The sequence below is a fragment of the Haliotis cracherodii genome, unplaced genomic scaffold (genome assembly GCF_022045235.1).
Source record: "Haliotis cracherodii isolate W230 unplaced genomic scaffold, xgHalCrac1.p SCAF_16, whole genome shotgun sequence".
In the NCBI taxonomy this organism is placed as follows: Eukaryota; Metazoa; Mollusca; class Gastropoda; order Lepetellida; family Haliotidae; genus Haliotis; species Haliotis cracherodii.
This window is the reverse complement of record NW_027266271.1, coordinates 11,153,552-11,297,730: the sequence shown is the minus strand read 5'-3', so window position 1 is coordinate 11,297,730 and position 144,179 is coordinate 11,153,552. Positions and strand designations below refer to the sequence as shown.

Genomic DNA, 144,179 nt, shown 5'->3' with positions numbered 1-144,179 from the left:
ACGTTTGTACATGTTTGGTCAAATCCAATTGTCATGTGTAATACTTTCTATTGCCCAGTAGTATAGATTCTCGTGTACACCTAAGTATGAGTGGCACCAACTCACTAGTACACAGAAATAGCCTGTTGTGATTGAAGCACCACCATCACAAGATCGTACTTGTTGTTACCCTGCCTGGCGCTAGGCATTAAGGGGCTAAACCAATGACTGGTCGGCTCACCACACACACACCACAGTTATATCACGGCGTGTGACCTTAGTGAGGGAGAATAGTCCGAAGTGATGCAAGATTACAACGATAGAATTCTACACAGCGAATTGCAGCACTTTCGACACCATTGACTGCCTGTGTTTCCCAATAAAATATGAAACAGTCTAAATATTATAAAAGCTGTATTTTATTGATCTCTGATAAGATGGGATTGAGTCTACATGAATTTTGAAATATTTATATTATTAAGAATATATACGTGATACGTGATGATCCAAAAACCGATCCTACATATGAGTGGGTGAGTTTACACACACACACACACACACACACACATAAACACACACACACACACACACACACACACATGAACGTCGGGTTACGTTTGAGAATAGTCATGAAGGGTGGTCGGTCTCGCTGACTTGGTTGATTCATGTTATCGATCCCAATTGCGTGGATCGATGCCCATGATGTCAATCACTAGATTGTCTGGTCCAGACTCGATTATTTATAGACCGCAGTCATATAGCTGGAATATTGCTGAGTGTGGCGTTAAACAACAAACAAAAGGAAACTGCAATACATATACAAATAACAGACCCCGGTATGTTCTGTCATCGTTGCCGTCCTGAACTCTGCTATAAAGTGTGTTTATGCGTTACAAACCTTTCTGTTTTCCGGTTATTTAGAGTTTGTTGGAATGCATGCAGAGCAAGATTACCCCTGTGCCTTTCATTATGAGCTTATTAATCAACTCTAATGGCGGAAGTGATGTTTCCCACGAGATACCTTATCAAATAACTACTCCTTAGTGAATCGACAAACACAACCCTTCCATTTTGTTAATACCAACCGGCTTGAATCTCTACTAACAACCAAATGCCCGTGTCGAGTTCAACTACCTGGAGAGTTTACGAGCGCTAAATCGGTAATAATTTATCATATGCACGTCTGTAAGTAATACAATCAGTTTGGCAGACAAATGACCTTCAACGAAAGAGTCCAGGACCTTCTGAACATCATGCTGACCGTCCTTGACCTTTTGGAAGGACATAATAGCTATATTTGTCAAATGACTTGCGTTTGTTTCGTGTTACATAACCCATGGACGCAATTGTAACGATTGTATTACAATGATTATGTCAAGAACAATGGGACATCACATGGGGGTTTCAAAGTTGACGCATCAGCGACAAGAATAATGTCCGAAGCAATTATTAAGACATCTACCATACGTTCCCATTTGTTTTTTCAGACTTGCCAGGGGGCATGATACGGTCACCTTTTCTTGGTGTCATCATTATGTGTGAGTGATTCATAAACACATGCTTATGATATGGTCGGAATCGTTTTTGTTGGTTTATTTGTTGTTTAACGCCGCACTCAGCAATATGCTAGCTATGTGACGGCGGTCTGTATATAATCCAATCTGGACCAGACAATCCAGTGATTGACGTCCTGACCATCGATCTAAGCAGTTGGGATACGATGACATGCATTAACCAAGTCAGTGAGCCTGACCACCCGATCCCGTTAGTCGTCTCTTACGACAAGCATTATCGCCTTTTACGTCAAGCATGGGATGCTGAAGACATATTCTACCCCGGATCTTCACGGGTCTCAAGACCGCCTCCGTGGTCTAGTGGTAGAGCGTCCGCCCGGAGAGCGGAAGGTCCGGGGTTTGATCCCCGGTCGCGTCATACCAAAAGACGTTAAAGATGGTACTTGTTGTTACCCTGTCTGGCGCTCTGCATTAAGGGGCTAAAACAAGGACTGGTCGGTTTGGAGTCAGTATACTGTGTCTGAGTGGGGTATTCATGTTAAACTGCGGCATGGTATCTCAGTGAGCTAGCACTATAAATCGGCATCAGTCCGGACTAGTACAAGCAGCCACACAAACACACACACGTACTCGACGTCGCTATATAAATGCAATAATCTTTGACGCGACGTTAAACCCCATTTCATCTCACCTCACCACGGGTCTCAATAACAATAATGGACAGATGCATTTATATGAAGGGATTTGCCGCTTTTGTTCATAGTTGTTAGCACAAAGGCGTATTTACAGGGATTATTTCATATATGCATATGCCTTTGTCTTATGAAGGTATTTGTGGTATCGGGGACAATTGGCTAGCAATTCGACGTGTGGACTTGCTTCCCTTAGTTGTGCCAGGATCCGCTGATCATGGGTTACATCTTGCTGTAATATACCCGGGCTCTTTGCTTTAACGAAGGAGTTAATCATCTGTGAACGACGTCATTTCCAGCTTCCATTTCAAATAACTTTGACACGCAGTGAGATGAGTAAAGAACAGTTGCCTAAATTCAAACGCATATCGTGGTATTCGAATGCATTAAGCTTATTGTATAACAGCTGATGGTTCTAAGACGCCCGATTATGTAGTTTCAATAATACAATGGGTAAAGACGTTGGTCACTGTCGGTATAATGTGTTCCATAGTAATGTTGTTCTTTGTTTAAGGTTAATCAGTTTTGAAAACTGAGAGGTAAAGTAAGATCAAACAGGCTTAATGAACAGGTCAGGGGTACGATCCCCGACTGAGTCACACCAAAAGACGTTCGAAGATGGTACCTGCCGGGTGTTCGGTATTATGGGGACAAAACAAGGGCTCGGACTTAGTATGATGTGTCTGAGTGGAGTGCATCACGGTTTCTCAGCTGGCGGGCACAATATAGTTACACCCAAACGCCCTCCCCCCCCCCCCCCCCCTCCCCCCCAGCACACACACCGGTATAATCGCAGCTGCAACCAGTGTGCATGCGACCATTACGAGAATCTTGAAAATTAGCCTCAAACCTCAGATGTAGCGATATGTATATTTTGGTGTATGGTAAACTACGGTTATAACGAACTCAAACTGACCACTAGTTTAAGTTCGTTATAACCGTAGTTATACAATAAGCATGCATACAACATGTATACGTCAAATGACGGGGATACAAAATTAAGTTCGTAACATCGGCCAGATCGTTAGAATCGTGTTCTTTATCAACGTATTTTACCGTATGTCTGTGGGAATGCCATCAAAGTGAACTTTGAAAAGGTTTACGACTGACTTAATTACTATTACCCAGATGAATGTACATTTGTGTGTTTAATAAGATTGGTTCGAGATTGCAGACGAACGGAAAAGCACCCAACTGTCCCCTTACATTCTCACTATACTAATTACGTGACAGCTGAAATGAAATGGAAATTGAAATTGACAGACAAACAAAATAATTTAGTTGGGAGAAGTCATGACAGTCATGACATGTTTGTAAACACAGCGGCCAGGCGATGGCGAGTTCAACTCAATGCATAGTCGTAGAGGGCCTAGCCAGCACACTGTAGGGTTGTGACTGGAGGCAGCGGTAGTATGTAGAGAGCTCTGCGAGCGGTCAATCGTTGTGTTGGTTTGGTTGGTTTGTTGTTTAACACCGCACTCAGCAATATTCCAGCTATATGACGGCGGTCTGTAAATAATCGAGTCTGCACCAGACAATCCAGTGATTGATATCATGAGCATCGATCCACGCAATTGGGATCGATGACATGCATCAACCAAGTCGGCGAGCCTGACCACCCGATCCCGTTAGTCGCCTTTTACGACAAGCATAGTCACCTTTTACGGCAAGCATGGGTTGCTGAAGACCTATTCTATCCCGGAGTCTTCACGGGCCTCAATCGTTGTGAGAAGCGTGAGTCGATGGAAGTACGGAGCTTTCTATAGGTTACACACAACCAAAGACATATATACGTCTTTGACACAACCAAACAGACTTCTACATAAAGTGAACTACGGTTATGACGAACTCAAATGATCACTTTTTTAAGTTCGTTATACCGTTCGGTACAAGCATACCAAAAATACCAAAAATTAAGTTCGTAATATTCGACAGTGCGTTATAAGCGTGTTCGTTATAAACGTACTGTACTGTATATAGTAAAGTTATGTTTTTTGTTAAATAACTAAGAATTCAACAGCTATTACATGTACATGCGTGCAGTCTGGCCTTAAAGCACCAATAAAAACACAAAAATGGACCAGCTTATCCAGCTTCTTTTCCGAGTACAGGAAGCAAAACACACCACCCCAGTCCCGCACCAAATGTCGATGGCTTGAAAATATCTGTGGTCACATTCAGCATAAGTGATCATGTTGAAAACAAAAACAGCACTAAATATAGAAAAAAACATGGTTCGTTTTAATTACTGGATGGAATCCATTTCAAAAACATTTTTTTTCATCCAATCACGGCTGCCAGATGATTCAATCTCCACTGATGGCCTCGCGAAACCTGCTTGTTAAAAAGGGTGATTCTGATTTGGTGTTGTAGAACCTGTTCAGCAGATTACTGTCGTGTCAGTCCGTATGTTATTGCATTATGAGTTGGAGGGGTGGGGTGGGGGTGGGGTGTGGGGTGGGGGTGGTCGTGGGGGGCTTTGAACAGTTTCAGAATCAATAAGAGCATTGAGGAAATAAATACTACCATTGGGTAATGACATCGTGTTGATCATTGAAGATCAATTTGTTATAACATTTTCATGTGTTTAAGGGCTCTATTACATAATCATGTTTAATAATCATATTTTCTAGCCAAATTTGTTAACACATTAACATTCTCAATTCTGTTATTATTGATGTTGCCAATCTGACCTTGATAATCAGTATGCAAAATAGAAAAAAAGTCAACGCCACAGAACAATCAGTCCCCATTAGCTACCCAAACAGATTCCATGGGCGTAAAAGGCAAAATAGTGATGTAAATTATGTGAATGGATCACACGTCACAGATTTTACAGATGTAATTATTGAACTGACATTTAACTTGAAAACGCTTCTTGTTTATTCTGTGCAATTTACTCTTATGCAAATTGCAGAAAGTTTGTGAAACTCAAGTATTCTAATACCTCAGCAAGTGCCTGTCACAATCTATTAGATAGTGGGTCAATTTAGGCCAGATTGGAGATTTTTCAAGGGAATACAATATGTTGGTTATGCTATGCAAACATAGTTCCTCTTGTACCGGTAGGGCACCGGTTCATAGTTATATGATACTGCCGTGTGTCATGCTCGGCAAAGTGTGAGGAATTCTGGACTCTCTGCTGACCGTACGTTACTGATCTGCTGGCAGTTGTATTACCGACCGCCTCCGTGGTCTAGTGGTAGAGCGTCCGCCCGGAGAGCGGAAGGTCCGGGGTTCGATCCCCGGCCGCGGCATACCAAAAGACGTTAAAAGATGGTACTTGTTGTTACCCCGTCTGGCGCTCTGCATTAAGGGGCTAAAACTAGGACTGGTCGGCTCGGAGTCAGGATACTGTGTCTGAGTGGGATATTCATGTTAAACTGCGGCATGGTATCTCAGTGAGCTAGCACTATAAATCGGCATCAGTCCGACTAGTACAAGCAGCCACACAAACACACACACGTACATGCACGTCGCTATATAAGTGCAATAATCTTGGACGCGACGTTAAACCCCATTTCACCTCACCTCACAGTTTTATTACCAAACAAGACCCTTCTTGATAGGGACATTTTCTGCGAATTGCACTGGAGTATATTGTGATACTTCTTCTGGCTTCATCCTTCCTGGTCATCGCAGAACACCTATACTGATCTTAGTCAAGTCAAAACTGCGAGTAATACCAGTCCTAAACATACTTTGGTTCTAAACTCGTTTCGTTAAAAATGTTGACATTTAAAACACAATTCTTACCATATTCAGGCCTTAAAAAGCGCTAAAATTACGAGGGAACGTTTTTAGGTTTGTTTATGATCAAAACACATTATTTATATAGCATAGCTTCATAATCTAATTTCAATATTGTTATTTTTTGTTTGTTAATATTGGAATAATGTTCTCCTGGCTATAAGACACATATACAATTTTTATTCAATGCATCATACAACTTCGCCAACGTTTCTGTTTCTTTTCCAGTGGTATTGAATATCGGATTCTGTGTCAGAGGCATCCATGATGGTTTGAATATTAATATTCGCTACACGTGTTCTGTATCATGTCGGTTGTCAATCTCAGAGCACCTGTCAAAGTCATGTATTGATCTGGGAGAAGATCGCTAGGCAACACAACAACCTTCTCACATGATCAGATTAGATACAGCAGTCGTCCTGCTACCATTCTGCAAATGCTGAAACCATTACTGAATAATTCCAAGAGCAGTCTTTGACTGACCGTTCTGATTGGCATAGGCAGAATTCCATTGTCCAGCTTCCGTCAAACAAGGGACTGTATGTAAGCGCTAACACGTGACATGAAGTCATTTGTCAACGGGCGATATAGGCTTTGTCAATACAATCAGATGAAAGAGAGCCAACGTGGATTTGAGGGGCATATATCTGAAGGTCGTGATAAAGGTTATTTACAATATTCCCAGTATCCGAACATGTTTATTTCATTACACGAATAATCCTGCTTTTCCAGGAAATATGAGTCATGTCTCATTTCAGTTAGTCAGATTGATGCAATAAACTATTCAACATCACTTCCAGGGCGTATTTTAGAACTCCCTGCAGACAAACAATATTGATGATGGAAAAATATCGCGAAAAAATTGGGATTGTGACTTTGTAATTTCCAATTGTATTCCGCTTCCCCGACAAGCCTAGTTTCCCTTGTGCTCGCGACACGCTTGTACTTTACGAGGTGATGAAGTCTTACAACATGGAACATGCTTTGACCTTGTCAGACATTCCAAATAATGAGTGTGGTTTTAGTAAACACACAGACGCTTTGTCAGATTTGTATAAGAGCGTAGAATAAATGCGACATGATTAGCACAGATCCTTGAGCGCCAATGATTGCCATTATCTTGGCTAATCAGAAGAAAGTGGACCCTATCATCTTACAAGACAACATACATCTCCAAGCCCGTCAGGGACAGACGCTGTAATAGCAGGGAACAGTCGTTTTGGGGGTTCATTTCGCGTCGTTTTAACTTGATTTATGTCGGGTTCATGACAGATTCTTCGGTCCATCATGGCCGCCCAGCTGTTCCGCAGTGAATGACGTTGAGACGCCATTTTGAACGGATTACGTTACCCTCGTGGGATAATTAGCCCCACTATGGTGGGAAACTCATGCAAGTGACTTAGATATACCGACACAGACCCAACTCAAAAATGTTCATATGTTGAAATGCGTTTGTCATGAGATGCTAAAAAAACCAGGTACGACAAAGGTCCACAAGCGAAGAACATATTGATCGTGACCTCATTTTTTATTTGTCGGTAACACAATCCGGCAGCAAAAAAACTTAATTTACTAATCCCGCCGATGTTCGAGAAACCGATGTTCTTTATTGAGTGGGTGAACGTTGTTTAACTCCAGCTATATACCGGGGGCCTGTGAATGCGCATGTCTGGCGCAGGCAAACCAGGGAAACGATCTACGCCATAGGGGTAGGATGACCCGCAGTCAGCCTGACCAAGCGCTCTCCATAGTCGGCTTTTAGACAAGCGCGAGATACTGGGAACCTATTCTGATCCGGAATTCACACAGAGGTGACTTACATTATCAGTGAGGCGGTGGGTGTAGCCTCGTGGTTAAAGTGTTCGCTTGTCGCGCCGAAGTCCCGGGTTCGATTCCCCGCATTGGTACAATGAGTGGAGCCCGTTTCTGGTGTCCCCGCCGTGATATTGCTGGAATATTGCTAAAAGCGGCGTCAGTATAGCCACATGATAAAGGTATCCGTGGTGGTGTGAAAACATGGTGATTAGAATGATGATGATGATGATGATGATGATTATTATTATTATCATTATTATTATTTGGAAGATAACTAATTTGCTGTGAATATATTTTCAGTTCAGGACTTTAATTTGGCAGTGTATGCAAACATACAGACTGCACAACCGCCATACAGCGGCGGTTAAAAACAGGAAAAAATAAATCAGGGTACATGATATCTTTCATACCCTTCGCATGAACGAAGGGGTGAGTGAGTGAGTGAATGAGTGAGTGGATACACCATATTTGTTGCGCAGTCATACAGCTGTGGTTAGACTTGCACACATCTCTAAGGCAATAATTATTAATTTAAATAATAATTTCTAGATTATAAAAAATATGAACAAGTTGTCCCTTTAAAGGCGCCTGTACTTTCGGCTTATCTAGACTTGCCTATTATAAGTACATAAAGATATAACTACTTTACACGTATATCTGCATGGAGTTGTCATTCAGTACAGCCTTGGAGCAAGACTAGGCTGTGGATTACAACAGGAATCAGCTTAACAATTGCACTCCGTGGGTAAACCGAGCTAAATCGAAATCTGCGTGTCTTCCAACCCTTTATCACCCTTGCGAACCCAACGCTTGTGAAACATATCTCGATCATACATCCATTCTTTATGTAATGGTACATATGGATATAACAAATGCCTCGGCAGAATGGCAAAGTTACAAGAAAGGGCATCAGTCTGGCATCCGCTATTCCAGTTCCAACTTTTGTCCTTCACCACTGTGTCTGTTGGTACCTTGCATTCACAACTTAAAAACTTTCACCAAGTTCCAGACATCAAAGTTAAATTGTTACACCACCACTGTCATTAAAGCCATCAATAGAAGCCCGAGCCTTGTCGAGCACGAAACCCCAGCGGCCATTACAACAGTCGAACATTTGCAACCTTAATTCAAGCAGCAGAAATTACAAGGCGCATCGCCAGGTAATACTATAGCCTAATGGCAGTAAACAGGATGATGAACACACCAAAAGGTTTCCAAGAACCTATAAAAGCCGTCTTAAGGTGGCGGGAGTTATCACGTGACCATTAGACGTTCTTTGATCTCATGCCGACTGATATCCACGGCAGGTGGAAAACCGGAAATGGAGGCACGGTAATGGCGGATGGGAGATTGTTGTTGTTTGCTTAATACAGCATAATCTAGATGGTGTCCTGGCTAATCACTGGAATGAAGGGAAGATGTTGGCGTTATATCCTCTTGCTTTGAAGGCATTCTTTAAATGACATCTTTCCATCAAGCTCAACATGGCGCCAGTGACCGACCGGTTTTTCCCATCTGTTTTCTTGTTATCTGACTTGTTTGAACTTAACTTTGTTCAGAATAGTTAGTTTAACATGCATAAAATCGACCTGTTGGACTGGAACTTCAACAATCTTCATTATCTTTCAATCTTGATCACTTTAAGCTCTATAAACATACAATAACTTCATTTTGTGAAAGGATTTAATGTACATCTAAAGCTGATATGTTTTTATTTTGGTTATTATAAATGTGTCCCGGCATGGGTTAAATCATCTTGTCTTTCTCTCGTGTGAAGTTTTAGATAACATAATTCAATCAACTATACTTTTTTTTATATGTTAGCGTATCTCACTATATCTACAACTTAATATAGTTAATAATAATAGTTATTTAATATTTGAAAAAATGAAAATGAAGGTTGTTTTAGGTCATAGTCAGTAATATGCCAGCTGTTTGTATGAATGAGTTAGGGTCATGCGGGCCGGTGGTTGATAGCATGAACATCAGTCGGATGTGAAATGACAGGCCGGTTAGATACACGCATTCCTCATTTTAGTCGGGTTTCTATTCCACCCGTAATCAACTACTTTTAAGGCCCCTATTCCAAAATAACCCCATTATTATTGAGTAATCGCTTATATGCCTTTCTAAACCTTCGACATATTTTTTATATAATTTATTAACTGACTATAAAAGTGGAAACTGGACTTTTAACTCTCTTGCCTCTGGAAGATACGAGACGTCGACCGTCTCCGTGGTCTATTTGCCAGGGTGTCAACCCGAAGAGTTGATGTCGATGGTTCGATCCCTGGTCGCGTCTTACCAAATGACGTTAAAAATTGTATTGATGCCCTGTCTGGACTGCCGGTTCGGAGATAAAACTAGGATTGGTCGGCTCGGAGTCAGGGTAAAGTCCGTATTTGTGCTATCCCACCCCCACCACACCCCACACCCACACCCATGCAATTAAATCGCTGTATAGGTGAGATAATCTATAAAAGCGACGGTAAACCCCATTTAACACCACCAACCTCATATATATTGACACATGGTAAATACGTATACAGTTTTGGATTGTCTGTATAAAGGCGCCACTACATTAGCTCGGGTGGACGTCAAAGTTTCAAACAACAATAATAATAATGGTGTTTGCTCAAAGCGAGAATCCAGTATTACCCGGTCACGATCAAGATGCCCTCGATGTTCATTCTAGCTCCCTGGGGATTATACAACAGAAGCTGTCTGTGTCATCCTACTAGGTACCCCTCCGCTACTGGGTCACATGCATAATGTAACGTACATCAGTCTCAGGCTGTCCATCACGTTCACCCATCCACCTACTCTCCGCAACCAACGTTGCTTACCTTAACCTGATTTATAACCTGTACGCTGTACACAGGATCACGCGCCTCCAAATACACTCAATGTCATATACACAAATGTGACAACATATCAGATAGACGTCAAAGTTTCATATAACACTGTGTTTAGTACAGTTAATGTCATATCATCTTGCATGGCCCCATAACAATACCTCAGGTATTTCATATTTCACAACGCCAAACACCTAGGACTGTGTTAATAACAATCTCCTCTCGCGTTCCGGCATCCCAAATGACATGCATGCCTCGAAGTTGCCGATGGCCAAGGAGTGAATACTACATCAGCATATTGTAAATCAAATAACCACTCAATAATTCAATTTCCTATTATAAAGAAGAGATGGTCGCTACAAACTACTGATGAATTGCAATGGGACCGAAGGATACATAAAACGATGTGTTTGAGTAAATTGCATTGTATGGTGTTCCCTCAATGGAGAAACATGGACATAACAAGATGGTGCTGGGAATCCTCGCTAAGAACATAACAAAGAGTTACCGGCCTTAGATGACTCTCTGACGAGAAAGGAGGTAATGAAATCATCTTGTTCACTTCATCAAATTGCCACGTCCTCCCTTGGGGCAACGGTTGGGAAGCGTCCCCCTTAATGAGATTCAGACCTCATGGGTCTGTAAGAAGAAATCTGATACTCATGACAGAGCTGACCCGAAACTGACCGCAGTGACCAGAAGGGTATTCGAACCCTCAAGTGGTTACCTCCCTTTGAATTTCAATAATCACCATGTCTCTCGTTTCACAATTCGCCGGATTCAATTACAGAGCCAATGTGGTCAGGAAACGCATCATTACGATACATTTAAATGTAGATCTAATTTACACAGCATCCTTTGATCTTCATGAGCATGTTCGTTTTTCCAGCCCTTCCCCAAGATGTAAACAGAAACAACAGAGAGTAACGTAATACAATTTTCTCCTTGGCTTAAAGCCATTTTACTACCGTAAATTTCGTCATTAGGGAATTTAAAATTATCTGTTTGAAGGCGCTCGTAACCAAACTACATTATTTATTTACAGGTATGACAATTTATTTTCAAAAATGGTAAATTAAATGACTACCGTTTAGCAATCGATTATCTGTCTCGCAACATCTTTTTCTGAACAGGTAAATATAATAGTCAACGATAGACAATAATAAGTTATCGATTTCACTGGGCGTAAAAGACAACTTAATGGTGAACATTTTATGAATAGATCAAGGAAAATGAGTGATGACACCTGGAGTCCCGTGACTACCATTTAGCACTGGTATGTTGAAACACATATACAGTATATACTGAAAGCAGATCTGAGCATGTTGACTAATACAAATTCATCGGCGACGACACTGTATCGCCCTGATATATGGCAAGACCCAGCTGATCCCAAATAATGATAGTTGCGATTTTTTTATTCATAAAAAATCATTTACCTTATCACACTACATTTCATGATTCTAATTTAGATGTCTTAGAGTTGTGATGAAGTAAGCCGTTGAGAGACGCTGGAGATTATGACTGGCCTTAGACCGACACCGTGTCACCCTTCACGTGGCGAGATAGTCTTTAGTACCCAAAGGCTGCTTCTCATCACAAATCTCCTCATTTAGCATGCTCCTCGACAGTCAGCGTTCCTCATTTACCCTGTCCCCCCGGGGGAGATGTTGACACCAGCGTCCTTTCCGTCATGCACGTGCGGTTGGCATTAACGCCTATTCCTAACAGCTGTGCTGGTTTATTTACTTACGGCCATTTTCGTGTGAAACTGCACCATAAGTGATGACGTAATACGCATGATGTAATGACATGGAACACTTAATCTCTCGTGACTGACATTTGACGAAATCATGATAGTTTGCGATTTTCTCGTTTGAAGGTGAGCGCACATAAGGACGAGTAATAATAGTTATCGCTAGGTGTTGACGCAGTGTACGTTATTGAATGGCTTCTGTTACACGATTCGAAATGAAGCATGTCAGCGTTAATGAACCCTACAGATGTCACCGATGACCTTTGTTCAGAGGCAACCCGACTGTTGCCTACACTGACGGTTTGTGGGGCGAGTAGCCAAGTGGAACGACAGAGACTCTGGTTCGAATACATTCATTGTCAGTGTCTTCCCACCGTCATTTTGATGAATATTACCAAACGTGCGTAAAACTGTACTCACTCACACACTGATCGTTAGACTAACATTAAGTCCGACAAATAAAGTTATTTATTTAAAAATATATGTCTACAAAATGAAAATAATAATATCCAAATTACGCCCAGAGCCATGTTTAATTACAGGCTAGAGGTGAGGCTTTCTAGACTTGCCAAATCATTTTAGTCTTGAGGTGGATGCCTTTTAGGCCAATATATTAACTGAGGAAGATATCTGCCCAAACCATGTATCAGTTTTATCATTCGTCTTTTGTACAGGATTCCAAAGTTACATAGAATTCCTTACAAAGAGAGATATATTGCTGGTTCCAGCAAAAGAAGGTCAAAATCCCTGTCTAACCACAATTCTTAATTCCACCATGGAAAGACTTTCTATACTTTCAGCGAAAATATTTAAGACAAGTGGAGTTCATACCATATGGATTCTCAAAAACCCTAAGAATCTGTTTCACGTTGACGTTTTGCAATCTCAGAAAAACAACTTCGTACACCAATATCCAACATGCAGAACCTAAGGAAGACCTTGATTCCTTGATACATGGGTCTTTCATAAACACCTTAACTCCTTGATGCACGAGGCTATTTGATGGTTTTTCATAAACACATGCTCATGATATAGTCGGAATCACTTTTATGAGATTTCTTTTGAATATAAAGGGTTCTGTTGCTTTTATCTAATATATTCTTTAGGGACTGGGAGACAGACTGGCTGTACACTCTAAACCGATGTAGTATTATTTGCCTGTGTGGATAGTGTGTGACATGCAGCTGTGAATCTAGTATTTCATGCAGAGGTGGACACCACAGCACCACTCCACAGGTCAGGATTAGTGGTCTTTTAGTATAACTAGAGCAAGCATATTGTCCTTCTTTCAGAATAACATATAGTTCCCAAAATATATTAATGTAAAAAGTTAAACACATAATTTTACATTAAAATCCTCGAATATTAAGGAAGCCTCAAGTCTGTCCAGGGCTGAAAAGACGATGTGCATGGCTTTTCGATTAAAATTTAGTCCGAGAAATATTTAAAATTATATATGCTTATAAAATGAAATAAAATCCAGATGGAGCCCAGGACAATGCTTAATTTCAGACTGATGCAGTTTAGACCTGCCAACTCATGAACGCAACATTTTTTTTATTCACCAGTTTCTTTTTTAATCAAACGTTTAAGATGCCAATTCCTTTCTTATGTTTATTCTATAGTCCTCGAGACTGCTCCAAGGCCAAGGCTGCTTGATCTGAGACAGGGATGAGAGTGAAATGTGGGTTAATGGTTTTATTAACTATATGCTCTGGGATCTGTAAGAGACAATGCTTCTGGATAGTTGCCAGTCTCGAGACCAGTGGACGACAGTGACATTGCTGGACTAACATATCGTCTCAAAGAGTAACATACAGAGAAAACAGTTATTAAATAAAAGTTATATATTAGATGATACAAAAGAGCCAATATACTTTCTTCATTTTTAGATACTGCAGTATTCTAGACTTGCCATATATTATAGACTTGCATGGGCTGTATTGGATTATATTTGTTTCAAGGTCTGTATGACCACGGACTTGTATAATATCCTTATAGGTTATATAGGTCTGTGGTATGACAGATGACCTTGCCTTAGCCCGATATGTTGGATGTTTCAGACAGCCTTTAGTCTCTTCTAGGTTGTGAAAGATTTCAAAATAATGGCTTTATAAATGAAGCAGATAGTGAGCCATCTTACCTCTGTATCAGATATGTAAACTGTTGCCCACAAAATGATTCCACAAAATAATGGCGACAATTATCGTGTATACTGCAGATTAAACTGACACAGACATGATTCATCAGACGTTTTGATGATTAATTCTGTCAAGATATAGAATTTCCACATTTTTGCTCTAATTACACGGCGATGGAGAAGTCATTTCAATACGGAACCATCAAGACGGCATTACTCTGAAGCCTCGAGTCAAGGCGAGATTTGTTTAACTAAGCCACCAGCTATAGAAACGAAGTACCGAGTCCCACTTTGACAGATCTCGTGCGTGACGAGACTTTGATGTTATAGAGTGGGAATTTGCGAGATCTCGTTCATTACGAGAAATTGATTGGGGACAAAATGTGACAGAGAAGGGTAATGGGGTCGGAGTTTTGTCAAAACAACGCTGTAAAAGACACTCCAGATGCAATTTATTCTATTCGTGCATCTCTTTGTATTTCTTCCATAGCAAGATCTTAGTGTGCACTTAGTAACGCCAGTAGATCAGTATCAAAATTGGTTTGAACCGAATGATTGACAGCGAAATCCAAAACCGGAATCTACGACCCTTTGTGTATAAAGACCCATGGTTAAAGTTAATCAAAGTGTCGTATTTAACTTTTCTTTTTAAAGCACCCAAATGACATTTTGCGTCATGATTGAAGGGGCATTTTTCTCTATGTGGTTTCACGTTACTTGTTAGAGATAAAAGAGTTATGGTGAGCTGATGGAATATGTCATTATCTTTTTGTCAACACACTCAAACAACCCGCTCTGACACAATATGTATTTTAGTGTATTTTTATGAGTGATCAAGGCTACAAACTGTCGGTCAGCATCCCTTATGTGTTTCAGTGCAGATTACATACCGCGTTTCTAAGTAGATATGCAATGCTGTGGAGACACTCAAAATAATGGGGCAGCAATCCAGTAAAGTCTAGTGAATTTATTGTCTGCGTCTGACCCACTCGTGTTAGGGGCTTAACAATGCACAGAACTAACTGTTCTCCGTTGATGTGCGAAGTAATGAAACCCTTCAATAATGCACGGTTCTAAGCGTTCCCCGTTGAAGTGGCGAAGTAATGAAATCCTTAAATAATACACAGTTCTACGCGTTCCCTGTTGAAGTGGCGAAGTAATGAAACCCTTAAATAATACCCAGTTCTAAGCGTTCCTCGTTGATGTGGCGAAGTAATGAAAGCCTTATTAAATACACAGTTCTAAGCGTTCCTCGTTGATGTGGCGAAGTAATGAAACCCTTCAATAATACACAGTTCTAAGCGTTCCCCGTTGATGTGGCGAAGTAGTGAAACCCTTCAATAATGCACGGGTCTAAGCGTTCCCCATTGATGTGGCGAAGTAATGAAACCTTTAAATAATGCACGGTTCAAAGCGTTCTTCGTTGATGTGGCGAAGTAATGAAACCCTTCAATAATGCACGGTTCAAAGCGTTCCTCGTTGATGTGGCGAAGTAATGAAACCCTTCAATAATGCACGGATCTAAGCGTTCCCCATTGATGTGGCGAAGTAATGAAACCCTTCAATAATGCACGGTTCAAAGCGTTCCTCGTTGATGTGGCGAAGTAATGAAACCCTTCAATAATGCACGGTTCTAAGCGTTCCTCGTTGATGTGGCGAAGTAGTGAAACCCTTCAATAATGCACGGATCTAAGCGTTCCCCATTGATGTGGCGAAGTAATGAAACCCTTCAATAATGCACGGTTCAAAGCGTTCCTTGTTGATGTGGCGAAGTAATGAAACCCTTCAATAATGCACGGTTCAAAGCGTTCTTCGTTGATGTGGCGAAGTAATGAAACCCTGAAATAATACACGAAGTAATGAAACCCCTGGATAATGCATGACACTAGGATGCATCCTAGGTTGAACTAGTTGCTCAAATAACATATAATTTTTTCGTATGATGTACAAAGTACACAATTACACTGTGTGATAATATAACTTGTTTAAACAGGAAAATGATCCGCAAAGTCGTATGACAAACAAAGAATGCAGCAAACGATGAACGATGTGTGTTGGTTCTTCCATCTGACTTTCTCTGCTGGTTTTGTTTGTTTGTTGTTTAACGCCGCACTCAGCAATATGCCAGCTATATGACGGCGGTCTGTAAATAATCGAGTCTGGACCAGACATTCCAATGATTGACATCATGAGCATTGATCTATGCAATTGGGATACGATTACATACATCAACCAAGTCAGCGAGCCTGACCACCCGATTACATGACTCGCCTCTTACCACAAGCATCTGATCCACAAACAGTCCCGAAATAAAATTACTGAATGTGCCAAAACTGGCGCCATTCTTCACACAGTACGTGATGATATTTTATTTTGGAGATAAAAACAAACAGTGATGCTCCGGTAGACTAACATATAGTCTCTGAAATGAACATATCATACAGAAAAAAACAGTTGTTCAGTTATCTTAATAAAAATCTAATAAAAAGGGAGCCCAGTGATTCTCTTCATTTTCCAGTAATCTAGACTTGCCAAACATTATAGACTTGCATGGGCTGTAGTTGATATAAATGTATCAGGGTCTGTAAGACAGACTAATGCTCCGGGTGCCGTTGTAGAAAACTGTACGACTGTCGTAAGTGTATGTTTAGGTATTGGAGTTACGATCACCTCAGCACTGAGATCGTTTTGTTCAAAGGCACCCAGCTCGCGAAGACCTGAACTTGATGTGACCTTACCGTGGCCTGATACCGCATCATTTAGCCAGTGGATTACACGGATTAACCGTGTTTCTGTAGCAGATGAAGAGGGCAACACGTGGAATTGTACATGACATTAGGCACGTGCTCTATTCTCCGTGCACAAACAGGGAATATCCCATGTACCACCTTAACCGGAAGTGACGTATTTTCCCGCTTTATAGAACACAGAAAGCAGTCCTTCGCCAACTGACATACGATACATCATTGCATCATGCTTGCGTCTACAAAATCGATTAAGGTCAATTTTATTTATTATTATTATTTATTTAAAACGTTTAGTGTGTATTCAGGTACAGTGCCAACAGACCAGGACCCACTTGCACAAAGCGATCTTAGCGCTAAGATGATCGTAACTCCCATACTTTAACATAGGCTTACAATAGTCTTAGCGCTAAGATCGCTTTGTGCAAGTGGGCCCTGGACTCAAAATCTGGTCGTATCTGTGTACGGTACAAAACTTACATGTTGTTGTTTGTTGTTTAACGCCGCACTCAGCAACAGCCTAGCTTTGTGACGGCGGTCTCTAAACGATCGAATTTGGACCAAACAATCTAGTGTTATTGACATCGGGAGCATCGATCCACCCATTTGTGATATGATGAACCAAGTCAACGAGCCTGGTCATCCGATCCAGTTATAGTCGCCTTTTACGACAAGCATCCATTCTGACCCGGATCTTCACGGGTTGACCTTTATAAGCAAACTTTAGTCACACTAGTTCTATTGTCAGCAGAAGTTAAAAGCGGCGTTAAACCCAACTCACTCACTCACTGTCAGCAGAAGCCTCCTTCGTTGACCTGCACGGCCTGGACACCGTGCTGCGCGGAATGAATGCGTCTTCATCAACTCCAGGATCCTACTCGTTATTGTTACTGAAGCAGAAACATCATAACTCAGGAATACCCATTGTCTGATACAGAACAGCAAACGTATTGCTAAAATATGAAACACACATTTACTCCGATCAGGGGACAATCCTACGTCTGATTGACGTGCAATTCCATGTGATTTTTAAACCAGACACACCAGAGACGTAGCATCGGTGTCGAAGACAGGTGTGTAGGTTTTTTTTGGTTTCGGTAATAGATAAAATGAGTGAGTGAATTTTAACAAGGCTTTGAACAATATTTCAATTATTTCAATCCATGCGTGCTTCATGTGGGAGGAATCTCGGAAGAGTTGCTGGAATATTTATATTCTGCTGATCAGGAGTGAGTGAGTATGGTTTTACGCCGCTTTTAGCAATATTGCAGCAATATCACGACCGGGACACCCGAAATGGGCTTCACACATTTTACCCATGTCGGGAATCGAACCCGGGTCTTCGGCGTGACGAGCTAACGCTTTAACCACTAGGCTACCCGACCGCCCCTGCTGATCAGGAGACCACGTATTGTGATTGTATGTGGGTATGGATTTACCCACTTTTAGCAATACTCCAGCAATATCACGGCCGGGACACCCGAAATGGGCTTCAGACATTGTACCCATGTCGGCAATCGAACCCGGGTCTTCGGCGTGACGAGCTAACGCTTTAACCACTAGGCTACCCGACCGCCCCTGCTGATCAGGAGACCACGTATTGTGATTGTATGTGGGTATGGATTTACCCGCTTTTAGCTATACTCCAGCAATATCACGGCCGGGACACCCGAAATGGGCTTCACACATTTTACCCATGTCGGGAATCGAACCCGGGTCTTCGGCGTGACGAGCTAACGCTTTAACCACTAGGCTACGCGACCGCCCCTGCTGATCAGGAAACCACGTATTGTGATTGTATGTGGGTATGGATTTACCCACTTTTAGCAATACTCCAGCAATATCACGGCCGGGACACCCGAAATGGGCTTCACACATTATACCCATGTCGGGAATCGAACCCGGGTCTTCGACGTGACGAGCTAACGCGTTAACCACTAGGCTACCCGACCGCCCCTGCTGATCAGGAGACCACGTATTGTGATTGTATGTGGGTATGGATTTACCCGCTTTTAGCAATACTCCAGCAATATCACGGTAGGTGACACCAAAAATGGACATTGTGGCCATGTAAGGAATCGAACCCAGTGCCGTCGGCGTGTCGAGCAAACGCTTTCGCCTCTTGGCTCCCCACCGCCCTAATATAATATGCAAATTGCATGGTTCGACTGCAACAATTCATATACTTACACCCGAAAGTCATTTTGTATTTCTTCAACCATAAACTTTCGTCGAAATCACGCTCGAAAACAGACGCGCTACAAGTAAGTTGAATGATCGCTTTGAAAACAACTTTTAATTCACCGAGACTAAAGGCCTGAAAACCTGAACGGCATCGCACGCGCCTGGTATTTGCGATGTTTTACAAAGTTGTCTGACATGTGTGGTCTTTTAGTCTAGGGTTTCCATGTTCACAGATGGTTGTCTAACTAGTAGCATTTCTTTGATCAGAATGTTTGAGAGTTCGGACGCTACTGTGTACCGACATCCGTCATTGAAGCAGTTGCTAGAGTGATAAGATCGTGACCGCATTTTGACCAGTTTAAAGCAATTATCAAGAAGATAGTCGACAAATGTCTTTGTGGCTGACAAGTGCAGTCGTTAGCCTATCTGAATGCCGGCATGTACACTGCAGACATTAAGATGGATTCATTTACAGAACTATAGATCATGATTTCAGCCGAAAACACCAGCCAGTAAATTGGAGCCACTTGTAGGGTGTGTCTCACTGTAATTGTCCTAGCACGTGCAAAACTATAAAGACATTTCATCCGTGTTTAGCAATACATAGTCAATAAAAAGTACAGCCCCACATACTTTATCAACTATAAAGTACATTTGCATCCGTTATCTCGAATGTGCAGATATCGCGAATCTATGCTCGGTCCTGATCGCCTCCCTATTTGTATGGATCAATAATTCTGTTACTGCCTGGATGTTAAATCCTCGTTATCCCGACTGTCTGGATATCTCGAAGTCACAACACGATCACGCTATGTTCGAGATAATGAGGTTCGATCTTACTCTTTAAAAGACTAGGCTATTTCATGAAGATATCAATTAATACTTCACCCACTGGAAACCTTCAGTCACCAAATTTTGGCAGTATTTATTTCAGACAAAAGGACTCATAAAACATATCATCTAACGACTTTAAGAAATCCATACAAAGTAAATTCAGGAATATGTTTGTGTCTGCACGTAACCAAATTCCATTCCATGCATAAATTGAGGCACTTTGGCAATATTGGTGATATATTTGAGTTAAAGACTTGTATGGCAGCGTGTAACATCAACACAGTGAGACTTGATGCACACAATCTACAAATAGTGAGTGAGTGAGTGAGTGAGGTTTCACGCCGCTTTTCGCAATCTTCTATCAATATCACGGCGGGGAACACCAGAAATGAGCTTCTCACATTGTGCCCATGTTGGGAATCGAACCCGGGTCTGACAAACAAACGCTTTAACCACTAGGCTACCCAACCGCCCCCATTCTACAAATAGAAAAAGGCAGACACACCAACACGTCATCTGACGAAAGATTTTGTTATTGCACAAGTGATGAAGGAGAAGATGATGACTATTTCCTACTACGATGTCCCCTGTATCCATTCTTAAGATCTAACCTACAATCATCACTCAGGAGCCCAAACTTAGTCTGTCACACGGACCCTGAAACAAATATATCCAAAAAAGCCCATGCAAGTCTATACTATTTGGCAGGTCTAGCTTACTACAGTATCAGATCTGAAAATAATGAAGAACGTCTCTTAGCTCCTTTTGAATAATTAACTTAAGAACAGTTTTTTCTTTAAAATGGGTAGAGTAAAAACTCTAAAAATCTCCTGCATCTATTTCTGCCAAAAGTGTTTCAAATGCCAAGTACCAAATGTTTATTTTACGATCATCTGTATCATCTATATAGATACTAGTTACCAATTTAGAAAATACTACATGAAACTGAATACATCGCCAGCCTTTTTAGATGTGAATGGATTATGTATGCTTTTCTATGTATCAAAATGATATGATATAATGTATTATTGTCCCAAATATATATTTGGTACTTTGTTTGTACGATGCCCTGCGATGTCGCTCTGAACAAGATAATGTCCTCTCCACGTCAGTACAAATATACCTCATCCAGAGTCCTTTTGCAAATGAAATACTATGGCCTGCGTATAATAGAAGATGAGTTATACTATGTGTTTTGGTATGCGAGAAATATTCTTTTTTGAGAAATAGTTACCTTACATGCTTTTCGCATTACAACCATATATTTAAATGGTAAAGTGACGTTTACATATTCATTAAGCTCATGTGCTAGAAATCGTTTACGTTTACCAACATAATACTTAATATAAAAACTTTATAAACCACGGACCTATATAAGTTATATTAGATTTGACCAACAAATTATAAACGTTATTAAAACGTAACAAGGTTAAAAACAGTCGCCAAAACACGACTAAGATACCCGTATCAAATACATCACTATCAAATAACCATCTCATGATTTTTTCATTTTTACCCACCATCAAACCTAGGTGTGTATTTTTTACATTATAGGCTTGTCTCTTCCATTTTCTGAAGGCAAATGGACCGTTGTCCAAGCTTACTATATATGCTCCTACTAACTTCCTTACAAAACCACAATTAGAAGAAATATACAGCGTGGCCGATTACAGGAGTGATTTATTGCTTTCATTAACTGATGCACATCACAGGGGGTGACTCCCTTTCATTATCCGAGTGCGAGCAATCTTCTTAACTCAGGATAAGGACAAAACATCGATGTAGAAGTCGTGCGCTCCGACAAGACAGCGAGGTTGGCAGCGGACACGGCAGAGCAACGACCCCGCGGCGGTAGAGATGAAAACGTCGGCGTTATCCGTGATGTTTGCTGATGTGATGACACCCCTGACATTGCTGATGGATTGCACGCCCCTCCACCCTCCGTACCCCAGCTTCTCGGGGGCCATTGTACAGCCCTTGTTCGTGCGGTTTGATCTCGCTAAATGCCGGCCGTGATGGATGAGCTTCCGGTCGCCCGGACAAGAGAGCTCTTCACCTTCCGCAAAGAAGAATATTTTCAAAAAGAAAGTTCGAAAATTGAAATGGTTTAACACATAAAGACCTTTCGTGTTGCATGTGCGTTTGATCTTAGCTGGATTGGATTCTTTAAGTGCTAATTTTAAGTGTTAATTTGAAGTTCAAAGTAAGAAACCCTTGATATTTGTGCTGAACTATTTATGGAGTGCAACGTGTTGTTAGTAGAATGGACAGGGAGCCCACGCCCGGAACTATTATTAATATGCAGAACCGAAAGTCTTAAAGTCTTAACTTTAATGATTATTCTACTGTCAGGAAAAGAACCAGAAAGGTCACTATTTAATGGATCTGTGCAAGGACATCGACAAAATAATCTACAATAAGTTTCTTTTAGTCGGGATAATGACATAGTGTGTGAATGACATAATGTGTGTCACTCTTCGCGTTAAAAGACAATTGCGTTTTAATTACAGATGTACGTTATTATACATTCATGTATATAAAGTGTCTATTTTCAATGTAAATTTGAGGGGGCACGGGTGGCCCAGTCGTCTAAGGCGCCGCGATTCGCTGTGCAGAGTTGTGTCCCTTGGGCACGCCAGAAACCTATGATTGTGGGTTCGAATCCCAGTTCGCCCCGATTATGTTTCTAGGTTTGTCAGCACCATACCCGTGCTCGTGGGTTTCACCGAAGTGGTAAACGTCTCAGACCTGCATCACTTCGGGCTTTCCTCCCACATTAAGCTGACACCTCCGTGGTCTGGTGGTAGAGCGTCCGCCAGAGAGCGGAAGGTCCGGGGTTTGATCTAGTCCGGACTAAAGCGAATTGTATAGCGTTAGCCCACTGAGATACCACACCGCAGTTTAAAATGAATACCCCACTCAGACACAGCATACAAACTCCGAGCCCTTGTCTTAGCCCCCTAATGCTGAGCTCAAGGCAAGGTAACAACTAGTCTGTCTTACAGTCTTATATACAAATATATATCAAATACAGCCTATGCAAGTCTATAATGTTTGGCAAGTCTAGATCACTGCAGTATCTGAAAATGAAGAGAATCACGGGGCTCCTTTTTATTATATTTTTATTAAGATGACTGAACAACTGTTTTTTTTATGTACGATATGTTCATTTCAGAGACTAGATGTTAGTCTAGGTAACAACAAGTACCATCTTTTAACGTCTTTTCATGTGAGCGACGGGTATCGAATCCCCGACCCTCCGCTCTCCGGACCGACGCTCTACCACTAGACCACGACAGGCGGACTGATTTTCAAAGACACGTTGAACCTCACTGCCTCCTTTACACAATAACAACAACTTCAGAGTAGACACCCTTGCTCAGCCAGGCAAGAAAGAAATGCAGGTGTCCAGCTTTATATCAAAAGAAACAAAGTGACATGCCCAGTATATGATGTGTCACTACAACACACTGTCGGGTAAAGGGTAGACTGACATCTAGTCTCTGAAATGAACATATCGTACAGAAAAAAACAGTTGTTAAGTTTTCCTAATACAAATATGATAAAAGACAGCCCAGTGACTGCAGTAATCTAGACTTGCCAAACATTATAGACTTGCATGGCCTGTATTTGATATATATTTGTATCAGGGTCTGTAAGACGGACTAGGTAAAGGGTGGTACACTGTTTTAAGACGCCACAGAGTTGCGTCCCTTGGATACGCCAGTCATCTATGGTCGTGGGTTCGAATCCCGGTTTGCCCCGGTTTTTAGGTTTCAGCAACATACCCGTGCTCGTAGGTTTCAGCAAAGTGTGAACGCCTGAGATCACATCATTAAGCTGAAACGCCGTGAAATCTGTTGAAAGTGGCGTGGAACTCAAGTCCCTCCCTCACATTACACTGTTCTAAAGTGAGAGTGTGAGTTGAAAGTTTAACATCACATTGACATAACCCTCAGTCATATAGTGACGAACGCTGCAGTTAAACACTTGTCGCCGAAATGTCATGTCAAACGTGTGTCCCTTTACCATGTCAAACGTGTGTCCCTTTACCATGTCAAACGTGTGTCCCTGTACTGTGTTGCCTTATTTATGTCCCTGAGTATATCACAATGACTTGAAGTCAGTTTTATGGGGCGGTGGGGTAGCCCAGGGGTTACAGCATTCATCATCGCACCGAAAGCCGGGTTCGTTTCCCCACATGGATACTTTGAGTTGGGAATGCGCCTGCGTTGTGATAAATTGCTTGAATATTGCCACAAGCGGCGTTGAACAAGATTCACTCATCCACCTCAGATGTCTGGACAGTGATCAAGCACTTGCCAGTAGCAAACCACATGTATATAATGTAGGTAATGATTCTTGACTGATGGATTGTCTCACTGACCCTAGAGAATAAATTTGGAAGGAGACCAATTCTAATTTGAAAAGTCTAGATTTCCTCAACTCAAGCCCGATATTAATGAATGTTTTGGACTCCATTTGGATTTTTTTTGGTTTTTTTTTTGTAGATAAACAATTTTAAATAACATATCTTTAACGTAACATATATGCCTGTCTAACTGGTAGACTGACCCCTTGGGTCTTGTCAAGAAGGGCAGACAGCGATCACGGCTCAACCTTTCTTGTTATTTTCAGAGATTTGAACAACTACTCCAAGCGACTGACAGGTTAATTCGGCGACTTCTCAAGCACGATGGTAAAGATAATCCTTTCTCAATTCTTGCTATTATTAATGATAGCAGTGATATGTCGGCAGCGGTGCGGATCTGGGGGTCAAGTGTCATGTCTATCTTGACCTCTCCTCCTCCTTATCATCCCAGCATTAGGAACACAAGACAAAGTCGGGAGACAAATCTAACTATGACAAGCGTGAAGAAAATGGCGACAGATAAGAACCCGGATGCTATCACGAGATCTCGCCACGGTCTGCGAGCTTGAGAGATATTTCCGTCATTGATGGACAGTTGTGGTATTCATTTCTTTAGCTGGCAGATAGGCCTGGCGCAAGATGGGATGCTTGTGAAGAGATGCCAGAGACGGGATGGGGCAACGCTGAACGCTTCAGGGGTCGCAAAATGCTCGTGTCACGCAGATGCCATAAGGATAGATATTGCAATTTATTTGAAATGGTCTACGGATGTATGGCTTAAGTTTTAGTAATTTGTCGCCAGGAAGACCAGTAAATAGTGTTTGTAGACACTCTAGATGTTAACGTTAATCAAACTAGCTCTCAGCGTCCATCCTGCAGGCTTGTAGTCAACAGCTTGTATTGATGTTCTTGGCACCTAGTGACAACTTACAGCAATACTGGTACCATCAGGCCGGCATGAAGTCTACGCATAATGGGGAACTCAGATTTGGAGTCAGGTTTCGTTACAAAAATAGGTTTAAAGTGCAACAGGTTTAAAATAGAATACATGTGCGACTGATATATTTTAAAATCAATCAGCTGATGTTATCTGTTGGTGACATGTTATGATTACATGCTCCGGGATACTTTGAAAAGATGAGTGGAGGATAGACTTTCACAAGTCTCTAAGGCAATAATTATAATTTTAAATAATAATTTCTGTATCATACGAATAATAAGTTGGCTCTTTAAGAGACTGGCGTCTTTGTACTGTCCACGTATCTAGACTTTCCTATTTTGAGGATAGGAGTACGAGTACGACACATCCATGGTCTTATAAGGCTTAGTATGGGACTACTATTGATTGTTCCTACTGTTCCCGATGCTAGGTTAATGAACACATAGGGGCTTAGCTTAGGCTTATATTTTCCTGAGGACACGATGTACACAACCGAATCACCACCCACTGTCAGTGAGTGTTGGGAAGTCCACAAAAAAAGTCCAACAGGTTCGGCTGAAATTTGAATATTATATAACTAATATAAAAACTGTAAAATAAATAATTATTGGCGTAATAATTATTGATACAGGTGGAGCGCATATTTATGTGATCACGTGACCGGATGCCAGGTAAAACAAACTTATGGATGTATTCATACACCAATGTGGAAATTCTGACGGAAGGGATTTTTTTCATGGAACGTAACCGCTGAAATAGATGCGCTTGAAAATATTCTCCCACATAAACAAAAAACATAACTTTCCGGGCATCTGCCACATATGTTTGGGCATAGAAAAAATAGCTGTAAAAACACTTGCGGTGATTGAGACGTTTTACAAGATCACTGAGGACGTTCATATGGTGAATGGCTTTATTTAAAAAAAACATCTTCCATTTTCAGATCTTGAGAAAACATTAGATAAAAAAATGTTAATACTAGTAAGGATTAATTTAGATGTGTTGTAACACTTACTGATTGACGAGGAAGGAGCCTCATTGTTTCACTCACTGTGATAAACGTCCGGAATTTAGGGTTTCCTGTTTAAAGAGGTTAACACTGTAGTAAACACGATATCTCCATGTTACAATCTCACACTTGTTAGTTACGTTCCGTAATGATTTCCTGTGCAACGTTAGGAATAAACAAACACCTTCTTTTTATGCAAATTGTGTGAGTGCATTATGGGTGCAGCAGTGCACGCTTACTCATTACCTGGAGACCGCCTCCGTGGTCTAGTGGCAGAGCGTCCGCCCGGAGAGCGGGAGGTCCGGAGTTCGTTCCACGGCCGCGTCATACCAAAAGCGTTTAAAGATGGTACTTGTTGATACCCTGTCTGGCGTTCGGCATTAAGGGGCTAAAACAAGGACTGGTCGGCTTCGAGTCAGTAAACTGTGTCTGAGTGGGATATTCATGTTGAACTGCGGCATGGTATCTCAGTGAGCTAGCACTATAAATCGGCATCAGTCCGGACTAGTACAAGCAGCCACACACACACACGTACATGCACGTCGCTATATAAGTGCAATAAACTTGGACGCGACGTTAAACCCCATTTCACCTCACCTCATTACCTGGTTTTCAGCGGTTCGTTCATATAATTTTCACTACTAATTTATCTTTTGCGCATAATAGAATCTGTGTCGGCAGTTTATCTCCGATAAATATGAAAACTTGCAGTACATAGCTGAAACAGAATGAGCACGAATGAAGAGATTTGCATATATTAACTTTAGATTAGTTGGAAGGAAAGGAAGATATGGACTGTTCACGTATTAACTATTTGATAAATCAATGAACAATGCGTTGTGTTAAAAATTCATAACATTCACTTGAAATTAGGTATTTTCCAAAATGGGAATACGGAGCCTGAGAATATATTTGTCTGTTTTAAAAAAAAGCAGTATGATAGTTAGTTTGTTTAGAAATGGCGGTATGATTGTTGGTGTGTTTAGAAATGGCGGTATGATTGTTACTTTATTCAGAAATGGCAGTTTGATTGTTAGTGTGTTTAGAAATGGCGGTATGATTGTTAGTTTGTTCAGAAATGGCGGTATGATTGTTATTGTGTTTAGAAATGGTGGTATGATTGTTAGTTTGTTCAGAAATGGCGGTATGATTGTTTGTTTGTTTAGAAATGGCGGTATGATTGTTAGTTTGTTCAGAAATGGCGGTATGATTGTTAGTTTGTTCAGAAATGGCGGTATGATTGTTGGTGTGTTTAGAAATGGCGGTATGATTGTTAGTTTGTTCAGAAATGGCGGTATGATTGTTGGTGTGTTTAGAAATGGCGGTATGATTGTAACTTTATTCAGAAATGGCAGTTTGATTGTTAGTGTGTTTAGAAATGGCGGTATGATTGTTAGTTTGTTCAGAAATGGCGGTATGATTGTTGGTGTGTTTAGAAATGGCGGTATGATTGTTAGTTTGTTCAGAAATGGCGGTATGATTGTTATTGTGTTTAGAAATGGTGGTATGATTGTTAGTTTGTTCAGAAATGGCGGTATGATTGTTTGTTTGTTTAGAAATGGCGGTATGATTGTTAGTTTGTTTAGAAATGGCGGTATGATTGTTAGTTTGTTCAGAAATGGCGGTATGATTGTTGGTGTGTTTAGAAATGGCGGTATGATTGTTAGTTTGTTCAGAAATGGCGGTATGATTGTTGGTGTGTTTAGAAATGGCGGTATGATAGTTGGTGTGATTAGAAATGGCGGTATGATTGTTAGTTTGTTCAGAAATGGCGGTATGATTGTTGGTGTGTTTAGAAATGGCGGTATGATTGTTGGTGTGTTTAGAAATGGCAGTATGATTGTTAGTTTGTTTAGAAATGGCGGTGTTGGTGTTTATTTGTTAAGAAATGGCAGTATGATTGTAAGTTTGTTTAGAAATGGCGGTATGATTGTTGGTGTGTTTAGAAATGGCGGTATGATTGTTGGTGTGATTAGAAATGGCGGTATGATTGTTAATTTGTTTAGAAATGGCGGTATGATAGTTTGATTGTTTAGAAAAGGCGGTATGAATAGTAGTTTAGTACGTGTGGCTCGGTGACGTCGTTGATGGTGTCGTCGTTGATGGTGACGTCGTTGATGGTGTCGTCGTTGATGGTGACGTCGTTGATGGTGTCGTCGTACGTCGCCGGCGTGTGACGTTGCTCATAATACCAATCACTGGTTTGTCTGGCCCAGACTCGATTATTACAGCCCGCCACAACAGCTGGAATATTACTGATTGTGTCTTTGAGCACCAAATACAATGTTTCCGGGTAATGTAATATTAATTTTAGACTATCCCATGAGCTATGATTATGGATTATCTATCCACGTGAATTAATAATGTAAGACCTGAGCCATACATATCTATTGTGATTTCAGATTGCTTTACGTATTGAAGAGATTTCTGTTTCTGTACTCAAATTGGTGTTTTTAAAAAAATGATACGATTTCTTTGGCGGCTGTATCATTTAGAAACGTTCGAGCAGCTCACCATCTTTCAGAAATATAGTTAGTTTGGCCTTCGCTACTGCATCTCATGGATAAGGAGATTTAATACAGATAGCGGATCGCGTTTTAAGTGAGCTCGGGCTGGGGCATGGTCTTGGCATTCCAGTACCAAGCGAGCAATGGATTTCGGCTGATTGCAAGATGGGCAAGCCTTGTCATAGTGCCTTTTGTGATCGAGTATGAAGCGCGTGACAGCTTCGTCAACTTTCATTTGAGTATGAGTATGGATTTTTGTGGATTTGGGGTTGAATTTTGTACGTCTGTGGGCAGTGAAGGCGTTGCTATCGCTAGTCTGCCGAAATGAGTAGGCTTTATATAATAGTCTATAGTCCGAAATAAGTTACATACAACGTACAAGTAAAAATAGACTAACATCTAGTCTGTGAAATGAACATATCGTACAGAATAAAACAGTTGTTCAGTTATTTTAATAAAAATATAATAAGGGAGCCCAGTGACTCTCTTCATTTTCAGATACTGATACTGCAGTAATCTAGACTTGCCATTATAGACTTGCATGGGCTGTATTTGATATATATTTGTATCAGGGTCTGTAAGACAGACTTAAGTAAAAATAAATACAGTCATATGAAACAGCACGTATTAGGGAACCCTCAAGAGTATAGTCTTGTAGAGCTGTGAAGGGGATGAGTATAGGCTGCTAGAGCTGTGAAGGGGATGAGTATAGGTTGCTAGGGCTGAGAAGGAGATGAGTATAGGCTGCTAGAGCTGTGAAGGGGATGAGTATAGGCTGCTAGAGCTGTGAAGGGGGTGAGTATAGGCTGCTAGAGCCGAGAAGGGGATGAATATAGGCTGCTAGAACTGAGAAGGGGATGAGTACAGGCTGCTAGAACTGTGAAGGGGGTGAGTATAGGCTGCTAGAGCTGTGAAGGGGATGAGTATAGGCTGCTAGGGCTGAAATGCGAATAAGAGCCAAATATATTCTCTGACGTCTGTAACCATGATTACCTCACCCCTATAGGTACAGTGTATAAATATTTACACCTCGCCACCTCGCTCTGATCAGAAAATCGCTTCCAAATATTTGGAAACACAATGAATGAGGGGATTGCGACTTACAAATAATATTTTCATGTCTCTTAAAATGGAACACGAAGGAAGAAAATAGTTATGTATATTTTCAATTAGATCTGCGCCATTTTGACGAATAACGCAGGTTTTGTAGCATGAGCGTCACAGATCAGATTTGATAACATGCGAATAAAACTGGTGATAATCTAAATCGCCATTATCACATCTAAAAGTCTAGATCAATAAAGACCTGTTTTTAGAGGGACCTCGGCACCTCGTCCCCAGTAATGTGATAATCCAGTGAAGACAAGCGAGGAATCTTTTCAGCTCTTTCCGTCAATATTTACCTATGTAACCTCTTGGCCTTTGAAACACTTTCGTGGTGGGATGAAAGTGAAGCGAAAACCCTAGTGTTTACAGTTAGGCAATTATCATCAATTGAAAGTAGCGAAACGCTAGAAGAAGACCGAGTCCCCACAGTAGGCGATAGAGAGCTTTGTTAAACGTGTTTAGTCAATATTTGGAGGCCATCTTCAGAAGATGCGGAGTGAAAAGACACCAGTCTACACTGCGATTGGCGTCTTTTTGATCATGTGGAAAATTTTCGCTGAAGTTGTGGCAACAAACATTGAAACAAGACCATGCGAGAATGGAGAGATCGTTACGGTGCTTTCAGCAAAGTGAACACAGCGTCGTTTCATTGGAGTTTTACTCGATCGATGAGGATGACAAGAGATGCTGCTGAATACAAGTGTGATTCAAAATTAATCTTCAAACGATCTGGTTTTTGTCAAATGGGAAAAGTTCAACACTCTAATCAAATGGCTGAAATTGAGCAAATAGTTGAAAAACGGAATGAAATTCAAACCGAGATGATAAGCGTCTCAAGCGCCTTTCTATAGAAGCTACAAAAGTGTCGATTCTCGGGTTGAGGGCGCGCAGATCAATGGCGAAAGCTCTTCACACTATACTTCACCGTGTAAGGAGCTCACTTGACAAATGCATTACGTTAAAGCAGATGGTAATATTTGCATGTGAAAACCTGCCTAAGTACTATAGTCAGTCCTTTGATCCAAATTTGACACAGAGGATAAGAAATAGTGTTGCTGTTGTAGAGTCTTCAAATGTCGTAACAACTTTTCTCTCGCGGAAGTTTGTTATGAATGTCAAGGAATGCCCTGAGGCGAGTTCTTTAGCGTTAATATGTATCAGTTGGTGGTGTTGTGGGTGTTTGTGGAACATTCCTTGTGTAACATTGTATCCTTGGGCAGGTTATGTAACACCTACGGTATTAGGTATCGACTCTGGTGGTCGTACATGTCGCTTAGATGTGTCTACAATAAAGTTAAAAAAGTTAGAATAAGAATTAGAGACTTCTTCAATTGTTTCAGTAAGTGATTATTGTTTCACGCCGCTTTTAGCAATATTCCAGCAATATCACTGCGGAGGACACAAGAAATGGGCTTCACACATCGAACCCATGTGGGGAATCGAACCCGGTATTCGGCGTGACGAGCGAACACTTTAACCACTAGGCTACCACACCGCCCCCTTCAGTGTTTTAGTATTGGGTGTCGCGATTCATCTGATGCTATCATCGCATGTGTTGTTTGACGCAGTTGGGACATCTTACGGCGTACTCGGTGGGGTAGCCTAGTGGTTAAAGCTTGACCCGGGTTTGATTCCCCACACGGGTACAATGTGTGAAGCCCATTTCTGGTGTCCCCCGCCGTCTGTGCTGAAAGCCGTGTAAAACCATACACACTCACTGTCAACATGTTCTGTAGTCTGCAGTCGACCTTGAGCAGGAGAACCTTGAGGCCTATTCGGAGAGAACAGCTCTACAGGGCTAGGGTAGGATCACAAATATGACCTGGTCGGTGGTAAGAAGCATTACACAAGCACGTGTTTCATACTGATGTTACGAAACGAGTGTCAGAATTCTAGCATTTCCCGAGCGAGAGCGAGGGTAATACATGAATTCTTACACAAATTTCGTAAAATCTTAATCCTTTTGAGCTCCCCTTTAGAAAAATGCACTGGCCACCACCGCTGTCCTAGAAAGCACAATTTGTCGAACGACGTCAACAATCTTAAAACAAATATGACGTCGTTTCTAGTGTGACGTCACAATAGGATTCGAATGACGTCAACAATGCCGTCCTTGTGACGGAAACAATAACCTGGTGTAGTAGATTTTTATGAACTCGGTTATGTCTAAACCTATAATAATATAATAATAGAATACCATAATATAGTATAGCAATAAATATAGAATACTAAACGAGCTCCCGTGTTATACGAATATTATGAAACGAGTGAATAGTTCTGGTATCTGACGAGCGAAAACGAGTTGCGAGTGGACCATACTGACCACCGTGTCCACATTTGAAACATTACATCGGCAGGAGTCCTTGCATCTTTCTGAGGCAAGGGAGTTTAACTGACTCTAAAAGTCCAGTTTTTTCACCCTTGCCGAACTAGGCTGGAATTTCCTGGCTCGATCACCACCAGTGGCTATTAGGAGTTATGTCCCTTTTATACCCATCCTATTGACCAATAAGATTTCACCTCTAATATCACTTGTATTTGCTTCAAACAAAATGGCGGTGCACAGTCAAGAAAACCTGATCGATAATCAAGATGATTATATATTGTAACAAAACAGGTCTTACCTCGCGAAGTGCATCAAATCACGTGAACACCTAGATTAAAAACGTGAAAAGATTTGGAAAATATCTGTCGACGCCCAATTGACGGTACACATCTTTTGCTATTCCAGCAGTCATACGAAATCTGCACGTTGAAATCCATGTTGTTTACGAACCGGATGTCGATGTCGTTACGCGATTTTGATAGGCTCGTAAGTCCAGCCAAACTATAAATCAATAATTGTAGCCTAGTTCGACAAGGGTGGAAACTGGACGCTTTCAGTCAGTTAACTCCCTTGTCTCGGGAAGATGGAACCATTGAAGATCCGGGTTAGAACTGACCTTCAACAACCAATGCGTGTCGTAAGAGGCGACTAACGGGTCACTGACTTGGCTGATGCATGTCATCGCATCCAGTTACGCGGATCGAGGCTCACGAGGTCCATCACAGGATTGTCTGGCCCAGACTTGAATATTAACAGACCGCTGTCGTCTTGCTGAAGTGATTGTAATCCTGTGGGGGAAAGTCTAGTTGGGAAAGTGCTAGCGGTGTGGAACCAACCGCTCACTCTATCACAAAGAAGATTATGTTGTAAAAGAAGTTATTTTAATGTATTTAGGTCGAGCCTTTTTGTGAGGTTCAGAACTTAGGATATAGGTTTCCTTTGGATCGCATGTCCTTCATTATAATTTCAGATGAATGGTGCCAAGGGAGGGGGTGGGTTTCTACATAAAACCAAGGTCACTGTGACTGAAATACCGTATGGACACCTGGCCACACGCCTTGCGTAAGTACTGAGTAAACAATGGGGCAATTGCGAGGATTCTCATGGTGGTCGCTTGTGCTCGCGATGTCGTTTAGTTGTGACTTTTTCAGGTCAAAGATCACTGTTCACTCGTACTCGAAATGACCTCTCGCTCATGTCTGTGTAGCTTCTTGTGTTGAATCATTATTGCCAGGTAATATTGAAAAAATCACCAGCGTGCTCCATCGTATTGAACATGCAGATCTACGCACATATTCTAATCCACAATCGTCTTTTCCGCCACGTGATTTGATATGATAGTAACCCATATAATTCCAGGGGCAAGAACTTATTTTTTACAAATTATTTAGGAATCGAACCCGAGGCTTCTATATGACTTGCCAAAGCTTTAAACACTGGGGTTCCCCAACGCCCACTCTCACGCGAGAAAACGGGAGACAAGGTGCACGTGTGGTAAACAAGGTACTCCATAGACACTCTTATAGAGACTCTCGTTACTTGGAGGTGCGGTCGGGTAGCCTAGTGGTTAAAGCGTTCGCTCGACACGCCGAAGACCCGGGTTCGATTCCCGACATGGGTACAATGTGTGAAGCCCATTTCTGGTTCGTGATATTGCTGGAATATTGCTATAAGCGGCGTAAAACCATACTCACTCACTCGTTACTTGGAGGAACAGAATCCTAAAAACATTCTGCTGGGTCAATGTCACCTTCATCTTTATCAAAACAGTGGTTAAATTATGATGCTCGTTCTCAATACGTTTATTGCATGCCTTCTGAGTTCCAGACGCCTGAATGTTTTGCTCAGACCGAAGACATGCTGCTCTATCAATGAGGCTCGGTGATGAAAGAAAAAAAAACACAGACAAAAAATTCCGTTTGTAAAAGGTCCAAAAAGCACAGCATCCCCGATTATGTGATTTACCAATGATGATATGAAGTCTCGCAAAAATAACAGTTGCCACATCTAACAAAACGCGTTTAATCCACAATAAAACTTGAAAAAGAAGCCACTCGTGGTATGGCTCGAACCAAACATTTAGAAAGCTTTGCCAACAACCCTCAGTAAGTCTCCGGCCGTTATCCGAACCTCTAGACTAAGTGTTATATTGATTTAGAGAGAGGCCTCCCATGCTGAAGAACTCTATTTTGATAACACACTCAATTTAATCTTGTTGACAGACGTTTTAGTCTTGTAACAATTTCGCGCGAGTTGTGAACTTTTCTCAATTTAACAAATTGGTTATATCGTGATTCTAGACTGGTCTTTCCAACCGATTAGGCATGTTGTTGCGCTGTCTTGCCTCGCCGGCCACCGGTTGCCCTTAGGTCTTTACCTACTCCGTAGCGACTTCTTTATTTGAGACTTGGCTTCTGTCTCTATAAGTTTGTTGTAGCACCGAAGCAAAACACATTACGCGTAACAGCAGGGAACCAGTTAGTGACCCTCCTGACCCCGAGTCTGAGCATTCTGCCCATCCATCATCGCTGGTTTAAAAATAGAATACTCTAAGTTTTCAACTTATGTCGTTGAATGAATTCCTCTGAAGTGTTATCATTAGATTATGTGTATTTCACAGCGAATAGTGTACTTGATAAGACAGTGGGCTCGGCCCGTGAAGATCCGGGGTATATTAGATCTTCAGCAACCCCTACTTGCCGTAAAAGGCGACTATGGTTGTCGTAAGAGGCGACTAACGATCTCGGATGGTCAGTTTCGCTGACTTGGTTGATGAATGTCATGGTATCCCTATTTTGTGGATCGATGCTCATGATGAAAATCCCTGGATTGTCTGGTCCATACTCGATGATGATGGTTTACTCTCCACGTTTATCGGTACGCTAATAACGCCTCAACATCATTATCCCTGTCGATGGATCAGTGTGCCCGTAAATGTCATTCTCAGCTCCATGTAGAGTATACAACGTACATTCAGTTTACCTATCGGACTTTGTATTTGAGATATATTAAAACAGTAATATATTACTACAGACGGGTTTACCATTCTTCATGCATGAGCAGAATAACATGTGGGTCTTTCCTTGGAATGCAATGATTTACTTCAGTGAGTAGTGAGATTGTCTTAAGGTTGTTTTGGGCAGTTGTCCAGCAATGGCCACTGAGAATGGATTTCACATGAAATGGTGCTACCCATTTGAGGACCAACAAGGCCATACAACCGTCACTTGCTTCTCATGAGCAATCGATGTACTCTGATTGTTCTGATGTATATAATAGTTGCAAGTACCAGCAGTGGATCTGTGACACTCATACGGCACACAATAACCCTACTGAAACCATGTTTGAGGCAACACAAGATGTTTTTTAGGATGAAGAAACCATTGACTAAGGCGGTCGTTATTTGAAATAAGGATATTATTTTTATCATAATGAATCATTGAATCATTTAGTAATGAGTTGGTGGTAAAATATTTATACAATATACACATATCTGTATATAATTGTGTACTGATTTGTAGGTTCATGTATTTCCCTTCATCAGCTTCACCAAATCACCTTCGTCTTCATCTTCCTCACTACATCACCTTCGTCTTCACTACATCACCATCGTCTTTATCTTCTTCACTACGGCACCATCGTCTTTATCTTCTTCACTACGGCACCTTCGTCTTCATCTTCTTCACTACAGCACCATCGTCTTTATCTTCTTCACTACATCACCATCGTCTTTATCTTCTTCACTACGGCACCTTCGTCTTCATCTTCTTCACTACACAACCTTCGTCTTCGTCTTTTGCTTCGGTGCTACAACAAACTTCGATAATGAGAGTATTTTGCACAGCAGTGTTCAACAAAGTCCCTAATTCATTGAATAAAACGGACCGGCTATTCAGATGAAAGCTTGCTGTGAATACATCATGTATTGCTGTCAGTGTCTTCAGTTAGGCTACCGAAACAACCAACGGCAATTAGAATGGCGGAAACCTCAAAGAGAAAGCACCCCGCCGAAAAGAATTCCACCTGATACATATCTGGCAGCCAGTGATACACCTGTGCTGCATCCTCCCTCGTGATGAGCGTGTGTACAGTTAAATGTCTACATGTGCCATCATATTCTAACATAAACCTAACAGGCGACCCAACCAAGGAAGAGAAGCCAATTTCGTTTCCTGGTTCCCGATTCCTGTTTACACACGCACCCTAGAACTTTTGGCACGTTTTCCTTGCTGTCCCCTTTGATGTTTCTAAGAGATCAAAGAGGCCGCCGTCGACGTATCGGCCTTCACTGCCAGGAACCGTTTTTGGTCGGAAAGTATTTTTTTCTCAAGACGTTGAATGTTATTTGTTAGCGGTGGGTCGAGGGTCGACGTTGCCCCCGGGTGCATCGGTATGTAATTGACTGACAAGAGGCGGAGGATTTTGAGCTGCAGTATCAATGCTTAAGAATAAGAAGTCAATGCTCTTTAGAGCTACTGGGATCTGTTAGGTCAACAATTTCCCGCCTGGGGTTTTTAACCTGTCAGTGCTTTTAACGCTATTTTTGCCTGATTATAACGATCATCAAAAACTACCGTAGACATTTTTCCTTTGATGTCATAGCTTTAGGAATAATGAATATTTTTTCTCAAAGGACGTTCAAGTTTACAAAGTAAAGGTTGATGTTAGATACACACTGACGATATGGCTATATCAACAGAAGTGCATTAAATGTCGTATTTTTGGTATGTTTCGGAAGTGATGTCTTTGTTGTATTTTGTAAGAAATAGATAACAGCCTTTTAAGTTAAGTCGGCATCTATTTCGGAAGCGCTTATCAAGAACCAATGATTGAGCTTGTGCGGATGTCGCTGTTTCGTCTGATGTCTTGCACATATACTGGCAAAATGAACGAATTTGCAAGACCGTTTACTGACGTTTTTGGTTAGTTTGTGGATTTACGTTGGTCAACAATAATCCAATTGTATATTGTTAATGTCTGTGAATAGTCAAGTCGGGGTTTGATAAACCAGTGGTTGATATTATGAGCCGTCTCCAAGCTGACCACCAGATCCAATAGACAAGCTATCCCATGCCGTTTCATCGTTAGTGAAAATTATTGCAATGGTAGAGTGAGATTAAGCTGTTGTCAATACATATTTAATCTTAAGTTAATTTAGCTTAAAGTTTCATAGAATAAAATAACGATGTACATGCACGAATATGCAAATTAAAGCGACAAAACACTTTCCATATTCTTTCCATACAAGAAATCTCTGTGAAAAACAGTGTCGAATGACAGATTCCTGCCCCACCGGCGGCATCCGTCACAAACACATGCAGAGGCAAGTCAAATGTTCACCTGAACAAAAACACTCGGTAACATATTAAAAATCAAAATAGGGAATTGCATCGGACATATTTTTTGTCACTGATGCGTCAAATTCGGAAATGCCTTCAACGTGTCTACAATCAAATGAAATTTTGAAATCTTTACCAGTGCATAGACTAATCTAACCTTGGTCAAACAACTTCAGAGCAAGAGATGTATGACGCCCTTTGAAATCTTGGTAGAAAGAGCAAGCTCGATTGTATATACTCAAAAGAAGTTAAGGACCACCCGGTGCTGTCATGTTAGTATAAGTAATTTGACAGATTCGGTGCTTCTTAACTTCTTTTGAGTAGCATATACAGTAATGGTAGTATATACGGCAACATCCCTGTGGCAAAAACACAGTTCTTATTTTGGCATGTCCCAATAGCCAAACAACAAATACTTCAGATTTCAACCGAAGGGAAGCAACTCGATTATACGGTAGGCAGACATAGGTTATGCCCCTTTAATTGAGCAAATCTCGAACGATGAGGAGGCGAAGTGGGAGTCAGCAGGTAGATGGTCATTTATTGTAGGGGTGATGCTTGTACATATAGCTTACATTGATGGCGGTTACGTCATCCACTGACCTCCCTGTGTTGATGGTTATCTCAGAGTTGGGCTGAAGTTATATACTACTCAAAAGAGGTTAAGGAACAGCCGGTTCTCTCATATTGCTATAGTTCTGCCATGGTATTCAAAAGAAGTTAAGGAATAACTACATTTGAGTAGTATATATGTACAGTGAAACAGTGAAATCAGTTTTCTTGATTAGGTATGTGTTATCTATAGGATCGTGAAGGTTATATCATTTATAATGTGACAATATAGCAGGCCTAGCTTATTACTCTGCAAAAATTTAAAAACTTTCTACTATATGATTTATTAGATAGTATCATAAAAAGATACTACTAACTGCAAGTCTTTTTTTAGCCACCAGAGTAACCTGAAATGAATATGTCACCGAGACATCATAACACAAATTGTTGCCGTACTTACGATATAAACTGCCGGGGAAAAGAAAGTAAACACTTGAAAAATGGAATTGACCAAAATAATGCAAACGTTAGGAAAACATTACTAGACTGAAAACAGTCGCCGAAACACTGTAAACTTAAGGTCCTAAACACAACTATGATACACTCAGGCACTACCTTAGGTGTATACTTTCTCTTGCCCGGCAGTGTATTTTTAAGGAAGAATCAGGTGAAAGAATAAGCATATACTCCGAAACGTTGTGTTCCTCATTATGAAGAAGTTGACATCCTTAAATTCTCTTCCTTATGTGCATCACTTCTAAATGTCTCTCAAAAAAGTGTATTTTTGATTTATTCAATATTATGCTATTATTTGTTTGTTGCCAGACATGTCGTGAAAATGATACGCACTATTTTAATATTTCCCCTGAGAAACAACTTATATTATTGTAATAATATACATGTAGGTTTTTAGGGTCATCTTCACGTTAAGGGCAAACAGGCTTCAGGGGTGTTGGTTACAAATGTAACCACGAGGGAGAGGGAAAAGCCCCAGGGCATACAGTCTTTTCCCTCTCCCTCCCTCCCCCTCCTGAAAAATTACAGTTTTAATCAAAGCCGTGTAAAATCAGTTTAGTGATGTCTGCCATTGGTAGTTATATTGGTCCGTATAATCTGTCACCCAGACAACAAGTAAAAATTAAATAAAGGAGCCTAACTCAAGTCTAGAATGATTGGGCAAGTCTAGATTGCCACAGCTCCTGAAATTAAGGATTGTTTGGGGCTCCATTTGGATAATTTTATTTTGTTCATTTTGTTGATATATATTTTTAAATAGGAATGGGACTAAGTGTCAATCTAGGGTCAGTACATCGTTAGTCAATCCAAAGACTAACATCACTGGACTCATTTCTAGCGTATTAACACTGATTAGAATAATTCGAAGCCAATTTTTCGTTATTTTACTACAAGTAAATAAATGCCCATAAATTTACTGTGGAAATCGAATATGCTTTGTGATATCACGGAACTACGATTATATATGTTTACATTTTAGTGATCCCGATTCTAAAAGGAAGAACGCTGCTTAATTGTCTATGATTATTTGGTTGTCAGTTGTTTAACGCCGCGTCTATGATTACATCTTGTACATTTCAGGCCACAGAGCCGAAGCTGTCAGCATCTACAAAAGGACCAATGATGAGCGGAATGCCCAATGCTATGCCTAGGGATGAATCTGCGTAGACCTCTACCCAATATGGTCCTTTCTGACATTCGGCCGTCTAGCGGTAGAGCGTCCGCCCGGATAGCAGAAGGTTTGGGGTTCGATTCCCGGCCGCGTCATACCAGAAGTCGTTAATAGATGTTACTTGTTGTTACCCTGTCTGGCGCTCGGCATTAAGGGACTAAAGCAAGGCCTGGAAATTTGTCACCCCGGTGTCTTATATATGTTCTACATTTATTCCTCCATTTGCAAGGTTTTACTTTTGAAGTGCATTTGCGAAGTAAAACCTCACAAAAGGTTTCACCTAAAAGTAAACCATATAACGGGTTTTACTTTAAAGTCAAAGACCCGCAAATATCCGTGTTATAATAGATCTTCCGCAACTCATGCTTGTAAGTGTCGAGGTAAGGGATTGCGTGGCCAGGCTCGTTGCCTTATCATGTCATCGTATCCCAATTGCGCGGATCGATGCTCATGATGTCAATCATTGGATCGTCTGGTCCACACTCGATTATTTACAGACAGCCGACGTCATACAGCTGGATTATTGGCCTCGGACACAAAACGTGACAAAATCTTTCTCCGGGTAATCCAAGAAAGGGGTTATTTCAAACGAGGATCAGCTCTTTAGAAATGTTATTAACAAACACATAAATGTACGTTTTCCTATAATTCCTTATGGATAATCCCCTTCCGTGCATGTATTGCGCGACACAGTAAGATTAACTGTACAACTTAGCATCTTTATTTCAGGAATGACATTAATACATTAAATCATACAAATTGTAGTCAGTCACACTTGTTTGTGTACGGTCAGTTCAGTTGAATGAAGCGTCAGTAAAATACTCATCGACTAGCTTTCATAGCTAGCGACACTTTGTGTTCTTTGACGCAAAGATGTATATACGAGGGGTGTTCATTAAAGATTTCCCCTAAACCACTAAGGGTTAAATTTCACATGTCTTATGATACATGTTTCTATGGGATATGTTTGAATTTGCAGCACCGAACTATTAATCTTACCACTTTTACTGGTGTTATGATCGAGTAGGGTGTGACAATGGAGCTAGTAGAATACCGAGCAGTGATTAGGTTTTTATATTTGAAAGGTCGCACAGCAAATGTAACTTTCGATGAAATGAAAGCAACTTATGGGGAAGATGCCCCATCATATGACGTTGTTAAACACTGGCATCGCCAGTTCAAGTGTGGTCGGACATCTGTGGAAACAGCTGTCATTCCTGGTCGCCCCCATTCAGCCATTGATGAGGACACTATCCATCAAGTGGAGACCGCCATTTTGGCAGACCGACGTATAACTGTTCGTCAGTTAGCACAAGATGTCAAGATCAGTGTAGGGTCTGTGGAAAAAAATCATCCATGACAATTTGAACATGCACAAGGTGTCTGCACGATGGATTCCCAGGAACGAGTCAATTGCTCCCCCCAAAAACAGGCCAACGTTTTTGACAGACTTATCACACAGGATGAAACATGGGTCCATCACTATGATCCTGAGACTAAATTTCAGTCGATGCAATGGAAGCATGTGGAGTCACCACCCCCAAACAAGGCACGTGTCCAACCCTCTGCAGGGAAGGTCATGCTCACGGTGTTTTGGGACCAGCACGGAGTAGTGATGATGGATTTGTTGGCAAAAGGTACCACAATAACAGGAGCTTATTATGCTTCACTGCTGCGGAAATTGCGGGATGATATCAAGCTTAAGAGGCGTGGCATGCTGACCAAGGGTGTCCGTCTCCTGCAAGACAATGCTCCAGTACACAACTCTCATGTTGCCCAGACAGAAGCGCGGTGCTGTGGCTATGAAGTCATTTTTGAAGGGAAAACGTTTCACAGATGATGAAACACTGATTTCTGAAGTCAAATCCTGGTTTGAGAAGCAAAATGAGGGCTTTTACAAGCGAGGTCTCCAAAGTTGCATAAAACGATGGGAGAAGTGTGTAACTCTTGGTGGTTCCTATGTGGAGAAAGACTAATACCTATGCCAAGTTTCATTCCACTAGGCCCATCGGAAAGTGTTTAGGGGAAATCTTTAATGAACACCCCTCGTACGCCTTTGTCTGACGGTACCCTGCATGAATAAGGATGTTCTGGATTCCGCCAATTCAATTACAGGGTTATTTTAAAAGATTGATAAGAATGACACATTCAAATGCATTCACCTTTAGCTTATTTTAAGATCCGTACCTATTTAACTTAATAATATCAGTACTTATATAAATAATGAATCAGTACTACGGTATTAAAATGTTAACTAACAAACAGTAACATCCTTTTTTGAAGGGTAGGATGCGGATGTACCAACACGTCAGCTAATTGGAATTTTTCTGCATTGTTTCGCAATCAATATATGATAATCTCGTTTCTCAGAAAGGCACAATTATCGCCCTTCCCTACAGACAGTCCCATCACACAAACAGCCCGAGGGTCTACCCGTTGTGTACTTTTGCAACACGGATACTGCGCCCAATGCACGCAATTTATACCGTTGTCATCCCATCTGACATTCCTTATGATTTATTCCCTGTTTTGTCCTTGCTGTTGAATATTGTGTACACACTCGCATGAAGTCAGATATAATTCTTCTTGTTCTTACTCCACTTTTTAAAAATGACAGGTAAATTGAAGTTGAACTGTGTTTATTTATTGCCATTTCCAAACTATTTCTACAATCTATCAAATGATAACAATAATAGAAGTAAGAGCAGTTTATTTACGTGGTCTCCTTTTTACATAAACCCCGAATGATGATAGTCTTCAGGGCAGGTTACATGAAAAATGTAACTTGTGAACGGGAACTCACTCGGCACCAAAACCGAATGTGGCATGCAAAGAAATTAATAAGGGTATGATTTTTAGTGACTTTCGGTCATTGGGAAAAACCGCAACTTGTTTTGATGTGGCCTTATGATTTAAAAAGAATGTAAATATTTTATAAAAATGCGAAGTCTTCTTGTCATGAAGGGAATTATTTTTATTGCATATATAGCTTTATATATTTATCGCAAAAAGCAACTGATTACATGTTGGCATTCCTCGTTGACGTACATGATGACGTCAGAGTGTTTGATGTGAGGTAATGTGCTTGTCAAGTCACGAATGACGCACTTCGTGTATACCATACTTAAAGCTCGATGAAATTCTAATTGTCACACACGTATTTCAGCATCAATCGTCTTGCACTTATTAATATCGTCTGCGAGCGAGCGCGCGCGCGTGTGTTTGTGTGTGCGCGCGTGCGTTTTTTAGTGCTAGCCCACTGGTTAACATGGAATGACGCAGCAGGGGACCGGCCCACAAACCTACCGTCCGGGAAGACGCTGAACACGTGGTAGAAAAACCCATTCACTAGCTCGTTAAATCCCATACATCACTCTAGTGACACTTATAATCCTTTGCGAACCGTGAAGATCCGTGTTAGAATAGGTCTTCAGCAACCCATGCTTGCCGTCAGAGGCGACTGCGTTTGTCGTAAAAGGCGACAAACGGGATCGCGTGGTCGGGCTCGCTGACTAAGTCTTGATTGATGCATGTCATCGTATCCCAATTACGTAGATCGATGCTCAAGATATGATATCAATCACTGGATTGTCCATAATCGTTTATTTACAGACCGCCGTCATATAGCTGGAATATCGCTGAGTGCAGAGACCATATATATATATATATATATATATATATATATATATATATATATATATAATACATGTAAGGACAACGAAATTAATAACATAACAAAAGGCGGAAAATAACATTGTCTATTGCTAACCACCTATCAGCGCCAAACGTCTGTTGTCTGTCCCTTGTTAGTTTCTACTCTTTGTTATTTTCCACCTTTTGTTATCTTATTAGTTTTGTTGTCCTTAAATGTACATATAAATGCTCTCTGCCTCATGGCATTCATTCATCTGATGAAGGAGTAAGCAGATACTCCGAAACGTTGTGTTCCTCATAATAAAGAAGTTGACATCCATTTATTCTCTTCCTTATGTGTATCCCTTCTAAATGCCTTTCAAAGGCCTGCTTTTAAATATACTGATCAAATTAAAAACTTCACATTTTTAAAAGTAATATGATATACAACGGACAAATGTATCAGAGAAGGTAATTTTTAATCATTAATGTCCAAAGAAGGATTTTAATTAACGGTGGTAACCATAATTTGTTCCAAGCACCTATGGTATTCGGTAATAACATCAACAGTTTAAATCATAAGTCCCAAGCACGAGAATCTGATGGCACACAAGTTCAGTAGCGTGTGTGGCCACCATGTGCGTTGACAACTGCCACACAACGCCTCCGCATGGACCTTGTGATGCTTGTGAAGACATGATTGGGAAGACGACGCCATTGTTGCTGCAAAATGCTGCCAAGATCTTGCAAATTCTGTGGTTGGTTCTGGAGAGTGCGCAGACTTCTGCCGAGAGCATCCCAGACGTGTTCGATGGGATTGAGATCGGGAGACCTTGACGGCCAGTCCATAACGTTGACTCCCGCATTCTGAAGGAAATTCCTTGTCAAAATTGCTGTGTGCGCTCTGGCATTGTCGTGTTGGAAGATCAAATCGGGTCCATTTGCTACCACAAAAGGCAGAAGTTCTTGTGCCAGTACCTGGTCGCGGTAAGCAGCAGCGTTTAGGTTGCCACGGATGACAAGAAGCCTGGAACGTGCATTGCCACAGAAAGCACCCCACACCATGACACTTCCGCATCGAAATCTGGCAACTTCCTGTACACAACACTGGGCGTAACGTTCATGACGGCGCCTCCACACCCTCGCCCTACCATCAGCAAATCGAAGATTAAATCAGGATTCATCACTGAAGACGACTTGATTCTAATTCCTTTAAATCCATTGTAAGTGTCGCTGTGCCCACAATTGACGTTGACGTCTGTTCGGTTACGGAGGTGACGTAAGACAATCTGACGATCCTCTGCATGTGACGTCACACGTGGTCGACCTGGCCGAGGGCGATCAGCGGTGGTACCCGTTTCGTACAGTTGTTTCGTGTGTTGCACACCTCCTAAGTATGTGTCTTGTGCAATATGCCTTCCGTTTCATATACCTTGTGCAGAGCATTGTGCAATATGTGTCGCTTGTCTGTGTGAGAAGTAGGCTAAGATGTAGGATATGCGTAATGTGATGTTTGTGCTATGTCGCCAGTGTCATGTGAAGAATGTGCTGTTTTCGAGAATCTTAAGTATGATGTATGTGGTTCACCAAATATTGTAATTGTTATGTATGTACACAGCAGTGCCAACCAGGGACCCTACACACTGGGGGCAAAAGTAGCAGCAATTACATCATTAATGACGACTACGGTAACAACAGTTACATCATTTATGACGACTACAGAAGCAACAGTCACACAATTAATGACGACTCCAATAGCAGCAGTTACATCATTAAAGACGACTACAGTATCATCAGTTACGTCATTAATGACGACTACAGTATCACCAGTTACAACATTAATGACGACTACAATGGCAGCAGTTACATCATCAAAGACAACTACAATATCAACAGTTACGTCATTAATGACGACTACAGCAACAACAGTTACATCATTAATGACGACTACAGCAACAACAGTTACATCATTAATGACGACTACAGCAACAACAGTTACATCATTAATGACGACTACAGCAACAACTGTTACATCATTAATGACGACTACAGTAGCAACAGTTACACCATTAATGACGACTACAGCAACAACAGGCACATCATTAATGATGACTACAGCAACAACAGTTACATCATTAATAACGACTACAGTAGCAACAGTGACATCATTAATGACGACTACAGCAACAACAGGCACATCGTTAATGATGACCGCAGCAACAACAGTTACATCATTAATAACGACTACAGCAACAACAGTTACATCATTAATGACGACTACAGCAGCAACAGTTACATCATTAATGACGAGACTACAGCAACAACAGTTACATCATTAATAACGACTACAGCAACAACAGTTACATCATTAATGACGAGACTACAGCAACAACAGTTACATCATTAATGACGACTACAGCAGCAACAGTTACATCATTAATGAAGACTACAGCATCAACAGTAATCTCATTAATGACGACTACAGCAACAACAGTAATCTCATTCATGACGACTACAGCAACAACAGTTACATCATTAATGACGAGACTACAGCAACAACAGTTACATCATTTATTACTTCTACAGAAACAAGACTTACATTATTAATGATGACTACAGCAACAGTTACATCATTAATGAAGACTACAGCAACCACAGTTACATCATTAATTACTTCTACAGCAACAACAGTGACATCATTAATGACGACTACAGAAACAACAGTAACATCATTAATGATGACTACAACCGCAACATTTACATCATTTATTGCTTCTACGGCAACAACAGTTACATCATTAATGAAGACTACAGCAACAACAGTAATCTCATTCATGACGACTACAGACACAACAGTTACATCATGTATTACTTCTACAGAAACAACATTTATATCATTAATGGTGACTACAGCAACAGGCACATCATTAATGACGACTACAGCAACAACAGTTACATCATTAAGTACGACTACACTAGCAGCATTTACGTCGTCAATGAACACTACAGCAGCAGCAGTTACATCGTTCATGATGACTACAGCAGCAACAGTCACACCATCATATACTTCTTCAGCAACAACAGTTACATTATTAATGACTACGTCAGCAACAGTCACATCATGAATATTAAGCGTATTTACTCTGTGCTCAGTTGACAATAAGAAATATCATCACGCACATAAACACAATCTTACTTTATTTCCGCTGCAAAGTATTATCTGAAATCTGAAAATAGATCCGTTTGATGAATACACACAGTAATGGGTTCGTGTGGCTTTACCTGAAAGACACGAATTCCGGCCTATCTGGTCTAAATTCTCTTTTATTGCATCAAGATAGGACGACATCCAAAACAAACCGACACGAACGTCTTAATGAGCTTTACCAATAAGGTCCAAAGCCGTTGTCGTGGGTTATTCTTCAAGTCCATGTTGTGAATAAACACGACGTTCTTTTATACACAGATTTGTAGGCCATTCCCCTAACAAGACCTAGCTATTTTCAGTGCAAGTGTCACACGACAGTTGAAACCCCGAAAGCAGCACTCTGGCACGTAGGACAAGATTTTCACTGTCAAGCAAGGCAGATTACTACAAGCGGTATAAATCTCTAGTTTCTTTAGGCTCTCTCGTGTTGGGACTCTGTTGTCGGCTTGTCTGTGGAAAAGGATGTTTATTGTTTGATAGGTCTTTTTTAAATAAATAACCTCTTATAGTTTCATACACACCAACATGGTTGACAAGAATTGTCATTTTCTGTTAGGGTTTGTCCTCACTACTTTCAACACCATTGTCACATTTACCGTTAATATCGTATGCGAAGTAAACTGCAGGGCAAAACAATATACACCCATGTTTTATGATGGCTGATAATCAAACAAACAAATTTGGTTATTCGAAGGTGATGTGCAGAGTGAAGCAGGTATTGCAGTGCTCCGTTTGAGTTAGCTCAGACATACCAACATTCAGCCTTGTATAGAAGTGATGACGTTTAAAATGTTTTTGGTCAAATGCAATTTTCATGTGTTAACCTTATTTTGCCCGGCAGTGTATTAAGCGTTATGCACCGATATACGCCGATATATTATTAAAAAGAAATATGCATGCTTCCTAATGTAACACTTAGGCATTTCCTTGTGTTTTTTTGTTTTTGTTATGTCGTAATTAAGCTTAATCTAGGTAAGACAAAGTAGGACGAAATATGTATTCTTTAATAAACAGCCCTTCTCCCGGAACCATTTGGGCTTAAAACGGTAATACGTTGACTACGTGCTCTTTGAAAGTCATACTTGGATCAACTGCTTTATACATATATCTACATTTTTGGTGGGCAGTGAGATATTTCTGGTGTCCCCCGCCGTGATATTGCTGAAATATTAGTACAAGCGGCATAAAACCACACTCATTAAATCACCCTTAATTATTGCATATATTCATGTTAATCTATGGTTGACCAAAACGCATACAAACGCCATCTTGTCACGGAGTAGTAACCGTGACGAATTGCTATAAGATAATGACACTGATTAAGACAATAAATTCCTTTTACGGGTTGCCATAAAGTTTTTACTTGGTGTGAATCAACTGTAGCTGCTTACATCATGGTATTACACCAACCGCTGTGCAAACACTATGAAAAAGGAAGGAGATATGATACATCCCTGTTGAACACCTATTGTTGTACACATTTTTTCCCATTGTTCCTTTTCCATTGAAACCAACAGTAAGGAAATGTATATACTTGTTCCTTGCCTCATGTCAATAATCACCTAACGTTTCATGTCGTATCAAATTGACACAAAATTTACAAGTGAGAACATCATACGAATAAGCTTGACACGAAGTGCAATGCACGCTTGTTGAAGTTGCCCCGCGTATCTTTTATTGGACAATGAAGAAACAGAACATTTATTTAAAGATCAAATTTAATTCAGATCTACTTACAGAAACACAGCTAAATACTTTTCCCTTACAGAAACGTTTTATTTACACATTTTAAAGAATTGTGATGTGACGAATCCGATACCTTCGACCAAATTAACTTCTTTTGAGTAGTATATTTATCTGAATACATGTCTACAATCTCCTAGAATCTAGAATGTATCAAATAAATTAGAACATTAAAGCATCACTTCCTACAAGCACATTATGTGATCAACAAGGACATGTGCCAGAAAAAAATCACTCAAGGAGTTGTATGCTTTCATTGTATAAAGGAAGTAAAACACGTGTGTAAACATACATACTAACTGGTGGGTGGCGAGGGTTTATCTCTCAGGATTGGGCTTTCTCGAAAAAGGCATTTTGAACACAATGTCATATAACTCAACATGGCTGTTAGCGTATTGCGGAACGAGTTAGTGGGGGAGTTGGTAAAATACGTGTGTAAACATACATACTAACTGGTGGGTGTCAAGGGTTTATCTCTCAGGATTGGGCTTTCTCGAAAAAGGCATTTTGAACACAATGTCCTATAACTCTACATGGCTGTTAGCGTATTGCGGAACGAGTTAGTGGGTGAGTTGGGGTTAACAACGTTTGAAGAAGTATTTCAGTTACGTGACTTGATGCGGGAGGAAAGCCCGAAGTGATGCAGATCTTTACTACTTTGGTGAAACCTGGAAGCACGAGTATGGTACAGACATACCAAGAACCATAAACAGCGCGAACAAGGATTCGAACCCACTATCATAGGTTTCTGGCGCGTCTAAGACACCCAACTCTTGCCCACACGAATCAATAAATATTTCCTGCTTGGTTGCTTGTTTTGTGGTTAAAAAAATGGGTAGTTTGTTTTTATCTTTGTTTGAAACGTCCATGTTTGTACAACACTTGTTTCTCGTGAATTTCTCAGATTGGAACTGTGCCATGTGTGCAAAAAACGAGGAAGTAAATTGCACAAAGGAAACACATAAAGGAAAATAAGGGATGGAGTAAGATGTCGAGCTATTACCATACAAACCAGGAAGAAGAGTACTGTCTGTCGTGTTTGTATTGGAATAGAAGGGGAAGATGTAATTTAAACCAAGCACTCATGTGTAGACACGGGTATTCAACTATCACACAGCATTGTTGCAGTGGAGGTCATTAAGCACGAAGAAGTGTTACCTTATATTGTCTTAATCCCGCACAACCGACACGTAGTCGGGTAGAATATATCAGTAGGGCTATATCTATGAAAGAGTACGAGGAACTGTGCGTTAAATCCACCAGTATCTGACAAGTCGATAACATTATTTGCCGTGCAAATCAGTGTTCCTCAGGCGCGCTAGAATGCTATGTTAGTGGGTTCGAATCCGGATTCGACCAGATTATGCTGCTTCGCTTGTCACACTTGTGCTCGTGGGTTTTATCTGAGTGGTAAACGCCTAAGACCATCTGGCTTTCCTCCCACATTTAACTGACACGCCTTGACGTGACTGAAATACTGTTGGCTCGAACATAATATTTGAGCATTTTGTCTCCAATGTTATTTTGTCAGTTGGTGTCGCCTTCCTGGTCCTGTGGATAAAGCGTGTAACCAGAGAGTGGATGGATGGGTGGTTCGATCCCCGGCCGCGTCATACGAAAAGACGTTAAAAGGTACTTGTTGTTACCATGTTTAGCGCTCGGCATTAAGAGGCTAAAACAAGGACTGGTCGGCTCGGAGTCAGTATACTGTGTGTGAGTGGGTATTCATGTTTAACTGTGGCATGGTATCTCAGTGGGCTAGCACTATAATACAAACCGGCATTAGTCCAGACTAGCACAAGCAGCCACACATATACACACATTTTCTATCATTTGTTTTGCTACGGAGAAGAATAAATATTATTAGATACATGTATGCCTCAATCCCAACATCTAAAAACCCAATACATAAAAAAATTATGCATAAAGTGTCTTGGGCACAATTTGTTTCTCGAAACGGAGTGTGTTAGAACTTATTTGGCAACAACAGTAATGCGGCAAGAACAATTTTAACTTTTTTTCCATAAAAAATTCCAACAAACATAACTGGACCCACATTGAACTCGGCCCTATATAATAAACTGACATCCAAAATAAACTTTACCAACTGAAAAAATAAATTTCAGACAAAGTATAATTTTGTTTTCGATGAAGTCTATCTAAAACACATAACCTAAATACAACAATGGTGTATGCAGAAAATGTTAATCGTCTGTTACATGTTTGCGAGATAACACGCGAAAAAGTGAAAAACACGTGCCCCACGGACAACTGCAAATCCACGTGCGGGTAAGGGTATAAAACGATTGCAACGGCAAGTCAGACATCAACAGTGATAAAAAAACACAAAAGAAATGCCACGACTCACAGTCGAACAACGTGAACGAGCCTTGGGTATGGTACAGATGGGAGCCAACCATGCCCATATTGCACGAATCTTCGGTTGCTCCCGTGTTGCCGTTACCAACTTGATGCAACAGACAGGGCGGACCGCTAACAGACCAAGAACAGGCAGACCCAGGGAGATCACGACCCATGATGACCGGTACTTGCGTACCTTGCACCTCCGAAATCACTTCCTGGCAGTGACGTCATCGGCGACAAATGCCTTAGGTCGCAGGGTTAGTCGACAGACAGTAGCCAGGAGACTCAGGGCTCATTGAATCAGGGCTTTTAGACCATACAGAGGACAGCTATTGACAGAGCAACATCGTCGTCTGCGATTGAGATGGGCCCAGACTGTACGACGTTGGCAACGACGTGACTGGCAGAGGGTTGTCTTCACTGACGAAAGTCGATTCTATATATATGTTTAGGGCTGATGAAAGACAACGTGTTTACCGCCGAAGGGGTGAACGAACGGCGGCGTATTGCGTGCAGGAGGTCGAACCATATGGTAGAGGGAGTGTCATGGTGTGGGGAGGGATCTGTGGGCGAGAGAGGACACCGCTGGTCATCGTTGACGGAAACTTGACAGGCCAGCGTTACAGGGATAACATTCTTCGTCCAGTTGTCCTACCATTTCTCCAACAGCAGCCACGTGGTGTCATTTATCAGAATGACAACGCTAGAGCCCATACAGAAAAGTTTCTAGCTTCCTCGCGGCCAACAACGTCAATGACCTGCCGTGGCCTGCACGCTCACCAGACATGTCCCCCATAGAACACCTCTGGGACTTGATGGATCGTCGTGTTCGACAACGACCACACTCTGCAGCCAACCGACAAGAACTGATCTTGGCCCTCCCAAGAAGAATGGCGTCAAATCCCACGTGACCTCATCAGACGACTGTCTTTTTCTGTGCGTCGAAGAGTTTTTGCGTGTATTGAGGCATTTGGTCACACACGCTACTAATGACTAGTTATTGAACGTGAGCGATTTTGTATGTACTCTGCCTATTGTCCATGATTCTGAAAGCTCGAGTTTTGTACCACACCCAACTTTGGGGGGCTCTAACGTCATTCTCGGTCACGGTATGATTGTCATTTTCAGTGTTGATTATGTTGATATATTGATCTTCTCAAAACACTTTGCATGTTTTGTTGTTTTTGAGCAAGAGTGATTTCAAACTTCAATTTTCAAAGTTTCTTTTGGATGTCAGTTTACAATGTCAGTTGTCAAGCATGTTACCTGATAGACAACAGAGCATGTATGCTTGATATGACGTGGGAATTTTAAAATAATTGTTATATTGGCAATAACAATGACTGACTCATGGGATAAGTGTTGATGCCAGAGAAACTAATCCCCCTTCTACCCGAAAGAATTACCAGGAACCATCATGGCAATCAAGATCCAGAACATCATTTCGTATGGTAAAAGTGAATGACGAATGACACGTTCCTGGTTATGCCAACTTTCTTGGTTGCTGTCATTAGTAATGGCGAAATGTAAACATTTCAAGTAACCATTACCGTTATGTATTCCACGTCACACAAATCAACCCGCCTTGTACACACAACACACATTTAGAACAGATTGGCAAGTTGGCCATTTCGCAATAAGTGGTCATGCCAACTCTAATTCCAGTCGGTTCGACCTGACGGAAACCTGCATAAATTACTTAATGCCTTTGTTTACTTAATATAAAATACGTTATAAAAACAATAAATTAAATAAATCAATTAATATAATATTCTCGGATGATAGGAAATCAGCATCACTTTTCTTTTAAGATTTATGAATGTATGGTTGGTTGGTTGTCGTTTTACGCCGCACTCAGCAATGTTCCAGTGATTGATATCATGAGCATCGATCCACGCCAATTGGGATCGATGACATGCTTCAACCAAATCAGCGAGCCTGACCACCCGATCTCGTTAGTCGCCTCTTACGACAAGCATAGTCGCCTTTCACGGCAAGCATGGGTTGCTGAAGACCTATTCTACCCCGGATCTTTACGTGGTTTATGAATGTATGAAATCAGCTGTTTGAAATATACAATCGAGGAGATATTAGAATGTTGTTGGGACAAATAGAGTAAGGACACTTTGCGAAGACGAGGAATCTGAAATGCACCTTTTCATAACTTCAGGGGCAAAAGAAGTATAGTATTACCGAGTTTGTTTTTAATGTCATTGACACTTGAAAGAGCTGTGGCGAAAAAATATAAAAAATATTGATTTTCAAAGATAAGAAGATACCCATCAGCAATTGTGTATAATGCGAATTTTTATTACATTTTTTAAAATGTATAAATCAGGTCATATTTTAAAAAATAAAACCATACCATGTAGAAGTAGTTTTTGTAGTCTTTGATAGCTGACCAAGGGCCAGTACAGTTAATTATTTGGATATAATAATATAATATAAGATATTTTTGTTGAAAATCAAACACATGATATTATCTCAGGGGTATGGTTTCGTTTGCTCCACAGTTTATGACAGAGTAAACCTATATTTAGTCCAAAAGATAAAGTCATCTCATTTAAAAATATATATCTACAAATCATAAAATTTTAAGTAAATCCAAAATGGAGCCCTGAACAATGCTTAATTTGAGAGATCTGGGGCAACCTAGACTTCCCAAATCATTCCAGAATAGTTCATGGGTTGGATTCAATTTTAATTTATATTCTGTATGGTCCGAGAGGCGAATGGCAGAGCTAAGTTATGAATTAAGTGACTGTCTTTATAATTCTAATGTTGCAAAACGGTATCTAGTACCTTTTCATAGATACGTCGTAGCAAGTAGAGGCCAATTCCTTTAATTCGAACTTCCTTTAACCCACTGATCGGTATTTAGAGTATCAACAATTTCTACAATATGTCTTAATCATTTAATCTAACTGTCCGAATGTAAAACAGGATATTGACTTGCCTTTGCGTGTGTTTATGGCAGGTCCACAGTTGGGACAGCACCTGGTATCATCACTATTTGACAGTGATTCATAAACATCCATTCATATCATTGTCATCACTATTTTGCCTACAGGTATATTGTCCTTTATTCATCTTACTTGAGTTTGCGATACCTTTGATCGATAGTTCCTTTTCAAAGTGACGTGCTTGATTCTCGCAATATTTGCAACAACTTTTCGGTGGTCCATCCGTTTAGTTTTTACCTTTTTTCCTTTTACGCCAAATGGAATCTGTTTCGACAAATACTCGAGACCGAATATTCTCTGGCGTTGACGTTTTATATGTATGTGATATAGTCGGAATCTTACAATGGACTGCTCTTAGCAGACATTTGTCATGATCACGGAAAACGTTTTGTCGCTTTTAGCTACCTGTAAATACATTGTAACACTGTGAATGTATTTGACAAGCTAGGAACTACCCTGTCTCCTTTGACTGACATGAATAACACTATGCTTTCTACCCTCCGTAATATTTACTGTTTATTCTTTTCATTCCTTTTGATCTGGTTTCGGCTTGAATATACAATTCCCCATCATGTAATGCCTTACAGATATGACGTCAATCTATTTGTGGTATGGCTCGTGACAGTATCATTCTGGTGACTCATTTTTTTTTTTTTTTTAATTGGCTTACCTTTTACTCACCCGTCTCTATCTTAAGGGTCTTATTCTCAGAAGTGGGATGGGCATGTCCTACACGTCCTTTGTGTTACTTTTGTGGCAATAAAGACATTAAGGTCATGACACAATAAAAGATGAATATCAGTTAGTGTTCCTGTGTCCTGCATACCACGAAATAAATTATATTGCATATTATTAATGGTTTAAATAGAATATAACCCACTGAAATATAATGATTAATTATAATAATAATAATAATAATAATAATAATAATGATAATAATAATAATCATCATCATCATTATTGTTGTTGTTGTTATTATTATTATTATTATTATTATTATTATTATTATTATTATTATTATTATAATCTTTATATATATTTTATAATTAATTGTTTACATACAATGTATCCCACTGAAGAAAAAATATTAATTATAAAATACACTTTTTTTAAAATCCTGGATCTGTCCCTGTAAATTTAGTATTCAGTAGTGAATGATATTGCAATTTGGAACGAAAGCATACCTGGTAGGTATCGCAACGGTGATTTGTAACCATATGTCCTTATTGTGCAACCCACATTGGTAACCTACCCGGTCATTGAAAACCTGCTTTGCTTTGGAAGAGAGAGAACACTACATCCGCTCGTCAAATCAATATGCATGCATAAATTAAGACCACGACGTCATATAACGACATCGAGTTTCCCGCCGGTGGGTTGTTGCCTGCTTCCTGCTTTCGCGGAAAAACACACCACGAGAACTCGCGAGATTAGGAGCAGCCGACAGTCAGTCGAGTGAGTTAACGTGGGACGGTACAGCTTGCGACACCGCCTTTGTCAACAAGCGGCAAATATCAACAACGGGAACTACATCGCTGTACAGGTAGGCTTTAGAGGCATCGTTGTCCGCATATATAATGAAATGAGAAGTCATTTCAGATTGTGAATTTTATATTGAAATGACAGTTATCGTGCACTGCATTACAATGGGAGATTGGAAGTGTCGTTGAGAAGCGTGAACCTCAAGTATATACAGTAAACTACGGTTATAACGAACTCAAAGGGACTACTAATTTTAGTTCGTTATATCCGTCAGTTCGTTATAAGCGTGTTCGTTATAAACGCAGTTTACTGTATCTTGAATTTGATTATGATTAATCACGGCTAAATGTGTCTCACGGTGATTGAAAGATTAGAGAATAAAGATGATTTTAAAACATAATTTCAATAAGAAATCACGGGAGTTAATAATAATTTGGCTGTTCAAGACATGCATATGTAAGTAAATATCTTGATTTATAGACAACATTCCCTTAAACATGTTTATAGATAAATTCGTCTTATTCAAAGGTTCACATGACAGTGTTATAGTAGTACATATGTATTAAAGTATAGTCTTTCTCTATAACATGACACACAACCTATAATTAAAAAGCATGAATGCTGCGTTCGTCTTTCAGCTTCGTTTTCACTAAATATAATACGTTGAGGAATCCATTACGAAGAATGTAATAAAACTTTTTTTTATTCAGTTTGACTATTGTATGGAACATTGAATTAACGCACAATGACTGTTTGGAAAAATGCTAATAGATATCTATTCACATAAAGTTGTGCAATCTCGTAAATGTTCCGTGACTAAACACTGATCGTGGTATCTGTCGTTGCCATGCAACCCCCACCTATCACTGTCTTATCATCTTTTCTATTTAACTAATGATAGCTACAGTTTCACAATATTTGAACTCGAACGTTCCAATCAGTTACGGCAATGCAGACATTATCTTAAGCTACAATAGTAATCCGTCTCCACAAAGAAATGTTGAAATATCCCGGCTTTGCCAGCAGGTGGAATCCCCCGGAAAGTGTTGACGCAAACACATGGCGTGCCAAGCTTCTCTTTCCTGTCCAACGGTGTAACAGTGTCTTTGTGATGATAATGTGTATAGAACTGCCGCGTTCAGTTAAAACTTCACCTTCATCATTCACGCAGGTATTCATTACGCTAGCAGGAGTGCATAGCCCAGAACATCATCCGGGTTGTATAAATCAAGAGGGAAATGGCACATATGTATCAGTGTCTGAACTAGGTGGTTCATATGTATCTGTCTGGACGAGGTGGTACATGTGTATCAGTGCCTGAACTAGGTGGTTCATATGTATCAGTGTCTAGACGAGGTGGTACATATGTATCAGTGTCTGGACCTCTGGACGAGGTGGTACATATGTATCAGTGTCTGGACCTCTGGACGAGGTGGTACACATTGTATCAGTGTCTGGACCTCTGGACGAGGTGGTACACATGTTTCTGTATCTAGACGATGTGGTACATATGTATCAGTGTCTGGACCTCTGGGTTAGGTGGTACATATGTATCAGTGTCTGGACGAGGTGGTACATGTGTATCAGTGTCTGAACCATATGTAGGTGGCACATATGTATCAGTGTCTAAACTAGGTGGTACATGTGTATCAGTGTCTGAACTAGGTGGTACATGTATATCAGTGTGTGAACTAACAGGTAGGTGGTTCATGTGTAGCAGTGTCTGAACTAGGTGGTACATGTGCATAGGTGTCTGAACTAGGTGGTACATGTGTATCAGTATACGGGCGAGGTGGTACACACGTATCAGTGTCTAGACGAGGTGGTACATGTGTAACAGTGTCTAGACGAAGTGGTACACGTGTATCAGTGTCGAGAAGAGGTGGTACATGTGTATCAGTGTCTAGACGAGGTGGTACACGTGTATCAGTGTCGAGACGAGGTGGTACATGTGTATCAACGTCTGGATGACGTGGTACATATGTATTAGTGTCGAGATGTGGTAGTACATATGTATCATTATCTGGACGAGGTGGTGCATGTGTATTTGCGTCTGACCTAGGTGGTACATGTGCATAGGTGTCTGAACTAGCTGGTACATTTGTATCAGTATGTGGGTGAGGTGGTACATGTGTATCAGTGTCTAGACGAGGTGGTACACGTGTATCAGTGTTGAGACGAGGTGGTACATGTGTATCAGTGTCGAGACGAGGTGGTACATGTGTATCAGTGTCCAGAAGAGTTGGTACATGTGTATCAGTGTCCAGAAGAGTTGGTACATGTGTTATAGTGTCTGAACGAGGTGGTACATGTGTATCAGTTTCTTAATTAGGTGGAACATGTGTATCAGTGTCTAGATGAGGTGGTACATGTGTATCAGTGTCTAGACGAAGTGGTACACGTGTATCAGTTTCGAGACGAGGTGGTACATGTGTATCAGTGTCTAGACGAGGTGGTACACGTGTATCAGTGTCGAGACGAGGTGGTACATGTGTATCAACGTCTGGATGACGTGGTACATATGTATTAGTGTCGAGATGTGGTAGTACATATGTATCATTATCTGGACGAGGTGGTGCATGTGTATTTGCGTCTGACCTAGGTGGTACATGTGTATAGGTGTCTGAACTAGCTGGTACATTTGTATCAGTATGTGGGTGAGGTGGTACATGTGTATCAGTGTCTAGACGAGGTGGTACACGTGTATCAGTGTTGAGACGAGGTGGTACATGTTTATCAGTGTCGAGACGAGGTGGTACATGTGTATCAGTGTCCAGAAGAGTTGGTACATGTGTATCAGCGTCCAGAAGAGTTGGTACATGTGTTATAGTGTCTGAACGAGGTGGTACATGTGTATCAGTTTCTTAATTAGGTGGAACATGTGTATCAGTGTCTAGATGAGGTGGTACATGTGTATCAGTGTCCAGAAGAGTTGGTACATGTGTATCAGTGTCTGAACTAGGTGGTACATGTGTATCAGTATATGGGCGAGGTGGTACAGACGTATCAGTGTCTAGACGAGGTGATACACGTGTATCAGTGTCGAGACGAGGTGGTACATGTGTATCTGTGTCCAGAAGAGTTGGTACATGTGTTATAGTGTCTGAACGATGTGGTACATGTGTATCGGTGTCTAGACAAGGTGGTACATGTGTATCAGTGTCTAGACGAGGTGGCACACATGTATCAGTGTCTGGACGAGGTGGTACATGTGTATCAGTGTTTAGACGAGGTGGTACACATGTATCAGTGTCTGGACGAGGTGGTACATGTATATCTGTTGTCTGGACGAGGTGGTACATATGCATCAGTGTGGGACCTTGGACACACATTAGCTCACCTATGAAATCCGAATGTTTCCACTGCCACACAAGCGTGTCAAGGCGTGTCACGTGTAAATAGATTTAATACGTTTGCTCACATTCTTACATCTCGAAATTGCTCGCGTCGGTCAATAACTAAAGTAAGAGCTGTCATGTGGAGTATTAACTCTTTTACTCAACTTTTTTTTGTCTGTTTAAAGCAGAATATTATAAATGTATACCCCCCAAAAAAAAAATAATAAAAAAAAAAATAAATAAATAAAATAAAATAAAATAATTTTTTTTAAAAAAAATTAAAAAATTAAGTAACCCAGAAGCACCAGTCCACTACAATCACTCTTGGTCCATTTAAAAGCGCTACTGTCTGTTATCGATATATGTCAATCGATCAGCTGATTGATATGAAGTCAAGGGCTGATAATGAGGCGTGTATCTCCACACTCTATAACGCTGGATCAGGAAGCTCGCCCCGTGCTGCGCCAAGTTATGGCATTGTCCACAAGTGCACTGTTGTGCGGCGTATAGAATTGACACGTTTCTTCAACAACAGAAGACGACATTGCCTGGATCAGATGGGCTGAACGCCATTGTTGAGTTCCATCCCGCCTGTTAATTACTATGACAGTTATTGACAGAATAAGAAATCATAATATTTGAGTGGTACTCGTGTATGTATTTAGCACACTTGACACTCAAAAAGGCAGAGGGACTCGTGTAAGTGTGTGCATTCTTATTTGAAAGAACTGGCTGTACTTCTTGATGAACTTGTGTACATGACGTTCAACACTCAATATACTCAAATACGAGTATGTATATTCTTCCGCTTTAAGGACGCCCTTATGTGATATGGCACAGTCAGGCTGGTTAGGCTCAACATCAGCTCAGGGCCCTTGTCCCCTCCACACGCAGCCCAGACAGCGAATGGGACTTCTCCCAGGAAACGCTGCCTAATCCAACCCACCCAGAACTTTTCGGAGAATGTGAAGACTCCCCATCACTGCAGCCTTCTGCATGACCCAGATTGTCAGAAGGGGCCATATTCCTGGTAGCAAACCCGGGTACTCTCCAATGTCAGTCAACAGAGTGGGAGGTACCAAACCTAAGGCACCGAGAACAATGGGGAGTCGGACAACTTGGTACTTGGGATCCAAGCGTGACATTTCGAACGCGAGGTCTGCATATTTGTCGTGTTTTTTCTCAATCTTGTCAATCACATTGATTTCAAAAGGGACAGAAAATTCAATAATATAAATGATTTCAGTGTATTTATCAAAGAGGACAAGATTAGGTTTGTTGGTTTGGATACGTCTGAGGCTGTATACGGGCCTATTCCAGAGAATTTTGTATTTATCATGTTCCATGACGCCCTCTACATATTCTGGATGGACCTCTGTGTCAAAACCACAAGCATGGCGAAGACGGTAAAAAAATGATCGAGCCACTCCATCATGTCGCTTAAGATAGTTCGTTTGTGCCAAAGCTGGGCATCCACTGACAATGTGTTGGACAGTCTTATTAAAGTCATTACATAATCTACATTTCATATTTACATTTTGATGCATTTTGATTATTATTATTATTATTATTATTATTATTATTATTATTATTATTATTATTATTATTATACAGATTTAAATTTTAAAAGATGCAGCAAAGGATGGGGCAGGATACGCCCACCTTTTCGCGAACATCTGGTATAGTCACAATTTGCAAGTGATGCATAAACACATGCTTATGATAAGGTCGAAACAATGAGCTTTGTTTTGGGAGGGGGCACGGGTGGCCCAGTTGTCTAAAGCGCCGCGATTCGCTGTGCAGAGTTCCGTCCCTTGGGCACGCCAGAAACCTATGGTTGTGGGTTCGAATCCCGGATCATCCCGATTATGTTTCTAGGTTTGTCAGTACCCGTGCTCGTGGGTTTCACCGAAGTGGTAAACGTCTGAGACCTGCATCACTTGGGCTTTCCTCCCACATTAAGCTGACACGCCGCGATATAACTGGAATACTGTTAAAAGTGGCGTTAAACCCAACTCACTCACTCACTTTGATTTTGGCAGAGCTTATTATTACAGAAAGGGTTTTGTTCCATTAAATTACAAACTGCAGGTAGTAGACTAGTGGATCAAACATTGTGTGCAGCAAGCTCTGACCCCGGATTCCACACATGGTACTGTATGCAAATCGCATTGTTGGTCCTCAAGTTTCGACCCGATCAGTATCAATGATCTCTTGGGTGCTGACCACAGTGTTATTCATATCTACGACACGTTTGGAGTAGGTTGGTTGACCCAACTTATCATATTGTTTAGCGGAGTCAAACCCAACTCACTCACTACCTAGAGACATGACTGGATTATTCTCTGACCCTTTGACAATTGACAGGTACTTCTTTCAGTGGCATTTAGTAACTTGATAACGGTGTTAGAATCTACACTGAAACGTCGCCCAATTGTATTCAAGAAGTTGCTCATCCATCACAATTTTGTCTTAGTTGACAGGTACTTGTCCCGAATCTCATTCACTTATGTAAAAAAACTATTTTTAAGCTAAACAGATAAGACATCGCTAGCTTACACTCGAGGAATGTACATAAGCCAGGATATAAGAAAGAATCCTTTGAGGTATGAATTCGTCCCTTGTCATTCATCTCGTTTATGTAACACTGATGGACACTGTGATTGCCAGTGTTTAAATCAGAATTATGCTGGTGTTCAGACGTTATATGTCGAAAATGTCCCCTGAACAATAAACCCGTACACAGGTGTACGTTTCCATGCAATGATAGACTAATCTGTGTATCAAGTTCTCAGTCTGAATGGACATCAGTGACCTTGAAGTAGGCTATTATTTATGTCTGACTTCGGATTGCCCCGTGTGTAATCGTGTAGATATCTACTTCTTTTGGACAGGATACATTTAACCATACACACCGTATCCTATACCATCCTGTGAGACAAAGAACAGTAAGATCCTCATGTGATGTCACATCGACCGTTACATGCCACCCGACTTTCACTCACGTCGCATACAATAACCTCCTGGTGCAGTCAGGTGTAGTGAGGAGCTTGTGTGCAGCGGCCTGCTTCAGGCTGCTTGTGTCATTAGCGCGCTGCACGGAGTTCGGTCTTGGGATGATTATGAACGTTCAGCTTTTAGAATGACTCAATTTGATAAACGGTAAAGAAAAGGTAACCCAGTTTCTGTCAGCTCAAGATGTTCACATTCTCCAGTCCTTATACATATTGGACCCGTGAAGATCAGGGGTAGAATAGGCCTTCAGCAACCCATGCTTGCCGTAACAGTCGACTATGCTTGTCGTAGGAGGCGACTAATGTGATCGCGTGGTCAGGCTCGCTGACTTGGTTGATGTATGTCATCGATCCCAATTGCGTGGATCCCGATGCTCATGATATTTATCACTGGATTGTCAGTCTCCTTTTTCACTTGGCTTTTCCAGAGTGGATTATTTACAGGTGTGATGTAGCTGGAATATTGCGGCGTTAAACATCACTCATTAGCTCATATTTACCGTTGACCAGTAATATGTCTAAGTTATATTTTCTTTCTGATAAAACACAATTATATATAATAATTAAATTATATTCAAACCTATTGCCATTGAATAGGCCAATTAAACATTATTTATTTAACCTTATTGTTCTCGTACGTGTAGGGAAGGACAGGCTTACCCTTTTGGCGAACACCAGATGTCATCACTGATTTTCAGTCATCCATTCACATAATTGTCGCCGCTATTTTTGTTTGTTTTAAACCTAATGGATATTCGAGGTTGGTCATTTTAGCTTCACATGTAGTTCAGTAATGTCTGACATACTAGCCTGACATGATTGTGACACTTGCATGTACAAGAGCTGTTTCAGTTCACGTCGATACATGGATGACGCATACATGCACCAGTCTTTGTCCGTATTACACCATCTGTCAACTTACCTGTTAGTTAAGAACGGCGTAAATTCAGGTGTGTTCTCCTTTATTCATTCTTACTTGAATTTGCGCTACCTATGATCGATTAATGGCTTCTTGGATATTTGACATGTGTGATGCTTGTTTTCTTCAATACTTGCATACTCTGTTTTGACAGGTAATCGAGACTGGTTATTCGCTGGCGTTGACGTTTTATATTATACTGTAAATATAATCGAAATACGTGTATACTGACATGCTAATCAGGATAACGTTGTCTCTATTTCACTGTTTCGTAGGGGCGGTCGGGTAGCCTAGTGGTTAAAGCGTTCGCTCGTCACGCCTAAAACCCTGGTTCGATTCCCGATATGAGTTCAATATGTGAAGCCCATTTCTGGTGTCCCACGCAGTGATATTGCTGGAATTGCTAAAAGCGGCATAAAACCACACTCACTCACCCACTGTTTAGTTTTGATTCTAAGGCCAAGGAAATGAATTATTGATATGGTGCGCACTGAATCACATTTCTCTGTGATTTCTCACGATTTTCTGAACAATTAACTTCTGTAGAGTCGTTCACACTGAATCACATTTCTCTGAACAATGTGGCGTTGTTTGAACCGGATCATATATTTCTTTAAATAATTGACAGCTTTAGATTATAATGCTTTAAATAATTGACGGCTTTAGTGTTGTTCGTACTGGATCACAATGATCAAAATATCTAACTATATATGTGGAACACATATATGTCTCCGAAACAGTTACCTTCTGTACAAATGTCAATGCTAGATATAAAATATTTATCTCATATAATGTCAGTGTTCGGACCAGATATGTTTCACGGGACTTAGATCGGTGTAGTACATGTAGCCATGTGGTTGAGCGTTCTCTCGTTCGATTTACACCATTGTTACGATGTCTGAAGCACAGTCTTTGTGTCTTACGCCGAGATATACATGTAGCCGGTACATAGGTGTCCAATTCGTCAGCATTCCTCCGCAACTATAATCATTATGACAATCCCTCATCCATCACACGCAGATGGATTATGAACACATGTCAGTCAGAAGTTGCGAATCGCATTGTTGTTATAGATTAGGTGTGGGTTACAACTGATGATGTGTGCTTCAATGTGTGACATGACACCCGCTGAAACTGACTTTTTAAGGTTATCTTGCAGAGGTCTTGCTTTACCAACGTACCAGCCCAAGCATTATAATTCTATGATGTGACAACGATGAAATTGACTTTAAAGGTTATCTGGCAGAGGTCTTGCTTCACCAACGTACCCGCCCAAGCATTATAATTCTATGATCTGACACCCGCTGAAACTCACTTTGAAGGTTATCTTGCAGAGGTCTTGCTTCACCAACGTACCCACGCAAGCATTATGATTCTATGACATGACACCCGCTGAATCTCACTTTGAAGGTTATCTTGCAGAGGTCTTGCTTCACCAACGTACCCACCCAAGCATTATGATTCTATGACATGACACCCGCTGAATCTCACTTTGAAGGTTATCTTGCAGAGGTCTTGCTTCACCAACGTACCCGCCCAAGCATTATGATTCTATGATGTGACACCCGGTGAAATTGACTTTGAAGGTCATATTGCAGAGGTCTTGCTTTACCAACGTACCCGCACAAGCATTATGATTCTATGATGTGACACCCGGTGAAATTGACTTTGAAGGTCATATTGCAGAGGTCTTGCTTCACCAACGTACCCACCCAAGCATTATGATTCTATGATGTGACACCCGGGGAAATTGACTTTGAAGGTCATATTGCAGAGGTCTTGCTTTACCAACGTACCCGCACAAGCATTATACGTCTGTTGAAAGGACAGGGGGCGAAGTGGGCAAGCGGTCAAAAGCGCCAGGTGCTGAGATCGTGTCCCGCTAGTGACCAGGTTGTTATTCAGCCTTGGGGCCAACATTGTTTACAGGTCTTTACAGTTTTGTCACTATCCCCAGTGTACAGTACATGCACCCTTAGACTCAAAATAACCCACTCGTCCTGTGGTAGATGACCAGATGGTGGAATCACGAATACGTACACGCGAAACACGAGTGTCAAAACGTGCGGTGTCACCCTGGTCAAGTGACTTAGTTCAGACGTGCCTCTGTTCACCCAGCAGGGAATGGGTACCCGATATGTGAGGTGGATGTAAAAACCTTCTCGAGACTCTAGGCAGCTTGGGTTGGATACTCCCCAGGAGGTGTGAATGATAACTGGAATGCAAACGTATCCACTGGTCGGGGAACAAATAAAACCGCATTTGAGCAGATACTGGTACCTGGATACTTGCGGTATATAAGAGTATATTATACTACTGATAATGTGTTCACAAGACAAGCATCTTGGAAATACGTCCGCAGTGTTATCATGTCCTGTCGGAGACCCAAATGACAGCTTACTTAACAGTCGGCAGTTCCTTGTGGAGGGACTTCCTGTCCATTATCTATGAGTGTAGGCGGTCAGAAAATAGGTCACAACCTTAAGCTGGTCAGGACATCTTCTCTCAAGTGTCAGTGGACGATTCTAATTCACAAGGCGTACAATTCACCTGTCTATCAGACTACATTGTTTGTAGTTACGAACTTGGTGATGAATACTTTTGTTCGCGTATGTCCTCTTTCGTTTTGTTCTGTTTTTGTTTAACGCTGCACTCGGCAATGTTACTACTCGGCAGTAGGTAATCGAGTCTGGACCAGTCCAGTGACTGATGTCATGAGCACCGATCAACGCGGTCGGGCTCTAAGTCACGGAGCAAGGGAAGCCGGGGCGACGTTGTCGTGGAATTATTCTAACCCGGAATCCCCACGCGGTATATATTCTTAGAAATACAAATATCAAATATCAATTTTAGCCTCTGAAAGAAGGAATATAAAATATAAGATAGCTGCGCGATAAATCGATGAAGAACGAAGTGTGATGTATTTACGAAATGAAGAACGAAGTGTGTTTTTTTCATGAAAAAACATTTTTCTGTTATGACGTCATTTCTGGAGATTCGAACTTGCGCTCGAAACTTGATGACGTATATTGCACGACGTTATTTTTGAGAGGGGAGAGTCTAGTGAGTTGTCCCCCATAGATGTATCGGGGCAACGCAGATAAACGCGATGACTGAACAATCGCATCCAACAGCGGGAGGGATATGACACTCGGTATTGGGAGGAAAGGTACAGGTAATCGACGTGAGGATTGTGAGAAGATGCGGGAAATACCCACCTGTGCATCAGATAGACTTGTCCGACATTGTCGAGGTCGAATTCTATTCAGGGAGCCATCATTATCTAAATACGTTTAAATATTTTAAAAGCTTATACAATTTATGATCATCCTTAAAGAGGCTGTACATAATGTTGATATCTCATATAAAAAATATACGACTCGTGGTCTTTTTTTTATCGTACAATAAAACACTGCAGGGAGAATAAACCTCTCGGGGCCTCCCACTCGTCGTTTATTTCTTAAGTAATGTATATTTCCTTGTACTTGTACTGTATTTAATAATGCGTGAAGCCCATTTCTGTTGTACCCCGCTGTTGCATTGCTGAAATATTGCCAAAAGCAGCCTAAAACCATACTTACTCACTCTACTGTATTTAATATACAATATGCTTCTAAGTGGGTCATTGCAAATTTCTGTCAAATTATCCCATTCGGTTTTCCTAGCATGTAGATTTCATAATCAAGTACCAGTAGAAAGAACGTGCACACTCGTGCTTTGAAACAAACAAACAAATGTTATTCGACGGTGATGGATTTTATACAGATAACATAGTTGTGTTTGGGATTACGTTGGCAGTGTTTCGGCGAGTGTAACGCCCAGCAATATGGTTTAATAACTTTTTAATTTTGTGGTTCAAATTTAATTTTCAAGTGGAAACTTTCTTTTGCCCGGCAATGTGTCATTTCTGAAGACTGGGCTCGTATATGGAAACTGCTATTGATATTCATACATTTATGATTTCTTTTGTGTGCCATTTTCGGAAATCGGTGTTTCCTTGGTAACAAGGTAACAAGGAAACACCCTTATTGCTGTTAAAAATATAATTGCCGTTATGTTTCTCCTCGTATTATAAATTATGAACATTGTCGTGTTCTGACATACATATACCACCTTTCACCGTCTATATCCATCCCGTCACCACGAAAGATACACTTAGCCCTTCATTGTAAATCTGACATTTGTAATCGAGACTTTTCCTTTAATATTTAAAGAGGTGGAACTGGAGATCCACATGTATCGTCGTAGCTTTAAATCGATCCGTTGACATTGACACTGGTACTATTTTGGCTAATTCTGACATTCATCTCTGTGTAAACGTGCGGAGAAATGTCATTCTTCAAATGCCTGACAATGTTCTAACGACGCTAATCTGCTTGAGCGAATTGTGTCATGTACAGCTGACGATTATTTGCAAGGTCTACGTAAATTGATAATGTTCTTTTCAAAGACAGGATTTCGCATCAAATTCCACTGACGTGAGTATTGTTTTTATTAACTATTTCCCAAATACATGACATTGTAACCTATAAATGTACCTATGAAATAGAAAACGTCAACGTCAAAACAACCCAGCCTCGATTATCCGCTGTAACAGATTCCATTGGGTGTAAAAGGAAAAATAGCCATGAAAATTATAGGAATGGTTAACCGAAAATCAGTGACGCCACCAGGTGTCAGACAGCCACAATGAATGTTAAAAAATCTAATTTACCCCAAACGGATACAGATGACAGTGATAAGTAAATCAAGGCTTTCGCCTGTGTGTGCTTTTCCCGACAGACGTCCGTGTAGGACAATCTCTGGGATAGTTATATATCTACCATATGTTGTCGTCACGTGTTCCAGAAGATATTACATTAACTATGAATCTAATTCAAATATGTTTGCCTTGGGAACCTACACAAATGCTTCTTTATCTCCTCAAGGTTTAGTGGCCCAGGCGTCTGAGGCGCCGTAATTCTCTGCGTCCAGAAATCTGTGATCGTGGGTTCGAATCCCGGATCGCCCCGATTATGTTTCTAGGTTTGTCAGCACCATAGCTATGCGCCTGGGTTTCACCGAAGTGGTAAACGTCTGAGACCTGCATCACTTCGGGCTTTCCTCCCACATTAAGCTGACACGCCGTGATACATCTGGAATACCTTTCACAGCGGCGTGAAAGCCAAATCACTCACTCACTCACTCCACAACATACAGTAAACTACGGTTATAACGAACTCAAAGGGACCACTGATTTTAGTTCGTCATAACCATAGTTCGTTATGAGCATATATACAGCATAACTACAGCACATTTTAGGGACAAAAAGTAAGTTCGTTATATCCGTCAGTTCGTTATAAGCGTGTTCGTTATAAACATAGTTTACTGCATATATTTTGGTAAGGTGTACATGGACATACTTCTTAAAAAATCATAGTCATAAAGATACTCTGAATATGTACTTTTAAAGTGAAATCACTTTACCAATCCCTATTTATCTACTTGTCATTGCACAATGTACACGTCACTGGGAGTTGTAAACAGATTAGTAATATTTATAACGCGCCATGTAGCGATCACGATCACGTTACCTTGTTTACACTTCGTGTTGTAAACCAAGTACGCGGCATAATTAAATGGTATCCCTACTTGTTCTTGAAATACGAGATAATTATTACTGGTTTAGTTTTGAAATGCTAAGTATTAATAGGCTGGGCAACCCACATTGTCAAACATATGTTCAATTGTAGGACTGTGTCAATCTCAATTGTAAGAGTGGGTCGATCTCAATTGTAAGAGACTGTGTCAATCTCAAATCTCAATTGTAAGACAGCGTCAATCTCAATTGTAAGAGACTGTGTCAATCTCAATTATAAGACTGTTAATCTCAGTGGTAAGAGCTTGTGTAAATCTCAATTGTAAGACAGCGTTAATCTCAATTGTAAGAGTCTGTGTCAATCTCAATTGTAAGAGACTGTGTCAATCCCAGTTGTAAGACTGTCAATCTCAATTTAAGAGACTGTCAATCTCAATTGTAAGAGTCTGTGTAAATCTCAATTGTAAGAGTCCGTGTCAATCTCAATTGTAAGAGACTGTCAATCCCAGTTGTAAGACTGTCAATCTCAATTTAAGAGACTGTGTAAATCTCAATTGTAAGAGTCTGTGTAAATCTCAATTGTAAGACTGTGTCAATCTCAATTGTAAGACAGCGTCAATCTCAACTGTAAGAGACTGTCAGTCTCAATTGTAAGAGACTGTGTCAATCACAATTGTAAGAGTCTTTGTCAATCTCAATCCTAAGAGTTTGCGGCAATCTCATGTTGTGGCAACGTTAATGGGGTTTCAAACACCCAGAACCCAGAAAATATTTCCTTATATCAAATATATATATATCACTTTTGTCTGAATCACAAGTTTAAAATGGACTCAGTAATAAATAAATTGAACTCCTTTGTGCACACCGTCTGTTATAGATATGAATCATAGATAGACCCCGGAAGATGAAATTAAATAATTACATTTGACCTTACATATCTGCAATCAACATTGATTGGGTCTTTGTTGCGTCACATTCTTGCATCTCTGTAGTAACGGGTTTTTGGTGGGTCTCTTACAATTAACCACTGCATATTAGTAGCTGTAGATGGCAGCCAACCAGTTTATATTAATGATTTAGGCATTAAAACACGCGGAAGGTGTTTGATGATAGATAGTTATTTCCAGGATGAGGGTAAGTGAGTATGGTTTTACGCCGCTTTTAGCAATATTCCAGCAATATCACGGCGGGGAACACCAGAAATGGGCTTTACACATTGTACCCATGTCGGGAATCGAACCCGGGTCTTCGGCGTGACGCGCGAAAGCTTTAACCACTAGGCTACCCGACCGCCCCTCCAGGATGTGAATAATACGATGACTCACGTGATGATTTAGAAATAAAGAATAGTTAAGTAACAGAAAAGTAATAGTAAAGAAAAGGATATTCACCACAAACCGTTGGGATGGGCAATATTCAATTGCATTTACGTGTTTATTAATATCAATATCTAATTGAATCTCGATGTACCGTTATGTGTCTTCTTGATCTTCTCAACACGAGGGGGGCACGGGTGGCCCAGTCGTCTAAGGCGCCGCGATTCGCTGTGCAGAGTTGCGTCCCTTGGGCACGCCAGAAACCTATGATTGTGGGTTCGAATCCCGGTTCGCCCTGATTATGTTTCTAGGTTTGTCAGCTCCATACCCGTGCTCGTGGGTTTCACCGAAGTGGTAAACGTCTAAGACCTGCATCACTTGGGCTTTCCTCCCACATTAAGCTGACACACCGTGATATAACTGGAATACTGTTAAAAGCGGCGTTAAACCCAACTCACTCACTCACTCACTCTCAACATGAGAGTTGGCAAATAGGTTTACCGTGCCACGTCGACAGATTCAAGCAGATTCCTGTCATCAGTGTCATACACGTACGCGATGCTGATAAAGAAACATTCAACGACCCACCATACCGCTGTAAAGGCATAATTGTGCGGGGCGTATTGTGCCTTAATCATAGTGTATCCTTGTGCATCGAGACGATTTTCCCTTGGAGTTGGCACCCCCTAACTTCAAAGAACACTTTTTTAAAGGGCTGACACCCATCACAGGTTACTGTTAAATTGAAATAATGTACGGTCGAAATCCATGTTCCTTTTCTAGGTTGTGATTAGGTTAATCGTTAAACGGAAAATTACCACTGTGTGTCTGGGTTATAGGTTTTGCTGTTAATATCCTTAAAATATATTGAATTATCAGACAAACCTCCTTGTTCTGCCGACCGGCCCGATATAGTTGACTCATAAATATTAGGTAAATGCAGAAACAACCACTTTATAACGCTGATGATACTTCAAACAACAAGTTCAGATGTTTGCAGCGGGTAGAACATTTTAATGAAAACATTACTTCAATACTTTATGTTATACGGCCATAGGTCTGATCTTCAAAAGGAACATTTTTTAAATTCTTATTTCATGTTTATCAAATTACTAAACTATGTTCGTGTCGTTTCGTTGTCTCAGTTGTAAATGCACAATTTATACCCCGTGCTCCGGGCGTAGTTAGGTAAAGGTTAGCTGGGTGACAGTCAATATCAGGACTTCTGAAAACCATTATCTGGTTTGTGTTAAATTGTACGAATCAATAATCGCGATGCATGTGCAGCATTCAAAAGTGGTGGAGTATTTGCTGGATGATAATTAATGAAAGGAACTTTGAAATAATAGCTAAAACGGCCGCAGTCCTCCTCGCACCGATGAGAGATATGCATGGGAAGGTATTACAGAACACACAGAAGCCAGGTGAACATCAATATTTTATATAACGATCATGGCTTTTTCTTCACACGCATGAGGCAATGCAGGAATACATATTTCAAAGCGTTGTCGATTTTGGTATGTCCTCATGTGGAGAATGTGCTAGATGCTCCTGAATGGCGGGAAGTCGGCAATAATACCAAAACGTCCCCAGTCCTCCTGGCGGCATTAATAGATACATATCGGAGATATTTGACAAAGTAAAGAGAAGGCAAGACTACAACGCATTATGTCAAGGTTTTTTAGGATAATATAGAAACGACCCCTTTATAACGCTGATGATACTTCAAGCATTAAGTTTAGATGTTCGTCGGTAGAACATTTATATTAAAAAATGCTTTAATACTTTCTGCTATACGATGATAGGCCTGATCTTCTATAGGAACATTTTGTTATTTCTTATTACATGTTTTTCAATTAATAAATTATGTTCGTGTGGTTTCGTAATCTCCGTTGTAAATGCACAATTTATACCCCGTGCTCCGAGCGTAGTTATGTAAAGGATAGCTGGATGAAGTCAATATCAGGACTTCTGAAAACCATTATCTGGTTTGTGTTTAATTGTACGAATCAATATTCGGGATGCATGTGCAGCGTTCAGAAGAGGTGGAGTATTTGCTTCATGATAATTAATGAAAGGAACTTTGAAATAATACTTAAAACGTCCGATGAGAGATATGCATCGGAGGGTATACAGGAGCACACAGGAGCCAAGTGAACATCAATATTTTATATAAAGATGTTTTTATCTTCAGACGCATGAGGCAATGCAGGAATACATAGTTCAAAACATTGAATAGCAGGAACTCTACAATAATGAAAAAACGTACCCAGCCCTGCTGGCCCCGATGAAATGCATTAATAGATAAACATCGGAGAGATTTGACAACGTAAACAGAAGCCAAGACTACGACAACATATCATATGAAGGTTTTTTTATCTTCAGACTCATGATGCAATGTAGGAATACATATTTCAAAGCATGACTGACTTTGAAATGTACTTATTTTCCGTAGGTAAATATGAATGTGCTCGAAGTCTAAGGATAACTACGTATAATGTTCCAGTCAATGCAGACTCTCCGGACAAAGGATAAACCATTGTGTGAAGGACAGCCTTTCTATCATTGACTTTTCAGCGACATTGGCTTCCGCGTGAAATATAAGGGAGATCAAGCCATATGTTAGGGATATATCGCTGCAATGAAATTGTATTACAATGCTTTGCAAACCATTGTGACGTCATCGTACTATGACGTCACGATAAAGTGACATCACCAATCCTCCTTAGCTTCAATTTCTACACACAAGACACTGGGCTTACTGATTACGAACTGAAAAGTTGGAAGAATGATTTTGCATGATAAATATTGTGTAGCCCTCGTTGTTTTTATTATCAGACATATCAACACGAATTGATCAATGCATTAATGCATTTTATCGTATCGGATTAGTGTAGTTGATATCAAAAGACCATCGGGTAAGATTTTCTGTGTGTCAAACGTGCAAATATGTATAACGATATCTATATTACTTTTTTCTGTCTCACCTGTTTCGGCTTTCAAAATACCAAGCAGTGCTGTGTTATTTGTCAATTCACATTTTGTTAATTACATGTTGCGGTTTGGCGATGATCCACGACAGCAGTGTATGACGACACTGATCAACAAGCAACCATGTGACTACCACCCTATCGCTTGTCGGCTATGACATTCCATGCCATCGGGGCAATCAACCACTCGATCCATTAAGGTTACGACCAGCAAGGTTACTGGGGACGTGTTCAGACCTGGAATCCCCAAGTGATTGAGACTACACTAAGGATGCACAAAAAATCTGCAATGTGATATTGCGACATGTAGATATAACGTGACGATCCGGCTTAGAATAGGTCTTCAACAACCCATGCTTGCCGTAAAATGTGACTGTACTTATTTTGAGCGGCGACTAACGGGATCGGGTTGTCAGGCTCGCTGACTTGATTGATGCATGTTATCATATCCCGATTGCGTAGATCGATGCTCATGATGTCAATCATTGGATGTCTGGTCCAAACTCGATTATTTACAGACCGCTGTCATATAGCTGTAATATTGCTGAGTGCGGCGTTAAGCAACAAACAAACAAAAATATATAACGCAGCATTGTCAAATACATTCATTCTCATTGAAGGTATGCCTATGTCCTTAATAATGTTATTGCTGTTCATCTACCCAGAATGAAAACCAACAACAACATTGAAACATCACAACTTTTTTAGTTGTTGTGACTTGTATCACAGCTGTGTTCGACAAGTAAACCAGTAAAGGTCACTTATAGAGGAGACGTGTTTTAACAGGTAGTCCACGACTTTACCGAATTATACCTCGACAACCGCCTTCCTGGTCCAAGATCGTCATTCGTTGCCACTTTAGCTCGTCACCTGTCAGGTTAATTCCTAGCTGGAAGTGATAATCGATAAAGCCTCATTATACCCTTGTGCGATGATCAATAAGTTTATCGCCACAGTCTCTCCTGCTAAGCCCCGTGATTTTAGATACCCGGACCAATAACGCTGAACAGTGCCAGCACGTTCTGCCATACTCGATGGAGAAGCTGCAGATGGTTGCAATCCATTTGAAACTCCAACATGCATGTCATAGACATTCATTTGCACACAACTTTTAGCAGAACACGAAACATTTGTGTTAATGACAATTCCTAGTCGTTGTATACAACTATTAAAAAGAACAAAAGTCCTAAAATTCAGGAAGGACTTGTGACATATGACTGCGTAGATCAGTTTTATGAGTGAAAATAAATAATAATGTTTCACCTTGAAGATTGATGTTTGAGGCATCATGCGAAAACACTCAATATGAGCGCATCTACTTTTGTTTCATCTTTACCTTTTTTCTGAAATTAACGAAATACATCTGCATTTGTACAGGGGTATTTGTCATCATTAAATAGATTGGAGAGATTAATCATTTTACAAATGAAAAAGTCAAGTTAAGTTTCCAGGCTGATTATTAACCCCCCAAAATATATTTAGTTAACAACAGCACACATCCAAAAGTGTGTTTTGAAATATATATCTCCTGTTTGTGTTTTGTTTCACTTTAACCACATTTATCCCCAAATCATCAATATTTCGCAAAAAAACACAGCAAATTTCGTGATCTTCTGTAACCGTGGCGGTGTAATTTCGTGAAGATGGTTTGAGAGCAATGAATATTCATGATCTTTCAGGTAATTTAATAACTGAAGCTACTTTAACTTTTTATATTTGGTCTTTATTATTATCTCACGCGCATGATGTCAGTAGTAAATGCATGTTTGAGGTGCCATAACGTGTTTCGTCTCCACTCACGCATTTGTAAGGCACTTGTAAGTGAGAGAGTATGGTATTCCGCCTCTTTTAGCAATATTCCAGCAATATCATTGTCGGGGACACCAGCAATGGGCTTAACACATTGTACAGTGTGGGAAATGACGTGCTAAAACTTTAACCACTAGGCCACCCAACCTCTGTCGCTAGTTGGCTGCTTTGTGATAATGCGCTTTGAAATGAATGCATGATATCAGATACCGAGCAATCCCTTTGTTAAGCAAGCAAGTACTTCATAGATGCATACCGTCTTAATCATAAGATACTATACTTAGCCTTGTTTAGTGCTCATTCTAATAGCTATTTTGTGCTCAGTGCCTGAAAAATATGTTTTTTTTAAAATATCAATTATGTGGAAAGTTGAGTTTTGGAGGGCTATGCACTTGGACAAAGAAGTCAATTTATTGTTCAGTCATTCTGATTGATTTCAATAATATCACGCTCTGAATAATAACTAAAGATTTATTTTGATGTTGATAAATCTGACGATTAATAATCTTTTCCTCTCGAGCCGACAGTCTGTTATAAGCCATTTGAATATTCTACAAGGCGCCATTTTCATAAATAACAGGAAAAGTGCAACTATTGTTCCGCCAGAAAAAGTATTGATTGGGATATTGCTGAATAATGGGGTACCCATGTTCAAGTTTTTGTGATTTTGTGTTTTTTGCGTCCTCAATTGAAATTAATAACTTTGCTCCATATTTATTAATAGAAGCTTTATTAGGTGAGTGTTAAGGAAGGGGAAGTTGGAACTTTATCTCCAATAAATGACACTAGTCCACCAGTGGCGATTATTGTGATACACAAGCATATTAACCTATTAAGTAGTAAACCGACTGAATGTAAATACGAGTAAAATGTGGAGAAATGTGGTGAAAACAAAATAAAAAATATATTTGATTGGAGTGAAATTATACAAGCCATGGTTTCAATTCCTCGAAATAAATACGACTTGTTTCGACTGTGCCATTGACCGTACTTGTTTCTGTTAGGGTTGAAAACGTCAGACAAATCTGTGAATGTCTTATTTTAATGCCGAGTTACTGTTTGTTCAAGACAAACGGATGGCGAGGGTGAGAAACAAGATGGTTGCAATGATACGCGTCAGAAGTGTACGCCCACGGAATGTATCTTTTTGTTTCTAACAATAACTTAATACAGAAGTCTGAAGTCAGCTAAAGACTGTAGCTATGACTAAGACAAGAGATGAAGTAAGCTGTAAGTAAGACATGAATTGATGTAAGCTGTAACTAAGACATGAGATGAATTAAGCTATAACTAAGACATGAGATGAAGTAAACTATAACTCAGACATGAGATGAAGTAAGCTATAACTAAAAATTGATGTTGAAGTAAGCTATAACTAAGACATGAGATGAAGTAAGCTATAACTAAGATATGAGATGAAGTAAGCTATAACTAAAAATTGATGTTGAAGTAAGCTATAACTAAGACATGAGATGAAGTAAGCTATAACTAAGACATGAGATGAAGTAAGCTATAACTAAAAATTGATGTTGAAGTAAGCTATAACTAAGACATGAGATGAAGTAAACTATAACTCAGACATGAGATGAAGTAAGCTGTAACTAAAAATTGATGTTGAAGTAAGCTATAACTAAGACATGAGATGAAGTAAGCTATAACTAAGATATGAGATGAAGTAAGCTATAACTAAGACATGAGATGAAGTAAGCTATAACTAAGATATGAGATGAAGTAAGCTATAACTAAGACATGAGATGAAGTAATCTGTAACTAAGACATGAGATGAAGTAAGCTATAACTCAGACATGAGATGAAGTAAGCTATAACTAAGACATGAGATGAAGTAAGCTGTAACTAAGACATGAGATGAAGTAAGCTATAACTAAGACATGAGATGAAGTAAGCTGTAACTAAGACATGAGATGAAGTAAGCTATAACTAAGACATGAGATGAAGTAAGCTATAACTAAGACATGAGATGAAGTAAGCTATAACTAAAAATTGATGTTGAAGTAAGCTATAACTAAGACATGAGATGAAGTAAGCTATAACTCAGACATGAGATGAAGTAAGCTATAACTAAAAATTGATGTTGAAGTAAGCTATAACTAAGACATGAGATGAAGTAAGCTATAACTAAGATATGAGATGAAGTAAGCTATAACTAAGACATGAGATGAAGTAAGCTATAACTAAGATATGAGATGAAGTAAGCTATAACTAAGACATGAGATGAAGTAAGCTGTAACTAAGACATGAGATGAAGTAAGCTATAACTCAGACATGAGATGAAGTAAGCTATAACTAAGACATGAGATGAAGTAAGCTGTAACTAAGACATGAGATGAAGTAAGCTATAACTAAGACATGAGATGAAGTAAGCTATAACTAAGAATTGATGCTGAAGTAAGCTATAACTAAGAATTGATGCTGAAGTAAGCTGTAACTAAGACATGAGATGAAGTAAGCTATAACTAAGATATGAGATGAAGTAAGCTATAACTAAGACATGAGATGAAGTAAGCTGTAACTAAGACATGAGATGAAGTAAGCTGTAACTAAGACATGAGATGAAGTAAGCTATAACTAAGATATGAGATGAATTAAGCTATAACTAAGACATGAGATGAAGTAAGCTATAACTAAAAATTGATGTTGAAGTAAGCTATAACTAAGACATGAGATGAAGTAAGCTATAACTAAGATATGAGATGAATTAAGCTATAACTAAGATATGAGATGAAGTAAGCTATAACTAAGATATGAGATGAATAAAGCTATAACTAAGACATGAGATGAAGTAAGCTATAACTAAAAATTGATGTTGAAGTAAGCTATAACTAAGACATGAGATGAAGTAAGCTATAACTAAGATATGAGATGAATTAAGCTATAACTAAGATATGAGATGAAGTAAGCTATAACTAAGACATGAGATGAAGTAAGCTATAACTAAGACATGAGATGAAGTAAGCTGTAACTAAGACATGAGATGAAGTAAGCTATAACTAAGAATTGATGCTGAAGTAAGCTATAACTAAGACATGAGATGAAGTAAGCTATAACTAAATCATGAGATGAAGTAAGCTATAACTAAATCATGAGATGAAGTAAACTATAACTCAGACATGAGATGAAGTAAACTATAACTAAAAATTGATGTTGAAGTAAGCTGTAACTAAGACATGAGATGAAGTAAGCTGTAACTAAGATATGAGATGAAGTAAACTATAACTAAGACATGAGATGAAGTAAACTATAACTCAGACATGAGATGAAGTAAACTATAACTAAAAATTGATGTTGAAGTAAGCTATAACTAAGACATGAGATGAAGTAAGCTTTAACTAAGAATTGATGTTGAAGTAAGCTATTACTAAGAACTGAGATGAAGTAAACTATAACTAAGAATTAATGCTGAAGTAAGCTATAACCAAGACATGAATTGATGTAAGCTGTAACTAAGAATTGATGCTGAAGTAAGCTATAACCAAGACATGAATTGATGTAAGCTGTAACTAAGACATGGCGTTGAAGCAAGCTGTAACTAAGACATAATGTTGAAGTTAACTATGACTAAGACATGAAGTTAAATTACCTGCAACTAAAGACGTGGTGTTGAAGTAAGCTATAACTAAAGACACGGTGTTGAAATTGACAATAACAAGGGCGCTTGCTGAAGAGTTTTAATGGTAAACCAAAAACACAGAATGTGCCTCTGTACAAAATGAAACTTTTGTTCGACACAACTGCACATGCACAGCCACATGTATTATACCGACGAATACCAAGGGTGTTAACAATGATTGCAGGTGAAAACAAGCAATAAATCAATTTGGTTAAGCCGGACATAACATCCAGGTTTCAGGAGAGGACCAGACCATAAAACAACAGCGCACACAAACAGCCATATATCGCGCAGTCCATGTTAGCTCCCGTGTACTCTGTCATCCTATGGGAGGGATGGGCGAGACATACGCCTCCATCACTCGGACACTCATGGCCCAGGCATGATAACAATCCATGATAGATGTGACCTCGTCAAAACATAATTTGGACCTCAGATAGATCCATCCTGGCACGTGTTGTCATTGCTCTGTCTTTACGGCGAGAAAGGCAGTGAAGACGCTGTTTGCAGTTCTGCAGTTGTACATGCTCACACAGACTATTGACACAACACTTCTATAGATTCTATCATAATTTTAGAACAAGTGATATTTGTTGGAAAAGACAGTATCTTCCGTGTTTTCATATGTCATTTCTCGGAGTCATCTGTTTCCATTGTCTCGCTGGTTTCTCACTAAGGGGATCCCTGGGTAGAGTAAGCCCTCGCCACCACATGCTTGTCTCCCAATGAGGATGTCGGGGAAGACTACGACCCATCATCCCGTGCTTGTCTCCCTATGGGGATGTCAGGGAAGACTAGGACCCATCTTCCCGTGCTTGTCTCCCTATGGGGATGTCAGGGAAGACAAGGACCCATCTTCCCGTGCTTGTCTCCCTATGGGGATGTCAGGGAAGACTAGAACCCATCATCCCGTGCCTGTCTCCCTATGGGGATGCCGGGGAAGACAAGGACCCATCAACCCGTGCTTGTCTCCCTATGGGAATGTCGGGGAAGGAACCCATCATCCCGTGCTTGTCCCCCTATGGGGATGTCGGGGAAAACAAGGACCCATCTTCCCGTGCTTGTCTCCCTAAGGGGATGCCGGGGAAGACAAGGACCCATCATCCCATGCTTTTCTCCCGATGGGGATGCCGGGGAAGACAAGGACCCATCATCCCGTGCTTGTCTCCCTATGGGGATGTCGGGGAAGACAGGAACCCATCATCCCGTGCTTGTCTCCCTATGGGGATGTCGGGGAAGACAAGGACCCATCATCCCATTTCGGAGAAAACTATTGACAGTGACATTGTAAATTGTGTGTTGGCGTTCCCGATACTTCTATCAACCACTGATTTGTCTGGCCTAAACTCGATAACAGGTCGACGTGACACGGCTAGATTATTGTTGATATGGCGTTGAGCAATATGCTTAATATTCTATATATCCGGGTTGGTCGTGTGCCCTGTGATAAAGACGTTGGGTCGCCATGCCGGATTTTCCCCCGCCCATTAATATCTGGAATAGTGATACAGCGGCGTAAAACAGAACCCGATCAGGCATATCCACATTTCTTCAACCTGTGTATCAAACACTTTCATCCATCAAATCTTCAATCTAATACTTCTATCATTGACATTCAGCAACGACACCCGAAAATACACCTGTGCTGCTTTTACTGGCGCCAGATGTTATTCCATCTGAAGTGACTGTGGGTGACAGGCGATGTGAGAGACAAACATCCCTCTATCTCGCTCCTGGGATGAATGAATGACATAGGCTGTGTGCCAGGCGATAAGAGGATCACAGTCTGTATCTTTAGAGAGGGGACTTTACACAGGATATTAAAGCTTGTCCGTATTGGGCCAAGGAGGCGAAGAGTCAGACAGGGATTTGAGCGTGAATGAAGTGATATAGAACTGTGAATGTAGCCCTGTGTGAATTTGGATTAGGCTCATGAGTATTTTAATTCGTAGAGATCTTCAAATTACCTGGCATCAACACTCCAGACGTTTACCTAAAAAAGGAACTCTTGGTACTCTGCACCAGAATGCACCGTTTATATGTTGAAAAACGCCGCACTCAGCAATATTCCAGCTATATGACGGCGGTCTGTAAATCGACGAGTGTGGACCAGACAGTCCAGTGATTGACATCATGAGCATCGATTTATACAATTAGGATACGATGACATGCATGATCCCATTCAGCGTGCCCGTTAGTCACCGCTCACGACAAGCATAAGCACGGTTGCTGAAGACCTATTTGAACCCGGCTCTTCACTCGTACAGAACGCACTGAAAAGTATTGGGTACAATTTAATTCATATGTTGTTTGAAAATAAAAATAACTCTTACTGTGATCTTTTTTAATAATGTATAATTATGAGCTCCAGAGATGCTATTGAAATCAATTGCTGGCATAGGTCCCAGGTCAACATAATCTCTGTCTGTTATATTTCGTTTAAGGCAATTAGACTGCGGTGGAAAATTTATATTTCATGAGTCGGAGTGGTTCCCCAGCACATCATGCTTGTCATAATAGCGGGATGCAATCGGGATGCGAGGATCTGTGGCTGGCTGATTGTGTGTCATCGTACCCTAACGGCGTGTGTCGTTGACCATGCCATCCACCACTTGCTTTACATGGTTCCGATTCGCTTATATAAATTCAGTTGCAACATGACTGACTGTGGTCATAGCCGATAAACAAACATGTTAAGGAAGCAGTGACGACCTATTAAGACTAGCTCGGGTGTCTTATTGTACCCGTGTAGTGCTTACCAATGTAAACCTATCAAGAACTGATTCTAAAACTGTTCTAGGTCATTGCAGGTGCCACTATTAAAACGTTCCTGTTTGTCATTCGTTAAAATAGCCTCTATACAAACACAGTGTCCTCTTTCAAACAGACCTTCCCCCTAACCGGATTTCTGTGTAAACCGAATTTATTCGAAATGCTGTCCAGACTGAGTTACCGGGCCTATCTATGGAACTATCATGCAGGTTTCTCGTGTTCAAATCGTAGAAAGGTGAAAAAAACTCAAATAACATTTTGTGGCAAATGTTACCTTCAGATTAGTGTGACAGAAGTAAAATACATGCAGATGTTGAAAATTGTAATTCTCATTAAAACGAACCCATTCTCTTCTTTTATAACACTCTCTGAAGTTAGTGCGGGCTTGGATCTCTACTGAGACTCCAAACATATGCTACAATGATCACGACACCGCCTCCGTGGTCTAGTGGTAGAGCGTCCGCCCGGAGAGCGGAAGGTCCGGGGTTCGATCCCCGGCCGCGTCATACCAAAAGACGTCAAAAGATGATACTTGTCGGCATTAAGGGGCTAAAACAAGGACTGGTCGGCTCGGAGTCAATTTACTGTGTCTGAGTGGGGTATTCATGTTAAACTGCGGCATGGTATCTCAGTGAGTTAGCACTATAAATCGGCATCAGTCCGGACTAGTACAAGCAGCCACACAAACACACACACGTACATGCACGTCGCTATGTAAGTGCAATAATCTTGGACGCGACGTTAAACCCCATTTCACCTCACCTTACACCTTACGCGAGCGATTAAAAAAAACAAAACTGGTTGTTCGCACAACTGTATTTCCTAATTTAGTTAGTGAACAGACGACAAAGCATTAAAGATTTAGCATGTTGAACCGTTGTACATTTGCAAAATAATGTTTGATTTTCGCTCAACTCCATTTTTGATGATTCACGTAGAGAGTCACGACAAAGAACCGAGACTACTCATATCTCCTTATTACACGCGTGTGGTTGTAACATAAATACAGAAGCAGGTGTAGACGCGGGTCGTGACAATGATGTAGCACCTCGTCTGTATTGGGATCCGATCACGTATTTGCCGCTCACACAGACATACATTCAGAGTATGACAGATACGTGTACATCATAGTCCTGGCTTATAGTGTTGTCGTCCATACATTATCCTGTACTAAAGTATCCCGTAGCTTTGACGTCGACTGCTGTCGAGCTACAGCTGTGTTGACCACTGCTGTGTGACTGATATTGACTGATCATTGCTATCACGGGTCCACAATTGGTCCACAGCAACTCTTGCTGGTTGTAAGAGGCGACGAAATGGATCAGGTAGTCAGGCTCGTGACTGGGTTGATAGCGTCATCTATCAAATTCAGACATAACCAAACATCATCTATATGATTAACAAACCAAATTGTAATCCTGGGTATGTTTTCTGAGATGGTATATTTTTTCTGTCAGTGCTACTAGTAGATATAAAAAATTCTTTGGTACCCACAATGTTTTTCAGTACACATAGTGTACATTGTCAACATATTATTCGGTAAATCCCCAGAAAAATGATTTTGAAGAACAAATTAATTTTGTCTAATAAAATCCTACCAACAAGGTAGTAGCCCCCTACTCGACTCGAGTTCGCTCTTTCCGAGGTTTACTGCATGATATTCATACATGTTAATTTTACAGAGGTGTAAACACAAAAAGATAATATAACGTATAATGAAATAATAACGACATAAAAAATCTGTTTAAGGTGAAATATATTAAAGCATGTTTTATCGTCACCATGGGTACATGCTCTGACGTAACGAGCACACCTCGACATTTCAGATACTGTGGTAATAAGATACACGTTCTATAACAATGGTCGACTGATAGAAGGATGTCTTCCTAAATCAATATGCCTTGGGTGGGATTGAGACTTGTGAGCATGTGACTACTGGCATATTAATTTACATGAAAGAATATAAATACAGACGCGAATCAGTGGCACAAATCATACAAGAAGCAGTTCGGCTGTCATACGATGGCGCTGAAATAGATCCGAACTCGCCTGAAGGGACGTTCGGCGACGTTTTAATAATTCTGAATCATATACAGTTCTGAAGAAGATGTAGTATCTCCATCAAAGGTGATACTTAGTTGGACTTCTATAATGGGCGTACGTCCACATTTCTCATTTTCCTAAATACTTCTATTGCCATTACTACATTATTTATTGGGCCATTTACTGAAACAGTGAAGTGAGTCACTCCAGCTCTTTGTATGGGTGTGGAGTTGGTTGGGTTGACAGGATTTGCGGATTTTATTGAGTATCTGATGCCCGGAAATTGTATTTTTTGGAATCAACGGCGTTAACCAAACATGACGTCACCCTGGGATGTTGTGACGTCAACCTGGAATGCGATGATGTCACATGACCTAACCTAGTTAAATGGTGTAAGAAATACTAGTAATTCGTTATTCTGGTAAACATCGATCAAAGTTTATATCTAATTAATTTATATCTAAGTTGTGATTGGGAAGAAAAGTCACTGCGCAAAAAACCTCTTCATGAGAGAGCAATACTTTAACATTAGCCATGATTACTTTTTTCAATTTTAAAATTATGAGTTAAGAACACGTTCAAAATTGAAATAACCAAAAAAGGTAACAAGTAACCAGTATCGCTGTTTTGCGAGTCTGTCATACGCGTTTAAAATGTCACACTGAGTGTCCAGAATACCTGCAAAATCAGGGGTCCCCGTTCTTGTAAATGTGGAAACCTAACAACGCTGAAGGTACAATATTGGTGCAAACTTGCCAAGTAGAAGCCTTCTGCAAGATATGTTGAAGAACATCCGGTAAGGGAGCTCAATCAATTTTCAATGTAATTTAAGCCTTGGGCTTCAAAACGTCTTATGTGTCGCTTTTCAAGCCCGTGGTTTAAATGAGGGGGCTTAAAAACGTACTGATATTTTGGCACCAATCAGACTGCAGCACGAACACGTCAGCGGATGCTAAGGTTGGGGTTCAAACATTGTACCCATGTTGAGAAACGTAGCCGGGGCTTAAGCATGCAGAGAGAAAACGATAAAACCACCAGGCGAACAAGCTGCCACTTTTTTTTTGCGCGAACACCTGGTATCATCACAATAAATAGCGATTCCGCAAGTGATGCTTATGGTATCGTCGGATTCCTACAATGGAAAGGGTTTTGTTGTTTATATTTAATTAAAATCAAAGTATTTTTAACGAGGAGCAACTGAAAAGTGCTGAGCCTAGCTACGAAGATGGAAAAACAAGTGGCAACAGCACTGTCATCAAGTATCTCCTATTGAAACCCCCAAATCCATCCACGCAGACACGGGGTCAACATTAGGGATGACGTTCCTTGCGTTGCCAGTGTTAAGAGTTGGTAGCGGAGTTTCAGAGGGAAGAGAGTCTCAAAGAGGTCGAAGACTAGAAGGACCTTCGGCAACCGACGCTAAGGAAAGTATTGATAACATCAATATGATTGTAGATGATCGACGAATCATCACAGGATACATAGCCAAAAAAGTAACATAGGCATCTCTCACGAGACCGTGTTAATTTATGGGGCTTGTCCATCACCAGGACCAGGGACAAACGCATGCATTCGCTCGTGACATATTCTCATATTTCCTCATGATGAACATAATCCCTCCCCGTTACATTTACATGTTTATAATCACTGCCACCTGTTGTTCATAATCCAGTTACATATGTGGACAAAGAAAAACATGTAGACGTTACAACAGTTGTTAATGGTTAATGTCTGTTATAAAGGTAATTCATTTTAATTATTTGTTCTCCGGAGTTCTTTTTCAAAGTGAGGATACGACTGGATGAATTGAGTAATTGACCGAGTCTGGTTTAACGCCGCTTTTAACAGTACAGTAAACTACGGTTATAACGAACACACTTATAACGAACTGACGGATATAACGAACTTGCTTTTTTGGTCCAGACTATTTGCTGTAGTTATGCTGTATATATGCTTAAAACGAACTACGGTTATAACGAACTAAAATTAGTAGTCTTTTTGAGTTCGTTATAACCGAACTGTATTCCACTTATATCACAAACATAGAAACATAATCGGGGCGAACAGGTATTCGAACCCACAATACTAGGTTTCTGGCTTGCCCAAGGGACGGAACTCTGCGCAGCGAATTCGCCAACACCTGGTGTCATCACTGACTTTCAGTGATCTATTCATTTAATTTTTGCCTTTTAAGTGCAATGGAATGCGCTTTAGCGGATAAATGAGATTATTTTGGCCGTGCCATCCTCTGTTAACCATTTAGGCAAAGTAGGTGAACAGTGTGCACTGAGAAAAAAAAGCCTTGTGAATTCTACTTACTTAATTAGTAACAGAAGGTTTGTAAACAGCGAATTTACTATCGTGCTTGGTAGATTGCACGCAGATCCTGAAGATGAGTTAATATCACTCAATAAATCAGTATAATTCACTACTTTAAACCACACTGTAAAGAATGTTTTAAGAACGTAAACACATACATAACATGTTTAGGAATGTGTTTAAATCCTAAGGGTATGCACATCACTACTTAACCCTTTTAAGTTAGTGGCGATAGGCCATCTGGTAAAAATAAATACTGATTAGTAAAGTCTACTCACTACTACTGTGTCTGAGTGGACAGTTAACTGAGTTAGTAAACCTTACAAACTATTTCTGTCGCTGTGTAAGTATATACGTACATGTTCCCGTTCAGAAGGGGCGGTTCCAACCAACAAACGGTACACTTGTTGTGGCCTTGTTATCATCATTTACATTAATTTTACATATGACAAGCTTCTGGAACACCCATTGTGATGGCACGCCTTTCTTACATCTGCGTAACTTCCTCTGGGTATATGCGTAAAATGTGCCGGTATTTAATGCGACGGAGAGTGTCTTGGCGTCAAGGAACAAACACATACTGTTTATGCATATTTATGTGGGGGCCGGTGCTACCGGATTTCAGTGATCCATTCATTTATTTTTCACCGCTATTTTGCCTTTTACGGTCAATGGAATCTGTTGGGGCGGATAATCGAGACTGGTTATTCTCTGGCATCTATTCTCTGAAAATCAGTGATGACACCAGGTGTTCGCGAAAAGGGTATGCACGTCCTACCGGTAGGACACACCATTCACACATTTTGCATAAAAGTAAGTGTAACAAGACATGTTTTGGAGAAATAGTCCGTATGCCAAGTGAATGCATATCTGCATGTTCTTGGAAGAGCGTGAACATCCCTAGCAGTGGACGTACAGAAGACACCCCGATAATGAATTAATGTTTTTTTATTAAAAACATACATTGAACAGGTTGTTAACGGTTGATTCAAGTGTCATGACCGTTAGAGAAAGGTGAAAGGTATTATTAGCTTTGAATCCAAGTTAACGCAGCCTTGGTCCACTGAGTTGGTTGGTTGGTTTGTTGTTTAACGCCGCACTCAGCAATAGTCCAGCTAGATGACGGCGGTCTGTAAACTAATCGAGGATGGGGCAGACAATCCAGTGATTGACCCCATGAGCATCGATCCACGCAATTGGGATCGATGGCATGCATCAACCAAGTCAGCGAGCCTGACCACCCGATCCCGTTAGTCGCCTTTTACGACAAGCATAGTCGCCTTTTACGGCAAGCATAGTCGCCTTTTACGGCAAGCATGGGTTGCTGAAGACCTTTTCTACCCCGGAATCTTTACGGGTGATTGAGATATCGGAACTTTTCTTATTTCTTGAAACGCTGGCATGTGGCAGCTGGTTTAAAAACCTAATCCGTACATATAAAAGAGGGACAACGAAAGTGTAGACATTTCTAGTATATACATGTATATCTGTGAAATGGATGGAGTTTTAAAACTATAATGCAGCTTTAGTTTGTTGCCAAATGTACCCGGTACGAAAAGAATGAAATCTCTAATCCTTAATTCCTCTTGATTTTACTGTGAAACATTTCCGTTAAAGACTTTACTGTGAAATCGTCATACCGATAATCTATTAAGGACGATTAATTGCATAAATAATCTGACAGTATTGGTTGTTCGGTTTTCCATCAGCCAATACCGCTTGACACTGTCTTCTCACGTCTTTCATGCAGCATTTAGTCGCCCACCCACAAAATTGACATCTGGTAATACTATCGTTATAAGCAACCTTTGAGATCACTTGATGTCAAGATGACCCAAAAGGAAAACCTTGCCCCGGGAAATAGACGATAGGATTACTGACGTATGATTTTGAGACTTGGCCAGAATAGTGATCAAAAGATTTAGGCAGAGAACATGATAGGTTTTGAATGATACTACACCTTGCTGGGACCACTAATTGGTCCGAGTGAAGTCCATCATCGCGACTGTGTGAAGCAAGCATGATGTGTGACCTATCAATGTCATTTACCCGGAGCTGTGATCCGTATTGACTGTCATTGGTGCATCAGGCCCATTATGTAGCAAGTTGATTCGGAGTAATATGGCCGAGATCGATTCATCAAACGCGCTGAACAAAATTAGAAGTTGATTTTGTCGGTGTGTTGTAAGCTGCGAATATATCACGGTTACATCGTATTGATTGGACCTGTTAATGATGAATTATGGTGCGGATTATGACGGATGCGATGTGATGACGATCTGCGGCTGATGAAGGTGTGTAGGCTTTCTACCGCCACACAGCTGAATGTCAAACACTGAGAAAACGTCACTGTTTTCTGAACATGTTTTTACAGTACACTTTAACAACTACTGAAACAGTTCAGGTGTTCTCATTTCTCATTCTCCCGCGACAAGGTACGATATTGACCATCTGTGGTGCTAAAACAGTCGCTGTTTTACTGAGATTGGACCATCCGACAGTATCATATCCTGAGAACGAAATATTGCTCACCAACTTACCATGCAATGGTAAAAATCATCGTTTCAGTTGCTATCAAAGCCGTAAGCGCCTCTCTAAGAATCAGTGACATAACTGACATTAAATATTGCGGGAAACTAGATAAATCTTCTCGAACTGTGAACGACTTTGAACCAAAATACAGCAAAACGTTTCATGATCATTTGTTGAATAGAGCCACATATCGCAGGCTATCCTCCCTGTTGTGGAAATGAAGGAAGTGAATGTTGACTTAATGTTGAACTCCGCAATCAGCAACATTCATGCTATGTTCCCCGATCCAGCGGATAGTTCAGTGAGGACCAGGCACAACGTGAACAACAAGCCAAGTCACCGGAACATTCATAATCACAGCCTTATGTAGTCGGAATCGTACAGTGGACTGTGCTTAAAGTCGATATATCTCGTGATTGTGGAAATGGTTATTGTCGCAATCCTTCATTCATCCGTTCGTTCATTATAAAGGGATATTTATTAACTCGTTATTTGCGTCCAATAAACCACAGTGACATCGTGTCATCGCATAGGAGTTGCTTAACTTTTGATCTTGGACAGAATTACTCTTAAAGTGCGACATAATGTATCCGGTTAGGCACTTTTCTTGTAGATGCATGAAGATCCGGGTTAGAATAGGTCCTCTTCATCCCATTCTTGCAGTCAAAGGTGACTATGCTTGACGTAAGGACCGACAAACGGGATCGGGTGGTCAGGCTCGCTGACTTGGTTGAAGCATGTCATCGTATTCCAATTGCGTGTATCGATGCTCATGATGTCAATTACTGGATTGTCTGGTCCAGAGTCGATTATTTACAGACCGCCGTCATATAGCTGGAACATTGCTGTGCACGGCATTAAACAACAAAGAAACAAACAAACACTTCCCTTGTAGCGCCCATCCAATTATAGAGGAGGATGTCCCTATCCCAGGATGATATCCCGCCAAAACCGCGGCAATACCTGCTGAACACCGCATACCGAAGTAGAACAGCTGAGCATGGATGAATCTTGTTTGTCAAACAAATCTACAGAGGCTTGTCCTTCTGACTCCGATACGCCTAAAACATCTACAGGAAACACAGGTCTACCTCAACAGTGGGTTGTCATGTACAAATTGTAGTAATGGCCGATTTTTATATGACTTATACCATTCACTTTCCCTGCTTGTGTAGATTTATAACAGCAAGCGGAATGTATAACAGCTACGGATGTCGGGCTGAGACAAGGTGGTCTGTTAGTGAAGTTGTCTGTATGTGTTTGTGGTTTGCACTCGATGCCTCAAGGCAAGACCCTTAAGATCTCTGACTGAATGCTCAGCAACATGCCGGAGACACATACCGCATGGCGGTCTAACATCGTATTGTCAGACCGACAGACAGTGTATTCAGTATGTAAGGCTATATGGCCAATAGTACAGTTCAGTTATAACAGATACATAAAAACCGCCGTGATCCTGAACATAGCATAATATATATTCATAATCTAAATACATGTTTTAAATACATTGCTAAAGATTTGATTCTTCATTGGTCGAATTAAACAAATTGATCATTAATTGATTGTCTTTGTGTGTAATATCCAAATTGGATAGAAACTTTAATCTCAACGTTATATATTTTCGACATATAAAAACAACCTTACACTCGTCTTCAATCTCCTGGTTGGTAAAGTTAGTACATATTCAATTTACAAATTCACTATCCTTGGTTCTACGATATTTATTGACAAGGACGTTATGGAGAGATATTCTCAATTTACAAAGAGCTCTCAATAGAGTTTTATCCTGTAATATACTTGAATATTTTTCTGGTTGTAACAATGATTACATACTAGCATAATGCTTGAGAAAGTGTGAAGAGGAAATGTGTTGGTACCAGTTTTGCTGAAATATATCTAATAATCCTTGTTTAAATGAATGTAATAGTTTTTCATTACCAGTGTCTTGTGAGATCCATGCAACGGAAATCCAGTATTAAGTACCATGCTTCTTACACCAGACATCCAACTCGTTTTCCCTTCACCATCTAATTGCTTTAGCATTTTATAACATAGAAATGGGTACCTGTGAGCTTCATTTTTAATAATTTAACACCAATATTTAACACACACCGCATAGCGGTCTAACATTGTATTACCAAGCATTGAATTAGATTGCCGTAATATATTATAAAGCCTACACTGAGGCATATTGAAACTGAACGCACCATAAACATCCTTCCTGAGATACAACATACGATCTATTTCTAAAGGAGGAATGCTGTTTTATGCCTTTTTCATACAGCTATGACTATCCTCCCTGTTTCCACGTGGATGGTCCCATAAAGCGCTGACGTGAAAAACGAAGAGGTGAAATTCAAAACAAATTATGATATAATCTCGCATTTGTCAAACTTATATTTACCAAGGTCGTCTTCTAAGTTCATGCACACCAGAGTGCATTGCTCATCTTGGTTAATTGCAAACTTTTAGAAAAGAAACGTATCGCTCAGGGCCACTTGCACAAAGCTGTCTCAGCACTTAGACGATCTTAACTCTATGTTAGAGTTAATGGGAGTCTCGATCATCGTAGAACTAAAATCGCTTTGTGCATGTGGCCCGGGCCCCTTTGCACAAAAAGCGATCTAACGCTACTTTAACACCAACGTACGATAATCTTAGCGCTACTCTAACACAGGCTTACGCGATCGTAGCGCTGTTTTAACACAGACTTGCGACAATAGTAACGATAATTTAACATAGACTTACGACAATCGTATCGCTAATATCGCTTTGCAGGACCGGGCCCTGGTTACTAAGCAGTCTGTAAAAAACCCATCAATCAAATTGAATACAAAAAAGATCTAAGTGACAAATTAAAACCAAAAATCTGAGTAGATCATTCACATGTTAATCCTGCTGCTTACTTCAAAACACATTGATTGATTACCTTTCATTGCATAATGTAACGGTATAGTGTTGTTAGACCTCCAGCAAATACAATGCGCTTTTTACATGGTATAAAGAATATTTTTAAACGTTTAAATAGGAACATTTTTACATGTACGTGATTACCCCAATTATATATTTTGACACTTTTATAGTAGTAAGTAAATTTATCTTTTTTTAAATCGTGATATCGATGCTCCGCCATACCTTCTCTGAATGGCATATATTACCAGACATGACGAATATTTGACAGCGCGTTCATGTATGTCATCGCAAATACTGGCAAAGTGATTGAGTGTTGGGATGTGATATATGCCCTCTCAAGTCATAAAAAGAAAAGATATGTTAATTTGTTAAGTACATGGCACCCATTGACATCTTACTTGGTTGAAAGTGGTATATCGTGTTGTGCTGGACCCGTGAAGATTCCGGGATAGAATAGGTCTTCAGCAACCCATGCTTGCCGTAAAAGGCGACTATGCTTGTCGTAAAAGGCGACTAACGGGATCGGGTGGTCAGGCTCGCTGACTTGGTTGATGCATGCCATCGATCCCAATTGCGTGGATCGATGCTCATGATATCAATCACTGGATTGTCTGGTCAAGACTCGATTATTTACAGACTGCCGTCATATAGCTGGAATATTGCTGAGTGCTTCGTTAAACAACAAACCAACCAACCAACCCTGATGTGTTGACAGTGCACAAACACCACAGATTTGCCATGCATATGCAGACCGTGCACTGCATTCCCCACCAAGTCACTGCCATACTTTCTTACAACTACCACTGCCTAGGGACATACCCCTCCCTTAGATATACAGTATTTTGTTCAGCCTCCCACTCATAGTACCATGTGAATGTATTCGTAGAGCCAGGGAACAAAAAACAATTTCTTTATTGCTTGTAAAACAATTTTGCAGCGAAGCATTCGCAGACGGGTGAAGTGTAAAATTAATTTATTCTTTTGCCAAGATCACACAAATATGTTTCCATACATGTGTACGTATTGACACGTGTTTTAATGGGTGCAAGCCAGGGGTATATGGTTCAAGTAGAATATTTTGATACACGCGTTTCTTATGTTGTTCATGGCACGAGATATGAATAGTGACTGACAGAAAACACAACTCTTCATTGAAAAACCCTACCCATCGCTTCTTGAACCACTTTTCTACTCTTGCACTCCTCTTCATCTTCCACCCTCCCCAACCCCCACACTCATTCCAAACTCCACCTTAGTGACCTCTACCTCCTCCGCATCTTCCGTGGGTCCTCGTGTACCTGGGAGTCGATGAATGGATAGTGTTGCGGTAAGAGTATCCCGGGTAGTTCCCCCTACAGATGAACATGCACAGAACCTGGCTCAGGCGCGCCACACCACCTGAACCCCTCATTGCGTTGTGAGTGTTGTGAGCGGATCATTCTCCGTAATCATCTGACTGGTCAGCTGCAATATTGACACATATTTGAAGAGGGACCACTTCGTGGACATCAGTCAAGGCTTAGCATTAAGGAGATTCTAAGGTGATTACAAGCGGAGGTGAGTCAGATAGAGCAGTAGACGGTCCCAGAGCGCTCTGCAGTGGTCGCTGCTTACGAGGAAGTATGATCACGGTGGCCGCTAGGTAGTTCCTGTGTATTATAATAACAATATAGGATGTAATCTATTTGTACTACAGGACGAAGATCGGACATCGTGTTTAACTACAACGTACATCTGAGTGAGTACATTGATTAACGTCTCATCAGCATTAAGTTCATATACTGCTGAACTGGTACAAGACGGACCAGAGAGCTATTGTGTTGTCGTTAGTGCTATGAAAAGTTAGGCGGAGGTCACATTCTGCATCAAAAGATCTTTTCATGGGTGCACGCCGGTCGACACACATTCAGGATAGGAAGATGGCGTGCACATCCAGGCAGGTAGATAGGCTTTCAGGAAAGGTAGATATCGTACATCTGCTGGTAGATAGACATTCAGGTAAGGTAGATATCGTACATAGGTTGGTAGAAAGACATTCAGGTAATGTAGATATGGTACATATGTTGGTAGATAGACATTCAGGAAAGGTAGATATCGTACATCTGCTGGTAGATAGACATTCAGGAAAGGTAGATATCGTACATCTGCTGGTAGATAGGCTTTCAGGAAAGGTAGATATCGTACATCTCCTGGTAGCTAGACATTCAGGTAAGGTAGATATCGTACATAGGTTGGTAGAAAGACATTCAGGTAATGTAGATATGGTACATATGTTGGTAGATAGACATTCAGGTAAGGTAGATATCGCACATCTGTTGGTAGATAGACATTCAGGAAAGGTAGATGTGGTACATCTACTGGTGATAGACATTCAGGAAAGGTAGATATCGCACATCTGCTGGTAGATAGACGTTCAGGTAAGGTAGATATCGCAATCCACTGGTAGATAGACATTCAGGAAAGGAAGATATCGCACTTCTGCTGGTAGATATACATTCAGGAAAGGTAGATATCGCACATCTGCTGGTAGATGGACATTCAAGAAAGGTAGATATCGCACATCTGCTGGTACATAGACATTCAGGTAAGGTAGATATCTGACATCTGATGGTACATAGACAATTACCTGTACAGGAAAGTACCTGAGTAGCCATCCACATATTGATTATTATTATTGACTCTGCGCGAAACGGTGCTTCAGCGTTTTTAGTTTCACTGTGTGGAGATTTAATGAGGAGATATAAATGGCCATATTTAGCAGGAAAATACGTCATGTGGAGAACAATGGTCATGTCAGTTTCTGTACATGGTCTGGTGCAGCGAGTACACACGTTATACCTCCACGCGAAGGGCGATCTTTACATGAGGTTTAACATGGGGATTTGTCATGTTTCAAACACATTTGAATCGAAAGAAAAAAAGCAGGTTGCTCTGGCTTTACGTGCATCATTATAGAACAACGGAAGAAGCAATCTGGAAGAAGTGGGGACACACTGATGAGGTGCAGTGTCAGGTAATAGGGTGGGAGGAGCCTGGGTAGATGGTAGGTTGTGAAGTGTACAGTGTATGTTGGCGACAGACAGATAGATAGGCAGACAGGTAGATGAACAGCCAGGTAGCCAGGCAGACAGCCAGGTAGACAGACGGACTGGCAGGTAGACAGACAGGTAGACAGACATTTAGACAGGCAGACAGACAGGTAGGCGGCCAGTTAGGTAGACAGGCAGGTCGATAGGCAGACAGGTAGATGGACATTCAGGTAGCCAGGCAGGCAGACAGGTAGATAGACGGACTGGCAGGTACACAGACAGGTAGACAATCAGGGAGACAGGCAGACAGACAGGTAGGCGGCCACTTAGGTAGACAGGCAGGTAGATAGGCAGACAGACAGGTAGATAGACGAACTGGCAGGTACACAGACAGGTAGACAGACATTTAGACAGGCAGACAGACAGGTAGGCGGCCAGTTAGGTAGACAGGCAGGTCTATAGGCAGAGAGACAGGTAGATGGACGGACTGGCAGGTACACAGACAGGTAGACAATCAGGGAGACAGGCAAGCCGACATGCTTACATTTAGACAGTCAGGCAGACAGGTAGACAGACAGGTAGGCGGCCAGTCAGATTGGCAGCCAGAAAGATAGACAGGCAGACAGGCAGACAGGCGTACATTTAGACAGGCAGGTAGACAGACATTTAGACAGTCAGGCAGACAGGTAGACAGACAGGAAGACAGACAGACAGACAGGCGTACATTTAGACAGGCAGGTAGACAGACATTTAGACAGGCAGGCAGACATGTGAACAGGCAGGTAGACAGTCAGACAGGCTTGTGGGTAGAGACATGGAGTTCACTGGATGATGCAATGTGTCTTCATAATTTATGCTCCCCACTTGGCTATTCCACAATGATTTCAGCGCTTTTTGAAATAGAATAATATCGTCATTGTTACAAACTACACTTAATACCAACTCTAGACGCCTCCTGGAAACCGGCCATTGAACGAGATAATAACTGTCACCTTGCATCTCGTGCTGGTATTGACACAGACGAATACACAGGCGAGATACACAGGCGAGTTTCACAATTCTCCCTGGAGGAGTGTTCTTCTGCAGTTACGCAAGTCAGCAGAGAGGCCATATGAATACAACGATGAACATGTATTTGCGAGTCTGTTCATTCGTTTGAACATTGCGTTCAGTGGCCTAGATGAAAGTAAGTCACTCAGAAAAAAAAACATCGCTGCGCTCAAACACTTTACGACTCTATTCATTTTGAAGAGGCTATACACAGGTAAGAGAGCCTGGTGTGATTCAACTCTCCTGTTACCACCAACACATGTTCATCCGAATAATCCGATTCGTAAGTGTTTTTACGATCTTATTTTAAAGGCACGGGGGCACAGTCGTGTAAGTGACCATAATTCGTCGTGTCCCTTGAGGTGTCTTCACACGAAAAACTAATTTTAACCGAATCCCGGTTCGCCCCGATTATGTTTCTAGGTTTGTCAGCACCATACCCGTGCTCGTGGGTTTCACCGAAGTGGTAAACGTCTGAGACCTGTATCACTTCGGGCTTTCCTCCCTCATAAAGCTGACACGCCTCGATATAACTGGAATAATGTCAAAAGCAGCGTTAAACCCAACTCACTCACTCATTCATTTTAACCAGTCAGATACTGCTTTGGTATCAAATGATTTGTACCTACTTACAAAATGGCGCGAATTTGAGAGACGTGAGGAATTAGGTAACAACGTCATATATCTGGCGTATGAAACCACAAGTTGGCAAAGCCTATTGGCGTGCTTCAGGCAACCAGAAACCTTTGTTCGTTGGTTCGAATCTCGGTACGCCCTGGTAATTACGCCCCGGTTTGTCATCCCCATGATCGTGGGTTTCACCACCCACTTCAAGCTGACACGCCGTGATAACACTACAATATTGTCCGTCGACGTCAAACCAAACCTCACACTACTTGTTTTGTTACAGGTATATTATCTATTTGATATTTATTGCCAGTGAATAAACGAGAAGCCTTGAAGATCCGGGTTATAAATCGTCTTAACAACCTACATGTATGCGTGTCTAAGAGGCAACTTGCGGGATCGGGTAGTCAGGCTCGCTGACTTGGTTGATGCATGTCATGTCGAATCCGGGGCTGTTGGGTAGCCTAGTGGTTAAAGCGTCCGCCCTTCGCGCCAAAGAACCGGTTTCGATTCCCCACATGGGCACAATGCGTGAAGCGCATTTCTGGCGTCCCCGTCGTGATTTTGCTGAATGTTGCTAAAAGCTGCTTAAAACCATGCTCACTCACTCATCGAATCCCAATTTCGTCGATCGATACGCATGATCAACCACTGGATTAGTCCACACTCGATTATTTAGATATATAGCTGGAATATAGCTGAGTGTGACGTTAAACAACAAACAAACAATAAAGAAATAAGAAAGAAGTATGATGATGTATTTGGCCGAATGATGGAGCCTGGTCATACAACATATTCTCTGCCCTGTTTGATGCGAGGTCTGTATCAATCAGTGGAGTACAGTTAGACAGTATCCAAGTCTGTACAGATCACCGTGATGATGTTGAAACTAAAGCTTATCATGCCATCAATGAAACATATGGCGTCGTGTGTAATCTGTCATCGCCTCCTCCACCTTGTCAATCCAGATCAGCCGTCGTCCCCAATCGATCCAACTTAGGCCCTATTCTACTGTAAGCTCTATGTCATGACCATCTGCATTCGTTGGAATGAGTTAAGGGCTGTCGTATCTCTCAAACAGGATTGTAACACAGTGTCGTGTTGGTCGCCGTCGATACAGTGTTCAAAAGTCGTTGTTTTGGTCGCATAGAAAAGCAACAAAAAACATTCCTTTTTCATAATCATAAGAAATAGGTACTAAAAGTAAGGTCGATTGTACGATTCCGACCATATGATAAGCATTTGTTTGTGAATCAATATCAGATAGTGATGATACCAGTCATTCGCGAAAAGGTGAGCGTATCCTGCCCCACAGGTGGTACCCGTCACAGACACATGCAAAGGCAAGTCATGATCCATCCATCCTCGTCTTCAACTTTTTAAAAAAGATATTAATTTTTTAAACTACAAAAATATGGGCACTGAGTGTCATATGCGGAAGTGGTTTGTCGTTTTTGAAAATATAAAAAAATCGTCTCTTATAACTCTAAACTTGACGCGCGTGAAACCGTTTATTTCAATTTATAACTATTTTATTTGTATATGATATGACGAGAGACTTTAATAATTTATTTTTATTTTAAAGGCAAGGCATAAAGCAAAATATGTTTCCAGTCACAACCTCTTATTAGATGGCTGGCTAGTGGGGATTCATTGATAACGTTATTCTAAAACGGACTTCCGTGTCGACATGTTCAAACAGATGTATACAGGTGCGTCAGCAAATATGCATAAAACAGCAGCTGTAAACGAATATGTTGAAGGAAATGTATATCATGCCATTTATGGATTTATTCTCAAAGGGCGGAAATATGAAATAGAACGTATTTGCTATAAATGAAGATAATATTTTAAATAAGAAATGATCATGAGAGTTATCAGATATGTTTATATGAATGAGAACTAGACTTAATATTCATTTTGTTCGTGGCATGTTTGGAGATAATGCACAGGTGAGAATAAAGTACACTACCGAGCAAAGGAAAGCACGCAAGGTATTTGTGGAGGATTACGTAGTTTCTGTGTACATGTGACTAGTGCATGCACGTCGCTATATAAGTGCAATAATCTTGGACGCGACGTTAAACCCAATTTCACCTCACCTCACCTGTGTACATGTGACATTCCTCTTCAGTAAGTTTGTCACATGGCATTAGCAACTGGACATGCACCTAGAGTATCCTCTTGTAGGGACCTAAACATTCTTCATGAAAGACACCCATTGTGCATCACGCCATATCATGCATGCATGATAAACAGGCTTAAGTGGGGCGTTTGGAGGAAGTAGCAGTCGCTGTTTACTTTATCACCGAAAGTTGAAAAACAATGGGTGTGCACACGGATATAATAAAGGATTCAGCTGCAATGTGTATACGCCAACTAGAACAGGTAGCATTACACCTCTTGTCGAACACGCCCATTTGGCACTTCACAATTTTCCTCGTAGCTACAAAAAAAATATATATATTTCAACTTTATTTGTTCAAGGGAAGGCATGAGGAAGGTAAGAGACTATTTAGGTAACCTGTCATATGGTCTGCATACATTGTGTTACAATAAATGGTATTTTACTAATTATTTGTATAATAGTTGATGATGACACTGTAATTGATAACAGTGTGATAATGTTGTAACAATGATAATCCGAGGTATTGGTCGCTGTGTAGTGTCAATGATAATCCGAGGTATTGGTCGCTGTGTAGTGTCAATGATAATCCGAGGTATTGGTCGCTGTGTAGTGTCAATGATAATCCGAGGTATTGGTCGCTGTGTAGTGTCAATGATAATCCGAGGTATTGGTCGCTGTGTAGTGTCAATGATAATCCGAGGTATTGATCGCTGTGGTGTGTCAATGATAATCCGAGGTATTGATCGCTGTGTTGTGTCAATGATAATCCGAGGTATTGATCGCTTTGTTTTGTCAATGATAATCCGAGTTATTGATCGCTGTGCTGTGTCAATGATCACCCGAGGTATTTGTCCTACTTATTGTGTCAATGATAATCCGACTTATTGATCGTTATGTTTTGTCAATGATAATCCGAGGTATTGATCGCTGTGGTGTGTCAATGATAATCCTAGGTATTGATCGCTGTGTTGTGTCAATGATAATCCGAGGTACTGATCGCTATCCTGTGCCAATGATTATCCGAGGTATTGGTCCTACTTATTGTGTCAATGATAATCCGACTTATTGATCGTTATGTTTTGTCAATGATAATCCGAGGTATTGATCGCTGTGTTGTGTCAATGGTAATCCTAGGTATTGATCGCTGTGTTGTGTCAATGATAATCCGAGGTATTGATCGCTATCTTGTGCCAATGATTATCCGAGGTATTGATCATACTTATTGTGTCAATGATAATCCGACTTATTGATCGTTATGTTTTGTCAATGATAATCCGAGGTATTGATCGCTGTGTTGTGTCAATGATAATCCGAGGTATTGGTCGCTGTGTTGTGTCAATGATAATCCAACTTATTGATCGTTATGTTTTGTCAATGATAATTCCGATGTATTGGTCGCTATATTTTGTCAATGATAGTTCGATGTATAGATCATAATGCTGTGTCCATGATAATCTAAAATATTGGTCATAATGTTTTGTCACCCAACTGAATGATACTGAACAAAATGATAGGCATATTCTGACACACCTTTCATGTTTTGATCATTCAAAATACGGCCCTGACACAGTGTAGCTGCTGTAGTGTACATGTAGGCGATGTATCACTTCCTGCCCATATTTAAAATAGTCTTTAAAGTCCAGAGAAAGTTCCAACCCGCAACCCATGCTTGCTGTAAAAGGCGACTATGCTTGTGGTAAGAGACGACTAACGAGATCGGGTGGTCAGGCTCCCGAACTTGGTTGATGCATGTTATCGTATCCTAATTGCAAGGATCAATGCTCATGATGTCAATCACTGGTTCAGACCCGATTATTTACGTCATATAGCTGGAATATTGCTGTGTTCGACGTTAAACAACAAAGAAACAAACAAAACGTCACAGTTAAAACACCGTCATTAGCGTATACACGTCTAGGAAGTAAGCTTATATGGATGTCGAGTATCAGGTGTCTGGTGGCGTGATGGCAGCAGGAGGAAGAGGGGAATGTTAGGGTATCTCAGCATCCACAGGTGTAATATATATGTCATTGCACGTGTGTTCGGTTATATTCTGATTGCATACAGGCATTATCAAGTTTACTGAAAGCCGGGTCGTCTGTCATTACAGCGACATCATCAATTACTTATGCTCGGCAACAGATATGGACTAAATGTAAGAACAGGGCACCAGAGAGACAAGTATAGCATAGAGATTGGCTTCGTGCCAGCCGTGTTTTACGACACCAGTATCACGATTAAAATGTTCTTCCTGTCACGTCTACGACCTAAAATATCGATTATTTTAATATGTTTTAATTTTCTTATCGGTAATCATTACATACACGTAACAATCACGTGTACAATCTAATGTAACGTCGAGTAAACCTAAGCGTACTATTATGTGAACATTGGCAAAGATTACGTTAAATGTAGTCATGAATCTATCTCCCTGCTGCCCTTAAACACAACGTGACCATTTCATCCACATATATTTCATGACCTCCCACCACAAATATATTCTTTACGCTCTGATAAACTCCCACGCCCTTGTCACCTATTTTCGTAAGGGCCTTCTTTCACTAAGTCAGGAATGCATGTTTTAGGCATAATTCACTGAAAGAAGATCTATGCGGTCACGTGACTGACTTGGTAGTGACAGATACACTCCTGTAGTGGCCGCCATTTGTGTCACAGTTGGGTAATTGCACTTGTGATCGAGAAGCAGGGGGATTCGCCAGCATGGCAAAGGACGCATTTTGACACGGTTTTAACGTTCAGTGTTCGGAGGTGCTGGCACACTTATTGTTCAAGTAAGTAAGATACTGATGGCGTTTAGATATTTATATTCAGATCAGTGTGGATTCACTGGTGTGTGCTAACAGTATACCTGTGCAGTTTTAATAAAGCAGGAAGTAGTGGAGATGCTGTAGACTACTACTAATAATATTCATCATCATCGCCATCATCATAATCATCATCATCATCATCAAATGATTGCTTCTAATGGTCACTGGTCAGTTTTTTTTTAATCATCATCATCATCATCATCATCATCATCATCATCATCATCATCAAATAATTGCTTCTAATGGTAACAAGTCAGTTTTTTTAAGTAATGCTTTGTTTGTGTGATGTTTAACGTCGCACACAGCAATATTCCAGCTATATGACGGCGGTCTGTAAATAATCGAGTCTGGACCAGACATTCCAGTCTTGATTGACATCATGAGCATTGATCTACGCAATTGGGATACGATGACATGTATCAACCAAGTCAGCGAGCCTGATCACCCGATTCCGTTAGTCGGCTGTCACGACATGCATACTCGCCTTTTACGGCAAACATGGGTTGCTGAAGACCTATTCTACCCCGGATCTTCATGGGTCTTTTTAGTAATGTAATAGGATATTACAGGTTTTGATCCACTTAACTTTTCTGTCAAGCCTTTTATTCGTATGAATGTTAATAGCCCATATACAGGTCAAGTGCATACGTACATGTTACAATGGTACATGAATTAATATGTAACTTATGTCTTAGTATATCTAGTGTTTGCAAAACCTTGTCTCACTTCATAACTTTGACATAAATATTTCCATAAGTTTCTTAATAACCTTACATCGTTGGAAGACAGAAGCGTTCTAAATGTATAGATATTCGGATTATGGGAATGCATTTCAGGCAGATAGAGGTGTCTTATGTTCTTATAGGAGTTACATGTTAAGATAAAAGGATATTCATCTTCTTTCCATAGATTTCAAAGAGAACACAAACGTAAATTAATTCAACATTGTCACCCTTTGCAAGTATATATTGCAGGCCCTACAAGCTCATCGATCAAAGCTCCCTTTAATTCACACGAACAGTATTTAATATACAGGTGAACAACTTATTTCAATAGTGTCTTTTTTGTTCTTTCACAACTAAAGATGTAATGACATACCACCTATTTCGAGCACTCCTTTTTGTGCTTAATGACAACTGGATGTCGTTTTTGAGTTGAGCTGATACTAATTGGAGTCCATGTAATGTGCCCAAGGTTGAAGTGAACATTAATTGTCAGCCCGCACCTGGTACACCTGTCTCCCGTGGATACATATATCATACATCACGGGAAATAGAGCGAAATAAAACCATATTATCTGCCTCGCCTTGTCCTTCCACGGAACTGTGGCATTTATTTCCGTGAAGTTGTTTTGTTGTTTAATGCCGCTCTTAGCAGAATTCACGGCGGTCTGTAAATAATCGAGTCTGGGTCAGATAATCCAGTGATTGACATCATGAGCATCAGTCAATGCAAATGGGAAACGATGACATGCATCAACCAAGTCAGCGAGTCTGACCACCCCATCCCGTTAGTGGCCTCTCTCGACAAGCATAATCACCTCTTACGACTAGTATTGTTCTTTGAAGACCTTTTTTAACCCGGATCTTTGCGGGTATCCCGTTAAGTATAATAATGATAAAACGATAGATTTGTTATGGCTTTTCTTCAGCAGTTGCCTGGTTACTTCCACGTGGATCGAATGTCGGATATTCATTACTGCCACAGGATTCATTACTGCCACTGAGTATACTGGTTTAACCAAAGTCAAAGGTTTCTCCCCAGACAGATCAGGTGTTTCTGCTGATCTTGACATGTAGTACTGATATGTTTTAGTAGAGACGCTACATGTTCACTAAGGAATACGATATATTGTGCTTGCATTACATACACAATGCGACCCGTAAAGATCTAAGAAGAGAATAGGCCTTCGACAACCCATGCTTGCCGTAAGAAGCGACTATGCTCGTGAGAGGCGACAAACGGGATCGGGTGGTCAAGATCGCTGACTTGGTTGATGCAATTGGTTGATCCCAATTGGGTAGTTCGATGTTCGAGATGTCAAGCACTGGATTGTCTGGTGCAAACTCGAATATTTACAGACCGCCGTCATCTTGCTGGAATATTGCTGAGTGTGGCGTTAAACAACAAACAAACAAACTAACAAACAGAACAAAATATACACAATGTATTTTCTGTTTCTTCGTTGTCCCTTGCACAAAACTACCATTGACAGTATTTTCGATTGCATCTCTTCGGGATTTCATCGGAATTAAGTCGACACGCCGTGATATAACTAATACTGTTCAAAACGGCGTTAAACCTCACTCACTCACTCTTACATGATGAGTTGGTGAGTATAGTTTTTCGCCCCGTTTAGCAATATTCCAGCAATATTACGACGGGGGACACCAGAAATGGGCTTCAAATCTTCACATGACGTTACTGTACGTCCTTTTGAATTACCACACTGACGTTATTCTCTCATGCTTTCTTCAAACAAAGACATTATTGACTTTTGCATTAAACTAGTTGCGACGGTTTTTGATTAAGCAAACACTAACGCTTGCACATAGCGTGTTATGATTTACCAAGAACAATGAATATTATAATATATATGGGAGAATGGTTTGAATATAATAAGGTCAAAGCTTCACTCGGCATTTATCCACGCCTACATGATTAATCACAGTAATCAAACTGTGTTTCTCCTCGTGCATTGATGTTTATTGCATGGTGATGTATTGCACTCACGTGATATACGTGTTAAGTGCTACAGAGAGACTGCTCGTGCTGACCAATACTGAGTATGTTGTAAATCACTCGTGTGTCTATAATCAAATATGGCCGCGAAATCGATAAAATCGCTGTTACATGTACTTTGTAATTTGGATTTCGAGAACATGGTTTATACATTGATTATTAATCTGTGTGTTGGTTTACGACATATCGGAAATAGACGTGCTGAATAGCAGAATATCCTGTTGCCATGGCATCTATTTCAGCCATATTTTAAGGATTCAGAAAATTAAAGTTAAGCTTAGTTCCGGTGATCAGTAAACTTAATGTCTTTGCATGTGTTTGTATCAAGTGCCTTTTGACTTGTGTTTGCATGTGTTTGTAACGGATGCCTTTTGACTTGTCTTTGCATGTGTTTGTAACAGGTGCCTTTTGACTTGTCTTTGCATGTGTTTGTATTACTGCCTTTTGACTTGTCTTTGCATGTGTTTGTAACGGATGCCTTTTGACTTGTTTTTGCATGTGTTTGTAACAGGTGCCTTTTGACTTGTCTTTGCATGTGTTTGTAACAGGTGCCTTTTGACTTGTCTTTGCATGTGTTTGTGACGGAGGAAATGCTCACCATTTTTTTGTGATTTTTTGAATGATTTGTTTTTTCACTCATCCAAGAGATTTTGAATGATTTGTTTCCTCACTCAATCAAGAGATTTTGAATGATTTGTTTTTTCACTCATCCAAGAGATTTTGAATTATTTGTTTCCTCACTCATCCAAGAGATTTTGAATGATTTGTTTCCTCACTCAATCAAGAGATTTTAAATGATTTGTTTCCTCACTCATCCAAGAGATTTTGAATGATTTGTTTCCTCACTCAATCAAGAGATTTTGAATGATTTGTTTCCTCACTCAATCAAGAGATTTTGAATGATTTGTTTCCTCACTCAATCAAGAGATTTTAAATGATTTGTTTCGTCCCTTGGACACCCCAGAAACCTGTGAATGCTGGTTCGAATTTATGTTCGCCCCGATTATGTGGTAAACGACTAAGACCTGAATCATATCGGGCTTTCCTCCCACATTAAGCTGACATGCCGTGATATAACTCGAATACTGTTAAAAGCGGCGCTAAACCCAACTCACTCAATCACTCTCCATGGTCAATGTTGAATGAATGTCTTCAACGGCAACAAATTAGCACGTCGAGAACGTCACGTACACTTCCAGAATGATGAATTAATGTTGAATGCGTTGATATATGTATGTTTCAGTTGCGAATGACGGATACTTAATTATACTGCTCCAAATATGTTAAGGACCACCTGATTCTTCCATAGTACCGATTCTTCCATAGTACAATAGTCAATCTGTCATGGCAAAACATCTTAGGGACCACCTGATTCTTCCATAGTACTATAGTGAATTTGTCATGGCAAAACATCTTAAGGACCTCCTGATTCTTCCATAGTACCATAGTGAATCTGTCATGGCAAAACATCTTAAGGACCACCTGATTCTTCCATAGTACTATAGTGAATTTGCCATGGCAAAACATCTTAAGGACCTCCTGATTCTTCCATAGTACCATAGTGAATCTGTCATGGCAAAACATCTTAAGGACCACCTGATTCTTCCATAGTACCGATTCTTCCATAGTACAATAGTCAATCTGTCGTGGCAAAACATCTTAAGGACCACCTGATTCTTCCATAGTACCATAGTGAATCTGTCATGGCAAAACATCTTAAGGACCACCTGATTCTTCCATAGTACCGATTCTTCCATAGTACAATAGTCAATCTGTCATGGCAAAACATCTTAAGGACCACCTGATTCTTCCATAGTACTATAGTGAATTTGCCATGGCAAAACATCTTAAGGACCACCTGATTCTTCCATAGTACTATAGTGAATTTGCCATGGCAAAACATCTTAAGGACCACCTGATTCTTCCATAGTACCGATTCTTCCATAGTACAATAGTCAATCTGTCATGGCAAAACATCTTAAGGACCACCTGATTCTTCCATAGTACAATAGTCAATCTGTCATGGCAAAACATCTTAAGGACCACCTGATTCTTCCATAGTACCATAGTGAATCTGTCATGGCAAAACATCTTAAGGACCACCTGATTCTTCCAAAGTACCGATTCTTCCATAGTATTATTATCGTAAATCTGTCATTGCAAAACTGTTTTAGCAGTATGTTCTCAATACACATGATGCATGGGGAAGATAATTTATTATCCTACCTGTGGATTATTGTTCAGCAGTTTGCCAATAAATGTGCCGCTGAAATCCACATTCGCTGAAAGACCACAATGTAAGATTCTTCATATCACTTGACTTTCCTCGTGTTTCAGACCCGCTCATCATGGACATCCAGTATTTTTACAGTCTTGTTCTAATCTGCCTGTTATCAGCAAATGCATATGGTAAGTTCTTCAAACTTCGTCCGATGCTATTTTTAGCAATGAAACGGTATGCAAATATTAACCACTTGCAATTAAACGAATTCTAAACGTTACAACTCAAAAGAAATTATGGACAATCACATTCGTTTATATTATTATAGTTAACCTTAACCGATTAACTATAGTAATAGGAAAGCATCGGTTGTCCTTAATTCTCTTGAGTAGTATACTGTCCCCATTAAGGACATGAATTATATATAAAGAACTATGTATTGAAAGAAAATACTTTAACATGTTTAGAATTGTTTTTTTCTGGTATAGGAACGTTTCCATCAAATCATTGACACACCAACTTGTACATGTGATTGAAGAATGAGACATTTGATTGCTGTATGCTGAACGCGACAGCAGTGATGAATGACTAAATTGTCTCTCATATTACACAGCATCTACAACATCCCCTGCTCCATCGCCCCAAGGACCTACTTCAGTCGCACCGGCATCAACGACGGTGGCAACGGATTCTTCTTCAGCAGTAGCAGCCAGCAGTTCGATAGCACCAGGGACATCAAACACAAGCGACACAACACCACCAACTACTACTACTACAAATGCTGCAAGTGAGTTGTTACTTAACACTACTGTCTACAGAGAACAGTACTCCCTCAGGAGTGATTTCAGGAAAGTCGTTACTTGAAGAACTGTCTACAGACAACAATACTCCGTCATCTGTCTAGTGTACAGGTGATGCAGGTAAGTCGTTACTAAACACTACTGTACTCCGTCATCTGTCTAGTGTACAGGTGATTCAGGAAAGTCGTTACTAAACACTACTGTCTATAGACAACAATACTCCGTCATCTGTCTAGTGTACAGGTGATGCAGGTTAGTCGTTACTAAACACTACTGTACTCCGTCATCTGTCTAGTGTACAGGTGATTCAGGAAAGTCGTTACTAAACACTACTGTACTCCGTCATCTGTCTAGTGTACAGGTGATTCAGGAAAGTCGTTACTAAACACTACTGTACTCCGTCATCTGTCTAGTGTACAGGTGATTCAGGAAAGTCGTTACTAATCACTACTGTACTCCGTCATCTGTCTAGTGTACAGGGGATTCAGGAAAGTCGTTACTTGACGCTACTGTCTACAGACAACAATACTCCGTCATCTGTCTTGTGTACAGGTGTTTCATGAAAGCCGTCACTAAAAACCAATTGTCTACGGGAAAATGTGTTAACCTACGGGTATATTCGATAAACGTTTACAATGATTTTAAAATATTCTTGGCTCCGAACAACTTTCACCTGTTGTTTCAGATGCATCATCCACGTCAGTAGCAAGTCAACCTGACATTTCCACGACCAATATTCCATCGGCGTCAACAAGTGCTACGCCTGTGGAAACATCCAGCAATATCCCGTCTTCCTCCACCTCCTCAAGCTCAGTGAACTACTCCGGAACTTCAAATGATGTTACCTCTCCTGGTCCCAGAGTCAACTCCTCCGTGAGCCCAACCTCTCCCAGTTCAACGTCCAACTCGTCTCTAAGCACAGTTGATACGACTCCCACTACGACGTTCATCTCGTCTGTAAACCCCGGATCCACTTCCGACGCTTCAGTGAACTCTTCTTCTGCCACGTCAGCATCAGCATCTTCTGTCACAGCAAACAACAGTGCAAGTTCCACAGCCAGTCCAACACCAGTAACAACTAACTCATCAACGTCAGAGGAAGTAGCATCCACAAGCACCCCATCCAGCCCGTCCGGGACTCCTGCGTCCAACGCATCTGCAACTCCTGTTGAAAGTAGCACTGGCGGTACAAGCGCTGGATCGGATACTAACACATCTGACTCAACTACCGCATCTGGATCTCCCACAACACAGCCACAGTCTTCGACACCATCTACAAACCCATCTTCTTCAGCAGCATCAGATTCATCTCCAGCGTCGACAGATTCCACAACGTCTTCGCAACCAACGTCTACAGATGCTCCTGTGGAATCGACAACAGTGACACCTGCTGCTCCGGTTGAAATAACACAGCCTCCACTGAGTACATCATTCCCTTCCTTCGCTGCAAAAACAGGTGAGTCGGTGGTGTGTTCAGTCTCATTTAATATCAGATCATTTCCCCCGATACGATACCTCTCTGCGTACAGATCTGAGAATACGTCCAGATGTCGCGTCTGGTGAGCGAGTCAACCAATATAAGTTGTAGCTTCGAGTACGAGTGAGCGAAGCATTCAGACAATCATTCCTGATTTCGTTATCTCCGAAACAAATGTGATCGAGGAATTCCGAATGCAGAATAATAAAGCAGGACTATTTTGTACTCCGTCATGATGCCATTATGTTATTTTGTATCTTTCTTCATTTTGTCGCTTCTGAACAACATGGCATTTACAACGAAAAGGCTGGGCTATCGAGGTATTTGTTTTCCGTGACGTCCCTTTTCTCTCTCATTGTAATTGTCGAAGAGAGCAGACTGGTGGCACAGTGGTTACAACATTCTTCCTTACGCCGAAGACCGGGTTCGATTCCTCACATGGGTACAACATGTGAAGCCCATTATTAGTATCCCCCGTCGCGATATTGCTGGAAACGCCTTAAAAACGTCGAAATTGCGTTCCCAACAATGCCACATTATTGTATATGTGGTCAGGTGCCATGTTGGATATAACATTGTTATTCTGTATTGTATATGTGGTCAGGTGTCATGTTGGATATAACATTGTTATTGTGTATTTTAGGTGTGGCCAGGTGTCATGTTGGATATAACATTGTTATTCTATATTGTAGATGTGACCAGGTGTCATGTTGGATATAACATTGTTATTGTGTATTGTAGATGTGGTCAGGTGTCATGTTGGATATAACATTGTTATTCTGTATTGTATATGTGGTCAGGTGCCATGTTGGATATAACATTGTTATTCTGTATTGTATATGTGGTCAGGTGTCATGTTGGATATAACATTGTTATTCTATATTGTAGATGTGACCAGGTGTCATGTTGGATATAACATTGTTATTCTATATTACAGATGTGGCCAGGTATCAGCTATCTCTTGCGTTTGACGGTGACAACAACGGCCCTACGACGTCCTGCAACGATTCGTCATTACAGACGGAGGTACGACACAAGACAAGCTTAAATGTCATATCTTCACCCACGCTGTTGTTAGGATTGCTGTAAAAAAGATAAAAATATTTTGTCAATCTCAATTACTTTAAATTCATATCTCTGTTAAACTCGAATTTTTTATATTTACAAAAATAATGTCCATGTATATTTATACGGCTTGCAGGAAAAATAATATGCTTTACTGCTCTGAATGAACTAATAATAAATGTACTATAGGCCTGTGGCCCTCTCATTGTGGAAAAACGTAGTGCGGCGTTATTCATTAATATGTAGAAGTATTGAAGAAATTGTTACCAAGCAAATAATGAAGGAGATTTGAGTTTAGTATGTTTATTACATGTAAGTAAAGTTGTGAGAATGTATTAATTATTATTTGGGACAAATCCTTTTTAATTCAGCTTGAGGACCGATTAAAAACAACAGACGGCTACTCGGAAGTACTTCGAACTAGGTGAGTGTATCATTTGTACATCTCAGTATTTATCCAATAGTTTTTAATTGATAACTAAGATTGTTTGTTTGTTTCAACATTAACACAGTGATCTGTACAGACTGCCTAACCTCAATGAATATTACAGATCAAGCGTCAAACAGGACAGGAACCATTTTTTAAAATAAAATGAATATGTACGACAATGCTCTCTCATTAGGCCATTTCATGACACTTCTTTTTATTTTTTGTATTGTTTGTTTGTTTGTTGTTGTTGTTTTACGCCGCAGTCAGCAATTTTCCAGCTATGTGACGGCGGTCTGTGAATAATCGAGTCTGGACTAGACAATCCAATGACTGACATCATCAGATTCGATCTATGCGATTGGTATACGACGACATGCATCAACCAAATCGGCGAGCCTGACCACCCGATCCCGTTAGTCGACTCATACGGCATGCAGAGACGCCTCTTACGACCAACATGGTTTAGTGAAGGCCAATGCTAACCCGGATCTTCAGGGTATTTCGTTATGTAGATCAATGATCTATGCGATTGGGACACGATGACATGCAGCACCCAAATCATCAATTCTGACCACCTGAACCCGTTAGTCGTTACTCTATGCAATCATGGGTTACTGAAGATCAATTCTGATCCGGATCGTCAAGGGGAGAGTACATATGTGTACTACCTGACACATAATGTTATAAAATCATTGTAAGTGTCACCTCAATTTGTGTGATCACAAGCGTGGTGGGTAGCCAAGTGGGTAATGTGTTCACCCGTCACGCCTAATGCCCGGGTTCGATTCCCCAAATGAGTACAATGAGTGAAGCCCATTTCCGGTCTCCCCTGTCGTAATACTACTGGAATATTGCTAAAAGCGGCGTAAACTCACATTCACTCATTTGTGACACCACCACCTGTATATTAGATTTTCGTATGTATGCTGATTTCTCCCAAAACGAAGCAAGTCTAGAATTACCACAGGTTCAGCCATCTCACTGGGGCTCTTTTTCGATTTAGATTTAAATGGAGTTGTTTGTTTCTCTCTTAATATATATATTTTCAGAGACATAGTGTCAGTCAAAAGCCTGTCGTAACGCATGTTGTATTGTTTTCAGTTCCAAGAAGTTCTCCGCGGTCTACCAGGCAAAACATCTCTATGGTAGTATGGCAAATGTGACGACAAAACAACTTGAAGATGCCATGTCTACAAATCCCAGTTGTTTCAACTACACGGCGTTTAATGACAGTTTTCAACAAGCCTTTGGAAAATGTGCGTATAACCGCGGAGTCAATGTGATTATTTTATGGACGCTTCGCAACATGTATGCAAAGCGATGGAGAGAGAAAAATGCAAGGGACATTACTCTTGCATCCCTACATCATTGATATAAAGATTTGTTTTGTTTGTTGTTGTTTAACGCCGCACTCAGCAATATTCCAGCTATATGACGGCGGTCTGTAAATCATCGAGTCTGGACAAGACAATCCAGTGATTGACATCATGAGCATCGATCCACGCAATTGGGATACGATGACATGCATTAACCAAATCAGCGAGCCTGACCACCCGATCCCGTTATTTCGCCTCTTACGACAAGCATAGTCGCCTTTCACGGCAAGCATGGGTTGCTGAAGACAGTATTTGAAATATTTCTTGGAAAAATTGGTCAAATAGACTCCACACGTAAATGGTTCAAGTGGTGTCCATCGTCCAATTGACTTGCGCGTCATTGACGCGTTTCCCGTGGGAGGTATCGTTTATATTTTAGGATTAAGACATTTCTGTTGCTTAAAAATTAGGCAGTCCTAACATCAATACCGGTTTAAGATGGTTTTAGTCGGAATCGCAATATTCCAACTTTATCAATGCTTCTGTAAGTGATCGAGCATATGCCAGGGAAACAAAGGACATTTGACAAGCAACGCCCCCTACTTTGTTCATGAAAAATAACGGGGCGGTGGGGTAGCCTATATCTAGTTGTCAAATCGTTCGCTTGTCAATAAGAAGCCCTGGGTACAATGTGTGAACCCCATTTACAAAACCCGCCGTAATATTGCTGGAATTTTAATAGAAGCGGCGTAAAACCACACTCGCATACTCACTCAGAAAAATAGCAGTAAAACATACATATACAGGTGCATCAATATTTAGTATACCTGTATTATTAATGTATCGCCAAAATGGTACAGTTTCACGCCCCATGCCACGTTGGGCTTTCCTTCCCCATGGAGATGATACTTTCTGTAATATAACTGACATACTGACCAAGGCGACGTCGAACCCAAGTGAGGTCATTGAATCGTTGACGTACGATGTTGTGTTTGAAGGTATCGACCCCATGCGTACCCTTACAATTTTCTTCATCTTCTCTCTCACTACAAATGGGTTTTGGGAAGAAACATACACTTCCAAAAACAGTGTTATTTTTTCAAGCCGATCAAGCTTATCACGTACAGTTGACTATATTACCATAGAAACTTTTAAGAATAGTGTATTATTTATTTTCTGACGAAACACATTTGCCTTTTTGTTTGCATTTGGAACTGCAGAATATATGATTAAGTGGGAGAGTGAGTGGGCTAGATTTAACGCCGCTTTTAACAATATTCCAGTTATATCGCGGCGTGTCAGCTTAACGTGGGGGAAAGCCAGAAATGATGCCGGTCTCAGACGTTAACCACTTCGGTGAAACCTGTGAGGACGGGTGTCGTACTGACAAATCTTGAAACATAATCGGGACGAATCGGGATTCGAACCCACGATCACAGGTTCCTGATGTGCCCAAGGAACGCAACTCTGCATAGCGTCGGACTATATGAAAATGAGAAGGAGTGGTGTTTAACCTTTTTCCAGAAGTTATTATGTTGAATATTTCTGTTTGATGCTAGTTGCTGCTTTGACGGATGACTACTGCAAGGCCGAAGACATCTGCAACACGGGCTACACGTGCAGGGACCGTCAGGGGTCTCCTGTCTGCATCAGCTTATGTGAAGGCTTCGTTTGTCAGAACGACGGAGCGTGTGTTGTCGTTGTCAAACAGGACGGTCAAGCTGCAGCTCAATGCAGGTATGACAGATCATTGATGGTTTGACCTAAAAAAGAAAAAAAATATAATCGACTCTTAAAATTCCACCGAAATTACACATGTATTAAACGATTATTGAAGCTTTTCCATTGATAAATATGTTTAATTTTTGTCTCATTTGTCCTTTTTTACCCGAATTCAGAAAATTAATTATTAGTTAAAAAAAATCTATAAATGAAGAGTGCACTTATCTCATTTGAATCTTTGAAAAAAAGATAAATCATATTTTGAAAATTGGGTCTGATAGTATCCCACATTATTTTTTGCCCCACGAATAGATACGGATTCCCACTGATACTTTGGGTTCGAATCCCGGTTCCATCCGATCATGGTTCTAGGTTCGTCAGCACCATACCCGTGTTCGTGGGTTTCACCAAAGTGGTAAAAGTCTGAGACCTGCAGCAGAACTGACCCGCCGTGATATAACTGTCAAAAGCGGCTCAACTCACTCACTCACTCACACTCACTCACACTATGATGAGTGAATGCTCCGGGGTTATTGCCGCTTTGAAATGTTCTTTAAGCATAGGCGGACAGGGAGGGAGGGTACAGGGGCTCCGGACACCCCACCCACCTCCTTAAAGAGCCAATTAAAATCTATTTATTGCCTTTGGTGGTAATTTATACAGAAATAATGATTTCTTTCGAAATAAAAGGAGGGGGGGGGGGGGGGGGGGGGGGGGGGGAGATGCGCACCCCCCACCCCCCTCCCTCTGTATCCATCCATGGGCCCAGTCGTCTAAGACGCCGCGATTCGTGGGCACGCCAGAAACCTATGATTGTGGGTTCGAATCCCGGTTCGCCCCGATTATGTTTCTTAGTTTGTCAGCACCAAACCCGTGCTCGTGGGTTTCACCGAAGTGGTAAACGTCTGAGACCTGCATCACTTCGGGCTTTCCTCCCACTTGAAGCTGACACGCCGCGATATAACTTGAATACGCTTTAAAAGCGGCATTAAACCCAACTCACTCACTCACTCTCCCTTTTAAAAATGCAGGTTCCGCCCTTGTTCGGTGTTATTTCGGAGGAGTGTGAGGAAATCCCAAAGTGGCGTCGCAGATATAGTATAATGCTGCTACATCGTTATGCTTTTGGCGTATTAGGGGCGGTGGGTCAGCGTTCGCTTGCGACGCCGAATGCCCGGGTTCGATTCCTCGCATGGGTACAACATGTGAAGCCCATTATTGGTATCCCACGTCGCGATATTGCTGGAAACGCCTTATAAACGTCGAAATTGCTTTCCCCACAATGCGTTGTCCCCAGCCGCGATATTGCTAGAATAGTGCTAAAAGCTGCGTAAAACCAAATTCATTAGTTCTTGGCGTTTTCCAGGTGCACAGATAACAACGAGCAGGTGTTTTCCGGAGACAAGTGTGAAGTGGCACGCATGAACCCGGATCGAGTAGCGGCCATAGTCGGGGCTGTTTTAGGGGCCTTCTGTTTCATCCTACTGGTGGCTCTGTACTGTATGTGCTATAGGAAGCGAGAACGGTCGGGGCAGAAATAGTAAGTACTTCGTATATATAACTTGCTTTGACTTTTCTTCTTGTAAATGTCGAACTGCCGTATAATATGCGTATGTCTATACCCTATATTGGTGCTGGCCTTCCCAAGGTGTGTCCGTACAAGCGTATGTTGCCGTCGTGTATTGGTGATGCCATGTCGTGGTTTATGGTAGCGGGTGAGCAGGGAAATTAGAAACGGTTGAAGGGTTGCTCGAGTCATATGCACGACCCCAATCCCCGGGATAACATCCTGCAACATCATGGATAAAGGTCTATGTGGAAACTTTAAAGGAGTAACATCTGATTATCCCCCCCCCCCCCCCCCCCCCCCCCACCCAACCCCCAACCCCCACCCCATCCCCCACCTCTGCTGCCCCCAACCCCTTCCCACCGCCACCCCCTCATTCTTTACATTGATCAAGTACTGAATATTCCCCCCAAAATGCCAAAAATAAAACAAATGATACAAGGAATACACTTCGGGTTTCGAATGCGTTAAATCATTAAGCAACAATGAAATTGCACCACTGTTTAGGCGATGCAGAGTTAGCTCCCTTACATCGTTGACATAAACTTGAGTGGAAACGTCACAGGAGGTTGCTCTGGACGCGTTGAATGAACATTTCCTATATCCCGGGTAATGTTTAATCCTAATTCCCACCAAACCAGGGGCATCATGATAACAAGTGATGTTATATGTGACCTTGACCCTAGTTCACATTGCCAGTATGGGTTAAAGACATTGTTCATAAAAATACGATTCTCTTCTCATCTTTAATGCCGAAAACCTGCATTAAATAAATCGTTACATATGAATTTAAGTGGTAACTCATGACTATTAAATATATTTATATACTTTATGGCTAGTATCAATATATAAAGCTCTGAATACCAACTAAAGGGACTAAGACTTCCTTTGAAAGTATTTTAATAAAAATAAAAAAGTTAAGTAAATGCCATCTGTCATATTTTCTGACGTCATAGTCATGCTACCATGGTGATGGCGTTGCTAGGTGATGCTTGCTATGCTTGCCGACCTCCTGAGCAGTGTGTTTCTCTTGCAGTCATCTTTCTGGTGTATATAACGAAACCTATGACAGGGCGTCTCTTGACATGAAGACTTTGTAGATAGGAATAACAGGTATTAATGGTAAGTATGTCATGAAGAACCAGTGAAGATCCAGGGTAGAATAGGTCTTCAGCAACCCATGCTTGCCGTAAAAGGCGACTATGCTTGTCGTAAAAGGAGACTAACGGGATCGGGTGGTCAGGCTCGCTGACTTGTTGATGCATGTCATCGATCCCAATTGCGTGGATCGATGCTCATGATATTAATCACTGGTTTGTCTGGTCCAGACTCGATTATTTAAAGACCGCCGTCTAACCAACGTAAGAGGCGACTAACGGGATCGAGTGGTCGAGCTGACTTGGTTTATGCGTGTCATTGTGACCCAATTGCGTAGATCGATGCTCATGGTGTCAATCACTGGAGTTTCTGGTCCAGAAACGATTATTAACAGACCGCCGACATACAACTAGAATATTACTGTGTGCGGCGTTAAAAAACAAACAAATCTTACGAGGTTTTTAAAGAGACCTAGGTCTCAAGTGCACAAGTACAGTGTTTGCCATTACAATGTGTGGTAATCTTTGTGCAGAGAATTATGTTTATACTACTGAGTGACGAGATAAAGGCTGTTGAATGTTTACTGTTACTGAGGGTATGTGCTGGGTTCTCACGCTTCTCGGGAGCCCAGTCGTCTAAGGCTCTACAATTCTCTGAGAAGAGTTGCGTCCCATGGGCACGCCAGTAACCTATGATTGTGGGTTCGAATACCGGTTCACCCCGATTATGTTTCTAGGTTTGTCAGCACCATACCCGTGCTGGTGGGTTTCAACGAAGTGGTAAACGTCTGACACCTGCATCACGTCGGGCTTTCCTCCCACATTAAGCTGACACGCCGTGATATAACTGGAATACTGTTTAAAGCGGCGTTAAACACTGGTCCCTCACAAGTTCTTCGGGGGTGATGGGGTAGCATAGTGGTTAAATCGTTAGCGCGTCACGCCGAAGGCTCGGGTTTCATTCCCCATATGATATTGCTGGAATATTGCTAAAAGCGGCGTAAAACCACTCACTCATACACTCTTCGCGACTTTGTGCAGTATTTCAGTTTTATAACTATGTGTCAGCTTGATATGGGAGGAAAACTCGACTTCTTTGACGTTTATCATTTTGATATGACCCACGAACGCGTGTATGGATCCGACAAACCTTCCAATAAACATGGAAAACCAGGATTCGAACCAAGGATCGTTGGTTTCTAGCGCTCCAAAGGGACAGCTAAATATGATGCCCCAATATTGGGGAGTAAACTATATATGATAAAAATCTCTCAAAAACTTCGAGATAAAAATACAAAGTTGGGACCGAGTCTAATGTTCGAGATAGGGCCATGTATTTTTATATCGAATCTGAGATAAGCGGTATGTATTTATATAGTGAGGCGGTCGCGGCCGGCGAATAGGTTCGAGATATCGGTACATTCGAGTAAACGGGTCTCGAGATAACGCTCCCCCCCGTGTACAGTAATAGTCTTACAATTGCCTTTACTTAAAGCAGTAACAGTATTGTTGCAATACCCACATAAGTTGTCCCCGTGTTCGAGTTTGGTTTTGTGAATTTAGCTACCCGTGGATTATGTACAATACTACCTTCGGGTGTTGGTATATGTTCCTGGATGGCGGGAAACATATCTTAAAGGTACATTATGATGTTCCCCACGCCCTAACTCTGCTTGTCCTAATAACCCAACCAAGGTTAACGTAACACACGTGACTCACCTCTGAAATCGTCCAAAGAAGCAACACAAACAAATTAAAAACTTAACAAAAAAATGCTGTCTTCAAACTATTTTAAAAAAAACGTAACTTCCCATGTCAGCTTTCTAAAGACGACTTAATAGCGCTATTGTCAATAAAAAATCATCTCTGATAAAGTACGGCCCATGTTGATACGACTGTGACTACGGAGACGTGGGAATGTGTCACTGTCGAAGGCTCGTCATATCTCTACCCAGTATAATAGTAAACTTTATGAGAACGCCGGCGTTTTCATGAAGACGTCCCATCAAAAGGCCGAACTGGGCGTTGCCTCATAACGCTGTGAGCATATCTGGTTCTCATTGATACTGTTGTTGCTTTTGAGACACATGCTATACAGATAAAGTGACCCCGATGGTTTTGTTCGGGCTGGTGTCGTACATCGACTGCGTCTATTCACGGATAACGTTGAAAGTTGCTTTCATTTTTAGTGTAAATGATAGCCTATTAGGGATTAAATGTATTCACCATGGTCTATGGGAGCATATATCTTTACAATTACGCTTATAACAGGTCTTATATTAGCTTGGAGTTTTATCCGTCCCAGCTAGAGATGTGTATTTAAAGAGACAGCTACAGGTACAATGTCGATTTTATAGGAATTCGATATTCATTACTCAAAGGTATTATTTAAATGCTGGCTTACTGGGCTTTCGGGTAGTTTCATATAATTTCGTATCAGTTTGTGGGGAAAGGAGTCGAAACTCGTCAGGTAGTGGATTGTTATGGATGGTCTTGGGACTGGGTTGTATCCACAAAGTAGTTAAGGTACTTTCTTCTAAATCACAATACGTGCTGGGGTATCTGAGGCAACACGTGTGGCCCAGTCGTCTAAGGAGCGGCAGTTCGCTGTGCAGAGTTGCGTCCCTTGGGCCCGAAACCTGTGAATTTGGGTTCGAATCCCGGTTCGCCCCGATTATGTTTCTAGGTTCGTAAGTACCTTGTCCGTGCTTGTGGGTTTCATTAAAGTGGGAAACGTTTGAGGCTTTACACTCACATTAAGCTGATCAGCTTCAAAGTGGCGTTACTCACTCACTCACTCACTCGGATATCTGAATAATGAACTAAAGACAGAGTTCTTAGTTAGAGTTCTCGCGATGGTTACTGCTTTAGTCATTTAGAACTTCCCAAAGCACGAATGCATGCTTGATTTCTATACTCGGTCAATCTTTTGCGTGAAATTGTGTTTCTATTATCGCCGTCATACTTCAAATCACACTAAAAGTACACTTGACAGTTACTTATTTTCACTATCACAAACGCGTACTAAAATACCTTTGGTGTGTGCGTATTCACAGTTAGATGGAGCGAGACGCCTCTGTCGACACTCAGGCAGCAAGATATACACAGTGAATGTGTGGTCACATGGTAACGCACTGGCAATGACTGATCTCTGCTTATAAATCATACACGTTTCATTTTGTCTTTTGTTTGGGAGAAGTATGTGTGTGAGAGGGGTCGCATAAACGAAGAAATGGGTGCGCCATCATTGACGGAACTGCAGACAACGGCTGCGATATCAATGGCGTAACAGCTTAGACATCGGGAATTATTTTTTGCGGGGGCCACCTGGATGTGCTTCTCGGATATTGATGGCGTATGTGAGGGTGCTGCTCAGATTTTAATAGCGTTATTCCGAGGACCAGCTTTGTCACCGCGGGATTATTTTAGGGGACCAAACTATTGTCAGCTTAATGGAGAGGCCCCTGACAACAGTGAGTGAGTGAGTATGTATGGTTTTACGCCGCTTTTAGCAATATTTCAGCAATATCACGGCGGGGGACACCAGAAATGGGCTTCACACATTGTACCCATGTCGGGAATCGAACCCGGGTCTTCGGCGTGACGAGCGAACGCTTTAACCACTAGGCTACCCGACCGCCCCCCTGACAACAGAAAGTACTTCAAGCTTACAAAATACATACTCGGAGTACTGATACATCGGTAAAAGTAGCAAGTTGACTGCAGATTTTTATCTACTCATACATTACTACATTTATTCTGTTTCTTTTATTTCAGTTCCCAAGGAGATTTTACGTCCATGACAACACATCCCTAACTACGAGTGACTGTGTATTGTTTTACGCCGCTTTTAGCAATATTCCAGCAATATCACGGCGGGGACACCACCTCACTACGATGTCATCAGCAAATTACGATTGACGAAAATTGAATTATATTAATTACCGATCATCGAAAATCATGCCGTAATTAAAATAATACATGGCTGTCCCATCACCTGGTGGTAAGGTTATGTAGTTTTACCTACAATGTACACATTTTCATGTTCAACAATACGTTATATATAGAGGCATATTTCCATTTTAACCAGAGAACATTATAACTAACTTTTTAACGTACAGTAGGATAACCTAACCAGCACTGAACTAACCAATCAGACTGCTGTACCATCTTGTGATATACAGTCCAGTCCATATTAGGGCGATAATCGATCTTAGCGCAAAGATGATCGTAACTCCCATACTTTAACATATGCTCACAGTATACTTCGCGCTGAGAGGGGGCACGGGTGGTCCAGTCGTCTAAGGCGCCGCGATTCGCTGTGCAGAGTTGCCGCCCTTGGGCACGCCAGAAACCTATGATTGTGGGTTCGAATCCCGGTTCGCCCCAATTATGTTTCTAGGTTTGTCAGCACCATACCCGTGCTCGTGGGTTTCACCGAAGTAGTAAACGTCTGAGACCTGCATCACTTCGGGCTTTCCTCCCACATCAAGCTGACACGCCGCGATATGACTGGAATACTGTTTAAAGCAGCGTTAAACCCAACTCACTCACTAACTCACTCGCGCTGAGATCGTTTCGTAGAACCGGATCCATATCAGGGCTGCCTATATACATTCCAACAGTGCGCGTTATTTCCTTTTGCAACGTTCAAGTATTGGCATAGTTTGACAGACTGATCTCGCGTGTACGGTCTTCTCAAATTTACACATTCGTGTTTATACTTTACTAAGGATAAACTTTCATATTTTGAACTATTTTTCGATGTTTTGTGAACTTTAAATTACGTGGCTTTTGGTATTGCAGGGAGAAAGACTTTATTTATGGACAATGATGGAACATTGAATCTACATGTATATTTTTCCACCTGAAGTGTCTTAGGTTATTTCATAGGTGACTTAAAATGTTGAGATTCCATACTCACTGCATATGTCGATGTAATCAGTACATTTTTAAAAAAAACGATTGTGTACATGGCATGTTATATTGTATATATACATGTATATTTAGTGTGAATGTTTGGATGTGTATATTCTCAGTCCGCGATTTTCTGCTCCTTGATGTAAAATATTTGTGTCATAAATTTTTCTTTTTTATCATTTTCGTTCCGCAAATTCGCCCCACTGCCATACCTGTCGGACAAAAGAAAGCATACAGTTGAAAACTGGGTTTGACGAAAAGAAATTACAAAAGTTATCAAAATGTTACTTGTCTGAAAAAAGTCGCAGAAACACTGCAAACAGGTCCTAAACACAACCATGATAACGGTTTCAAATACATCGCCATCGAAAAACTGTTTTTTGTTACATTGTAGCCTCCATAAAAAACGGTGTATACCGTTATTGCACTGTTTTTTAGATTATAGGAAATTTTAGGGAATCAACAGAAATTGATATTTTTTGTTTAGATGTACTCTTTGGTTGTGTCGTGTATGTGTGTGTATTGTTGGTATGCAAGGCATTGACGAGCCGATATTTTAACCCTTGGAGGTTAATGCATGTTCTGAACTTTCATATGTAAGATTTCATTTATGTCATAATACTATCATATATAGAGGTTAAACGTATATGTTGAATATATCAACTACTGCTTATATAATTGTTTTATACCAATACCTGTATATATATTGTAAATACGTTGTTGATTTGTACTTGAATATAAAATGAAATAAAATGTGTACCGTTTGTAATTTGTTTAATTATTTACTCGTATAGAGGTTATTTGTACAATCAATAACGTTCTATCTCCTGGACGGAAGGGGGCACGGGTGACCCAGTCGTCTCAGGCGCCGCGATTCGCTGTGCAGAGTTGTGTCCCTTGGGAAACCTATGATTGTGGGTTCGAATCCCGGTTCGCCCCAATTATGTTTCTAGGTTTGTCAGCACCATACCCGTGCTCGTGGGTTTCACCGAAGTGGTAAACGTCTGAGACCTGCATCACTTCGGGCTTTCCTCCCACATTAAGCTGACACGCCGCGATGTAACTGAAATAACTGAAACCCAACTCACTCACTCCTGGACGGAATGTAGCAGGATTCCTATGTGTCATATTTAATCTCTCGAATCCACGAACAAAAGTGAGTGAGTGGTTTGACGCCGCTTTGAACAGTAGTCCCGTTGTAACACGACGTGGTAGATTGATGTTGGAAGAAAGTCCGAAGTGATACAAGTCTTAGACGTTAACTACTAAATATCAACGAACACAAGTGTGATGTTTGAAAGCAGACTGATAATCAGGTTCAACCGGATTGGAACCAACTTCTCTGGATTTTGGCACGACTAAGGAACGCAACTCTGCACAGCTCCCTATTGAATGAAGAAGGCATGTCTATTTATTTAAGCTTCAACCCAGGAATCGTAAGCCTCAATAGACACTGAGATATTGTTTGAGAAATACTGCGAAATATGGTCATAAATATGTATGACCGGAAATATAAGGGGAAGTAAAATGTGTTATCTGTGTGCGAGACTTAGTCCACATTTTATTCAGGTAGAAAACTGGAGGAGGAACAGGGCCTCCTCTGTCTTCATGAGGCAAGGCACAATAGAGACACAGCTTCGGTTTCCTCGGCAGCCGATCCCGCGAGCGTTCCATGGACCATTGGTAATTTAGAAAGAGCTTAGCCTCCTCGTGTCTCACGTGTGGTCGAATTGCTCGGGCCTGAGTTCGAATCTGTTGATATTTAGGTATCTCAAGGAATTCATAATGAGATGAAACTTTTCAATGACGTACTGGAACATTTTATGCACATACAATCGTATTATACAAAACTTGTAGACTCATTAGATGAGAAAAAAATGAATGTATATCTTCTATCAACACATTTTAGGCATCCTACCTATTTTGTTGAATCATGAAATAGTTCAAGCACAAGTTTATATATTTTCTTTAGATCCCCTTCAAGTTGCACATTGTTGATGTGGGTAGTCAATCACACTTCGTGAATATTAAGAACACCACACAAAGAGAATAGACACATTTTTCAACAAAATTATAATTTCAATACAAATTCCAAAATAAATATTTATTTTACTAATTGTCAATCGCTACTGTGACGTATTGAAATGTTATAATACGGAAAACAGTACAATGACAATTATTCAAATGACTTTTCTTACTCTTTATGCCTGGGCGTTACTCTTTATGTCTGAGCGCGTTCCCGGAAACCCCCTGCAAAGTTCACCCCTTGACGAGGAGTGGCTGTAAATTAAAACGACAAAACCCTTTCCACATGCGTAAATACAATAAAAGCGACAAAGCGCTTTCCTTATTGATAAGAAATGTCTGCTGAAAGTCAATTGTTGGATTCCGACTATAACATGAGCATGTGTTTCTGAATTACTATAAAAAATGATGATAACAGGTGTTCGAAAAATACATCCTTTTTTATTATATCATATGAACATTCATTGAATATGGTTTTACGCCGCTTTTAGCAATATCCCTGCAATATCAAGGCGAGGTATACAGATTAACGCATTCACCTCTAGCCTACCCCACCGCCCCTCATTCAGGTGGAATTTAACGGGTCAGTACATCTACCTTAAAACGTTCCTTTGTAATGATATTTCTTATTTTTCATTTCAAAATGATTCAAATGAATTCAATTGCACCAGTTCACCGATGCTCTGACTTCTAATGAGTACGCGTATTCCAATGAGTACAGTACAGTAACTTGTTTTTACAAGGAACACTAGCACAAAGGAAATTGAAAAGAAACTATTCTATATAGACCTTACATTTTCAATAAAACATGATTTCGTATGGCTGAGGCCCAAAAGGCTTCCTTTATGAACTAACCCTAAACTAATACCAACCTATATGAAACGCAAACAAAAATGTCCCCGTTAACAAACATGACAGGAGTCAACAGGCGTCAACTCACGCAAACCACACCCATCACGGTGACGGGAGTGGTAAAGATATCTGCTGGATGAACAAAGATAGCTAGAAGTCACACCGACCTCCACTCCCATCCATTTACTCTGATGTAGGACAGTGGGAACAGATAAGGCATCAATGGACAAGTCGGTGGTCAAATATTGACATATGTACTGTCGCTATACATGTCCACATGGCGGCTGTATTGCCATGTCCTCAGAGGTGGTCATCGTCATTGACAACACCTGTCCAGTAATGTACAACAGAGTGCTACTGTGTGAGTTGGCAATTTTGAACTAACGTCATTTTCTGGTGGATTTAGTCCTCTTTGAAGTTTGCCACGTCGCACCGCGTTGTTGGAACTGATACAAGAATCATGAATTCTTCTCACGAACGGGAACATTGATGTTGGAGAAGGCCACCCACATCCCTCATCCTTAAAAATGTATCTATTATCTAATTATATGTACCCTCTTCCAATATATGTGTATCTATTTCCATAGGTATGCTATAGGTAATCAGTCTCCAGCAACCCCTGCTTGTAAAAGGCGACTAACGGGATTGGGTGATCAGGTTCGCTGACTTGGTTGATGCATGTCATCGTATCTCAATTGTGTATATCGATAGTCATGATACTAACCACTGGATTGTCTGGTCTAGCTATCTTTATGTACCTATTTCTATGTACCTTCATGTATCTACATATCTGTACTTACATACATGTACCCACATATACCTATCTGACCGCCTCCGTGGTCTAGTGGTAGGGCGTACCCCCGGGGAGAGGAAGGTTCGGGGTTCGATCCCCGGCCGCGTCATACCAAAAGACGTTAAAAGGTGGTACTTTGTCTGGCGCTCAGCTTTAAGGGGCTAAAACAAGGACTGGTCGGCTCGGAGTCAGTATACTGTGTCTGAGTGGAGTATTCATGTTAAACTGCGGCATGGTGTCTCAGTGGGCGAGCACTATAAAATCGACATTAGTTCGGTGTAGTACATGCACGTCGCTATATAAGTGCTATAATCTTGGAGGCGACGTTAAACCCCTTTTCACCTGATCTCATCTAACAGTATCTACCTATCTTTACCTACATGTATATACCTATCTGCGTATCTGTACCTATATTTATCTACTATCTTACATTTATCTACTTGTCTTCTCTTGCACGCATTCACAGATTTCAGAATTTACAACAGACCTACTGTCCCTTAGTATCGTATGCCTTTGGATATCGCCATCAGAAAATTATGATTATTATTATGATTATATAAAAAACGCCAACGCCAAAGAATAACTAGCTCCGATTATCAGCCGAAACATTTTCCATTGGGCTTATATGAAAAAGCAAAATAGCGATGATAACAATATGAATGGATCACTGTAAATCAGTGATGACACTAGGTGTCCTGCCCAATCGGTAGCATCCTACATGCACCACTGATGCAACTGGGCTCAAACGTGCAGTTTACCTACATTTGGTCTGCCATACCTGCATATGTACCTCCACGCAAGTCACCACGCCCCCTCTAGCTTTAACCGTACTATCGAACTGTCCTACTGATTGAACTGAGATATTAAGTCAAACATATCGAAGTGAACTACAACTGTTTAAGAGCCCAAGCGCAACTGTTAACTCACAGAGGGATCAAACGTGAAGGTGGCTATACCTCAACCGCCGACAGTGGCACCGCCTGGGGTTAAACTTAAACACACACGTTTCATTACGTCTTTGAAAGTGTTTACCATGGGTTCAATTTCAATGTTGAATAAAAATAATTTCGAACTTTCAATGTTCATGTTCCCCTCCCATAAATCCCCCGGTAAGTCCCCGCACACACAGGCAGACATGTCTCGATGTCGTCCGCCAACTGTTATTGTCCTCCCGATGTTTGAGCATAATCCCGCGTTACATTACTTTAGTTCCTATACACAAGAGTGAGTGAGTGAGTTTGGTTTTACGCCGCTTTTAGCAATATTCCGGCAATATCACGGCGTGGGACACCAGAAATGGGCTTCACACATTGTACCCATGTCGGGATTCGAACCCAGGTCTTTGGCGTGACGAGCGAACGCTTTAACCACTAGGCTACCCGACCGCCCCTGTACACAAGAGAGCCAACCTACTGTGTATACTGTATTGTGTATTTATACGAGTATTAGAACAAAACAAAAGCATAAATCTAGTGATATTTTACCGGTATGGTGCAGGTATATAATTAAGCCAGCAGCTGGCATTGGATTACCTGTATTGTGAAGGTGTGTGGTTTGATTAGTAGCTTGCAATGGTTTACCTGTATTGGGCAAGTGTGTGATTTATTTAGTAGCTGGCAATGGTTTACCTGTATTGTGAAAGTGTTTGATTTAATTTGTAGTTAGCACTTAGGTTTACTTGTATTGTGAAAGTGTGTGATTTAATTAGTAGTAGGTAATGGTTTACCTGTATTGTGAAAGTGTGTGATTTAATTTGTAGTTAGCAATTAGATTTACCTGTATTGTGAAAGTGTGTGATTTAATTAGTAGTTAGCAATTAGATTTACCTGTATTGTGCATGTGTGTAAGTTAACCAACAGTAAGTTACCGACAGTGTTTCTACGTGTTTTGCGTGGGTGTCAGATTTAATTAGTAGCTAACATTTATGGTTTAACTTTATTGTGCAGGTGTCAGATTTTTTTAGTTTGCCTTTATGCAGGTGTGTGATCTAACCAATTTTACGCAGTCGCATGATATACCTGCAACTATCGGAGATATCTCATGTACTGTGATAGGCACTTTCAACATTTTGACGTTAAAATCAAGCCGACTTGACTATGAACTGGGCATTGTCTATGTCTTGTGGTATTAAAAACGTATTGCCACGTGTGTAAATTGAACCAATCGGGATTATGACCAGAACATGTTTTATGGAATACCAACCTGTACATGCGATCACGTCTTTCGTTCTTTTTCTTTGAAGTCTGTATATGTGTTGACAAACATGCAGGCATAAAATCAAATATTAATCTAACCTGTTGACCAACTCTCTCGGGGGTGGGGGAAAAGACGTGCCCAGGTACTATCTACAGACTGAAATATGTATACGGACTTTTCAATTTGAACTGAAAAGACAGTTATAAAAAAAAATTAAAAAATGATTAAATAGATCGTTAAAGCATTATGCAACTGTCACTCACTCTTGTGAGAACACTTAGACTCAAATGCATACCGGAATACAATTATTAGCAGTACGCTACTGACATACAGTAAAGTACGGTTATAACAAACTTAAAGGGCCCTCTACGTTTAGTTCATTATAACCGTAGTTCGTAATCAGCATATATAAACTGTATGATATTGTTATGCTCAAATATATTTCATAAATTGTTCCTAAATATAGTATGCTCAAATATGTTTCATAAATTGTTTTTAAATATTACTTTGCATAAATAACTCAATTGTGATTATATTAACTTGGTCTCGGCGCTATATGGCTGAAATAATGCAGATGCGACGTTAAATTTAAACTCACTTTAAGCATATATGCAGCATATATACAGCAAATGGCTGGAGCCAAACAAAACCAGTTCGTTATATCCGTCAGTTCGTTATAAGCATGTTCATTATAAACGTACTTTACTGTACGGCATTTATTGCTTACATTACTGAGATGGCTTGAGAGCGAATCAGATGTTTCAGCAGTGTCCTTTGTTTTTCTGAAAATTTCCACTTACGAACATTATCATATTCGGTGAGAGTGATTGAGTGAGTAGTGCTTTATACCGAGTTTACCAATAATACAAGCATATCACAGCAGGTGACACCCTTGTATGCAAAAATAGAACCCGCGTCAGCATGTCTACTGGAAACACATTTGAACCACAAGGCTATCTCACTGCCATATATTTTCAGTGAGACTTACTATTCGTAATATACATAAAATATTATATTTAAAACATGACAGAATTCATTTCAACCGGGTCGACATCTGGTGAGAGTGTCTGAATAAGTAGGATCTTACACCCTATTAGCTAGGATATTCAAACAATTACAAGACAAGAATAAGTATGAAATATAAGATCCCTGCGGAGAATGGCACCACACTCCTTCTCGACTCTACGGGGAGTACATCAACTGTGCCCCTCTGGAACGTTTGACGACCATTTACCAGACAACATGGATATAATTTATGATAATTGCACTTGTCACAATTCAAAATTCTAAAATGTTTGTAATATTTAAAAATATTCAAAATGTTTTTGTTAAGAATTTCCAATTTATAACCTTATTAAATGTGTGCGGCGAAATCGCATAGCACAATACAAAAAAGGTCATACTGCAAATTACTTCACCGCGTCACGATTTTACGAGGTTATATTCATTCAAGCTTGATATTAGGGAATGAAATAGGTTTGATCCGATAGTAGTTAAAGTAGGCCAAGGTGAAAGCTAATCAGGGAGGTCAAGGTCTTCCTGAGCCAATCAAATTTTCCGTTATACTTCGTACGCTGTTTCTTATGTAAGTCACGTACATATTATGTCACATGGCTAACAAAGGTGCCCGTGAGGGCAGGAGACGGTTGTGACTGTCTATAGATTGAAAAAAATGTGCCATTTAAGCTATTAAGCACACTTTTGTGTCGTCTTATTTTGTTAACAGCATTTCAAATACCACATTTGAACGAATAAAATTAAAAAAACTTTTTTTATGCAGTTTTCGCATCGTGTTGTGTTTTCGCCATGTCGTACCGTTCTGTCGCTTTGTCGTTTCTTCTTATGCTCTTTCGTTTGTGGTTGTAATTAAATATCGCTGTATCGTATCGCGATATCGCGATATCGTAACGTACTTTGTCGCAATATCGTATGGATATCGACGATAAAGTAATATGATGGCTCTTCTCAGTCCCCTATAAATGAACGACTGCAATAAACATGTAAGACTGCAATACATTCGTAATTAAATTAGTCCACCAAGTAGAACGGAGGGAATTTGGGTCCCAATCTCATTATTGAAACACCCCATGCAAAGCAACCTACCTTGTTAAAGTTGACAAGGCAAGAGAAATCAAGAAAGGCGTATGTTGGGTTCAAGGTCATAGGTGTGGCAGGACTTGTGGGCTTCCTTAAGCTATTATTATAATGAGGTATATTTGGCAACTTGAGTTACCAGCAAGCAGTAGCAGCAGCAGCAGCAATGGGCAACTCTGTTGCCCGCAGCAAAATACCAAGTTTCCGCTGAAATGCAGACATGAATTAAGTTAAGCCTAAAGGTTCCCATCCGCTGAGAAGCAGAGGGACTGAACAGATTCCGCTGAAGAGCAGGGACCTGATAATGTTGATGATTACTTGGTGATTAAGTAAGTATTTACATTTGTAGCCCACAAACACCACGCCCACCTATAACATTTATTGAATAAATAAGCAATACACAGTTTGCCTTGTGCCATATATGTACACAAGATTGATAGTTAAGAATTGCTGTACAAAAAATGGGTACAGAAAATTTTGACAGAACTAACGGACGATGGTGATGACATAGAGAAAGTTTGATGACGTCATAGGAACTAGAATTATGACGTAAGTGGCTGGAAATTGGAAGAGGAAATGACGGAGGTAAACAAAGAGGAGCATTATGGTTTCAATAAACCCATTTAGTGTGAAGCACTAAATGAAATTAAATTCAGACTCTTTACTCTGATACCTGATTACCTGTAGATACGAATACACATTTATAGAATTTATAGAATCTCGCGCTATTTTGACCGCCATGTCCAAATGAGAGTTCTTGAGCCAATCAAATGTCCGCTTTCTCAAATGATTCGGCTCACAACCTCAAATATAACAGCGCGACTTTATGTGGGTTTTATCATTCGGAACTCCCCGATTAAAGTGATTTTCGAGATACAGAAATCAGATATAATTGTCTGAATGCTTCGATCACGCATAACGAGGAGCTAGAAGCCTCGACGCTGATTAATTGACTCAGGCTTGATTGATTCATCGAATCCCAATTGCGTAAATCGATGCTCATGATGTCAATAACCGGATTGTCTGGTCCTGCCTCGATTATGTACAGACCGCCTTCATAAGCTGGGATGTTGTTGAATGCGGCGTTAAACGAGAAACAAAACAAAAATGGAACTTATGCGATCTCATATGGATGTGTTCTCGGATCTTTCAAGTGAGAGAGTATATATCAAGGGAAAGATCTGGTGATAAAGAGTTTGGGTAATTTTCTCATCACAACCCCCAACAGATGATGGTCATCACACTGATATACCGGTATTTCAACAAAAACTAAAACGAACACCCAGCAACTGGCGGTGCCAAGCAAGGCTATGTATACACAACACAGGCATTGGCACCGTGCTGAACACACTGATCTTCAGCCGTCTGAGATAACATGCTTGGCCTATCTTTACCTGCGTTGCTGCTCTGAAGGTTCTCCCACGTACGAGGCAGTGGTAGCGTGGCCGAGCGGTCTAAGGCGCTGGTTTAAGGCACCAGTCTCTTCGGAGGCGTGGGTTCGAATCCCACCGCTGCCAATTACATTTTGCAGCTAGGAACATCTTACCAATAACTGTTCAGGTGACCCAACTTCAATATTTTAGGGATTTGTGCCATGATTTACCAGTTGGATCAGTCGAACGGGTGGACGATAGAATGAGCATCGACCAACGTCATGGGGCAAAATATATAACATGAGTGCGGCGTTCAATAACAAACAACCACACAACCAAACATGCATTGTTGTACTTTGCAAGTCGATACAAACAGCTTACGGAAATTCTTTATATAACAAAAAAATGCTTTGACATCGTACGTTTAATAAAGAAAGAAATAGTCGCACTTTTTTCTGAAAGAGTTTTGAATCTCATCATTTGTAAAGCAATTGGAGTAAAGGCATGTCAAATCCACTAAAGACACACGTAAACACGACGATCAACTAAGCTGACTTTAATAGTGTTGTCGCGAGAGAGCCCAAGATATTTGTAAAGATGGTGACATGAACAGAACAAAACGATATGATCCTGCATGTCAACCTTACGTAATAGACTCCGCGAATGACGTGCATTATATATTCATCTTGTGATCATGTACTTTTCCTCAATAGACTTTATGAAGGCCACTGTATAACATTTGGTATTGACACACTCAACTTTGCCTGGCGAGCTCACTTTCTTGCCCCTGTTGTTACCATATTCAATTCATACATGTTTGCTTCCAAACATAACAACTCAGTGTGTCAGATTGGAATAAGGCGATATTTGTTCTGAGAATGCTTCTAAAAGCAAACTGAAGTTCAAACGGTAATCTAACGCGTGATAGTAATAAAACACTTTATGAATGAGAAGGTAACCCGACAATGTATCAATGTAGGGCCAGTCCCGTTAACGATCCTGCTTGAACGACATCTGTGTATTGCGTATTGGTAGTGGATAAATAATTGAAACACTTTGGCTCTGCACAAGCAGGCAACGAGAGGACTTGCGTACAAAGAAGTCTTAGTGCTAAGATGTTCAAAATACCATAAATCATCAAAGACTTTATCATAATCGTTGCGCTAATATCGTTTCGTGGAAAAGTATCGCGGAATTCCGGTTGGTATGACACGTTACAAGTGGATGTAGATGGCTGTTATTGACCTGTGGTCCTGGGTATTACGATGGAGTTTAGAAGTTACGAGTTAAACAGTTAGGACTGTGGACTAATCATTACTGACGGCCGTCATATAGCTGGAATATTGTTGATTGCGGTGTTAGACAACAAGCAAACAAACAAACATTTGCTTTTGTGTGTGTGTGTGTGTGTGTGTGTGTGTGTGTGTGTGTGTGTGTGTGTGTGTGTGTGTGTGTGTGTGTGACAGCGATTTTGTTTGAATATGTGTTTGAAACAGCAATGGCATATGAGTGAGTGTGTGTGTGTGTGTGTGTGTGTGTGTGTGTGTGTGTGTGTGTTACAGTGATGGTATTTGAGTGTCTGATTGAGACATTGATACTTTATGACTTTGTTTATGACAGAAATGGTATATGGGTGTGTGTTTATGACATCAATGGTATAGGAATGTGTGTTTATGACAGAAATGGTATATGGGTGTGTGTTTATGACATCAATGGTATAGGAATGTGTGTTTATGACAGAAATGGTATATGGGTGTGTGTTTGTGACAGCAATGGTGTTTTAGTAACAGCGATAAGATATGAGTGTTTGTTTATGACATATGAGTGATGTGTGATGTGTGTTGTAGACAGCGATGGTATATAAGTGTGTGTTTTAATAACAGCGATAAGATATGAGCGTTTGTTTATGACATATGTGTGATGTATGTTGTAGACAGCGATGGTATATAAGTGTGTGTTTTAGTAACAGCGATAAGATATGAGTGTTTGTTTATGACATATGAGTGACGTGTCTGTCACAGCAATGGTATATGAATAACATGCCTTTTAGACAGCGATGGTATATAAGTGTGTGTTTTAATAACAGCGATAAGATATGAGCGTTTGTTTATGACATATGTGTGATGTATGTTGTAGACAGCGATGGTATATAAGTGTGTGTTTTAGTAACAGCGATAAGATATGAGTGTTTGTTTATGACATATGAGTGACGTGTCTGTCACAGCAATGGTATATGAATAACATGTCTTTTAGACAGCGATGGTATATAAGTGTGTGTTTTAATAACAGCGATAAGATATGAGCGTTTGTTTATGACATATGTGTGATGTATGTTGTAGACAGCGATGGTATATAAGTGTGTGTTTTAGTAACAGCGATAAGATATGAGTGTTTGTTTATGACATATGAGTGACGTGTCTGTCACAGCAATGGTATATGAATAACATGTCTTTTAGACAGAGATTGTATATGAGTGTGTGTTTTAGTAACAGCGATAAGATATCAGCGTTTGTTTATGACATATGTGTGATGTATGTTGTAGACAGCGATGGTATATAAGTGTGTGTTTTAATAACAGCGATAAGATATGAGTGTTTGTTTATGACATATGAGTGACGTGTCTGTCACAGCAATGGTATATGAATAACATGTCTTTTAGACAGAGATTGTATATGAGTGTGTGTTTTAGTAACAGCGATGAGATATGAGACGTTGCATAAAATGACATATTGTGTCCACCTGTGTTAATAAATGTCGTTTCAGGGATTCATTTGCATGCACAGACAATCCACAGAAACCTATACTATAGTGTAAAGATCAACAAAATGAGTAAAGAAGAAAGAGTTTTACTTTTGATGAAAAATTTCGAGACAAAGAATTAAGCAGACATGCAATGTGGTACTTACAAGTAGATAGAAAGTATAAACTCGCCACTTTAGCATGCTATAGCTACTATTCTACCAAGCTAAATAGCCCGGCAAAAGTAAGTATAACTGGATAACTTTCGTTAGGATGAAAATAGTCACCGAGCACTGTAAACTTAAGGTTCAAGACATAACTATGATACCCGAATCAAATACCATCGAATAACCATTTCTTGTTTCGTTTCAGCCATCTCCAAACCTGGGTGTATACTTTCTTTTGCCCGACAATTTACTAGTATTATATGTTTTATAACACTACACTCGAGGTCAAACAGCTTTATACATGTGGAAGATAAATAGTCAGCATTAGACGTCACTATTTCACGTGGTACCCACATGTTATGTCGAACCTACAGCCTATCAGTAATGTTAGAATATATACGTATAAACTAACATTTCCTTTGATGTAGATTAAACGGGTCTACGTGGATTTAAAGCTCTGGTACTGTGTACTGCTCGCCATTCATTGATTCTTAGTCCATATGGGCGCCTCTCTGCGAGTTCCTTTTCACACGATTAATACCTATGTATCAATATAAAAGTGCATTTCATAGCGTGTTTACAATTACAATACGGTTGGCAAGGGTTCAAGAGAACAGGCCGCATAATCGTAAGGTCATCACAGCGCCGCCTACTGACATACTGCTTCTATACGCACCCCTTCTATGTACCGTCGCGTGGGGAATAGGGTCAAAAGTTTCCCCATTCATGTTTTGGGGGGAAGCAATGGACGGGGGATATATTGGCGGACATGGTTACATTGTTTGTTTGTTGTTTAACGCCACACTCGGCAATGTTCCAGCTATATGACGGCGGTCTGTAAATAATCGAGTCTGGACCAGACAATCCAGTGATTGATATCATGAGCATCGATCCACGCAACTGGGATCGATGACATGCATCAACCAAGTCAGCGAGCCTGACCACCTGATCCTGATAGTCGCCTTTTACGGCAAGCATGGGTTGCTGAAGACCTATTCTACCCCGGATCTTCACGGATGACATGGTTACAAATGCTATATTCACATATCCAGCTACAACAACAATAAATATATGCGAATAACCAGATCTGGTGCAATTTAGGTAAACATTTGGCATGCCTTTGCGTATGTTTGTGACATGTAACACAGTTGGGCCAGGATACGCCCACCTCCCTCTATCTATCTATCTGTCTGTCTACTTCACCACAAAACATAATTTCAAATAAACCAGTTTTGATTGAATGATACAAACAATAGCTAATACATATTCCAAACACAAACGCCTTGTCATGCAGACAGTAGATTCGAGATCCATGAGATAAGATATGTATTTATCAAAAGAATTGCACTGTCGCTGGCATACAAAGAACGAAGTAAGCACCTCATAGTGTGAGTGTCTTGTGTTGCCTTTGTTGGGATTCACAAATCAGATTATCGGTACAGGTAGGACTCTGTGCCATTAGTCCATGGGACTGGCTCTAAATATAGTCGGTATATAAACTGCCCGACCCTCACTTAAACGAGGCAGTGCAACACGTGGATCCTAGCTATAGGTGGCGTGTTGCAGGGGCCGTGTAGACCAACTTATAGTCTATGAAATTATTAACTCAGTTCTCCTTTTCCTAATGCCGATTTCTCTTTCGAGAGAGACAGAGACAGAGGAAGAGAGACAGAAAGAGTTAGGAGAGGAGACAGAAAATGAGAGACAGAAGTGATAGAGTAAGAGATAGAGACAGTCGGAATTCTCTCTCTCTCTCTCTCTTCTCTGAAGTGCACTGCATAGTCTATCGAACAGTGTAACTCGTTTAGTCCATGGTTAATAAGTAAGCCCTTACATCGATTTATCTAAATACTCGTGAATTAATCTTGTGATAACTGGAGTAGATTGTAAGGTTGGTTTGTGTACTTGCAATCTGAATTCACCGCCAGTTATGACGAGATACACAGATCAAGTGTATCAGGCATACTGTTATCTGAGGCCTCTAACATTACATTCATGGAAGCACTGGTTGAATATATCTGAGGCCTCTAGCATTACATTCATGGAAACACTGGTTGAATATATCTGAGGCATCTAGCATTACATTCATGGAAACACTGGTTGAATATATCTGAGGCCTCTAGCATTACATTCATGGAAGCACTGGTTGAACAACACAGCGCTGAAACGCAACACTACAGACCTTAGATTACTCACAAAAGATGGTCTTTCTAACAGTTATAATTGGACAAATATTATCTTTTCTATCATATCAAGTTTCAATATTTCGGTAATGGGATAATATTCACGACTCTCTCTGGCGTACATTCCGAAACGTAATTGATTTGTCCTATGTCAAAGGACATAACAGGGAATAAATACATGGTGGTTAGATTATTGTTTTATGAAAAGTTTTCGGGAGAAAAACCTAGAAGGAATAGCTTGTTGGCAGTGGTAATACAAATGAATAGTTTTTTTGGTGTAAAATACCCAAACGTCAAATTTGGTGTTAATAGTGAAAATGAATAGATTGTTTGATGGTGCTCAGTGAATGATTAGTTGTTAGTACAGCTGGAACACAAAACAGATTGTACTACCCCCCCACCCCCACCACACCCCCACACACACATCACACACATACACACACACACACCTCAAACTGTCCGGATCAAGGACAGGTCGGCTCGGAGTCAGTATACTGTGTCTGAGTGGGGTATTCATGTTAAACTGCGGCATGGTATCTCAGTGAGCTAGCACTATAAATCGGCATAGTACATGCAGCCACACAAACACACACACACACACACACACACACACACACACACACACACACACACACACACACACACACACACACACACACACATACGTGCATGCATATATAAGTGCAATAATCTTGGACACAACGTTAAACCGGATTTCACCTCAACTCACCGGACTGTCCTTAAAACCAGATTTGGCAATAATCCAGGTGATGAATATAGGTGATATATAAGTGCCTATAGGTGCCTACACTTTCCTCTGCAGAACAAAACAACAAAAGATTATGGCGAATCTTGCACGAAGGGCAAAAGAAAGTATGAAAAAATAAAAAATAAACAAACAGTGAATGGTTATTCGATGGTAAGGTATGTGATACAGGTACAGATATGTGTTTTGGCGACTGTTTTCAGCCAAGTAACGTTTTGATAATGTTTGTAATGTTTTATCTGAAATCCAATTTTAAAGTGTATGCTTTCTTTTGCCCGTCAGTTATGGCGGAACGAAAAAGACAATTTCATGACACAAATATATCAAATCAAGGGGCAGATATAACGGACTGAGAATATACACATCCACACATTCACACTAAACATACAAGACATGATATAACATGGCATATACCCAATTCATTTTTAAAAAAATGTACTGATCACACCTATATGTGCAGTGACTATAGTCACCTATGAAATAACAAAAGAACTTTCAGGTGGAACAGGACATATTTAATGTTCTATCATCCTGGATGTGCGAGGGGGTGGGGGTTTGTGGGTTGGGTCGGTGGGGGTGGGGTTTGTGGGGGTTGGGGTGGGTGGGGTGTATCACTAATCCAGATTCCGTTGAAGTATCACACGGTCTGGGTATAGGTAGATTAAAACAGGTACGTTACAATATGTTAAATAGTGATTCCATCTGCAACTCGCTATGTAATAAAATGGAATACCATTATTATGCGTGTATATGCTTGTTGGTCCATGCGAGTCCATGTATCAAATTAACCTTGTTTGTAAGTTGTTGTTTAACGCCGCACTCAGATATTCCAGCTATATGACGGTGGTCTGTAAATAATCGACCTTGACCAGACAATCCAGTAATTGAGTATCGATTTACAGGAGTATCGATCTATGCAATTGGGATATAATAACATGCATCAACCAGTTTAACAAGCCTGACCACGTCAGTCGCCTCTTACAAGCATGGGTTGCTGAAGGCCAATTCAAACCCGGTGATCACGGGATAATTAACCTTGTACCAGATAATGTCCGTTACATGTAATTTGATAGACTAATATTTAGTCTCTGAAATCTTATATTACACAATATCCCCCAACAACAATTTCCCTATGCTGTGGAATAGAGTTAGTTTGAGCTGGCTAGACTTGCTTTTGTATGCGTTTCTATATATTTTTTTCCATAAAATAAATATATTCCACGTTCATGGTGCAGGACCAGTAACTTGATGGTATCATGAGTTATAAGTTATATCCCGTGTAAGAAGCCATGTTTTGCGACACGAGAAGGTAGATCATTGATTGCTCCATGTATGCCACATACAAGCTTAAGCATACATTTGACATTTGCTTTGATTGTCGCTGAAGCGTCAAGTCGCACTACCTGTCTAATAAAACATATTATACCCACCTACAGGAGGCTCATATGCTTATCATTCTGACACTGTGTGGCTATTGAAGTTACAGACAGATCACTTCAGACATTAACATCCTTTCTATTCACAAGGTGTACAGACTTTCCAGCAACAATATCTGTCACTGACCATTGACCGGACATTACCCTGGTAATCTGTACTGACCAGCGTAGGAAAGGCGACTGACCGATCATTCATAGAAGGCAGATAGTAAATATATGTTAATAGCCGCACCCGTAGACCATTGCAAGACGTTTCTCTTGGCTACCAATTTGTCAGGAAGAGAGCATTTGGTTTTCAAAAGGTTAACATGTGTCGAAGATTTTAAGGGGCACGGGTGGCCCAGTCGTCTAAGGCGCCGCGATTCGCTGTGCAGAGTTGCGTCCCTTGGGCACGCCAGAAACCTATGATTGTGGGCTCGAATCCCGGTTCCCCCCGATTATGTTTCTAGGTTTGTCAGCACCATACCCGTGCTCGTGGGTTTCACCGAAGTGGTAAAGGTCTGAAACCTGCATCACTTCGGGGTTTTCTCCCAGATAGAGCTGACACGCCATGATATAACTGGAATACTGTTAAAAGCGGCGTTAAACCCAACTCACTCACTCACTCGAAGATTTTAAGTGGTTTGTGAGAGTGCTAGGCGCTAAAGGTAGAACCGGCCATGTTTACCTTTTTCACGAACACCTGGTGTTATCATTCATTTTCAGTGATCCTTTTACAGTAAACTACGGTTATAACGAACACGCTTATAACGAACTGACGGATATAACGAACTTACCTTTTGGTCCCGACTATTTGCTTTGTGTGTGTATATCACATCCTTACTGTTTAGCCTTGTATGCCTCGTAAAAATATGTTTTGACGGATATATATTCGAGACATTTTTTCCAACTGCTTTGACGTTTGAATACCAAATGTGGATATTTCACCACAAATTGTAAATCCTTTAAATTAGGCAACTGTCACTTTAGACAACATGAAGTTTTTTTTACTAAGCTGGTACATACACAGGGATATAGATAAGCATTATAAATATGGCATCAATATATTGACCCAATACTTATACGAACAAAAATTTGGTTTTACGTCGCTTTCCCGGTATTCCTGCACTATCATGGCGGGGGAAACAAGAAGTAGAATTCACACATTGTACCCAAATTGGGAATCGAACCCGGACTTTCAACGTGACGAGCAAACGCTTTAACCAGTAGGCTACCCCTATGTCTCAATACGAACGTGGAGGTTACAGGCATTATTGTTGAAAACCAGTTTATCAAAAACGTGCTGTCTTCTGAAGAAAATGACTTTGTTCGAAATATACCCCTGTTCCCAAAGGAGCGAATGGGTACTTCTTTTTGTAAAACGGTAGGGGCGGTCGGGTAGCCTAGTGGTTGGAGCGTTCACTCTTCACGCCAAAGACCCGGGTTCGATTCCCGACATGGGTACAATGTGTGAAGCCCATTTGTGGTGTCCCCTGCCGTGATGTTACTGGAATATTGCTAAAAGCGGCGTAAAACCATACTCACCATGATACAACGGAAATGTGATTACGAACCGTTTACAGCCTAACCCTTTTTGTTTGATTCGTCGCCTAAACCTACATATCATCTGTTGGTATGAATGACATTCAAGTGCCGAAACACATTGATACTATACATGCTTGTCCAACATAGACATTGTGAGTATGAGTTGATGTCCATTATCCGAAGGCTCTGTATACAACACACGGATACAATAGACCGCTTTACCTATTTTAAAATTGTATTTGAAGTAAATTTCAGACACTCTGGTCCTCATTTTTGTCATCTTATAACATAACTCACTAATCAAAAAATGATATGAACTAAATAGAAAACAAGTTACTTTTGATTTGTGTGTAACAGAAACTTGAAAGTTGGATTTGACCAAAATGTGATAAATGTTATTAAAACGTTATATTACCAGGCTGAAAACAATTACCGAAAACACAAACTTAAGGTCACAGTTCTGACTAATCAAATACATCACCGTCGAATAACCATTTCGTGTTTGTTTCATGTTAGCCACCATCAAACATGGGTACTTTATTTTGCCTGGTAGTGTAAATGCCAATTTCTCCAATGTTCAAAAAGTCCCTATGAGAGATATATAACATAGCTCTCATTCACATCGCTCTGGGTCGAGACACAACGGACCACTTGAAGACTGAGTCATTATAATCGACATGTAACGACGCAAACAAGCTTGTCTCTGCATGAATGTTAAATGGGTGTCGGCATGCTATTACATGCCTTGATGTTAAATATTATTATTTTTTAATTTCCCAGTCAAAATTTCCTTTGGATTATATTTGTTTATTACCGTTCATTTTTACTTCCTGTATGGGTTTATTATTTTCAGCGTATTGATATTCGAGATATACGCTCTCACTCCCTCTGTGGCTTAACGTCGTTATCAAAGATCTGCACTACATGAAATGAATGTTAATTATCTTTGAAGTCGTGCCCCTTCAGAAACACTATCTGCTATTCTCAATAGATTTTTCAGCCGAACATCTCAGTTATCACGTCAAATAAATTGCATTTCGTATTATATTTTAAAAAAAATAATTAAATAGGTGTAAACACATCTTACTCACAATGAGACGATTTTAAGGAAAGGTATAAATATTAGTCATGACAGCTGAATATGTTAAACTATTTTCTTTTCGACTCGTGTGGATTCCTGATAAGAACATGAGTCCTCAGCAACCTATGCTTTTGTAAGGGGCGACTAAATGGATCGGTGTTAAGACTCCGTAACGCTATTGCATGGGTAGATGCTCATGATGTCAACCACTGGATTGTTTGGTCCAAACTCGATTATTTACAGACCGCCGTCGTATACTGGAATATTACTGAGTGTGACGTTAAACAACAAACAAACAAACAAACAAACGTTCTTTCAACTCATCAGCCACCCCACACCCCAAAATGATGCCACACCCGTTTCCTATCACACACAGCAAACCACCCCTGGCTGTGGTATTAGACGCTAATAACATATAGCAAAACGCTCGAGAAGCACTTCTGAGTTCCGATGACAGAAACACCGTGTTGAGGTTTAACATTACACATTCATGCAAACTATTATACCCCTAATTTTCACAAATATGCGCTGCTTACTGACACAAAAGAGCGCCATGAAAAGCTCGGTGACAAGAGAATGTATTATCGTGGTGTGATCGCGTATTGTGTTGGTGAAAGACCCGGATTGCCAGAGAAGGTTAGACTATAGACCCGTATTGTCTGTCAACACCAGACAGACACGCTACGTACAAGATGGGTGTCATATAATGGTTTCTAATGGCGCTTTAGTTGAAGCGTGTAGAATGTCAAGCTTATAAACACACCATCATGTCAATAACTTGGTGAAATTCCCTACTGTGGAAATTCCTACAAAAAACGCATGTGTCTCTTGACAAGACGTTTTTTTAGGAGAAGCTGTGTGGTTAAGAGAGTAACTTAGCACTACAGCGAAATCCAAGAGGAATGTTGCCTGTATGTCGAGTTAGTCGTGATTCGTAACAAGCGGAGTTCTGGTGTTAGGCTAAAATGACTTTTAGGGTCTGTCGGGACATAAACATCGTCTAAAGTTTGTTTGTTTGTTGTTTTACGTCGTTTTACTCTCAGCAATATTCCAGCTACATGACGGTCTGTAAATAATGGAGTCTGGACCAGACAATCCAGTGACGGACATCATGATCATCGATCTACATGTACGCAATTGGGATCGATGACATGCATCAACCAAGTCAGCGAACCTTGCCACCCAATCCCGTTTGCAGCCTCTTACGACAAGCATAGTCGCCTTCTAAGGCAAGCGTGGGTTGTTTAAGACCTATTCTACCCCGGATCTTCACGGGCATGTTCGTCTTAAGTGATAGGTCGAGATAATGGAGTTAGCTTCATCGTGGTTCGAGTGTATATTCGCGTCATGCCTACAAATGTAGATTCGTCATCAGGAATTCATTTATTTACAAAGACATTATATATTTGTTGTTATTTTGTGTTTTAAAAATGATTGAAAAAATATATGTCAATATGATATTAATGAAATAAATGTTTGATATTATATTAAAAGGTGACCTCAGCTGACGTATGTATGAAGATGGTATTTAAAAATATCCAAATGGATCTTTCAAGCGACTGTTATGTTGGTGCATAACAGTAGGTAGGTGGTAGCGTGACGGACAACAAATCAAGAGTTTGCAGGTCCGTATCTCGCCAAGGTTTATAAATTGTTGTATCCATAAATGTGTTGTTGTTGTATGACTGATAGTATCAGGCAGGTAACGAAAGCTGACAATGAAAGTATATGAGCTTTGTGTGGCGTTGACAGCGCAATCGTCGTGTTAATAAAATGTAATGAGTGCATTTTTAACATTTAAAAGGATGAAACATTACAGAACTTTGAAACTCTGGTGGCAAATTCAAGTTAGTTTTTAAGATCAGAAGGAGTGAGAGCAGACCTTTCTATTGCCATTTACCGCCCCAATTATATCTCAAGGTCACTGAAGAATGTTGTTGAAATAATAATATTTCTATATTTTATCATTAATAAATCTGATTTTTATGTGTCCTTGTATTGTGTCTTGTAGGCCTTGAGGCCGGACGTTGTACTTTATTCGTTTTAACTTGTCCTGTCAAAAAAAATATATACTAGTATTTCTTCTTCTTCTCTCTGCAAGTGGATCAGTCGGGGAACCTAGTTTAGAAACTAATGTTATGTTTTGTTTGTTTGTTTGTTGCTTAACGCCGCAAATATTACAGCTATATGACGGCGGTCTGTAAATAATCGAATCTGGACCAGACAATCAGGTGATTGACATCATGATCATCGATCCACGCAATTGGGATACGATGACATGCATCAACAAAGTCAGCGAGCCTGACCACCCGATCCCGTTAGTTGCCTCTTACGACAAGCATAGTCGGCTTTCGCGGCAAGCATGTGTTGATGAAGACCTATTCTACCCCGGATCTTCACGGGCATGTTCGTCTTAAGTGATAGGTCAAGATGATGGAGTTAGCTTCAGCGAGGTTCGAGTGTACGTATATTCGCGTCATGCCTACAAATGTAGATTCGTCATCAGGAATTCATTACAAAGACACTATATATTGACTTGTTATTATTGTGTTTTTAAAATTATTGAAAAATTATATGTCAATATGATATTAATAAAGTAAATGTTTGATATATTTTAAAAGATGACCTAGCATAGTCACCTTTTGCGGCAAGCATGGGTTGCTGAAGACCTATTCTACCCCGGATCTTCACGTGTCCTAGGACTTATGTTATGTACCTCTAACCCACATGATATTGTGCTCAGAACAATTCACTTTCCGAATCTTACCCCTGTGCTTGTATACTCTTCATGCTCGAAACACAACCAGCGATTCGTCCATACATTGCTGACCAGGATGTTTGATATGACGCCGATATGTAATTAGCAAATATTAGTCTGGGATCTAATGAGTACACCGACACAAAGGAAGCCGTGTTAGTGTACAATATACATTGATATAAAAAATACTAACATTGGGGTCACTTTCAGGCTGAACAATCTCAATGATCTAACGAGTACATATAGACACTCCCTCACTTATAAATATAAGTGTCAAAACCTTTTCCACAGTTAAATATCTGCTTAGAGCAGAAAGTCGTGTCAGTGTACAGTGTACTTCGATTAAACCCCAGTTACTTTTTTCAAAAATTCTAAACCTCACGCTATTGCGTTAGGAAGGACATTTACAGGTTTCGAACTCCGAGGTTCTAAACCTACACAATAAAAAAAAAATAGTTAGAACACTCGAAACCGAACGCGGTGTCGTGAGGTTTAGATTTTTAAAAAACATACAGGTATCAAATCGAAGTTCGAAACATCCTGACCACCCGATACGTGTCGTAAGAGGCGACTAACGGGATCGGGTGGTCAGGCTCACTGACTTTAAAATTTGTTGATGCATGTAATCGTATCCCAATTGCGTAGATTGTTGCTCATGATATCAGTCACTGGATTGTCTGGTCCAGACTCGATTATATACAGACCACAGTCCTATAGCTGGAATATTGCTGAGTGCGGCTTTAAACAAACAAACAAACAAAACCTCCGACACACCATACTAACTCCGGGCCGAAATGAGCTTCTTTTGTCCCTTTTAATGTTAAGCACCAGACAGGGTAGTAGCAAGTACCATATTTTAACACTCACGCTCACACCAATCAACACTAATCAACACTCAACCAGCATTCTAACTCCCACGCACACTTACGTTCAATCATTCTCACATTCAATCACAATCACACTCACACTGACATTCACACTAAACTAAGACCAACCCTCATATAAAAGTCTTTTTTTACTTAGTTTTTAAAGCACACGTATTTAAAACCTTTCCACGCGCCTCTTGTTCATCTTGCTGTAGTGATTGCTTCAAAGATTATCCCTAAATCTCGCCTAAAAGGTATGCAGCAAAGAAAACATTCGGCATATCTAACCAAACACTCAACACCAGAGGCGTGCAACTACTTCGTGAACGGCCTCAATACATTTAAGTTTGAGTTGCAGGGGTTTGTTTACAAGTCGTCTCGAGCTGGGGGATCTCAGCGTCTAAACACTTGAAGTATATATATATATAGTGCCAGACTTGGGTCTGTTTTGAACCTTCCTTTGAGCGTAAACGTCATTAGTTTTAATCAGGTTGAATTTGGTCAGTGGTCGTTTTGATACTATATTTATTTTTTACTTTACATATGATAACATATGCTTGAACAGACACTATTGACATCCACCCGTTTCTTGATGTATGCATTATATTTTGACAGGCAGACAGGGTAAATATTTGATGAATTAATTTCAGGAATATGAAAGTGTAAGTGTCTAGATGCTCCCTGGTACAATGCGTGCCACGTAACCAGCATACACTTTCAATGTCTTGCAAGTGTTCACACGACACAAGAAACCACAGATAAAAGGGTCCCGTGGGCTTACGTTAAAGACGACTTTCGAATACAATGGCTGAAAGATTATTTAAGGATTGACTGTGTATTTTTTTCGGTTCATTGAGGTATGAATCGAAAAACCGATATGCAAACTGTATGAACCCGCTTATAATTAAATTCGACAACGTAAAACATGTTTTATCTACAATAGTTTAACCCAAAACAGTTGCAGACAAAAATGACGATATTGATAAACATTCCAGGTGTAGGAATACATACAGTGGCGTGACACGAATCAGGTGATCTTTTAATTTATGCACATAGCTTGACACGCCTATACAGTCAGTAGCCAATCAACGGAGAGTGGGATTAAAACATTGTTCATTGGACCTGTCAATTAAGGCAAGAGGCGAAAAGAACTGCAACAGTCAGACTGTAACGAACCGGAAGAAATATGTCCGGGAGAAGGCAGCTGTTTCATATAACATGGTCATTTACTGCGTGATTCAAACATTACTTCCCTGATTACGGTAAAACACAGTTGGAGAAATGCTAGTTAGAAATGAAACCCGAAGACATCAAAGTTGAGCCGGGACGAGCGGGAAAAAAACAGGCGAGCGAGCCTGCACGTTTGCTGTTTCATTCATTCTCGGCCTTCGGTTTCAAAGGGTAGTTTGGACAATGACTATGCATGAAAGTCGCTAAATGTCCTGTGCATGACGATACACGTGAGCAGAAAGGGAATTCCCTCGACTGTAATATTGGGATTCCCCGACATTCCGCAGTAATAAAAGTAGTGCGCCGCGGTGGGCGTGGCTTAATTTTTACATTCATTGGGAAATGAATGCAATAACCTGTGACCAATTCAGCTAATCAGAATGCAGGAATTTCAATGAACGCTACGAAAAT

General features: G+C 40.6%; 1 protein-coding gene and 1 non-coding gene across 9 annotated transcripts; both read left to right on the top strand.

The window, feature by feature from the left end:
- The first annotated feature begins 55,464 nt into the window (after window positions 1-55,464).
- On the top strand, window positions 55,465-120,437 carry LOC139463819 (uncharacterized). 8 transcript variants are annotated; one of them, XM_071245155.1, is made up of 11 exons: window positions 55,465-55,556; window positions 105,408-105,479; window positions 105,905-106,078; window positions 106,777-107,547; window positions 108,506-108,594; window positions 109,005-109,057; window positions 110,165-110,319; window positions 111,939-112,116; window positions 113,468-113,641; window positions 114,705-114,790; window positions 118,543-120,437. In XM_071245155.1, exons 2-10 carry the CDS (start codon window positions 105,419-105,421, stop codon window positions 114,766-114,768), a joined length of 1,719 nt encoding a protein of 572 aa, XP_071101256.1. In that variant the 5' UTR covers window positions 55,465-55,556; window positions 105,408-105,418; the 3' UTR covers window positions 114,769-114,790; window positions 118,543-120,437. The 8 variants fall into 8 exon arrangements, with proteins under 8 accessions (XP_071101256.1, XP_071101264.1, XP_071101263.1 ...); XM_071245162.1 differs by lacking the exon at window positions 55,465-55,556 and adding an exon at window positions 92,029-92,207; XM_071245156.1 differs by lacking the exon at window positions 55,465-55,556 and adding an exon at window positions 92,029-92,223.
- Window positions 120,438-129,080: 8,643 nt separating this feature from the next.
- Trnal-aag (transfer RNA leucine (anticodon AAG)) lies at window positions 129,081-129,162 on the top strand. Its single transcript has one exon. It is a non-coding gene; the product is annotated as a tRNA-Leu (tRNA).
- Window positions 129,163-144,179: the final 15,017 nt, after the last annotated feature.

What these genes read in the sequence shown, in the direction of transcription:
- LOC139463819 (XM_071245155.1), top strand. Translation starts at nt 105,419, where the DNA reads ATGGACATCCAGTATTTTTACAGTCTTGTTCTAATCTGCCTGTTATCA. An exon ending in TACTACTACAAATGCTGCAA is followed by an intron (nt 106,079 to 106,776) that starts GTGAGTTGTTAC and finishes CTGTTGTTTCAG; the next exon opens with ATGCATCATCCACGTCAGTA. An exon ending in TTCCTTCGCTGCAAAAACAG is followed by an intron (nt 107,548 to 108,505) that starts GTGAGTCGGTGG and finishes TCTATATTACAG; the next exon opens with ATGTGGCCAGGTATCAGCTA.